The sequence below is a fragment of the Vicugna pacos genome, chromosome 1 (genome assembly GCF_048564905.1).
Source record: "Vicugna pacos chromosome 1, VicPac4, whole genome shotgun sequence".
NCBI classification, from domain to species: domain Eukaryota; kingdom Metazoa; phylum Chordata; class Mammalia; order Artiodactyla; family Camelidae; genus Vicugna; species Vicugna pacos.
This window is the reverse complement of record NC_132987.1, coordinates 65,776,348-65,898,243: the sequence shown is the minus strand read 5'-3', so window position 1 is coordinate 65,898,243 and position 121,896 is coordinate 65,776,348. Positions and strand designations below refer to the sequence as shown.

At 50.3% G+C, this 121,896-nt stretch overlaps 1 protein-coding gene and 1 long non-coding RNA gene across 2 annotated transcripts; one reads left to right on the top strand and one right to left on the bottom strand.

Moving 5' to 3' along the window:
• Positions 1–515: 515 nt before the first annotated feature.
• SEMA5B (semaphorin 5B) lies at positions 516–117,100 on the bottom strand. The gene is made up of 22 exons (XM_031680480.2): positions 116,827–117,100; positions 40,005–40,207; positions 35,317–35,416; positions 29,973–30,018; positions 19,545–19,607; positions 19,089–19,187; positions 18,390–18,603; positions 17,438–17,723; positions 14,983–15,118; positions 13,642–13,849; positions 13,330–13,537; positions 6,568–6,685; positions 6,237–6,418; positions 4,893–5,036; positions 4,562–4,709; positions 4,206–4,431; positions 3,784–4,002; positions 3,189–3,359; positions 2,938–3,087; positions 2,584–2,628; positions 1,949–2,154; positions 516–1,716 (listed from the first exon to the last, which is right to left on the bottom strand). The coding sequence occupies exons 2-22, from the start codon at positions 40,156–40,158 to the stop codon at positions 1,558–1,560; spliced, it is 3,282 nt and encodes a 1,093-aa protein (XP_031536340.1). The 5' UTR covers positions 40,159–40,207; positions 116,827–117,100; the 3' UTR covers positions 516–1,557.
• Positions 17,728–22,940, top strand: LOC140697964 (uncharacterized). The gene is made up of 4 exons (XR_012075341.1): positions 17,728–17,813; positions 20,105–20,191; positions 21,428–21,562; positions 22,625–22,940. It is a non-coding gene; the product is annotated as an uncharacterized lncRNA (long non-coding RNA).
• Positions 117,101–121,896: the final 4,796 nt, after the last annotated feature.

Sequence of the window (121,896 nt, the reverse complement as noted above, 5' to 3'; positions counted from 1 at the left end):
CTTCCTCCTTCCCTTCCCAAGATCCTCTGCCTCCTCTTCCCCCAGGATCTCAGCCTTTACTGCCTGACCTACAAGATTTTGCTGGGAATACTGTAAGAATTGATCCAGCCAATTAAGCCAGGAAATTGCTCTCTAAATTTAACGCGTCCATCAATCTTAGCCAAAACGGTAGTATTGATTTGGCGGGCTGAGGCTCGAAGGTTATTTTTATTTAATCCGGCAAAAACTACAGCGGGCTGCCTTCACCTCAGATTTACTCATTTCTGTTTTAACTTTATTAAACTCATCAATGTAAATACCTCATAAAATAACCCTCATGCACACCCCGCTGCTGGACTCGCACATTTCCGCCATGGAGCTGTTGTCTGTTAGAGCTACGGAGGGAACGAGCAGAAATCTTCCGTTGTACTGCATCTGGTGCACTCTGTGTCCCTCCTTATCAATCTGTTTATCCCTAACCTCTTTCCCAACCAGGGTTTAGGGCAACCTGCCTGTGTGTGCGTTAAAGTCACACTCTATGTGGGTCATCTCTCCCACCCTGAGAAAACCATCTGTCACCCCAGTGCATCACTCTAATTGACTAGACCAGGCCAAGAGGAGCCCACACGTATGCATAAAGACAACATTATATTTGGAGACTGGTATCATCTTTAATTAATAACACCACAGTCCAACACCCTCTTCGTTGCTGTAGCAGATTGTGATTGTATGTGTACATGTATCTTCCTGAACAGATGAGGGGCCAGCAGAGGCTCCCAAGCAGGTCTCAGCCAACAGCTCTGTTCAGCAGCAACTGGAAGACAGTCTCCAGCATGGCACAGAGGCTGGACTCCTGTCTCCCTTTCCCCCCGGCCACCATTCGTGCATTCTGAGGGCAAGGATGAGGAATGTGCCAGTCCAGATTAAAGGACTTCTCAGCAAAGATTAGTCTCCAGTCCCCAATCCTCAATGCCTCTGACCAGAGGGATGTCCCTGGGCAAAGTGCAGACTGCTAGGCGAGGTGGACAACCTGGGCTGGCTTGGACCCCATGGCACACTGGGGCAGCACCACAATGGCCCAGCCCTGGGCAGAGAATCCAGAGCTACTGGAGCCATTTGATTAGTTTCTTTCAGAGATCACCAGGATGTGGCCCAGGCCCTTCCTGGGGCCAGCCAGAGAGGGGCAGCCACGGCCCATGATGGCCACATAGGCCATCATTTCCAACCCAAACCTAAGAGTCTGCCCTCCTGCCATCTCCACTCTCCAATTCCTCACATGCCTAGGAGGTCCGCAGCCCAGACACGGCAGGGGAGATCAGCATGATGGTGGGTTGCAAGGAGGCCGTCAGAGACCTGGGCTGAGCTGGAACTGCAGCCATGTGCCAGCGTGAAGCCAGCCCTCTCCCCCATGGTCACTGCCAGCCAGAGCTCTCTGAAGCCAGACGGGACCCCCACAAGGCAAGGCAGCAAGTTCTTGGCTTAGTGTAGAGGGAGAAAACCGCAGTGGCTCCACCGTCCCATCTCCACCTGCTCTGTGCCTTAGGAAGGCAAGGAGTCCAAGTCCCCAGGACAGTGGTATCAGCTGTTGGGGAAGCACCGTTGTCCAGGTGAGGCCTCAGGCCGAAAGCTGTGTTTGTTCAGCGGACTGGGGTAGTAGGTGGTCGTGTACACGTTGGTCTGCTGCAATGGGTAGAAACTGGCTCTGTCATCAGGGATCAGGTTGTTCTTGTTCAGGGTCTGTGGGAGAACAAAGGAACCAGGGAGGAAGGGGAGAAGGAAGAGATGGGGGGAGGGGACAGACCAGGGTAAGGAGATCAGGAGCCAGTCGATGAGAGAACATTCTGACAGCTGACACAGCATTCTGTTCACCACCGCTCTCTCCCAAGTGCCCAGCCCAGTTATGCCCAGCTTAGGGCCAGGACCTCTGCCCTCTGCACCCTGCCCTCTGCTTCTACAAGAGGGGTCCCACCTTGAATTCCATGGGTGTGTACTTCTCATTCTTGGGTGTGCCCCCACCCTTGTAGTGCAGGTGGTTGGGGGTGGCAGGATGGACGAGTGTAGACTCCTGGGACTGGTGCTGGCAGTGCTGGCAGGACAGGTACACTGCCAAGGTCAGCAGCCCAGAGCCCAGGAAGCAGGAGATGCCCGTGGCCACCAGGTGGATGAGACTGAACCCTGGGAGAAGAGGTAAGGAGGTAAGGCAAGGGCCACTGTGAAGGCCCCCAGCTGCCTTCCAACAGAAGGCTCTGAGGTGTAAAGAAAAGGGCTTTGAGACCAGAGCCATAAGAAACAGGAGGCTAGGGGGACCTGTCACCAGAGGTCTGTCTCACAGGACCACCTGTAGCTTGGGTCAGAGGAGACAACCAGTGCTGTGGAGCTGGGTGACTCTCCCAGAATACAGACTTGATGCCCACCTCCTAGCTGGGGGGCACAGATGAAACTGTCCAGACTGCCCTACGCATGCGCTAAAGTGGGACCTCAACAAAGTCTATGTGTCTGGAGCAGGAAGTGGAGAGACTCCAGATGTGGGAGTAGGTGGGTCTCCTCCTTGAGGGGCGGGGGGATAGAAGGGCAGCATCATGAGGTGGGGCAGGTTCCTCTTACCTCCACAGCCAGTGGCCTCGTCCACACTGGAGGCAGGCAGGATCACTGCAAGAAGACAAGCGGAGCGGGTGTCACAGGCAGGAAGGAGAGGAGACAGGTCCTTCAGGGCTTGGTATGTCTCTGGGAGGACCCCTGGGTCCATAGTGAGCTATGGGACCTTCATTCCCCTTTGTTTCGCTCCAGGCCCCAACTCTAAGAAGGGTTGGCCTACCCACTAGATAAGGAGGGGCAAAGATCCAAAGTGTGTGCACCTCCCACTGTGGCATTTCACCCCCCAGGATCCCTCAGAGGGGAAGGAAGTTGGGGGCTCGGGGTGGGAGGGGTTGGTGTGAAGGTGCTGGCTCAAAGACCGACCAGGAATCTCGCTGTAGGGGCAGGGGCGGCTCTGACTGCTGTTCCCAGTGCAGGTACTGGGCCCAGGGACCAGCTCCTCGCAGTGTCGGCTGCGGCTCTGGACTCCATCCTCGGTGCATGTACTCCATTCAGACCATGGTGACCAGCCTTCTGTGGGTTGTGGGTTGGGATGAGGTTAACCACCAGGACTTCCTAGTGGGGATGGGCAGGCTCCAAGGTGCTCCCCAGTCCCTGCCAGATGCACTCAGTACCTGGGCAGGCCTGTGTGGCACAGAGTGCCTCCTCCGTGTGCAGCCCAAGACAGATGTCCTCACCTGGGGAGGGCGCAGGGCTGGTGCAGGAACGGGTGCGTTGATAGTGGCCGCCACCGCAGGAGGCTGAACATGGGGACCACGAGGTCCAACAGGACCAGGCACCCCGCACTGCAAGGGGATGGGGTGTGTGAAGGGGGGCACAGGTGCAGGTCTTCTACCCCAACCCAGGCTAGGCTACTCTGCCCTGGGCCACTGTGCCCTTGACATCTGCCCTAATCCACGCCATAGCCCACTATTGGGGAGTGTCCCTCCCCTCAGGGGTGCAGGGAAAAATGCAGGCTGCAGACACCAAAATCTAACTCTGCCTCAAATCAAGAGCCTTATCTGGCTAACCTACTAGAGGAGAGAAAAAAGTGAGGGTGAGGAAACGCCAGACTCCACCCAAGGAGCTGCTGTGGCCACGTTCAGAGCAAAAAAGAGCTCTGGGGCCTGTTGTACAGAGTTGGCAGGGAGAAGAGGTCTCCAGGCATGATTTGTGGCCTGGGTAAGCCCAGGAGTCTCCCTGGGCCAAGATTCCTCAGTGCAGGGTTACCTGGACAAGCCTGCGGGTTGCAGTCCTGGTACTCTGCTGCGTCCCCCACGCAGGGCAGGCCCCCATTGCGGGGCTCTGGGTTCGTGCAGGTTCTCTTGCGGACGCGGAAGCCCAGCTCGCAGTCCCGGGAGCAGGATGACCACGGGCCCCAGGCAGCCCAGCCCCCACTCACCATGTGCGGGGAGGTGCTCCCGCTGCGCAGGAGATCCTCCACCAGGGCTAGGGGGATAGAGGGGGGCTGGCTTCAGCCACAGAAGGCGCCCAGCGGCCCCCACTGCAGCCCAAAGGCCTCCCGCCTTCTTCCAAACTGTGCACCCTCTCCCCACCCCCCACCCCCAACCTCTGGTTCCTGGCCCCCATCCGTGCCCATTGCTCTGGGTCTGGGCGGGGAGGGCGACGGGTGGGGAGGCGCAGGGCTGTACCATCTGTGTCGCAGGCTCCGGAGCCGTCTGCGGGGCAGGTTCTGGTCTCCGTCCTTCTTCTGCCAAGCTGCAGGCCGTGGGGGTCGGGAAGGGGTGCGCGGCACGTGAAGCGGAAGCGCTGCTCCTGCCGCGCCCCTGCCTGGGTCACGTTCACGGGCAGCCACGGCGTCCAGGGCGTGTTGCGCCGCACTTCGGGGCAGCCCTCGGGGTTGCACGTCTTGAACTCCTTTGAGATGGGAGCAGGTGCTGTTTCACAGCATCGCAGCCCCTGGCTTGCCCTGCGCGCCAGCCCCGCCTGCCCTACCCCTGGCTTGAGGTCCAAGCATCCCACGCCCGCCCCCTGGCCTGGCGCTCACCACGCCGCAGCCGGGGCAGGAGTTGCCGTTCTCACAGGCCCGACGCCGCGATTGCACGCCGCCCCCACAGTTGCTGCTGCACTTGCTCCAGGAGCCCCAGGTTGCCCAGAAGATGGGCACCGGGCAAGGCGTGTTTTCGTTACAGAACCTGAGGGGAAGAGGGGGCGGAGTCATCACTCTAGGGAGCGGGTACTCCTTTCCCTAACAAGAGGTCTCTGGGAGAACGAGAGTCCACTGGACTACTCGGAGAATCCAGACCACCTTCTAGGGGAAAAGTCTGGGGCCTCAGGGCTGGCTTGCCAGAGAACCCTCCAGCCACATCCTAGCTCACCGCTCCTCCCGGCTCTTGCCCACGCAGATGCGGCCCCCGTGGCGCGGAGCAGGGTTGCTGCAACTGCGCTGGCGGACCTGGAATCCGATCCCACAGGACGTGCTGCACAGGGCCCACGACGACCACGGGGTCCACGCCCCATTCCTGGTGGGGCCAGAGGGGACAGAGACAGATGAGCCCTAGCTTCTTAGATCTGATCTACATCTGCTTTGATGGATTTTGTATTGTCAGGAAGCCCAGACACTGATAGAAAATAACTCCTAACCAGGCCGTCTCAGGCCAAATCATCCATTCATTGCTCATCCCCTGAACGTGGGTTGAGAGCCTTCTTCCATACATCAGGCTGTGCTCAGAGTTAAAGCACAGAGATAGGACACGGCCCCTACTCACAGGGTCAAAGGACACATTCTCTAGAGAAGAAAGCCCCAGTTGCCTTTCCCATGTGCAACCTTTGCTCCAGCCTTCTTGGTTGGTGGACCCTTGCACATGCACCCATGCCTTCTCCCCGGTTCTCCTACTGCTCATGCTTTGCTCCAACCTCAAAACATCACTCACTCTTGTCAACTTTGACTCCAATTTTCACATGTTGGCTCCACCACTTACTGGCTATTTAAGGCTAGGCAGTTAATGAAACCTGTGCATCATCATGCTTGTATCTTTAAAGTAAGGATAATGATAATATTCCTATCCCATAAGGTGGTTGTGATAGTTAAGTTAATAAATGTATACAAAATTAAGTTATTTTAAGAGTATCCAGAATTATGGGTTATTTATTTTAACCACTTTATGGAGTGCCCAGGTAGCAGGCAGTGTGCAAGCACTTTGTGTGTGTGTGAGTGTGTGTGTGTGTGTGTGTGTGTGTGTGTGTGTATGTGTATAAAATCTCATTTACCCCTCACAACGACCCTAAGGGCGGGCACTGTAACCTTCATTTAGAGAAACTCAGAGTGGTTGGGTGGCTTGACCAAGGTCACACCAGACACTAGCAATCCAGGACTGTCACCAGGTGTGCCTACCTTACCACCATCCCATGCTGTCCTTCCTGTTTGGAACATCAAGGCTTACTGAGGTTACAGTCTGTCTAGGGGTGACTCCCATGCCTATGCAGACTTCCTCTTTGTATGAAGAGCACCCACAAGGTAGAGACTTCTTTCCTACTGGAGTGGAAACTCCCCCAGGGCTCATGTTTGCTGCCTCAGATGTCAGTTACCTGTCCAGTCCCCTACACAGCCCTGAAGTCGTTTCTGTGTCCTAGTGCAAACACCTGACTGGAGAAGCCCTGTTTCCTCTCTTCCCCAACTCCATGCCAAGGTCACCACCAGCAACTCCTGTATCCTTACATACCTGGAGCAGTTGGCGATGTGGATGGCTGGCCCCAGGCAGTCTCGGCCCCCACAGTGGGGTCGAGGGGAATCACAGGCTCGGGCCCGACACAGGCAAGAGCCTGAGTTGTCCCCATCTAAGTGCTCACATGGTTGCCATGGTGACCACGGGCCGAAGCCCCCATCCTGAGTCACATTCCGCACCTGCAGACACACATGGGGAGCAGGACCCTATCACATAAGGCAGAGGTAGGGAAGGCACGAGGTTCCAGGGAATGTGGGAATACTGGTGGGGAATCCCGGCCTGAATTTGAGGGGAGAGGTCTCTAGTTGGAGTACAAAGGGGTTCTCACAGGACACGCCGTGATGTTCTGGGTCCACAGGCTCATGTTGGAGCTCTCCTCAAGCGTGCTGCAACGTTGTTGCTTCCCGTCCCAGCCGCAGTACGGGTCCCGTGCCCCCAGGCAGGCCCTGCCAGACAGATGTCCTGAAACTCAAATCCACTGGGCTCCCACCCTCACCTGTATCCCAAGAATACCCCTGGACACCCCACCCTGGGTACTCCTCTCCATCCAGGTGTCCTCCACAACAAGAACTAAGTTCACCGAGTACTCACTGCGTGCCAGGCATCATTTCAAGCACTTCATAAGCATGAATAACTCCATAAAACAACTTGATGAGGAAGGAACTGTTACCATCCCCATGTTATTTGGTGGAAACCCAGAAAGCAGAACATGGACTCGCACTCTTGTCCCTGAGCCCATACACTAAGCAAGAGACCAGTGCCTTCCCTGAGTCTGGGTGCCCACACTTCCCCTCTAGGGCCACAGAAAATGTGCTAACAGAAATCCAAAGAGGGAGCACCTCCCTGTCAGTCGTTCTCGTTATAGAGTGATGGGAAGGACCTTACAGATGATCTGGCCCAGTGGGTCTCCACCCTCGCTGCACATTAGAATCACTAAAGGAGCTTTAAAAAAAAACCTGATAGCTGGGGCCCACCCCAGACAAGACTGTCTGGTGGATGTCATGAGGGGTTTAAAAATTCCCCTAGGGATGCCAGGGCTGGTCTATCTGCAGTGACCCAGGAGAGGTAACAGTTCCCACACCGATGCAGGCCCCAAAGCCTCCACTTCTCACAGATTAGGCTTCTCTCTTCCCTCTTTCTGACTTAGTCATGTATCCTCTACAGTTTTTAACAACAACAAAATAATTACATCTCTACTAGTAAAACTTCAGGGAGGAGAAAGAGCATGGGAATTCTAGAATCAGGATTTGCTGGCCATTTGCTAAGTAAACAGAATATCAGATTCTGAGCCTGAAGGAAGTTTCCTCCAACACCCAGAGAGCCCACTGCCAACCCAGGGGGTACCCTGGGTCCTTCTGCCTCCTTCCCCAGCTTCCACCCCGTCTGCTCTGCAGCAGCAGGCCTGCTGCAGAGGGCCTAGGGGAGCACTGAGAGTGGGGCAGAAATTGGAGGTTAGAAAGCAGAAGAGGCTTGGGGTGAAGGTGGTGCTGGATGACGAAGAGACGGGGGGAGCCCACACCATGACAGGAGTCTGCAGAGGGATTTTCCACTGGCCAAGGGGCCCAGGCTGCTGACGGCTAAAGGGATATACAAAGGAGTCAAGGGGCTGCCCCTGTTGGTGTCTCCAGGATAGAATCTTTCTATTCTCTCGAAGCTTCAGGGAAATTCCCCTATATTTTCACTGAGTTCAGTAGACCATGTCAGGCCCCAGAGGGAGAAGCAGTTATATGAGAGACCTTACAAAGAAGAGTGGGGCTTCCCCACCCAGAAAACAGTGCTCTCCTTGCTCTGGCAACCCATGGCAACCCTCATATAATGGAGGTGATACTTGGGGCTTTAGGGGGTGACAGCCTTGCTGGACCCCAGTAGGCATACTCGGGCCCACTTGGCTATATTTCTACTTCATTTGTTCAAAGACAATTTGTGTAAATTGTACAACGTACATGTGCTCATATTTTCACCTGGGATCAACGGTTTGATTTGGGGGTGTTCCATATGCAAATACATCAAACTAGATATCATGGGACTAAATACAATACATGTGCAAAGGTAGTCCCAGCAACCTGTGGTTTTGAGATTCTGCTCACTGGCTGACCTTTGGGCCAAATCTGATGCCAGCAAATTCAGCCAGTCAGGACTCAGGAAAGCCCACTCCCAAGTGTATTTCCCTCAGCTCTCAGAAATGGGTGTCAAACTCTAGAAACACTGACATGGCACTTTACAAGCAGTATAGATTAAATAATAAAAAAAGAACTGGCCATGACTAGTGATTAATAATATTAATGATGATGATAATAATAATAATAAATAAGACTCTATTCATCAAAAATAAATGTCTGCCAGTAGAAAGAATGGATAAGAACAGAAAATTTGATTTACATAAGATAAAAACAGAAGATTCTGTAGATGAAGAAGATGTCAGAGAGAGATATATATACACATAGTGGAATATTACTCAGCCCTCAGCCATAAAAAAGAATGAAATAATGCCATTTGCAGCAACATGGATGGGCCCAGAGATTATCATACTCAATGAAGTAAGTCAGACAAAGAATGACAAATACCATATGATATCAGTCAAATGTGGAATCTAAAATATGACACAGATAAACTTATTTACAAAACAGAAACAGACTCACAGACATGGAAAACAAATTCACGGTCAGCAAAGAGGAAAGAGGGTGGGGCAGGGGTAAATTAGTAGTTTGGGATTAACAGATACTAACTACCATATATAAAATAGATAAACAACAAGGTCCTACCGTATAGCACAGGGAACTATATTCAATATCCTATGATAAACCATGATGGAAGAGAATATGAAAAAGAACATATGTATATATGTATAACTGAATCACTGTGCTGTACACCAGAAACTAACACTACATTGTAAGTCAACTATTCAATTTAAAAACAGCAGAAGACTCGGGAGGGATGCAGTCTGCTTTGTGCTACTTCTTTCAGCTAGGGCCGAACCAGCTCTAGAACAGTCGTCCCCAATTCTGACTGCAAATTAGAATCTCCCGGGGACCTTTTGAAACGCTTAAGCAAACAAAACGCCCGTCTATTGCTGCGCCTTCTGGACTGGAGGCCCAGGCACTGGAGCGTTTGAAACACTCCTCAGGTGATTCTAATGAATGGCATTAGAACTGCCTCTCCAGGGCCACTTTTGTCATCAGAGTTCCCAAGCCAAGGGATGAAGTGCTTGTCTTTCCAGTCCATGACAGGATAAGAAAAGAGCAAAGAGAAACACGGAGTCGATGCTGGCCACAGCATCCCCACCTGCTTCAGGCTCCCTCACCATCTCAGCCTCTCCTGCTCTCAGTTCTCCCAAAGAAAGAAAAGAGCAGATTCTCCGCAGACAATCCTGCTCTGCTCTGCCCTGCCCTGCCCTGCCCTGCCCTGCGCTGCCCCGGCCTCTCGCTGCCTGAGGGGGCCAGGGAGACCTCCCTGGCACCAGTGCCCAAGCTCTCTTCTTGTCCACATTCACTGCTTTCAGCCAAAGGTCACTCTAAAGCTTACAGAGCAGAGAACATTCTTAAGAAAATTAAAGCTCCAAGCAGAGGAGAAGTGTGTTTCTGACTGTAGAAATGGGTGGCAGTTTAAAGTTTCTTTCATAGAAGCAGCCATCAGGCTGATAATATATCACCATGTCTTTTTTACTGCAATGTTTCAAGCAGCCATTACGAAAGGGAACAGGTTCATTCGATGGGCTCCAAGGCAGGACAGAGATGGATGGTGGAATTTGCAAGCAAGTGGATTCTGGCACCATATAGCAACAGTTTCACAATTGGAGCTGTCCAGGGTGGTGCTTGGGAGCAAGTGGCCATTACTTAAGATGGCAGTGGAGGGGGTGCCCAGACCCCCTGTCAGGGAGGAAGGTTGGGAGGAGCTGGTGTAGAAGGGCCCCTTCCCTCCAGGGCACACGAAAGGCAGCCTGGAAGGAAGAAGGGTGCGGTACTTCATGCATAAGCACCTGCTCTGTAGAGCCAGTCAGCTGTTCCTTCCCTCTGCTCCTCCTCCTGTGAGCCCTGGTCTCTCTCTGGCCAGGCCAGGGTCCTGCTTGTGCCCCACAGGGCTGAGGTTTGCCTGAGTGAAGGGAGGGGCCTGGAGACAAGCCACGGATTCCGGGAAGAGGAGGGGGCCTGAAGGACTCTGCTTACCCACCCTCAGCTTCCTGCCAGCTTTGGAAGGAATAAGGAGAAAAGTAGGAAATGTCGATCCTGGTCCCTAGTAAAACCCTGTGACAACCTGCCTCACAACAGCACAATTTCTGCTATAGTGTGATGGGCAGTGGGTCCCAGACTCTCAGAGTACACAGCTTGGTGGCAGCATGGGCTTACTCTGGTCATTTTATAAACTTTGCAATAAAGAGACTCACATTTTACATGTTTTGAACCACCTATAGCTTTATGGCAGGGTTCCCACTGTGCACATCAAGAGCTCTTATCCCAAACTCAGGAAACCAAATAGAATGAAAAAAAAAGTATCAGACTCCAAACTGACCTTTGTCTGTCTACCTTGCTGTTCTACCTAGCCACTCTACGGCGATCTCCCTGTCTCCCCTGCAGTGCCATGTGACTAAGGAAATGTCCCGGCTTCGTCCTTTCTCATTCCACTGCAGACCCCATTACTTCATATCTGGCCTAAAGCCACCCCAGCTCACGCTGGCCAACCATCTGCCCCGCGACAATGCCGCTCGCTGTCTGATTGATCTTTGTAAAACACCTATTCATACGGCTTGTCACTCCATTCCCTGGCTCAAAGACCACTTCAGTGCCCCGAGTCACAGGATTCAAGTCAAAATCCTCCCTTGGCATTCTCAGCTGGCCTCAATCCACTTTCCATCCCATTCCCCACTCCTCTCCTGCACGAACCTCCTTTCAGGCCAAAAAAAAAAAAAAAAAAATCAATCAACCGAAAGATTAGTCACGTGTGGAAGGCCACTTTGTGCCTGGGGCTGGGCATAGCCCCTGATGGAGTATAAAAAATACTGGTATAGTAGGTTTGCCTTCAAGGATTTACAACCTGTTAAAGAACAAGGTACATGCGAAAAGTTTAATAACGACCCAGGAGTTAAAGAAGAACACAAGATATGAGGGAAATGTGATTCACTGTCTGTATTCAGTGTCACAGAGTCTGAGACTCCAGAGACCCCAGGAGGCTGGAGGGTCCCTAAATGCATTTGTGGAGATAAAAAAGGAATAAGGACATTAGACACCACTGATGACTCGCTGGAATAGGTACTTCATGAAATTACTCCCAATCCTTAACTCCTCTGCCAAAATTAAAGATCACCTGCTCCATCACAATTTCCCCCTATTTTCCAGGTGAGAAAGCCGATGCTCAAGGTTAAGTAACCTGCTCAAGATCACAGAGTGAGTGGATGATGGAGCTGAGATGGAGCCCAGGTATGCCCAATCCCACCACATGAGTCCCTCCCTTTTAACCCCCGCTGTCTCTCCCTACACATCAGATTCAGGCCAAGATGTCTCCCCAAGCAGACATCTAGAGCTCTGAGGGAAATGAGAGTGTTTCAGGCCTCTTTCGTCTTGCCTCCCTCCTCTCATGCCGGCAGCCCTGCAAAGTGCTCTGAGCATGGGAGGGCTTAGCAAATATTTGGTGTTTTGCTGATGGAGCCCTGAGCTGGGGCTGAGGGGAGCTTGGGTGTCTCCCAGCTGCCCACCCTACCCCCTCCCCACTGCCACACCCTACCCCCTCCCCGCTGTCACACCCTGACCTTCCAGCCTCCTCCCCATCTCCCCAGGCCTCTGCTCAGCTCCCAGCACACTTTGCTGGGGCTGGAGAATAACGCTTGGCAGTAGGGATGCCATTTGTCTCCCTAGTCTCAAGGACAGATGGGCACATCCAGGAGGTCCCTGTGTTGCAAAGACCACAGGAGCCCACCTGGCTGTGGCTACACCAGCTAAAGGCAGCTTTTGATTATCTCTGAAGTGAGGGGGTGCAGTTCAGGGTAGCCTCACATGGTTAGGAGTCTGAGATACCTTTCCATTTGGCTTTGGGATAGGCTTTTGTTTCCAGCTTAAATGCTAGTGTCACTGTTGCCAAATTTGTGAATCCATTTGAAGCTAAGGTGTGAAGAACTGATTACAGAAGCAGCTGGGATGCGAATGCTGTGTCTCCACCTTGTTCCTCACCTCCATCCCACCCAGGCCAGGTCTCTCTGCCTCTTTCAAGTTGGGAGGTTAGAGGAACAAACTTGGGAGCTGACTCCAAGTGAGACAGTCTGGGACCTGGGACCCTTTACCTGAAGTTGGGGCAATTATGAACAATAAGATACAAAAAGGCCACAAACCAACTGCCATTTCTGAGGTGTCAGGATCAAGAGGAGGGCACTGGGAGCAAAAGCAGGATACTGTGCGTGATCCCAGCACACAGCGCCACCAAGGGGGTGGGCTGACCACTGAAGCTACACTTTCTGTCTGACACTCGGACACACCCCTGACATCAGCCCCTTTCAGGACCCAAGCAGCTCCTCTCCCAGAGTGAGCAAGGGCACCTGTTACTTGTTTTTGCTGCTTCTTGCTGCAGGACGAGCCCCAGTAAAGCCTTGCCTGGAATTCTCTTCTGGTGTCTTATCAATTTCTATTGATTAAAGAGTCCAAGGGTCCGGTCTATAATAAAAGCATCTTCCACCTGTCCTCACATCTGGAGAATAAGTGCTGTGGTTTCAAAGTTAAAGACCACTCTGAACTGAAGGGACTGAGAGTAAATCAAGTGGACTAGAGATGGCCACAGGCCCGAACTGTGGGCTTAACAACAAGGATGACAACAGCCACCACCGTTTGCTCAACACATATTTCCTTCCCTCAGGGAAGTGATTAGTGGTTTTGGCAGATTATCCCAATTATCCTTCACAAAAACCTTGCAGAGATTTCACGAGGAGGAAGCCAGAGTTCAGAGAGGTTAAGTGACTTGTCCAAAGGCATTCAACTGGAGACGGCTCCAGGATGCCACCCGAGGTCGACCTCTCCAAAGCTCCACCTCCTGAGCGCGATTGCGAAGGCGATTGCGATTGCGGGGTTATCTGGGTGCGGAGGCCCGCCCGCCGTCCCGGGCGCCCACTCACCCCTGGCTGCGGTAGGCGGCGCACCTCTCCAGCGGGACCCGCAGCACGCCATCGCTCAGCCCCACGAAGAGCGCGCGGGCGCTGTGCAGGATGCGCAGGCTGCGCAGCGGCTCCCGACGCCCGGGGGGCAGCACGTGCAGCTCCTCCAGGTAGCAGCCACGGAGGCTGCGGCTTGTGGTGGACAGCGCCTTCAGGATGGTGCCCGACTCTGGAGGGGCCAAATGAGGGTGGCCTTGAAAGCCCCGCAACCTTGCAGTCCAGCCCCCACCCCTCAAACTCCTCCCACTCGAAGCGCAGGCGCGGTGGGCTCACCGGTGCCAATGTAGAGCACGTGGTAGAGCGTGTCCTTGGCCTGCACAAGGTCCACCACGAGGTGTGAGAAGCGCACGCTGTCTTGGGTGACACAAGGCTCGGGTGTCACCGGCTGCACGGCCTCACTCATCAGGAACAGGCGCTGTGCATCCTGCAGGCTGCGCTCCGTCAGGTTCTCGTTGGGGCCCACCTCGGGCAGGGTGCCGCACTGCGGCGGGGAGTCAGGTTATGCGTGCCAGACACCTGGCTGCCGCCATCCGCTATCCCCTCCTTCCTCCCACAACCCACACTGATTCTCCAATCCCTGCTCCCCACGCCAACCAAGCATCCCTGCAGGATGCCCTTCACCCTCTTCCATGGAGATGGCTGTTCTTTGGGAACTAGGGGGAAATGAGGCTGGAAGGATGGGGATGGAGAGACCTGCCAGGGGTGGGGAAGAGGACAGGAAGACGAAAGGGGGGCTGGATTATCTAAAAATGGGTCGTTTGAGTGTGGATAACAAGTGTTTGATTTCATGCTGTTGCTGTAGGTGCCCCTCCTCCATGTTGGGCCAAGCCCCGCCTTCCCTCTCCTGTGTCCCTCTCAGCTCAAGGTTCTTACACCTTCTAAACCAAAGCTAGAAGGCAACTACCATTTACTAAACATTCTACTACATTCTAGACACTGTGCCAGGTGCATATCAACCCTCGAGCTATCTATGAGGTCGACAGTATTATCCCGATGTGCCAGATAAGGGTAGGGACTCAAGGAAGTTGAGTGACTTGCCCAAGGTCGCACATAGGGAGGACTAGATCTGGGTCAGGACTGTAGGACTGAAAAGCCTGAGGTCTTTCCCAGAGCCATACTGCCCCCTGAGCAGGAAGTTGGATGGACATGAAAGTCAGCCATCAGTAGCTTTCTTTGCCCCATGACTCTTCCCCTTCTGTCACACACTGGGGATGCTCACACCACCATGGCTGGACTCTTGGCACTCAGAGACCAGGATCAAGTCATGCTGGGTAGACTGCAAGCAAATTCCAGCTAAAATCCCCAAATTCTGGTCAGACAGCTTGTGAGGGCTCTCCTGGTCCCCTACACTGAGTAGAGCTGAGGTCCCACCTCCCTGCCTCTCTGAAGGTGAGGGGTCACATTAGAGATGGTTCAGAGCAGGCTCCCACTCTCTCTTTCTCACTTCACAATCTTGGGGTTACCAGCCTCATAGGGAACCATCTCAGACCCCACAGATGGGCATAGATCAGCAGGGACACGTTTGGTGTTTGCATTAAGCAGTTGGGAATCAACTTGTGGCTGGTAGCCTGGGGGAAAGTGGTAAGGAGAGGGGAAGAGGAGGAGAAGCTGTACCTGGAAATCGGGGGTGGGGTTGGCGATGGGGAGCCAGGCAGCCCTGGGGTTCTCCTGGTAGCGAAACGGGCCATTGAAAGCCTGAGAGATGGCACTGAGGTTGAAGGCGCAGACAGCAGATGCGGCAATGCTGTTTCTGAAAGGCAAGAGATGACGGGGTGCTGCCTTCCTAGGAAGCCCCGGCTTCCTCCCCGTAAATCCCACAGCTGGCTGTAAAGTCACCGCCTGGTACAGCTCCAAGGCTTATTAGGCACCTAGGATGAGTCTGGTGACTTCTGCACCACAGGAGCATTACAGAAGGAGGAGACATGGTCCCCACATTCTGGAGACTCTCTGGGAAAGAAAGACCCACTGATGAGAAGCACTGCACTGGTGGACCCTTCTGTGCTACTTCCTCATCCCCTTCCTTCATCCAGTGGGAGGGTCAAGTAAAGTCAGTGGTTTCCAAACATTTTAGTCCATGGCCCACTGTAAGAAATATATTTTATATTACAACTCAGTATGACATACACATACATGCACGATACACATTTGCAATGAATTTTCATGAATCAGTACTTACCCTTACTAAATACATTATATTCTGGTATTTTTATTTCAGTTGATTCTGTCTTATTTATTTTATTAAAAAAAAAAAAACACAACAACCTGGTTATCAAACCGGTTATCTATGCTGCAGCCCAATACCCAGAGCCAGATGATCCCTCTGATTCCTTTCCATCACTGAGTCAGACACGTGTATGAGTCTGATGTGAACAGTTCAGAGAAAGGACACCATTACACCAAATGTTTCCAGGTCTGTTCTCAGCACTTAGTAGCTCTCCCTGATGTGTGCACTTCACTCCCCCTCTGCCTGGTCTCAGCCCCCACCGTCTCCCCAGGAGTGTCCCCACAGCCTGTCCAATCTCTTCTAATCCATTCTCCACACAGCAGCTGGAGGGAGCACTGCAAAATGCACATCCAAGCTAGCCCCTGTCCTGCTTGAAACCCTTCAATGACTTCCTCTTACTCTTAGGATAAAGATCAAAATCCTTAAAGTAGTCTACAAGGCCCTTCCCCAGACATAATCCCATGCCCGCCCTTCAGCCAACTCTCCTGTCTTTCGCCTCACCTGCCAGGTTCCTGCTACTTGAGTCTCAGTTCCCCAAACATTTCCTCCCACCCCAAGTACATGCTGTTCCCTCGGGTTGGAATGTTCCTCTCCCCTAGTTAATTCTCAGCCCTCCTATAGACGTCACTTCCTCCAGGAAGCCTTCCCTGATCATCATCCCTCCATACTGACAGAAGCTTCCCTACACACTGCCCTTTCCCTTTGTAGCATGTATCACAGTTGAAACTGAGCATTTTGTAATCACCTTCTTAAAAACATAAGCTCCTTATGGACAGAGTCAAGTCTGCTCGTGCTCCCTAGTGTGTCCCCAGACCCCCTGACCTCTGCCACAACAAGCACCTCGCATGGAGAAGGAACACAGTACATAAATGATTTGCGGTCTACACTAATGTCCTTTTCCCCTGATGCCTCTCCAGTGACTCCTGCCCTTTGCTCACAACTGCCCACCGTCTGCTGCTGATAGTGGGTTGGTCACTAAGTCCCAGCTGTCTGCTCCTGGCCTGTGTGGGCTATGCTGCAGGTCTGTCCCCTGGCTTACATGGCTTCTCTGTTCCTGCTTCCCAGCTTTACTCTCCTCCGTGTCCACCCCCTCAGGCCGTGCTCCCTGTAGCTAGCCTGGCCCTCATCCAGTGCCTGCTAGCTGGGGCCCAAGGTAAGAAAACACCACTGTATGGCTCGTATGTTTCTGATGTACTTACAAGGGGCCCCGCACAGCATCCTGTACAACAAACGCATTCCTTGGTCTCTGCTGCCCATTCAACATCCCCCATACAAAAATCACCTGAATGGTCAATCATTACATGGGAGGAGGCAGTGGAAGGAGGGTCTCATGATCTCCATGGGGGTTACCCTTCCCCACAACTAGGAAACAAAAGAGGTTCTAATTCCCAGCCTGTGTTTTCCAGTAGAGTTAGGATGGCCAGAAGACTCTGCTGGTTAGATTTAGCAGGATCATAGAGTCCTGAAGTTGGAAGGGTAAAGAACGCCCTCTGAGCCTCCCCGATGGGCAGCTGTCAGACCGCCTGGGGCTGCCATCCCCGCCCTCATCAAAGGCAGCCTCCTTCACTTTCATCACCAGCAAGTCTTCCTTCCTGGAGCCACAATCCAGCTTCTTTTACTTTCTTCCTATCTGGCCTAGGCATGCCCTTCATAGCAACTCAGAATGAGTGCTTACCTCTCCAGAGGCAGCAAGTCACCAAATCCCAGTGCAGAATGCATGGCAGTCCCCATTTTACAGAAAGAGAAACAAGAGCTCAGAGAGGGACTTGCCCAAGGCCACCAGGCTATGAAGGCAGGTCAGAGCCATTCCATGACATCAAGGGAAGGGTGAGGACAGGGACTCACACGTTGGTGGTGAAGACCCCGTAGATGAGGTCCTGCTCGGGCAGGTGAAAGGCACTTTGCAGCTCATTGTAGTAGAAGGGGACCTCGCCCGGGCGGGAGCAGTTGAGCCGGGCCTTCATGAACGTGGTCCAAGTGTCCTCCAGTAGGAAGCGGCCCCCCACGTCATTCTTGCACACGCGGGCCACCCGAGAGTACACGGTGCGCCCACAGTCATGCTCCACCGCGTTCTCCCGCAGGAAGAAGTATGCAAACAGCCCAATATCATAGGCTGCTACGAAGTTTGGCTCTGAGGGTAGAAGAGGAACAACGGGTGGGTCAGGCCAGGAGGGAGGAAGAGGGCAGCGTTGGGAGAACTCGACTACCTCCGTTTCCTCAGGTGAGCATCCTGACACCCCCTGCCAGCTTGGTGACCTGGGGGCTCTATGTAAGTACAACACAAAGTGCAGTTATAGTAAGAGTTAACACGTGTGACTGAGCAGTCACTGTGCACCAGACACTATTATAAGTACTTTATATGGATTAGCCCATTTGATCCTCTCAACAACCCATGAGGTAAGTACAATGATTGCCCCCATATTACAGGTGAGAACACTGTGGCACAGACAGGTCTTGTTAGACGGCTTGCCAGATGGCTTGTTAGTGGAGAAGCAGGGGTTTAATTCCCAGGGTCAGGAAACTCATATAGCCCTCCCCCAATCTCTTCTTTCCCATAACCTTTCTCTTCATCAGTTCCTAACTCTCTGCCTTCATAGCCTGCCCTCCATCTGCTTGAGGTCCTCAGGACCTCTGTGATTTCACCTGGAGTCCATCTCTGACATGTTGTGGTTCTTGGGCAAGCATCTGACTCCCTCGGGGCCCTTTCAGAGGTTGGGCAGGAAGGAGGACTGATGGGGCCCGGGGTGGGCTGGCTGGGTCCAAACCCGGGGAGCCCCCTGGGGCCGGGCCTCCTTACCGTTGAGCCACTTGGAGTTATACTGGGCAGTCCGAAGTGGCGGCCCACTGCCCAGGCTGCGGTAGATGGCAGGGTCCCGACCTGAGAAGTCGATGACCGTAGCTGCGTAGAGCTCCCCATGGGAGGAGATGACAGCCGTGGAGTTGTGGCGTGGGTCGTAGGGGCAGCGGGCCACACCATTGATCTTCTCCATGGTCCGGCTGAGGTTCCCCACCTGAGGACAATGGGGAGATGGGGTGCTTTTCCCTGAGACCCTGGGGCTACCTGTTCTTCCCACCCCAGAGTTTTGTTTCCTCCTGGGCCCATGGGCTCCCTGGGCCTCTCCCTGCCTCCACCTCCTCCTCACTGCCCACCCTTAGTCCCTCTGAGGGAGCAGCCACCATGGAGAGGGAGGTTGTGTCAAGAGCTCCTTCTTCCTTGGGCCCCTGCCCCTAGTCAGGACCCTCCATGGTGAGGCTGACTCATAAAACACTGGAGGCCTAGTTAAATTTGAATTCTCATGAACAATGAATCATTTTTTTTTTAGTATAAGTATAGCCCACATCTTACATGGGACATACATTTCCTAATATACCATTTGTTGTTTATCTGAAATTCAAATCTAACTGGGCATCTCCTTTTGTTTTGGTTCTTGTGTTGAACTGGCAACCCTACGACAAGGCTATGTGCCGGGGCAAGAGAACCCCTTGGTGCCCCCACCTGTCTGCTGGAGCACACTGGGGAAAAGGCGTTGGTCCCACACATGAACACTTTCCGGCCAGTGATGATCAGGACTCGCACGTAGTTCTGACACTCCTCCTGAAGTAAGAAAGGGGAAGTAATAGCGGTACCAGCTCTCCAGGTGCGGTGCTGGGTGTCTTTCCCTCATGCCGCTGCACTGCAAATATCCAACAGCTCTCTTCTCTGCCCCAGATGCACCCAAGTCTGAAGAAGAGGTTGCATCTGTGGACACCCCTCCCCCACACCTCCCTCCCAGGCTGTCTCCCTGCCTCACTGCCCACTCAGATGCTCAGGCTGCATCCTCACCTGCACTGGGGGCCTCCAGCTCATCCAGGCTGGCGGCCTGGAGCCCACGTGATGCCCTTCCATCCCCACAGCTACAAGTCTCCTGCTGGCTCCAAGCCACGCAGGCCCCTGGCTACCAAGGCCACGTACCTCGGTCTTCCCTTTGCTTTGGCAGGAGCGGCGCGTGTCCTCGTTGGAGGCCCACTCTATGGCCTGTGGGAGGAGCACACAGATGTCACAAGGCTGTGGCACTCACAGCCAGAGCAGGAGAGGACAGGGAGCTGGGAAAGGGTGGCCACGGCCTGCGGAGTAAGGTTTCTCTCACAAAAGCCACATGGACCCAGCAAGGCACCCAGACTTTCTGATCCAGAGACATGCCCTCAGCCCAAAACCCTCACATCTGCTTGTGTCAGGGGGAGGCCTGGAGCAACAGCTTTTCATCTTCCCCATGTGGCTCTGGCCAGGGACCTCCCCAGGCCTCTGTCCCCGGGTCAGCTGGGGAGATTTGAGTGGCCAAGGAGGACTTTCAATCCCACCCCAGGTCCTGAGTGGGAAGCGGGCAGTGCGCCTCCAGATGTGTCTCAAATGAACTGGAAGCAGGGAGGGAGGAAAGGCTAAATTTGCAAACCTTAAATACAGGAGATCAATTTCACTTTCCCACTACAGCCCTGGAAAGTGGTTTTGAGTGGTTTTTTCCCCTCCCTTAACAGATGAAGAAACTGATGAGTTCTGTATGACTCGCTGCTGGTGTGTGGTAAAGCAGAGATTGGAACCCACATTCCTGATTCAAAGGCTAGGTGTGTTTTTTTCTCTTTATTCCACTGTCTCAAGGACCCAGGACTTCCCCTTTCTCACTTGCCACCCTCCCCCCACCTCTGTGCCGTCTGCTTCCTTGTTTCCCTGTAGCATCACTCATGCTCTATCTTGGGGTCACGTTTTGGGCATGCAGCTTCCACTCAGGGACCCAGAGGACATTACCTGTTCTCAAGTGCCTATGGCATTCGGAGAGGGCTAACCCCACCCAGAAAACCCCTCTCCCTCTTCATCTATTCTGCCTAAACTTCCAGACTGCAAAAAGCAGTGGGGGGAGGAGTCATACCCTTCACATTCAGGCAGCGTCAGCCCTGGAGGGTGGCTCATTATATATTTCTGGGTCACATGTATAAACATGAACTGCCTACCTGTCCTGGGAGAGGGAGCCCTAAGCAACTGCTCCTCCATCCAAATGGGCAAATAGGGGCAGAACCCCACCTACTTTTAAAATCTAACAAATCTTCTAGGTGTGTGGTCGCTACCTACAGAGCTCCAGGGGCCAGGGTGTGGGAGGAGAGGAGGTGCCAGGAGAGGGAGAGGCCAGGCTGCTCTCTACTGTCCAGGCTGCAGCCCACCCTCAGCCCCAGGACCTGCCTGGTGGGGCAGAGGGAGAGCTGACGCCTGCAGATTCTGGATTCAGGAGCTGGTGACAATTTTGGTCATGCCTCCATCAGACCGATGGCCAGGCTGGGCTCATCCTGGTATTCCAGGCCTGGAGCTCAGGCCTCTGCTCTCAGACCTTGGAAGAGGGCAAATGACCCCTGGCATCTGGTCCCCGAGCCATGGGGTTCATCTGAACAGGAACAATGGAGCCATTATCATGCTCAGCACCCCATCAGCTCCCAGACTGATGTGAGAGGAAAGAGGAGTATAAAAAAGCAAACTCAGGCCCTCTGGGGGCAGAAAAGGGCAATGACCCATAAACACTGCAGATATGTGGGCCTGAAGCTCTGGACAGTGGGCAGCTACGAGGGGACTGTGTGGACAAAGAGACTTTGCTGGGGCCATGGGGTCCCTGAGCACAGGGGTACTTTGAAGGGGTCAGCCTTATCTCTAAAGGGGTGGGAATCCCATTGTGGGGGAGGATGGGGGACAGGTGTGCACAATCAAAAGGAGTTAAAGTCACACAATGCTGAACATTGAGACAGGTACTTGGCACACCTCTCTCTCTAATCCTTACCAGAGCCAGTGAGACATGTGGCCTTTTGCTTATTTTACAGGTGAGGAAAATGAAGCTCAGAGAGGCTGAGCAATTTTCCCAAGGTCACGAAGCTACTAAGCAACAAACCCAAGATGCAAACCCAGACAACTGACATCAGAGCCAAGCTCTCTGTTACATCCTACAGCCTCTTACAGTGAGTAGATTTCTCAAACCAAAAATTAGAACATATGGCCTGAAAATGTGTATTTATAATGATAACAAAACAGACTTGTTTGAGTCATTTATTTATTTTTTATTTTAAAAATTATTTTTACCAAAGTAATGATGCACAGAGTTGAAAAAGTTAAAGCGTATGAAAAAATTTAAAGAAACCCCAGCAACTGACTCCTCCCACATCCCAACTCCATTTCTCAAGACCTACTTTAAACTCTTTTAGCTATTTTTTGTACATGTTTTTAAAAATCCAGTTTCTCAAAAATATGTATCAGTCTCAGACTTCATCTTCTGACTTCCTGTTACGGACGTGAAAGCTTTTTCCACTTACCCATCCCCTATTTTCCCCCACCCCAGAGCACTTCCCCTCTCCCTGTCCTCACATTATAATTATGTAAAATTAATTATTTAATACTTTACATTAAAATCAATACCAGTATTTACACCATTGTGAATATGAAAAAACTGTTCACTGCTGGGAGAGGGGTGGGAAGGGACAGACTGGGAGTTCGAAATTTGTAGATACTGACAGGTATATATAGAATAGATAAACAAGATTATACTGTATATCACAAGGAAATATATACAAGACCTTGTGGTAGCTCACGGTGAAAAACAATGTGACAATGAATATATGTATGTTCATGTATAGCTGAAAAATTGTGCTCTACACTGGAAATTGACACAACATTGTAAACTGACTATAACTCAATAAAATAAAATTTAAAAAAATTGTTCACTGCTATCAACCAGTACCCCAGATTTCTCTGAATGTAAGACATCATCAATTGTAATATGAACCATTAAGAGAATATGCTGCCAAACTCCTTTATTACTTAAATTTTTAATGTAAGCTTATTGCAAGTGCTCTTACTTAGAAATACATTTTAATCATCTATCAATCTTGTGCATACAACAAAGAAAGATGTAAGCAAATTAAGTATTCTTAAACCTTCTTTGAATTCACAGGTCATCTCTTCTGAATTACTTAGAAAAGTTGTCAATGTTCCTTTTTCGTTGTTGTTTTCTTTGCTTGTTTTAGACAATCATTTTTTGGAACCACCCAGGATGTCAGTGATGCAGAGATTCTTCAAGAGTATTTCACTCTGGTTTCCAGAATTTTATTCCAAGTTATTGACCCCATTCTGCAGGTTGGATGCTGGCACTTTCTTGAGCTTACCAGAAGGTGTCCACAGAAGTTTTTCTGAAAAACTAGGGTTCATATTCTCTCTTCATATGATCCTAAAATAGTTTGTGGACTGAAATGTCAATGGGTTGCTATCCTCAAATCAGAACACAGACTGCGGTCCTGCCAAAGGTAACTGTAGGATGCCTTTGACAGAAGGATGTGGCCTGATTTCAGACTCAGTAAATGGGAAAACATGTGCATCTGAGAACTAATGAATTATGCCTATTCTGATAAATATTCCTTTCGTAACCAACTTTTTATTTTTCTTGGACTGAATAATTGTCTCGATTTTCTTCATTGGCTTGTTTTGCAGTGTACTTATCACTCACTTTTCCCAAATGCCCAACAGTTCCCTTCAATATCATTTGCTAACTGTACACACAAATGGTTCCAATAACCAATTAGTTCCCATCCTCTTCCTCCTGCCCCAACCTCCAGCCTCCTGCCCAAGTATGGACTAGTTGCTCTTGAGGCCTCCTGTTTGGCTGTTAACCTGGGACTTACCTCCTCTCCTCTCCTGTTTGCTGAATCCCACACTTCCCTCTTTCTTGAATTACTTGCTTATTTTGGTAGAACACATCTCCAGTATCTTCCTATGAAAAGGAACACGGTAGATCAATTTTTAAAAATTCTTGCATGTCTGATTCATTCTATCTTCATACTTGGTTGATCATTTTGATATAGAATTCTATATTGAAAATAATTTTCACTTGGAATTTTAAAGGCATTTATTCCTCCATTGTCTTGTTGCTATTGAGACGTCTGGTATAATCCTTATTCCCCATCTTTTGTAGTGATCGTTTTCTTTCTTTCTTTTTTTCTTTCTTTCTTTTTTCTTTCTTTCTTCCTTCTTTTCTTTCTTCCTTCCTTCCTTCCTTCCTTCCTTCATTCCTTCCTTCGTTCCTTCCTTCCTTCCCTTTTCTTTCTTTCAGAAAAAAAAGCTAGAAGCTTTTAGGATCATCTCTTTGATAACAGTATCCTGAAATTCACACTGATGTGCCTTATTGCAGGTCTCTTTTGGGAGCACAGTCAGCCCTTTCAATGTGAAGACTCATCCTCTGTTTTGGCAAATTTTATGTTATTTCATCCTTAATTTCTTCCTCATCTTTTCGTCTGTTCTCTTTCTAGTAACTGTTACTAATCCAATCCACTGTTGGCCCTTGTGCAATGATCCTCTAGTTTTCTGTTATTTCTCTCCTGTTTCTCATTTCTTGTTTTTTGTTGTTGCTCTAATTTCTGAGAGATTTTTCTTCAATTTTATCTTCTAATCCTTCAATTCAAATTTATTTCCTCAATCACATTTTTAATTTTCATATTTTTAATTTAGTGTCTTAGAAACAAAATATATTTTTTATATCCCAGAAGATTCTAATTAGTTTTTTCTAATTAATTTTTAAAATTTTTTCTTGTATTTCTTGCATTTTTCCTGTTTGTAATCTTACAGCTTCTTTCATTCTGTTTGCTTGTTTGTTTTGATCTTTCTCTTTCACTTTAGAGGTTTTCCTCAAGTGTCTGGTGATTTTTGGCTATTTATTTATATTTAAAATAAATCACTAACCACTTCTCACTGAAAGAAGTAAAGGCTTCTTGGAGAAACAGCTAATTCCAGGTCTGGGGCAGGTACTGTACAGACTGCCTGGGACAACTCACACCAAATAGCAAGGGAGCAATCAAAGACCACTAGGGTCATCATGTCATGGGACCCAGAAGCCAAATTGAAAAGGCCACCTACTGGTGAAAGATAGAATAGTCATGAAAGATAACTGCAATGGATTGAAACATCAACAATATTTAAAGCCATGAGTCTGTAATAATAATAATAATAATAATAATAATAATAATAATAATAATAAAAGAATAAATTTTTCTGATCATCATCGACAGATACTACCAAACCAGCTCATTATTTGAAAACTGGTGAATAAAGACAGAGTATCAAACATTTCTCCTGCCTCTCTCCTGTATGACCATATTATTGGGTAAACAAATAGTAGATGAGGAGAAGTTTCTCCTAACAATAGTCCAGCCAATACATTGTAACACCTAAAGAATTAATGGATCTGGGAAACCATCATCAATGGCGCTAACACACACACACACACACACACACACACACACACACAGAAAATCAGATATTATGTATTTCTTTAAAAAGTATGCAATAACACCTATGAAGTAATCTTGCCAGAATCTAAATTTAATTAAGTCTTTAGATCTAACCATCAATTTACAGATGATATAGGGAATAGAGGAACATGTTAAATTATACCACACTGCAATCAGCATATTTTGGATTGTGGGAAACTCTGTAGGACAAATCACCAGGTATCTTCAATAAACAAATTACACAAAAGAAGAAAAACGAGAAACACTGTTCTAGTGCCAAACCCCATCAGTGTGATTTCACCTTTCCTGGAGTCTCCAAATTTGGACCCTCAACAATTGGGTCTTCAAAGAAAGGGTCTTAGTCTTCTTTTGTTGGGGAGGGTAAAATGGAGGAAGGAATTGCTGTGTGGGATGGGACAAGAGATCTGGGTTCCAACCTCTCAACTTAGATAATTTCAACTATTTCCCCCTTTTAGCCTTGTACCTCATCCTCACATTTCACAATACCCAACACTCCAATTTCTGAGGCCTTCTAGGGAGTCATCTTGCTTTTCTGCCATAGCTCCCTCTGTAAACTGTCCTGCTCTGCTAAATCACTTCTGATTGCTCCATTCACTTTCCATCTCCCCAGAATGCGTTTAGTCTTGTCTCCACTCTTTTGTTCTGTCATTGTGGATCTATACTTTTTACATTTTCTCACTATTCTCTTAGTGAAATTATGTGAAGGAGTAGTGATAGACATGTATGATCAATCTGCCATGCAGAATGCTTTCAACTAGGACTGTCCCAGAAATCCCAGGTTGGCAATCTCTAACAGAGTAACTGAATGGTTCTCTGCTATATGAAAAAGCAGTGGAGACAGCCTGGAACTGGATAACCTCCTTGTAGACTCAGCAACTTCCCTGGACACAAGGGACGATGCCTGAGACAATTAAAACATCTCCTGAGCGATAAGTCCACCACTAGCAGAGTTTCGATTTCAAACAATTCTGATGCTGCCAGCCTAGTTTGTACAATGTGGAGATACTAGAAGACAGCTCAGAATCAGCCTCACCATCTGTCCAGGCGCAGACAAAGCCCTATATGTGTCCTGTTGCAGAACAGTCCCCATTTCTGCACTTGGAGGACGTGTGGCAGCCCAAGACCATAAATCCACTGCAGTGAAGCCTCCAGCCACATCATCCCCTGGAACTGCTCTGGCAAAGGTCACTTATGAGCTCCTGGTGGGCAAATCCAAGTAAGCTTATCATCAGCAGCCCCTCAACATTGTCAACCACTTGCTACCTTTTCTTTCCCAAAAGACATTTATTAAATTACACTGATAAATAACTATCACAGGTGAGCTGATTTGATGTCCTGCCCCCTCTGCTGCTACGTGCATCTCTCCTCACTTGCTGCTTGGAGAATTGGGAAGGGGGCTGGGTTTTTCTAGTTTCCTTAAGAAATAGTTCACATAAATTGTTTTTTTCTCAGCCTTTTTTTAGAAGTTGAAGTACAGTCAGTTACACATAAATTGTGAATAGGTATTAGGTGCTCAGAAGTCCTTTTAATGGATACTGGTTTGCATAAACTGTTTGCATTTAGATTTTTTTCTTTAAGGGATGTTAATTATTTAAACTATCAATAAAGCACAGTGGTTTAAGTTTGGTCAAATCATACCCTCGAGCCATGTTGGAGGATCAGTAGCTGTAATGGAGAGTTACTGCAGTGGGTACTCTACACAGTACGGAGAGTGAAGGAAGCTGCGCTGGGGGTGTGGTGGGGGTGCTCGGCCCTGCCTCCTCCTGTTGGCAAAGTGGTGAAGCTCATTTTCAGTGCTTGGTTGACGTGAGCCACTTGTGATAGCAGATGCTGTGGAATGAAAGCTTATAAAGAGGGACCCAAAGCTCCAGATAGGGCAATGGAGGAGCACTAGATGAAGCTTGGCTTTTAGGGTCAAAAGACAGGGCCTTCTCACCAGGAGGAAGACCAGGAGACCACTGGCTGAGGTCTTCCTCCAGCCTAGTCAAGGGGATGCTGGATAGCCCACTCCCACTTCTCTCGTTCTCTCCTCTTTGTGGCCATGTGGTACCCCCTCCGGTGGGGAGGTGGAGATGTGGGGATGTGGACATGCAATATATTTATTTCTCTCCTTAGTTCTATTACAAAGAATCCAGTCTGAACTCCTGGGGTCAGGCCCCTAAGAGATACCCTGGAAGGTGGTAAAACCAATTCCTGGTGCACTTGTAGTTGGTCCTCAGGGCCCTTCAGAAGAGACCCTGAGGCTGAGCACAAGTGATGGGGCTGGCAGAGGTACCCTCCCATGGCTGAGACCAGATCCACACCGATCTGGATGACCCAAATACCAGGACCCATCATCAAGCTGGAGAGTCCTAACATCTGGTAAGGTATGGGACTTGGGACTTGTAGGTCAGCTGTCAAGGATACTTGGGGAAGCCAAACCAGTTGGGCAGCATCCACAGAAAAAGCCTTCTTGACATCCTAGAATAGCGATTCCTAAATCTGGTTGCACATACGAATCACCTGGGAGTCTAAAAATCCTGGTGCCTGACTGTACTCTAAACCCTCATCCCTGAGAGTGAGACCGAGGCTTCAGTGCTTTTTAAAGCTTCTCTGCTGATTCTAGTGAGCAACCAAGGGAGAACAACTGCCTAGAGTCAGTCTAGCTCCACCCCTACCCTTATTTATGCTACCTAGTTCTGCAAGCCAGAAACCTAGATGGCATCACTGTGGTCCAAGCCTTCACTAAGCCCTCCAGGGCTGCCAGCTTCCCCAACTCCAGGGGTCACCTTCATAAAGAAGACAAGGTGCCTGGTGTTCCCTGGAGCTGTGTGATGCTATGGCCCTGTGTGATTCTGCCACTTAAAGATCTCTTCCTCTGTCTTCTCTCCATCCCCTCTCTGCTGCCTTAGTTTAATTCTCCCCATCAATCACCTGAATTATTGCACTTTTAATTACTGCACTTATTCCTAACCGGCTCCTCCACTAAATCCATTCTCTGCATTGAGCCAGGTGATCTGTACACCAAATCTGTTCATGCCACTTCTCTGCTTAAAATTCTTTGCTTTCACAATAAAATAGGGACCCCTCTGCTCAGCAATGAAGACCCTCTGCAATGTAGCCTCTCTCTGTTCCTGTGTTTCATCTTCCAAATTTATCCCACTCCCACCCCACAATGTGGTCACAATGGCCCCCTTGGTGGTCCACGCTATTTCACACCTCTGTGTCTCCTTCTTAGCTGTCTGTCCAACCCCCATTCTTTAAGCTCCAGCCCAAGAGCAGCTCTCTGGGAAGCCTTTGCAGACTCTGCTGAACCTGAGGGAGTGGAGTTCTTCATGTCTCTGGGCCCCCACTGTATCTGGCACACACCCCTTTCTACGTGCTTCCCACAGCACTCTCATTACTTCTGTGCATCTGTCTCTTTTTCCCTCCTTTGGCCACTTTATTGCTCCCAGAAGACCTTCATTTGCAGACTATGGTAACATTATAAAAAGCCAAGTCCCTGAGCTCAGAGCAGGACCTCTGGATCCACTTTCTTCCACCCGCCTTGGACCATCTCTGCATCAACTTCCTCCAGGCCCTGACCTGCTGAGTTTGGCATCTTGGTTTCATTTTCCATGGATACCAGTTGGAAACTAGGCTCTGGTTGGGCTGCTTATGACTGAACTGGCAGGACATGGGAAGCTGCCTCTAGGAATGACTCCTCCTTGCTCCAGCCCAGGTCCCAGGAACATGCCACATGGTTCCCATCCAGCAAAGGGAATCTCTTATGATCTCTTACATGCTTGCTCCTTCAGGCGAAGGGCCTGGGTCTTATTTACCTTTGGATCGCAGGTGCTTAGTACCATGCCTGGGACTGGACCCAACCTTTCGTTGGTATTCAATAAACGTTTATCAAGTGGGTGGTTGGATGGATGAATGGGCAGGTTGGCTAATAAGGGTGTGGGCAGGAGGATAGATGTGCCGATAAATGGATGAATGGCATTTCTTTTCAGTTTCCCCTAGTTCTTCCTGGTTCCTCCCTGCTGGTGGTCACAGCTTTACTGCTCCCTCTTACCTCTTCTGTGGCTGCCAGCTGCAACAGCCCCTGGGGGGGTCTAGGTCCAGCTGCAGCCAGAAGAAACTAGCCCAGAATGTCACACCAGCTCACCAAGGTGGTCTCTCCTTCCCCGACTGCCCTTTGCAGTGAAACCCTGTTCCAAACACCTGACTAACTCCTCTCCAGTCTCTAATTAGGTTTTACATATTATTCATCATCTTTTCCTGGCTGTGCTGTGAGTCCTGGAGGTTGGAGACTTGGCTTGTCTTACAGCACCTCTGCCCCTAGCTCACTTCTGATACACAGTGAGCGCTCAGTGAACACCTGGTCTCTGGGGACCAGCAAGCCTCCCCTGGAAACAGGAACTGAGGGTCTCTCCTCATTGACAAAGAGATGGCCTTCCTTTCTCTGGAATGTTCAGCCTCTGCAGAAATGATCTGGCATCTGCTTCTCAATCTGGGATAAATGTTCTGGATCAAGGAGTCCCATTGAAACGCCTCCCAAAGCACTTAGGGAATTATGCTTGGGGAATCCTTCTTGGCAGCAGATAATAAATCAATCATAGCTCAGTGAAAATGCTGAGCTCAAACGGGATCACTCAGGCCAGGCTGAAAAAGGAACCAGGGACACACTTTCCCTTGAGGCACAAACCCAGAGATCCTACTGTGGCTTCAGGCTCTGGACTTAGAATGACCAGTAGTTCCAGTTTGCCAGCACTGTACTGGTTCTACCACTGAAAGTCTTGCATCCTGGGACCCCTCAGTCCAGGCAAACAGGGACACGTACCTCTGGTGCTCTTTCCCTCCTGTCCTCAGCAGCAGCTCTGCGCAGTGCAGGAGCCCCATGCGTGCCTCCCCGTTTACTCGGCCATGCCCCACTTCCCAGTCTCTTCCCAGCAGTCACCCTGACAGCCAGGGTGAGTCCATGGCCAGTGCGAAGAGCACAGGTCCCCTGTTTTCAACCCTAGGGGCTGAATTCTGAATCTTGCTCCTTGTGCTGCCCCCTGCCCCAGCCCCCAAATACCAGGGAAATTACAAGGAAGGGAAGCAAATGTACCTGAAGGAGGGAGACATTGGCAAGGCTGAGTCTGAAGAGGTAGTTCCTGTGAAAACAGAAACGGAGATCGTAAGTCAAGCTGGTTGTGCAGGCAGGTCCCCAGGAAGCAGCTTCCTGGCTCCTGCCTCACCGGCTGCCAGGACAGGGTGCCAACAGCAGAGGGCCAATGGTGGGCTGACCCCAGGGTGAGCTTGACCTTCACTAGCTCATATACTATGCACAGCAACCCCAGCAGGACAGAGAGAAAACTCCATTACAGATGAGAAAACAAGTTAGGTAAATGATCCAAGTCAGAGAGACAGTAAGTGGAGGAGGTAGGATGGAAACCCAGACTCCTCTGCTTCCAAAGCCCATGCTGTCTCTACTCCCCACCATCCCAGCAGGCCCAGGGCAGAACCTCCTGTCCCACTCCCAGCCGTGGAACCTGTTTCTGTTCAACTTCAAGCCTCATGGAGCTCTTGGGCCCTTGGGGTCCTGTTGCTTTCCTTTTTTTTTTTCATATTCTTTTTCATTATAGGTTATTAAAAGATACTGAATATAGTTCCCTATGCTGTACACTAGGGCATTGTTGTTTATCTATTTTATATATAGTAGTTAGTACCTGCAAATCCCAAACTCCTAATTTATCCCTCCTGCCTTTCCTCCTGGTAACCATGTTTGTTTTCCATGTCTGTGAGTCTGTTTCTGTTGTGAAAATAAGTTCATTTTTGGCATTTTTTTAGATTCCACACATAAGTGATGTCATATGATCTGTCTTCTCCCTCATCTCCCGCAGTCCCTCCTGCAGTCAATGACTCTGAATCTGACATTTCCATGGCCACCTCCCTGGACCAACCTGTCTCCTCTTATCCAGATTACCCCTTGGCCACCTCGCTTCCTTTCCCCCAATTCCGCCTGCACAGGGCAGCCAAGCTAGTCTTCCTCAAACTCTGCTGTCATCATATGCTCAGCCTCTGCTCCAAAACCTTAAAAAAGGAAACTTACGTCCACACAAAAACCTGCACACAGATGTTTATAACAGCTTTATTCATATTTGCTGAGACTTGGAAGAAACCAAAATGTGCTTCAGTAGGTGAGTGGATAAATAAACTCTGGTGCATTCAGACAATGGAATATTATTCAGTGTTAAAAAGGAATGAACCATTAAGCCATGAAAAGACATGGAAAAGACAAGCTTAAATACACACCACTAAGTGAAAGACACCAATCTGAAAAGGCTGCATACTGTATGATGTCATTATATGACATTCTGGAAAAGGCAAAACTACAGAGACATTAAAAGATCAGTGGTCGCTGGGGGTGAGAGTGGGGGGCACGGGTGAACAGCAGTGCACAGGGGACTTTTAGAATGAAACCACTCAATAAGATACTATAATGATGACTACATAATATCACACTTGTCCAAACCTATAGGATGTACAACACCAAGAGTAAACTCTGGACTTTGGGTGATAATGATGTGTCAATGTGGGTTCATCAGTTGTACGAAGTGTACCACTCTGCTGGGGGATGTTGATGGTGGGGGAAGTTGTGCATGCGTGAGGACAGGGGGTCTATGGGAAATCTCTGTACCTTCCTGTCAAGTTTGCTGTGAATCTAAAACTGCTCTAAAAAATAAAGTCTTAATGTCTTAGAAAAATAAAAAACCCTTAAACAATAATGATGCTGACAGCACCACTATGACTATCACCCACTCACTGAGCACTCTTAGTGTCAGGTGAGGCCGAAATCGCTTTGCCTGGACTCTGGAGTCACAAGGCCACTGTGCATGGACTCGGAGGGTGGCAGGACCCCAGGGCAGAGAGCCACAGGAAAGTGACTGCAGGTTCACAGAGGAGCCCCTGCAGCAGAGACAGGAAGAATGCCAGCTCCGTCACTTGCCGAGGGGCCTCTGAGGGCCTCAGTGTTCACATCTGTAAAACGGAGAAACTAATGTCTGTCTTTCTTATTTCATAGGGCTGTGAGGACGGGGGTGGGGTGATGCATGTTAAAAGGCAGAGGTAATGTCAAGCAGATGTGAAGTCTTGGTTTTCCGGAAGAATTTTCTTTCCTTCGTACATTTTCTTTTGGCCGTTTCTTTCAGTTCTTTAAGTTTTTAGGAATAATTGCTTTAGAAAGTTCTGGCCTGTCTCAGCTGTCCTGAGAAACGAGGGGAAAGGTTGTGGAGTGGGCCAGAAAGAGAGGGAGGGGGCCTGCTGAGTGGATCCGGGGGCCTGAGGAGACACCTCTGGCTCCAGGCCCAGGACCCACTCAGCTGCTCTGCTGTCTCGGCAGGCCTCACCGGCAGGCTCACCCCCCTACCCCCGGCCCCTTAACCTGAGGACAGATGGGCTCCAGCATGTGGCTCTGCCCCAGCTGTCCGCTCAGGTAACACAGGCATCTGCTCACAGCTTTAAAAAATTAGCGGAAACATTGCATCAGTTTCTTCATTTTCATCCCATCAAAAATCATTCATCACAACATCCACGTCTGCTCTTCTGGGAGATGAGAACAGAGAGAAATCTCTGTAGCCTGATCCACCCTAAACCCCTTATGGAATAAAGTGGGGTAAAAATGAATAAAAGATTTCCCTAGCCTGAATTCCAGAGGCCCAGGGGGTCACCAAGAAGGGAGAGGAATGTCAGGCAGAAGAGAAGGAGGAAGGAAAGAAGCTCCTACAGAAAAGGGCAGAAGGAAGACACTGAGGACCCACTTCATTCGCTGTAAGGGATGCAAGGGACCCGGTCCCGGACCAATTTGCTCCTTGTTCTCTGCGGATACAGCCAGGCTCGAGGACCCAGGCCCAGGGATGCCTCCCCGCGTGTAGGGAGGACGCGGACCAGGAGCAGTGTGAGCACAGGCAGGAGGCTTGCCCTCCTGCATTTTAGACTCCTGGTCCGGACAGTGGGGATAATCGTAGAGCTTACTGCCTGGGGTTACTGTGAAGGTTACACGATTTATTCTGTGCCTGATTTACAACACTGACTGGACCTTTTTAGATGTTTTACTACACATGTGGTACATGAAATAGTGCCTGGCGCGTGGCAGGTGTGGAATGAATGGCAGCTTTCAAAACGCTTCCATGAGATTCAGAGCAAAGGCATTTTATTTATATATTTGTTTGTTTATTTATTTAAGGTATAGTTGATTTACAATATTATATGTTCCAAGTGTACAACTTAGTGATTCAAAATTTTTATAAACTATACTCCATTTAAGGCTATTATAAAATATTAGCTCTATTTCCCTGTGCTCTGCAACATATCCTTGTAACTGATTTATTTTATACACCGTAGTTTGTACCTCTTAATCTCCTACCCTGACCTTGCCCCTCCCCACAACGCTCTTCCCACTGGTAATCACTAGTTTGTTCTCTACATCCGTGAGTCTGTTTCTGTTTTGTTATATTCATTCGTTTATTTTATCTTTTCAGATCCCACATATAAACGATAACATTCAGTATTTGTCTTTTTCTGACTTATCTCAAAGGCATCAAGATTTTAAAAAGCACATATGTAAAACTGGTGGGCTCTGAATCAGGTAGAAGGGTGGAATCAGCGTTGGCTTCCTGACTGTAATGTTGTACTGTGGTTATGCAAGATGTTACCACTGGGGGGAACTGGGTGAGGGGTATAAGGATAGGATGATGATGATGATGATGATGATGATGATGAATATTATTATTATTATTAGTGAGGAGGTAATTAGGTTTATTTATTTATTTATTTATTCTTGGAGGAGGAACTGGGGATTGAACCCAGGACCTCCTGCATGATAAGCATGTGCTCTATCACTTGAGCTATATACTCTCTCCCCTCCTCTATTATTTCTTATAACTGCATGTAATTCTACGATTATCTCAAAATAAACAGTAAAATAATTACTCTTTTTGCTGGGAAAATAAGGTCTCGACTCTTGTACACTTGCGCATGTAGAGATTACCTCTGAGAGGATACACAAACTCACCGCAGGGCATGCCTCCAAATGAGGAGCTCCGCTTGGCGTACGAGGGGTGGCCCTAATTTTCACTTTTGTACCTTCTGAATGTTACACCACAACACACATCACTGATGAAAAATAGGTTAATTTCAAAATTAAAAAAAAATGCATTTAGCCCCAGCTTCCTAATAGCCCTGTGATGTTGGCAGCATAAAGATGGTGACCCAGAATTTACAGACGTGGAAACTGAGGCTCAAAGGTCAAGATCACCTAGGACAACAATGCAGCTCATCTGGTCCAGAGTTCTGTCCTTGACTTGCCTCCTTTTCACATGGCAAATGAAGGGGTGAGGGCACTCAGGGAAGTCCAGAAGTCAAGGGCAGTCAGCTATATAGTGTAGCCCGGAGGTGCCAACCCAGTGGCTACCCTCCCCCACCTGAGACCTGCTGAATCAGAACCCCTAGGGGCGGAGAGCTTCCAGCATAGTTGGAGGTGGTAACATGGGTTGGCAGAAAAAACTCTAGCCCCGAGGCTAGGGGACCTGAGTTCTAGTCCCCAGATTCTGTTGTCATTTTCTGCTACATGATCTTGGGAAGGTTACCCTCCCCTCTCCAGCCTTTGCTTCCTCATGTTTAAATCGAGGGTAGTTGGATCAGACCAGCACTTCTCTAACCTCAGTGTGCATCAGGTTCACCTAGGGGGCTTGTTAAAACATGGGTTGCTGGGCTGCACCTCCAGAGTTTCTGATTCAGCAGGTCGGGGGTGGAGCTCAAGAACCTGCATTTCTAACAAGGTCCCCAGTGCTGTGGATGTGGGACCACTCTTTGAGACCCACTGGAGTAGATCATCTCTAAGCTCCCTTCAATAGCAGAGCTAACGTTCTCTGATTTTGTGAGAATTCTCTCCTACTCCACCCCACAAAGTCTCCACAAGTCCTCCCTAGAGCGTGTTATCCTTTGAATAGCAGACCTGGACAGTGGAGCTAACCGAGGTCAGGCAACAACAGGGAAGTGAGGTCCTTCATAAAAGAAGCACATGTCCCGTGTCCCAGGTGCAGGCAACCAGCTGGCCAGCAGGGGGCTCCTGGGCACCTTTTCTGCACCAAGCTCCCAGGGAGGACACTAGCAAGGCCAGTCCTGGCAGCATGGCAGGGACAGGGGCTAGGAGGTCGCCAGTGGGCATTCCTGCCCTCAATAATTGCCGGACACTGAGGACTGTGGGTTGCTGAGATCTGAAGGTCTAGAGGTCGCTTCCCTGCCACCCTTCCCCACCACTCCCCAGGAATGCTTCCTTCTGTGGAGGACAGACATTCAGACACACAGAGGGCCTGGCCCCACAGTGGGTCATCCCAAATAATATTCCCTCCGCCCAATTCACTTAGAATTGGTCCCCCAGTCCTGGACCCACCCCTCCTACACCTCATTACCTGGCTCCCACGATGAGCTGGTTTCTGGAAGGATCCAGAGCGAGCTGGGAGAAATCTCGGGCTCCAGGGTAGGTGAAGTTAGAGACCCATGGCTTCAGATCTAGGGGAGGGAGAGGCAGCCATTCGGTTACTGTTGGACCAGGGACTCCCAGCTGCACCAGCATCGGACCCAAGAATGGAAGGGCTGCCATCAGGGCTGCCGTCAGGCTGTGGTGAGGCAGGAGGCACCCCAGAGACCTGGGTTCCACCAGCTCAGTGAGTAGCCGGTTAGGGGACAGGGGGTGAGGGTGTTGTCACTGCTCCTGCTTTGTTCCCTAGCTCAGAGGAGGGCTCCAGTCGCCCCCTTTGCTGCCCAAAGGGAGACCTGTAATCATCCTTGACTCCTGAGACCCTCAACAGCCACACCAAACACACTGGCAAATCCTGTCTGTTCTATCTCCACGCTGTCCTGAAATCTGTCCATCTTGCCCTCTGTACTCCATCCCCCCACCAAGCCACCATCATCTCTTGCCTAGACTAGTGCCAACAGCATCCTAACTGGCCTGGCTTCCACTCCTGCCCCTCCAGTCCATTTCCCACATGGCAACCAAGGAGTCTTTCTAAAATGCAAATCTGATGTCACTCTCCAGCTTAAAACCCTTTAATAGCTCCTAGTTGCCCCTAGGAAAAATCCCAGCTCCTGTGAAGGCCTTTGGGTTCTGGTTCCAGTGTCCTTCGAGGTAGAATGCCTGACAAATTAATTATTTAGTGATGCACTAAAAGAATGATGTTTCAGCTCGTATATCCCCCCTCAAATCCTCCACCCCAGCTACATTCAACCAGACTGTGGTGCACGTCTCCAGATCTATCCTACAGGAACCTGTAGACCTTTACACTTCTCTTCCTGCTCAATGAACAGTTCTTATTTGCCCCCATCCCCACCCCACCTCCTCCAAGAAGCCTTCCCTGAATCCCTCATGCAAGGTAAAGGGCTCCCATACACCTCTATTTGACTGCCATCAAAGCCTCCATCTGCCTGGGTGTCTAACCCAGTAGTTTCCCTGGTGGACAGGGAAGATTTTGCTTCTTGGATCTCTAGGCTCTGTCCAGCTCCTGGAAGTATTTGAATGAATGTACAAATAATCCTCAACTCCTTTCTGTATAAGAAGAATCAAGTCTTCAGACAAAGCTACACAGAGGTGGAAGAAATGGAGGGTGAGTAGGAAGTGTCCATCTGTCTCCAAGGAAGGATCTTCCCAGCCAAGGCCAAAGTCTTTCATGGGGACTGGGTGGCCAGAGAGGAGCCCTTGTAGCACTCCGGATGGATGGGGCAGTGGTCTGGGGAACAGCGCCCAGCTGACTTTCCCTGTTGCCCTCCAGCTGGAAGCCTATTTCCCCCACCGTGGCTCACAGCCCCCTCATAGCTCTCCCTCAGCCCCTTCCTCACGGATGGGAGGGAACTGACTAGCAATGAGAGTGCTGTGGGGCAGAGGAAGTTCCATGCTGATACGGGAAAGATGAGGGGGAAATGTGAGAGGCCCTGTGCTTTCTCCCCACAGTGCATTAGTGATTGGCTTCCAGAATGGCCAGAGGAGTGAGTGTGTGTGTGCATGTGTGCACAAATGTGTGTGTGTGTGTGTGTGTGTGTAATCCAAGGGAAATAAATCATTGCTCATTATCCCTGCACTACAGAGTAAAAGCAGCCCTTCATTTCTGCACGAAAGGCAAAGACTTAATCGCTCCCTAGAGAACTGAAGGTTTTGTGAGTTGGATGTTTTTCAAAAAAAAGTGTGATATGCACAATTAAAAAAAAAAAGAAAATGCTGCAGCAAAATGAAGCAAACCTCTTGTATCTGCCTCTGCCCTCAGCAGATGACTATTGGCAAGAATTGTCACGAAGTTGCAATGGCACCTGAACAATCTCAGTATAAGGAGTGAATCTGGAGTCAGGTCGAGTTTTTAGCTGACCTAAGGGCCACGTTTGGAAATCCTGGTAGGATATCATCCTACCTTAGAGACTAAGACAAGGGTCCTCTTCCTCCAGGAAGCCTTCCTGGATTATAAGCTCTCCACCCTGATCTTATTTTGTTCCATACTCTCTTTACCCTTCCCGTTCCATTCACATTGTGTGTTTCTGTCACTCTGAAAGTGCTCATCTGTTCTCTGTGCAGGAAGAAGTCAGGGTGAGAGGGTTGCCTGTCCCCAGCACACAGGGTGCTCCCCAAGAGTAGCAACTGGGTCACAGTTTAACCCTCTTCTTCCCTTCCAACAGGGGTATTCCAGATGTAGGCAGCTGAACAGGGGAAGAGGTGGCATGATGGCTCTGCAGCAAAGCAGGAGAAATTTCATCTGGAGATGACTCTGCTCCACCTTCACTCTGGCCCTTTCTTAGGGTGGAGGGGAGGGCAGAAGCCAGGATGACAGTGGGAGGTGAGGATGGGGCAGTAGGAGGTGGCCCCTTCCAGTTTCTGTCACTCTCCCTTACCCCGAAGTGACTGACAAGGGCAAGAAGGAAGGAGTGAGGAGGGAGACTCCGCGGGCCCGGGCGCAGCGCCGTGATCCTGGGGGAGCCGTCTTGGGAAGGGAGCCAGCGTCCTCTTATTAAACAGGCAAAGAGGACCAGAGGGGAGGCTGTCGTTAAAACACCAAGCACGTTCTGAGCTCCATGTGCAGTGAAGGCTTTGGACGGCGACTTTAAGAGAAAAATGACATTCTCTATGATGCGTCTGTGATTTTAATTATAGTCGATTCAACTACCCACTTTGTGGATTAACCACTGCCAGTGTTAACTCCATACTGGCTTCTCCCTGCCACCTAGAAAGGCCAAGCTGTGGCAAAAGGAAAAATGTGCTGGCCAGAGAAGCTGAGATGACACCACCCTCCAGAGCTGTCCTCCTAGGATGAGGGACCATCTCCGCTTGCCCAGGGCTTAGAGGATTCCTTAGTTACTCTTTGTCAACTGCCTATGTCACTCTGAGCCCCATTCCTACCTTCTGAAAGAGTGTGGAGTAATAAGTCAGTTTCATTCAAGTGATTTATACCTGGAGGTTTGAACTGGTGTCAAGGAAGACAGGCACTCAAGGAACACATCTTCCGGCTCTTCACCCTCCTCCTGTCACCACCCAGTTTGCTCCAGTACAGACCAGCCTAGCTGGGAGACAGGGATTCCCCTGCTCTCCTTCCATGGTCCTGCCCCTAGAAGCAGCCAGGCCAAAGGGCCCCAGCAAAGCCCCTGAGATGAAATAGTTCATTAGGAGCTGCTGAAGGGGGCCCCCACCTGAGGAGGATGGTCCTCAGGGCCCCACCCCTTGGCCCTCCCCTTCAGTGACAGCCACCAGCACTTCAGGAGCCATCAGAAGTCTGAGGGTGTGCGTGCGTGCGTTTTGCAGGCTTAAGGACATTGCTAATTTCCTTTAATCCACTTAAGCCTTCAAAGCCTCAGATCCCAGCTCAAACAAGACAGCACAGAGAAGACAGCTGCAAACCCTCCTCCCTGAGACAGGAGCCAGCCCACAGCTGGGAAGGCCGCACATCTGAAAGGCCCCCAGCCTCCCCAGCTAGCCGCCCCCAGCTCCTATCCATACTGCCTCCCATCCCCCAAATCCCGGGCCAGCCTTGTTCTCATGGATTCACTTTTCCATTCTGGTTTCCCTATTGCCCTTCTCAGCTGGCTGTGTGGAGTCGCAGAGGATGGGCTGTGGGGGCACCTGAGGGAGGAGCACTTGGTCACTCTGCGGTGGGGAGTGCACGGACAGAGTCAGGACACTGGCATTGAGGCCTGGCTCTGACAAGTCCCTGCAACCATCTACACCTCAGCCCTCTCAGTGGTAAGCAGAGGTGGCAGTCATTGCCCTGCCTTGCTGCCAGGGTTAAAGTGGAGAGGAAATTGGATAGCTGTTGATCATACTTAAGAACCTGGGAACCCCTGAGACCACATCTGCAGATCCCAGTATGAGCTGCCACCTAGGTGATGAATCCTGAAGTGTGGATGTGGTCCTAACACCCCCAGCGATCCCCAAACTGGCTAATAGGCTGTGGGAGAACACGTGGGGTTCTATGGTGTTTGTGTTTTGTTTTTACATTATCATCAAATGTAGATGCTAATTTTAGAAACTCTTTATCAAGACTTATGAGCCCCTCAGAATATGTCCAGTGATTCACAAACCCCAGTTTGGGAGAGACTTTAATAGGACACTCTCACGACCTGCCTTGACAGAAGGAGATATTAGTCGCCAAGGTCCCTTTCCCTGGGGGTTCCCGGGGCCCCAAAGATGGGCATCCCTGCAGCCATCTTAGGGCAGAAGGAAGCTTTCCAGAGATCTCCAGACACTTCCTAATGAGTGAGTCATCCTCATTCTTCCCCAGGGAAGCCAAGAAATAGAGCTCCGCTTCCAGAAGAGCTAGACCAACCCTTGGCCACTCCACCCAGGGCAGCCACAAACTCATTCTGCAGCAAAGGTGTTTCAGAGAAAGACCCTTCCCTCCCCTCTTCTTTCCCCTGAATGAATTGTCTGGGGACTAGAATCAGATCCCCCCAGCTCTCAGCTGCCCATCCTTCTTACACCTATCCCAAAGAAAGAGTCTCTGTACCCTACAGGACATGAGCATCCTGGGACTTTCAATAGCCAGAGAGACCCTGCAGAGGTTCCACCTAAGTCCTTCAGGACATAGTCACTGCCAAAAAGGACAGAGAGGGAAGCGGCTCTCACCTGCAAAGGCCACGATGGGGTGTTCCCTTGGGGAGCACAGTTGCTGCTCACCGCTGGGTTCACTGGTGACGTCCTGGGAGCTGGCGAGGTGCACCAGCAGCAGTGTGAGGCTGGGTGGGAGCAAGGTGACAGCCAGGGGCCCGGGGAACACCATGGTGGGCCCCTCCGCGGTCCTGGCTCCCGGAGGCCGGCTGGGGGAAGACCTGAAATGCAAACACTCACTCTCACCATGTACTCCCTCAGCGATACCCACCTCTCCTGATTTCCTCCATGGCTGGCAGTAGGCCCACGGGATTTGTTTGTTTGTTTGTTTGTTTTAATAAATTTGTATTTTATTTATGATATTTAAGGGTTTTCTCCAGGAATGTGAAGTTATAGATCATATCTTGAAAGCTAATTTCCCTTGTAATGTATTCTGGACAAAGCTGACAAATTATAGTGCTTTTTCTATTATGATCCCAAATGGTTTAAAATTCATTTTAATGATAAAGGTGGGATCTTAGGGATCTTAATAAATGGAGTTAGGACAAGTGGGTAGCCATTTGTAAAAAGATAAATTTAGATCTATAACTCACACCAACTAGGAAAAATTCCACTGGATGAAAGATTTAAATGTTGAGGATAAAACCGTAAAAGTACTAGAAGAAAATATGGGCAGAATTCTTTATAACTGTGGAGTGGAGAACCATGACTCAAAATCCAGAAGCTATTAAAGAAAAGATCGACATATTTAACCACATAAACCCCACAAACTTCTGCATGCTCCCTCCCCCACCCCAAAACAAATCAAGCAAAACCAAAAGGTAAATGACAAACAGGGGAAAAGATTTGCAGTTCAGGTCAGAGACAAGGGGCTAATATTCCTAATACATAAAGAAACCCTGAGAATCAAGAGGAAAAAGACCAACCTTCTGGTAGAAAAATGGCAAAGAATATAAATACAAACAGGGCTTAAAAATATGAATGATGCTATTCTCACTCACAATAAGAGCAATGCAGATTAAACCTTGGGCTGAGATAGTACTGATCATCTAACAGTTTAGTACAAATCCAAGTGGGATGACACAGTCTTGGGGAGGCTGCGGGAAAAGGGGCATGCTCATTGACTGCTGGTGGGTGTGAGAATGGCACAACCTCGTGGAGAGGGATCTGCAAAATCTGGCAAAGCAATAAAGGCATTTACCCTTTGGTCTAATTTCTGGGAGTCTAAATCAGTGCCCCTCGAAGTGTGGTTCCCTGTACCAGTATCGACCCACAAGCTGTGACCACTCTGTGGGAAGATAAATGAAGAATTTGGAGAGTGTTTTAAAAAAAACTTTATAGTAATTTGACAGTCATTTTTACATCTATTGAATCTAATAACAAAATCTGTGGGCTTGTATATTGCTTAGGTTTTTTTCCCCCAAATTCACTTCTCAAGGAGTTCACTTTTATTGAGTTTTACGTAAGCATCCACTCATGACAGATTGTAAATTGAAAAGTAAAACCTGCTCCTTCACCACAATTAGTTAAGAAACAAAAACAGGATGCAAGGACACCTGCACACGTGCAAAGTGACTTACGCACAAGATCATTCCTGTGGCATTTCTGAGATAGCAAGAGACAGGGAACAACCAAATCTCCAGTCCCTGGAGACTGCTTCAATAAGCCATGCGTATGGTTGCAATGGAATATGCTGCAGCTCCAGACAAGAATGGGCGTTTTATCTGGATGTTTGCTAAGGGGAAATTTCCAGGTATATTAAGTGAAAAAAGCAAGGTGCAGAACAGTGTAATAGCGTGCTACCTTTCGTGTAAAAAAGAGGGTAGAAATTGCTTGTATTCGCATTATTATACAGTGTAAAAATAAGCCAAAACTAATTTTTTTTAATTTTACTGAAGTGTAGTTGGTTTACAATGTGTTAATTTCTGGTGTACAGCATAGTGATTCAGTTACACACACACACACATATATATATATTCCTTTTCATATTCTTTTTCATTATAGGCTATTACATAGTATTGAATATGGTTCCCTGTGCTATACAGTAGGACCTTGTTGATTATCTATTTTATATACAGTAGTTAGTATCTGCAAATCCCAAACTCCCAGTTTATCCCTCAACTCCTCCCTTTTCCCAAGGTAAACATAAGTTTATTTTCTATGTCTGTGAGTCTGTTTCTGTTTTGTAAATAAGTTCATTTGTGTAACTTTTTTAAGATTCCACATTTAAGTGATATTATATGGTATTTTTCTTTCTCTTTCTGGCTTACTTCACTTAGTATGACAATCTCCAGGTCCATCCATGTTGCTACAAATGGCTTTATTTTATTCTTTTTTTAGGTTGAGTAGTACTCCATTATATATATTTATAGACTCACAACTTCTTTATCCAGTTCTCTGTTGATGGACATTTAGGTCGTTTCCATAGCTTGGCTATTGTAAATAGTGCTGCTATGAACACTGGGGTACATGTATCTTTTCAAATTAGAGTTCCCTCCAGATACATGCCCAGGAGTGGGATTGCTGGCTCATATGTAAGTCTATTTTTAGTTTCTGAAGGATGCTCCATGCTGTTTTCCATAATGATTGCACCAAACTACATTCCCACCAACAATGTAGGAGGATTCCCTTTTCTCCACACCATCTCTAGCATTTGTTGTTTGTGGACTTTTTAATGATGGCCATTCTGACTGGTGTTAGGTGATACCTCATTGTAGTTTTGATTTGCATTTCTCTGATAATCAGTGATACTGAGCATTTTTCATGTGCCTATTGGCCATTAGTATGTCTTCACTGGAGAAATGTTTATTTCTTTTCTTGATTGGGTTGTTTGTTTTTTTGTTATTGAGTTGTATGAGCTATTCTGGAGATTAAGCCCTTGTCAGTCAAATTGTTTGCAAATATTTTCTCTCAGTCCATAGGTTGTCTTTTCGTTTTGTTTATAGTTTCCTTTGCTTTGCAAAAGCTTATAAGTTTAATTAGGTTCCATTTCAAAACTAATTTTTTTTAAGAAAGGTTACCTAAAAGTAGCAAAATGGTGATCCAGGCTTCTCAATGTATACCCTTTCATATTATTTTCGTTTTTGAATATTATGTTTAATAAAATCTATTCAATAAAACTTTCAAAATCTTTTAAAAATTAGTTTTGGAGCAGCCCAACCGTTCCTCTGGAGCCTGACTCAGACCCTCTGTGAGTCAGTTCCCACCTCTCTCCTTCCCTGGTCCATCCAATGTGTCACCACGTCCTGCTGACCCCACACCCCTCACTGAGTGACCTCCATGGTGTCACTTTCATCATCTGTGAAATGAAAGGTTGAACTAGAGCAGAGACTCCCCGACGAGGTGGGAGCAAATCAGAACCCCTCCCACTCGGGTGGAGTCCTGGGCCAGCAGGTGAGTGATCCCAAAGGTGATTCTGACAAGCTTCCCCTGGGACTAGAGGCCCTGGGGTTCCTTCACAGTCTAAGACCCTTTTTGGTCCTAATGCCTCCTCTCTCTTCCCTCCCTACTGCCCTATCTTACTCCAGGTCCAGGGAAACTACAGCAGGATGATTTTCTTCCTGCCTAAGTTTCCACACTTGTGTGTGAAAAAGGGTAACACCTATCATGGTATTGCTGCAGGGCTTCCAGGAGATACCCATCTGTATGCCTCACAGAGCCCCTTCTCCCTCACCCTGCCCCATCCTTCAGCCCATGGGCCGTTAGTCCCTAGAGCATCTGTTTAATCCCTTCATCATCGGGTTCAATTCTCTGCTCCTCCCCCAGGAGAGCCTGGCCATCCCTCTGAGCAGAGATCCTCTGGGAGGGAGGTATGGCTGAAAATTAACCCTGGGGAGATTTTTCATACAGTCGCTCACAGGAACTCATTCCTCAGTGCTAAGCTGGGTTCTTCCTGCTGCAAGGGACTTGGCACTGCCATCCTGTCCGGGTGCCCATCACCTTCTTTCCTTCACACTGATTACTGGTCTCAAGGGAGTGAGAAATCAAAGGGCAGGGCCAACCCTCTGGAGCCAGTCAACCTGAGTTCAAACCCCAGCCTTCTCCTTACCAGCTGTGCCACTCTGGGAAAAACAGTTACCCTCTCTCTGCCTTAGTTTCCCCAAATTAGGAGTGAGAATAACAATATCAACTCCCTCAGCAGTTGTCAAAGTTAAGGGAGTTATAGCTAGCCGTTATCAGCAGGTTCCGCATCCAACCAACCACAGAGCAAAAATATTTGGGATAAAACGAAAGTTCCAAAAAGCAAAATTTGAATTTGCCATGCCCCCAGCAACTATTTACATAGCATTTACATTGTACTTACAACCATTTACATATCATTTACATTGTATTATGTATTATAATTAATCCAGAGATGATTTAAATTGTACAGAGGATGTACTTAGATTACATACAAATACCACACCATTTTATACAAGGTACTTGAGCATCTGAGGATTTTGGTATGAGGAGGGGTCCTGGAACCAATCCCCCCCGAATACCAAGGGATGACTGTACTACCTTTGAAAGGCCTAGAACCATGCTGGCTGACAGTGAGCATCAGAGTGAGAGCTATCCTGGTGCCCTGGAGGAAGACAGCAGGGAGGACTGGGGAAACTCCTAGTGGCCTTTGACGCTTGTGCTGGAGGCCTTCTATTTGTTCCTCCACTCTCTCTGTTCTTCCCTGGTCTGTGCCTGGACTGCATCAGGGGTCCTTCCCTCTGGCCAATGGGGGCCACTGGCAGAAGATGGGGAGAAGGATGGAGGGAGGGGGGAAGGAGGCAGCAAAATGAGTGGCTGCATTCTTCCACTGAAGGCCGGAGCTCTGGTCCTGCAGCTTCTCTGCCTCCAGGTTTCAACAGTCGCTCCCTCCCTCCCTCCCTCCTTCCTCCCTCCTTCCTCCCTCAGGCTGAGGGGTGCAGGCCCACGTTATCAGCCCCAGGGTACCAGACACTGAGCCTTCCCATATGGTTCCCAAACCCTTCCCACACCTTTGTAAACAGCTCCTTCATTAAACTGCCCTCACATTTCCCAATTTGAGTGAGCCATCTGTTTCCTGGGGATCCTGACTGATATTAACACCTAATGGGTGATGTTCAACATGTATGCAAATATCATCATTTTAGACCTTAGCTGGGCTTTTCCTGTCAGCCCCTCATCTAAAGTGGTACGACAACTACCCTCCCCCCATTATTCCCAACTCCTTCCCAGGCCTCCCTGCCACCCCCTAGAGTCCCCGGGCCTGGCCCTCCCTGCATGACCAGATCCGGCTCCTGGGCCTGAATTAGGAACACATCCTGGGCCCCTTCCCCTTCCCCAGGCCCCAGGCCTTAAAGTACCTAATTTCAGCAACAGAAGTTTCTATCATATTCTGGTTTTTATGTAAATATGTCCTCCAAGTCCCTCTGGAATCAGTAATTGCTAGACTAACGTCACTCTGTCCGCCTGGGCCCCAGCACAGTCTCAGGAGAAGGGAGGGGCATGCGGCCCAGGATGGAGGGGGGGACCTGGATTTCGGATCATCTCTACTGCGGTGAGGCGGGGAGGAGAGGATGAGAGAGCCCGAGCAGCCGACTGACATGCACAGGGCAAGTCACCCAGACACAGGCAGACCGAACACTGATGAGGGAGGAGGCAGGCAGGGCCTTTGTTCAGGTGAGCATTTCGGCACTGACGTCAGGAACCCCACGGGGGCTGTGCCTAGCCTGTTTGGCCATCGCCTTCAACACCTCCTCTGCCCTTGGCCAGGAAGACAGTAGACCCTCAGGGGGGTGCAGGGGAGGGATAGAAGGAGCAAGGCAGTGAGGAACGGGGCTGGAACGTGGGGCGCAGATGGTCAGGGCTCCATGAGTCTGGGCCTGCTGGCGTCAGCAGAGCAGGGGGTGCCACGGTGAGGAAAGAAGAGTGGTAGATCCCCGCATCTCTGAGAGGGCTGCAGGGGCTCTGAACTCTTCTAGATACTTGGGGTAGGGGCTGACTTCCCATCTCCCAGGAATTCCCATCCTTGGAAATGATTTCCCCTCCATCCACACGTCAAAGGGCCTTACAGGTGCCTTTTCCCCACCCCACCACAGCTGCTGCCCCAAGGGAAGTCAAGCGGACACAACAGACCAACTGGATGCTCTTCCAAGCCACTTGGCTGTACACTGCTCACCCCCACCCCTCATCGGGTCAGGTCAGTCTTTGTAGAGGAATCTGGGAGCAGAAGCAATCTGAAGACAGAGACTAGTGACAGGAGAGAGCAGAGACTCTCTGGCAGCCTTCCAGTTTCCAGTTCTAGCCCTTTCCTGAGGTCTGACTACGTTCTGCTTCCATGAGCCACCCTCGCCCAGATCCTTGTAATCAGAGTCCCTGCTTTTGCTCAAGCCCTTTGGCATTGTGTCAGACCACGAGTCACCTCCGCAGTGCTGCCTCCTCGGTGTCCATTCTCACCTTCCTGCTTCCCATGGGAGCCAGTGCCTCAGTGAGGGTGCGGTGGGGGCAGGTGCCCTGCTCAGGGGCCCATCCCGGCCTTCCAGATCCAGTGCCCAGTGAGATGCACCAGGAAGTCACGTGGGACCTGCGGGGAACTGGCCGAGAGGGCTCCCTTCCCGCCTGGCCTGCAGATAGGACAGCCTCGCAGCTCTGGGGCACCTCTAGCCACGTGGTAAGGATCATGGTGCAGAAAGACAGATGGAACCTGGGCTGCTGACAGAATCAGCCCTGGTCTGCCTACCTCTAGGCATCTTTCCCATGTTTGACCATCACACGTCTGTGCTGTTCCTTGTCTGTAAAATGCAGAGAATAGTAACACCTCCCTCACAGAGTTGCTGGGAAGATTAAATGCATTATTTTGTCTAACAGGCTGAGATCAGTACCTGCCACAAAGTAGGCGTCAGGTAAGGGTTGGCTATTATTATTATTATTGTTATTGAATAATCCACTCCTAATGTGTTGAAGCCCTTGTTTTTCAGGTATTGTTAGCTAAGCACCATTCCTATTCCACACAGTTTGGTTTCTCATTCTTACAACCAAATACGCCTAAGACAAGCAGGAATTTCTATTTCTAATATATTTGTTTGGCCTGACATTAAAGTAATCCCCGAATTTCTCCCCCGGCAGTGCATAGCAGAGCCCACCCCACCTTCCTGAGTGCTGTCGAGGGCTGTGGAACCTCCTGAGCTTGCAAGGCTGCCAGACCTGGGTGCAAATCTTAGTTCTGTAAAATACGGCTAACACGTCCTTGCCTTAGAAAGGAAGCTTGTAATGCTCTGAGAACTAAGTCTGGCACAGAGTAGGCCCTTTATGAAATCCATCTATGTACATGTATTCATCTGCACAGAACACTCAACTAGTTACCTAAGTGTCTTCCCAGTTTCGTTCATTCATTTGTTTATATACTACTTCGCTGAGCACTTGCTGCATTCCTACTATGTGCAGGTTGCTATGTAGATAAAGGAAGTGAGGGAGGTAGAACACCCTCCAGGACATAAGTATGGTCCCTGCGTTCAAGGAGCTTACAGTTCACTGGAGTGGAGACATTCTCCCAAGGAACAAGCTATCACAAGGCAGAGACAGCCACCCAGGACCTGGGGTCTGGATGGTGGGGGGTGCACAGAAAGCCTGTGTTTTGCCCTGTCTCCAAGCTGCTGGTCACTGGCACTGTGGTGGGTGCTCTGGGAGGGAGCGCCGTGCCAGCTGACTTGCTATTTGGGGAAGCCCTCAGTGACAAGGAAAGCATTTTCCCAAAGCATTGGCCAGAGCTTCTATTGCCTTCTCTCCCACTGCTGCCCCAATTCCCTGTGGTCCGTGATATGGGGGTCACTCTAATGGTGCCTGGAAGCGTGTGCATGCGCGTGTGTGTGTGCATGCGTGCGTGTGTGTGAGACAGAACACACGCCCATGCAAGCCCCTCCCATCCCTGAGGACCCCTCGTCTTCTGTGGGACTTCTCCAGGGCTCATTTTCCCAGCTCAGTCAGTGGGTGGAGGATTAGCCGCAACTGTGGGAGGGGATGAAACTGCTGGCTGAGAGGGAAGGAGAGCGAAGGAAGGGCAGAGGGCCAGGCCCGGGGCTGCTGGAAGGCCCACAGTCCTAGAGGGACCTTTGCTCCACTCTGGGGTGAAGGAAGAGGGAGACAGGGGTGAAGTGTGTGTCTGTGTGTGTGTGTGTGAGCTGAACCCCCCCGGAGCCCACACTGGCCTCCTAGCACATTCCCTGCACAGCCATGCCCCACCTGCTTGCCAGAGCCCACCGCCCAGACCTGCCTTTGGCAGGAGAAGCTGCAAGTCTGCACTGAGGACCATTCTATTCAGTAGGCGTACGAACAAAAGGGTCTCAGCTCTCCTGCAGGTTTCAGTCTCATAAAGGAGATGGAAGCATGAGAAGATGAGCAGGAAGCACGTCACAAGGCAGCTGAAGAGAGGTGCCCTTGGAGAGGGAAGGGAGAGGGTGCCAGTGGGATGCAGGTCTAAAAAACCTCATGTGGAAGGTAGAACTCAAACAAGGCCTTGAGGAAAGAAGAGGAACTTAAAAAGCCATCAGGGTGAAGAGCTTTCCAGACTGATGGAACGGCAATGGCATAGACCCAGCCCTGGTCCATCCTCACATAACCCAGTGAGGCTGGAGAAATGGGCAGCAGGAGATGAGTCTTGAAAAGAAGACTGAGGCCAAATCATGGTGAGACTTTAGCATGAATCTGAAGCATCAGGAGGTTTTCTTCTGCTGAAGAGGAGGGCGTGTTGATGGTTTGGAGCAGTGGAAGGATGTGGCTGGATCTGTGCTTTGGGAAGTTAGGTGGCAGCAGGCTGCGGGAGGGATGGGTTAGAGCGGACCACCTGACTGCAGGACAACTCTCAGACTTGGAATTGGGTGCCTTCTCCTCCAAGAGAACCCAGCCCACACCTGGTGCACGGCTGGATCTTAGCCCCCACTAGCACCTTATGGAGAACACACCAGCCCAACTGCAAGGGGTGGCCCGGATAGAAGCCGGGAGGGGCTGGAAGACCAGCGAGGAGGTGGGTGGGTCACAGAGCTGAACCAAGGCAGCCCTGCAGACCGCAGAGAGGTTGTCTCCAGAGCAGCCAGGGATCTCTTTTCTCTTGATTGAGAAAAAAAAAAGGTGTAATCAGAAAGAACAAGACAACCAATGACCCTGAAAGATGAGGGCTGGCTTGAATAAACATGGCTGCTGCCTTTGAGAACGTGCAGGGCACTGTGCTAAACTCTTTCCCTGCAGGACCTCAGTTTGGCAAGAAAGCTGAGAGGTGCCCAGGGATCACCATTCTCAGCTGACGCGAGGAAACAGGTTAGCGAGGCCAAGGAGTGTGCCCGAGCTTCCAGCACCACCTGATAACAGAGCGGGGATTTGAACCCGGGACTGTCTGCTGCAGAAACCCTGCTCTGGGCCTCTCCAAACACCGCCCTCCCTCGAGGAGAACTGGCCCCCGGCCCTTCTGGCACCTGCCGAGCCCTGGCTCCATGCACTCTCCGAGCAGCCTTCGGAGTTTCGTTTGGTTTCCTGAGTTGGCTTCCCAACCAGAGAGAGCGCTTTCTGGCTATAAAGTATTAAGCTGACTTCCTGCTGCAAATCAGTCTCCTGTAAGTGGCTCTCCTGAGTGGCTCTGGAGAAAGAAATTCCAGAGGTTGGACGGTCAGGGCAGAGTCCAGAGCCCCACACCCAGGGCACTGACAGTTACCTGGCAGGCTTGGGGCCCAGCCTTGGCTGGACAGCCAGGGGCCAGGGTGGGTGGGAGACAGTGAGATGCTCCTTTCTGTCCCCACCTCAGCTCAGCCCTTGAGCCCTTGGGGATCCTCGGGGAAAGGGGCTCCGCTGGTCCTCCTTCCCCAACCCCTCCCTCCCTGCCTTTATTCGAGTCTCCACTTGGCTGCCTGCCTGGGAAAGGAGGAGAAAAAGAGAAGGAAAAGAAAAGAAGAGGAAATGGGGGAACCAAGAGCAGGAAAGAATGCAATGTGCCTGCTGTCTGTTGGGATGGGAAGGTGGGGGGGGGGCGCACCCGTCACTCCCCCACCCCCACCCAGGGACAGGAATGCCATCTTCCCACCCACCCATCACTCACCACTTGGGGGGCAAAGCTTAGCCAAGCTCAGCACAAAGATAAAATTGAGATGCAGATTCCTTCCCATTGCTCTGAATAGAGCAGATTGGATACGGATTTCCCTCTTTTCTTCCCATTTAGACCATCTGGGAGACTGGGGCCCTGAGAGAAGATTGGGACCAGGTGGGGGAGGGGCAGAGGCTCGGAAAGACTGTCCAGCACTTTTCATCTCCAGAACCTGAGGGTAAGGGTATGAGATGCCACCGCCACCCCTACCCCCTTTCCCAGGGGCAAGTTCCTTCCCTGCCTCTGCACACTGTTCTCCAGGCTGGGCCAGGCTGGGTTGGAGTCACCTCACCTCTGTCTATTTTTTGCAAACTCCAAGTCATGATTTGTCCCATCAGGGTTTGGCGTCTTTCCTACAGTCGCATCTACATCCCCCTAACTGCAAGTAAATTCATAGGGAAGATGGAAGGAAACACAGAAAGTTTAATAGGAAGGGCTCTTAAAGATCATTTGGTTCAACCCTGTGTTTTACAGATGAGGAAAGTGAAGCTTGGGAAGAGTATCTAGCTCAAGACTGGGCAGGGAGCTGGTGGGAAAACAACAAAGACCATGTTAGTACGTGTCAGGCAGTGTTCTATGCTCTTTATATTATGCCATTTAATCCACACAATAACCCTATGAGGCAGGTACTATTATCATACCCATTTCATGGATAGGGAAACTGAGGCACAGGCAAGCTAAGTAACTTGCATAAGGTCAAACTGGTAGAAGCCAGATCCAAACCCAGGCAGTGGGGTTCCAGAGCCTGCCCCTTGCACAATCTCAGTGCACCACGTGGGAAAATGGAGTTATTTGACAGAGCCTTGTGAGTGGAGCCGAGGCCTGGCAGGCTTCGTGCTAGAGCTCAGGCTGCTCCAGGGATCAACTGCAGATGGGCAAACCTCTAAAGCACAGTCCACAACAATTCTGCATTTATAATCATGGAGTCTGGACTCGCTCCCATGAACAGAGTATATCAGCATAAGGTAAGCCCTGAAAGCAAGAATAGAAAGAGGTGTTTACATTACTTGACAAAATGAGCAAGTGTGAACCTTGTGAGGGCAACTTTGTAGGAGACAACGTGTGTGTCAAGGAGGATGGATCAGACGCAGGAGGAAAGGACCCAGCATTCAGGGAAACACCACGGATTAGAATCAGGACCCAGCGTCACGGTTGCAGCACAGCTTAAATGCAATAAGGTGAGTAGCATGCTTGGTTCAGACAAATATTCAGGAGTGGTAGTGGTCGTGGTTGTACTAAGGTGGTATGGCGATGAGGAGAGACTTTTTTTCTGTTTTCCAAACATTCTGTAATATTTCATTGTTTTTGCGAGGAAAAAGAAAACAAAGGAGACTTGCCTCCTTTAATTGCTGGAATTAAATGCTAAGGATGTTGCCAAACAAATCAAGCTTATCTATTCATTAGAGCAGCCTCCTTTTCCTCCTCCCCATGGGCAAGCTCTCTCCATGGAAATATTTTGCTATCAGATATTTAGTTGGTGTATAAAATGAAAATTGCATTTGAAAACATGCCTTCAGCTCAAAAACAGCCCATAAATCCAGCAAAAGGCACATCCACTTGCTCAACATAAACCTTTGTGGGGAGGGTCCATTTTTTTTAATTGAAGTATAGTTGATTTACAATGTCATGTTAATTTCTGGTGTACAGCACAGTGATTCAGTTGTACATATATATATTCTTTTCCATTATAGGTTATTAAAACTATTGAATATAATTCCCTGTGCTATACAGTAGGACCTTGCTTATCTATTATGTATCTAGAGGTTTATATCTGCTACTCCCAAACTCCTAATTTATCCCTCCCCCCACCCCGTTTCCCCTTTGGTAACCATAAATTTGTTTTCTATGTTGGTGAGTCTGTTTCTGTTTTGTAAATAAGTTCATTTGTATCCCTTTTTTAGATTTCACATGTAAGTGATATCATATGGTATTTGTCTTTCTCTGACTTACTTCACTTAGTATGATAATCTCTGGGTCCATCCATGTTGCTACAAATGGCATTATTTTATTCTTTTTTATGGCTGAGTAGTATTCCATTGTATAAATATACCACAGCTCCTTTATCCAGTCATCCTTCAATGGACATTTAGGTTGCATGTCTTGGTTATTGTAAATAGTGCTGCTAGGAACACTGGGGTGCATGTATCTTTTCAAATTACAGTTTCATTTCTCCTGGATATATGATCAGGAATGGGATTGCGGAGAGTTCTACTCCCTCACCTGAGCATCGTTCTCAGCACCTGGAGAGGCAGTTCTCCTATAAATCTAGAGAACTCCTAAAGAGAGGCATGCTGCTGATGGTTGACAACGGTGTGAATGTTCTTAATGCCACTGACCTGTACATTTAAAAGCAGTTAAAATGGGTTTGGTGGAAATGTAAAATGGTGCAGTTGCTATGTAAAACAGTATGGATGTTCTTCAAAAAATTAAAAGTAGAATTACCCTATGACCCAGCAATTCCACTTCGGGTACAGGCATACCTTACTGTATTGTACTTTGCAGTAATTTGTTTTGCACAAATTGAAGGTTTGTGGCTGCCCTGCATTGAGCCAGTCTATCGGTGCCATTTTCCAACAACATTCACTCACGTCATGTCTTTTTGTCACATTTTGGTAATTCTTGCAATACTTCAAACTTTTCATTATTATTATATTTGTTATGATGATCTATGATCGGTCATCTTGGATGTTACTATTGTCATTGTCTTGGCATTTTTTAGCAATAAAGTTATTTTAAATTAAGGTTGTACACTTTTTTAGACATACACTATTGCACACTTATCAGACTACAGTATAGTGTAAACGTAATTTTCAGATGCACTGGGAAACCAAAAAATTTGTATGACTTGCTTTATTGGAATATGCACTGTATTGTGTTGGGTCTGAAACTGAACCCGCAGTATCTCCAAGGTATGCTTGTTATATCCCAAAAAAACTGAAAGCAGGGACTTGAAAAGATACTTGTACACCCATGTTCATAGCAGCATTATGTGAAATAGCCAAAAGGGGGAAGCAACCTAAGTGTCCATCAAAAGATGAATGAACAAACAAAATGTGTTATTATCATACAATGAAATATCATTCAGCCTTCTAAAGGAAGGAACGTCTGACACATGCTACAACATGATGAACTTTGAAGAAATTAAGCTAAATGAAATAAGCCAGGCACAAAAGGACAAATATTGTATGATCCCACTTACATGAAGAAAGAGACAGAAAGTAGGGTGGTGGTTGCCAGGGACTGGGAAGAGGGGAGAACCGAAGGCTGTTGTTTACTGGGTACAGTTTCCATTTACAAGATGAAAAGAGTTCTGCAGATGGATGGTGGTGGTGGTTGCACAACATCGTGAATGTTCTGAATACTACTGAACTGTACAGAAAAAATAATTATGATGATAAATTTTATGGTTTGTGTACATACCCACAATTTTAAGAAAAAGAGCTCCTAAAATACAAAGGATTGAGGAGGACCAGAGGACCCCAGGGGGTTTGCTGCTGACCTCCCAGAGGATGGGGTCTGCTCCTGCTCACCCCACAGTGTGGCGCCCACCGCCAGACCCTCCCTCTCCTGCAGGGCATGCTTGCCCCTGATCAGTGAGTGAAGTGAGCCCCCTACTGTCCAGCCACACCTTGGCTACCTGGCCAGGGCATCAGGGAGCCCAGGGCCGAGGTGTGGGCAATGGGAGAAAGAGTTAGACACGGCCGCCCCTGAAGAGCTGAAACCACTCATTGGAGCGGGGCGGTGGTGGTGGGGGCCGGAAATGTTTAGTGAGTCCCTGAATACACTGTGAATGAGGCAAGGGCAGGTCTGAGGCAGGAGTTCCCATGAACTGTTTACTTGCCACTGTCTTCCTTCCCTGTTGCTGCTGTGACCTGATCACCTTCAAAGACACAGGTATTCTCTTAGAGTTCTGCACGTTAGAAGTCTGACATGGGTCTCACTGGGCTGAAATCAAGGCGTCGGCAGGGCTGCATGCCTTCCTGGAGGCTCCAGGGGAGGGTCCATTTCTTGGCTTTTTCCAGCTCCTAGAGGCCACCCACATTCCATCTTCAGAGCCAGCATCACTGTCTCTCTCTAACGCTTCTTTGGCAATTACGTGGCCCTCTATCACAGCTGGGAATGGTGCTCTGCTTTTAAGAACCCTTGTGATTACAATGGGCCTAACTGGATAGTCTGGGACAATCTCCCCATCTCGAGGACCTTCACTGAATCACTGCAAAGCCCTTTTACCGCAAAAGGGAACACATTTACAGGTTCCAGGGGTAAAGATGTGGATGTCTCGGGTGGACCATTATTCTGCCTGCCACACCCACCATATGGACTCGCACCCAGTCATCCACATGCAGCAACCACTTCTGGCATCCAGAGACTCTTCTGTGCATGCATTTCTAAAGAAAGAAGAGCAGCAGCAGGAAAAAGATCATCATCAAGTCATGGCCACATTCTTGGGGAGGAAAAAAGAGGCTACTGCTGAGGGGACGGTCAGGGAGCGCGATGTGGGAACCCGAGGGAGTGGGGAGAGAGGACCAGAGGTGGGAGACCACACGTACAGGGAAGGGGAGCAGTGTGCCCCATGGGAAAGAAGACGGTCACAAAATGCAAGGGGAGAATGTGGGAAAGACCTGACAGGTGAACTGCTCTTCAGACCCAGAAATTCATGAACACTGGCACCAAAGTTTTACCAAAGGGTGATTATTCTTCACTTCCCAAAAGGATTTTCCAAAGCATTCTTCAAGTAATGAGTTCCACTGTGTTCCTAAAATAGGATTTACACCCAATTTTTCAGTAACACATAAAGGGATGCTTGTAAATCTACGGAAATGAAGTGAGACCAGTAACATCTGCCGCCTTCTGTGCTAGTGGTGTCAGAGGGGGCGGGGAGGCACCACCAGTGGGGGGTGGGGGGTGCACTCAGACTCCAACCTCCAATTAATCCTCAGACAACCTTTCCTCATATGACACATGCACAACCCAAGGGTGGGGGGGGGGCGTGGAGGAAAGCAACAGGTCGGGCTCTGACTCCAATGTCCTGTTCCTTCTGCCTGTCCTTAGAGAGGAGAGATTTTTCAGAGCAGTAGAGTCATGCGTCTCTGTCAGCAGCAGAAGTGCCTCCCTCCTCGGTGCACACATACTGCTTATGTAGTGGGGCATTTCTGGGGTGATCCTGAAACTTTCAATTAGGGACAACAACTTGCATTCTGAAGTTATTAGAGGGAAGACTCCAAATGACCTGAAAAGGGAGAAACTGCCATGATGTAAATGGCTGATTTCCTGTGTCTTTGGGGAGCCAGTGAACACATGGTACCAGCGGGAGCAAGGGCTCAGGCCCCTTTCCCTCCCTTCCTTGGCCACAGAGCCTGCTGGAAATACTCCTTGGGCTTCAGAGTAGATAATATAGAAGACAGTGCCTTAAAAATCTTTGACTCTGTATCTACTTTTCTGTCATTACACATTACAAGGTCCAGGTTCCTTGCAACCTCTCACTTGGCCCTAACTCTCATTTCTGGTTCTTTCATCCAGATACATGGTTCTCCTCTTAGTCCCCTCTTCTCTCACTGACTGCTCTTGGCACCACTCCTTTGTCTCCAGGGTTTCCACTTCCACCCCAGCTCCATCAGCACCCCAGACCTCCAGCCCTTCTCGTCTGGACTCTGGACCACAAAGCCATCTCCATCTCAGTGACACCGAGACATTTCCACTGCAGCCTGCCCCAAATGAAATTGTCACCTTTCTCCCTTAACCTGTTCCTCCCACATCCCCCATTTCTGTCAATGGAACCCCAGTGATCCTGTCTCACTAGATTCCCAGATTCCCCTCTCCCTCATCTCCCACATCCAACCCATTGTCTAGTCCTCAGAGCTGGCAGGCAACCCATGAGCTAAGTGCACAGGGATGGGGCGGGGCGGTGGGAGGACGCATCCCCATCTGGACAAGACGGCTCTGTGACTCAGCTCTCTGCTCCAGATTGTTGCCTTCCCAGGACTAGGGGCCTAGATCCATCCATTTTTAAAGAAAGTCTTTGCTTCTGGATTTATATGAAATTCCCTTACTTTTAAGTGCAAGCAATTATTTGCATTTTTGGAAATCCCTATGCATGCCAAACAAAATATGTCTGTGACCTCAGGGTTTCAGCCTCTCCCCCACTATTCCTTCTCTCCTTTCCCAATGCCAACATGCCAAATGCCCACGCCCCCTCCTGGCCAAGGGAACCACGTCCTCAGGATCTCCCTAGGCCATTTTCTCCATCTTCCCTCTGCTGGTCTCAAGCCCCACTGAACCAATGTTGGGCTTTTCAGCTTTAGAGTCAGGCCCTCCAAAGGTGGGGAGAATGGTGAGGGTGAGGGAGACAGAGAAGAGAAGGCTGATGCCACTCGGAGTGACAGGGCCATTAATTAACAAAGGCAAACATCTGCTGTTTAATTAACACCTTTCCTTCTCTTTCATCCTCTCTCCTGGTTTCCCTTCCCAGAGGGGCTCCCTCATGGGTGACACTGAAGCAGAAACCAGGAGGGCAGATGTGGGAAATGGGATGGGAGGTCCTGGCTGGAGGAGGCAGAGCAGAGGAGTGGGGAGTGATGGTCTCCGTGTACGGAAGGGGAAGAGGACAGGCTGGGTCAAGCAGGTTTGTGTTTCAGCAGGAAGCACTCCAATTGGTCCAGAAGTTCCTTGAGCAGGAGCTGGGAGCAGGAGCGCAGTGCCTAGGATCGTACACGGAAGTCTGCAGCTGTGGCAATGTTGCTGGTTGCCTCCCTGATGCCCGTTGTAAAGTGTGGCTATGTTCCTAGTCCCAGGTGAGGTGCTTTCTAACCTCTCCTGCAGCTAGGGGTGGCCATGTGCATAGCTCCGGCCAAAAAGAACTAAGCAGTAAGCTACAGATTCTGGGAAAGGGTTGCATTCTTTACAAGAGAATAGACTCAGCTGACACCACTCCTTCCATCCTGCCATGCAGAAAAATGTGATGTCTTGAGCTATAGCAGCCATTTTGATACAATGAAACAGGCCAGGAGGATAACAGATTCTCCTGATGCTGTTGAGCCAGTGGGCAAAGACCAGCAGCTGCTGCCACTTCCAAACCTCTTGTTAAATGATTAAATAAGTCCTGATGTCTAAAGTTATTGTAAGCAGCATTGTCTGTTTCTTGCAGCCAAAAGCATTCCTAAGTGATACACTCTTCTCTAAAACCTCTTCTCTCCAGGGAGATAATGAACTGACCAAGTTTAACTAGAGGTGAGTGAAGTCAAGAGCAGACAGAGCATTTGCCAGACTGGATTGCCCAGGACCTGAGATTAGAGCCTGGACAGTTGACAGCAGTGTGAGCCATGTCTACATTAAATCATGAGCTCCAAGGGGAACATTCTCATCACTGCCTCCCCAGAGCCAAGCACAGAGCCTGCCGTGGAGTGGGAGCTCAGCTGTATGTGATTGTGAATGAATACATGAATGGATGGATGTGCCACTTCCTGGCACAGGTGTCCCAGTGACAACCAGCTGGCAGGAAGGGACTGTCTAGCAGCTAGCTTGTATCTAGCTGATTCAAGACTCACCCTTCTCCAAAGCCCAGCTTAGAACCCTTCTCCCCTTCAGAAGCCCCCATATCCAGTTCCTATGATGCCCACCTACCCTCCTATTTGGCATTCAATCAAACCTCCCCATTTGTTACATATCTGGCTCCTTGGGTAGACTAAAAACCCCTTAGGCAGATGCCACAATCCTTTTAAAGCCCCCACAAACTACTGGTGTCTTGAACACAGAAGATAGTTGATATTTTTATTTGAGGTTGTTACTTTGGAGGGGTGCTAAGAGATGGAAGATTTAAAGAGTTTCTCAGAAAAGAGCTCCCTTAAAAGGAATAGTCCCCAGATATCTGTAGTACACCTGAAATTTAACCATTAGAAATGGACTACTTTGACTAGCTGAGTTAGTTACCTTAAAGTAAAATCCTTAATCACTCTCAGCAACAGTTTGTATAATGGGACTAAAATCTATTTCCTAGTGCCCTTGTGTGAATCCAATAAACATGAAAGTTCATTTTAAGAATGTTTATTAAAATAAGCATTTAAATGTGATTAGTCAAGGAAGAATTATTCCAGCAATCATTGACTTTGGAGCGCAAGCTTGGAGACTTAGGATGGAGGAGAATCTTAGACTCCCCCCTTCCCAGCCACCCCCAAAACGACCTCTATGTGGTCTTCATAAGTATGTGAGGAACTTCTTGAGTTTAATGAATGTGCTGTTTCATGGGAGAGAGAGGAGAGGACAAACGTGGGGGTGGAACAGCTCTGTAGCCAGTGCTGTTGGCACCCTGCCAGATCCTTATTTCTGGGTCAGCATATTCATCCCCCATCTCCCAGCAACCTTCTGCAGAGGCCAGCTCTTAGCCTAGGGCGGTCCCCTCACGCAGACTAGTAAGCAACACTGACATGCCGAGTATAAAAGTCCAGCCCCCATCTCGGTGTAACAACTTCTGTGGTGCGGTTCTTATCCCAGGACTCACAGTGGGACCAGGCGGGCTTCCCTGATAGCGCCTCTCCACCTGGCTCTGTCCTCCGTCCTGCTTCCCCAGCACACTCCCTGTCAGCCACGTGCACAGAATCCCAGGCTGGGGATGCTTCCAGGGGACCTGCCCTAAGACAAGCCCTTAGGAGGCCTTCGCAGAGTGGGGATGACAAGGTGGTAGGGGAAGAAGTGAGCTGGAGTCAGGACCAAACTGCACACTTCTTGTTTGGCCCCGGGGTTCTGCCCCCTCACTCCCTATGCAAGACAAAGTGTGGGCCAGGCCAGCCCTCCACCACTTCCAGGGTGGCAGCCTTGACCTTCAGCCCCATGCTCTCCTGTTCTCCAAGGCAGTGTGTGAATCTTCTCCAAGGCTCCACACATTTTTCCTGGAAAGTTGCAAAGCCAGAAATGAATTGGTCTCCCTGTCACCAGATAATGTTTAGGCTCATAGACTCACAGGATTAGTGTGAAAAGGGCCTTGGGAGACAGTGCAACTTCCCTTCACACTTTAATCTGGATTATAGGTCTGCATCTGTGCTCTCCCCTCGCGTTATAATCGTGATAATTGTGGTCGGCTTTATTCTGCGCTAAACCATTTACACAGCTGGACGGAATCAGAAACGCATGGATGCTAATCCCCCTCCCCAGGCCCTTTTCTCAGGGCTGGTCTCCCCAGAAGCAATGAACCTGAGTCAGAAGGGACAGTGGTCCTGGGGGTGACTTGCCATGGGGTGGGGTGCAGGTTGAAAGGGCCCAGGTGCTATGCCTTTTAGCTGGGAGGGTGGGAGGGCAGCTGTTTGCAACCCAAGCCCCCACACCAACACAACTAGAAATTTCAGTTTTTTGTAAGAGAGGGCAGAGGGAATTCAAGTACATTTGGATCTTCTTGAGGTTCATAATGCCTTGTGAGACATCTGAGGTCATCCTGTCTATTCCCCCAGCTCCAGGTAAGACAGCTCCTCCCCGCTCCAGGGCAACTGGATTTGGGGATGGGAGAGGTTACTTAGTGACCACACCAGCATCTGGTACCCATCAGTGCTGGGGCATTCTTGAGTCTTTTTTGCACCAGAAGCCAATATTTATCAAGGACCCTAATAAATGCCAAAGGGGCTGACGAATTGGGGGAGGACAGTCTCTCTCTTTAGGGGAACCCATCCTTTGAGAAATTCATGGTCTTCTGCTCACTTCTTAATGCTTACATCTGAGTCCATTTTCCTCACCAATGACCCCAATTTGTCAAATCCCAGATACCAGGTGTTCTGGCGAAAATACATGGTTTCTGCTCTCTTATGATTGTATCTAAGCTTTATTGTGTTCTTTGTTCTATGACAGTGTGTTAACTGTTTTACATAGGTTATTTTATCCTCACCATATACCTATAAAATAGGCTATACTGCTTTTTGACAAGTGGGAAAACTGAGAGGTTGGGTTGCTCGCCCAGAGTCACACAGCCAATGGCTGAGCCAGAATCTGGCCTCAGGTCCATTCAATGCAGAAGCCCATGCTCTTAGCCAGCCTACTTCCCACCTCCCTCCAGGGCTGCTGGAGAGAGGTAGAGTCCCCCAGGCAGGGGCTTGGTGCTCTCTCCAGCTGCGGGGGTGCAGAGCAGGGAAGCTTCCTGGGCCTCCTCCTCAACTCTGTCCCCAAACCCGAGTCCAGGGCAGTACCTCTCCCCCAACCCAGAGGTTCCTCCCTACGTCCCATCCCACACTGGGTTCAGAATCCCTTTTCATCTCCTCTGGTCTGGAATGCCTGCTGCCATCAGGGCCACTGGTCATTATGTCCTGTTCCCACCTCTGCAACGAGTAGCTCCTGCTCTTCTCCTATCCTGCTCCACCCCCCAGACATCACAGCCCCTGGTCCTCCCAGCCTTCCTGGAGCCCACCTGTATTTATGCTTGTGGGATAAGCAGAGTCCCCCAGGCCCTGCTGAGCAGCTCACTGCTGCGGGACCTGCGTTCTTCCTCAAGAGCCGTCCCTCTCCAGTCACTGCTCAGCAGCTGAGCCAGCAGCGGGGGTGGCAGAGAGCAGCGAGGCAGATAATCCAAGGTAGCAGGGAATGTAAAAATCATCTCTGTTTGGCTGTGGAAGGTATTTTTGGACCTACAGTTGAATGTGGGTGTGTGCGATGTGCTGGGAACTCACAACACTTCAAACCAAATCCTGAAGCGAAACCAGCAGGACCTGACTGCTGGTCTTAGGAATTAGAAAACCATCGTCTACTCTGCTCCTATTTCCTGCTGGGCTGGGTGGCTCAGTGTCTCAGCTGACGTTCAGAGCTGCTCCCTCTCTGCAAGTCAGACCCACCCTGTCCCCTGACCCAGAGCCCCCGGTGTCTGCCGACAGGGACTGGGCAGCCACATGAGTGAGGCCAGCTCGGGTAACACAGGAGGGCGTGGCAAAGTGAGGGCTGGAACTTGCAGAAGGGCATGGCCACCCTGCAGGGCAGCTGCTGCTCAGCTCCAGCTGATGACAGGAGCCAAACAAAACACATCTGTGAAAGCATCTGGCCCACTGACAACCAGTTTGCAATCTCCAGTCCCTGGATCTCACACTTCAGCATCCATCAGAATCTCCTAGAGGGCTTGTTAAAAGTGGATGGCTGGGGCCCATCCCTGGAGTTTGTGGTTCAGTAGTTCTGAGGTGGAGCCAAGAATTTGCACTTCGAACAAGTTCCCAGGGAATGCTGAGTCCAGGACGACACCCTGGGAACCGCTGTTCTAACCTGGTGGCTATACAACAGGGGAATCTTACACTTCCTCACCTTTAACCTTTAATATTCCTCCTGTGTCAACCTAAGAGGTAATCACATCCTTAAGAAGTTGAAAGTCAGGTGTATGTTGAGGAATGATGGGCACATCTTGACTGAATGTAACCAGGCATCAGAAGTGCTCACGAACAACCTTTCATTTAGTCATTGCAGCATTCTCGCCAGGGAGGTGTTACTGCTCCCACTTCACTGCTGAGGATCTAAGGCACAGAGATGGTCATGACTTGCGCAAGGCATACAGCTAGTAAGTGACAGTCCTGGGACTGAAACCCACATCAGCCTGACTCCACTGCCCATGCTTTTGCTAAGCCATCAAACTCCACAGAGAAACAAGGCTCATCTAATAAAGATGCCTTCTTTCTGGGGATTGAGCAGAATAGCCTCGTCTTTAAGGGTCCTCCAAGTCTGTCCACTGGGGCAACTCTCACAGAGCTGGATCAAGAGCCAGAAGACACTACAGGCATCCTTTGCCTCCCTCCAATGGAAAGGATCAATCAAGACCTGGTTTTTAGGCACTGCCCAGCGGCTATAATCCCCAGAAGACAGGATGGGCTGACTCTGGGGCAGCGCAGGGCACTACGAATGCCAAGCTTGAGGAGGTCACTCCTGAATAAAGCACCTTAGTCCTTGGGAATACAGCAGAGCTGGATGGGAGAATTGTCTGGTTAATGTCTGTAGACTCCTAAGGGCAAGAACCATGTCTGTTTTGCTCAGCACTGTATCCCTAGCTCCTAACACAACACCTGATGTGTAGTCAACACTGAATTATTTGTTGAATCAGAGAATGACTGAATGGTGGAACAAAGGGGAGGGAATCTTTGCTCTCAGCCAAAGGGACCCTGGATAATGTGCCTGCTCATGGCTGAAAGTTTAGACCCTCAGAAACCAGCCAGCCTTGAGAAGGAAGATGTGGCAGGTGATGATTCTGCTCAAGGTAATGGATCGGAAATGTCTTCTGAATCCACTGTGGGCTGAGAAGCAAAGATAGTAACAGGTTTGCCAAGAGCTGACAGGAATAATGTCATGTTCACCTCTGGATCAGCCCCATGCCTGTCTGAGTGATAAACGAGAGTCTCCCATCCTGAGCGCCCAGCGGGGAAGGTTCACACACTGCTCCGAGAGGGCGGTGTGCTTCTGCCGAAGAAGCGAAGAGGAAGTGTCCCAAGGCTTTCGAGAAGGCAGGTGGGATGGGGTGAGAGGCATGTGGACTTGAGCAGAAAGGGTGGCTCTCTCGCTAAAGTAATCAACAGACACTCCCAGTGGGAGCAGTGCCAGGCACCGCGCTCCTAGTCCATTGCACCCCGCTGCCTCCCTTCTCTTTAAAAGAGGGATAATAATAACAATGACAACAATAATAGCACCAATAACTACTTCATAGATTTGTCGTGAAGAAATCTCAAGAAAGTGATGGCACTGTGCGTGCAGTAAGTGCTCACCAAACGCCTGCTGACTGAATGAATTCATTGAGGGACCGGCCATGGCTGGGTCCCTTCCCAGTCCGGATAGGTTTGAGAAGAGTTTCTTCCCTCTCCAGGCAGGAAGTTCTTAAATTGTCTAACTTGCCTTCCTCCTCCTGCAACCTCAACCCTCTTACTCCACTGTCTATGATGACAGGGGATAGGACGGCAGTGGGGGGGACCTGTCTACGATACCGGTTCTCCAGTACTTCCAGGAAACCACAGTAACAGACCTCTTAGAGTCACGCATTTACACTGTGGAAGGTGTGCACCGACTTAACGTATGATCTGTCCAAATCAATGCAACTCCAAATCACGTGGTAACATAATGAGTTCTGCTGCCCCACGGACAGCATGCCAGCCCTTCTCCCTGCCATCCAGCGCACTCCTGCTTCCTCCCCTCATTCAGTTGTGTGTGTGCAAGACAGCCTGGACCAGCCATCCCCAGAACTCGAATCAAATAAAAACTGTTCTTGGATTATATACTATTTTGCATGATCTGTGCTAGGGTCTGACTTTATTCAGCTCTTCATTTAATCCACTAGCTCCAGATGATCTTGCTGATGCTCTTGGGCAAATAGGTCCAGCACTGGCGAGAGAGGAGCCGGGGAGAGTGGTGGGGATGCTGGGTTGGGTGCAGTTGCAATGACTCAGCAGGAAGGAGAATGTCAGGGATCACATGTATCCCCTCCCCTTGATAGGCTCTTGCTGGTCCTCGCAACCACAGCCCATCAGATCCCCTTTGAAGTCTGGAGGCAGTTTGCCTTCCCTTCCATTTAACAGATGAGAAGCTGGAGGCCTTGAGGGTGGCCACAGATCCAAATGTTCAGAGTGAAAAGTTCACCCAGATCTGTCCTTCCCCCTGGACCCTCTCTGGCTCCTGGATGAGCCCTTCCTCAAGTCAAGCCTGGAAGGTTCATACTGCTTAAGGCTCTAAGCAATTTGGGGTGGGGAGCCTGAAACCGAGAAAGCCTCCACCAATTGACGACAGGTCATTAAGTGTCTACATACCTTGTTTCAGAAATCTGGGAACTAGAAGTGACTAAATGCCAAGTTCTCTAGAAAAATCACTCTTAATATCCTCTTTGGGGAGTGAGCAGTATCGAGACCAGGACAGGAACGAGAAATGATGGCTACTCACCCCAGTCTGGGTCCCTGGCCTCCCTGGCTCCAGGTTATGCTCAGGTCACATTTTGTCCTTCTCTCCCCTCCTACCCTCAGCTTCTCAGTCACAGGTGCCAAGTGGGCCTGTGTCCCCAGACCCCTGAGAGGAGCCAGCCAATGAGCTGCCAAGTCCAGGGAACATGAGCTAGACCAGCTCAGCTTCTGAGATGCAGCCAACCGAGGACAGGACCCCAAACCTCCGTGCTGCAGGGGTGTCTCCTTCCCCACCCCAAGGTGAGTAGGGCAGAGCCTGGCTGGCTGAAGCAGGTGCTGGAGCCTGCCCCTCCCCTCTTGCAGAGAGGAAGAATGAAAAGGAGTGGAGTGGGGGTGGGGGAGTGTAATAAAGACAGGGACTAGAAGGGAACAGAGAAAAATGACAGTTCACCTGTTAAGGTCGTGAAATGGAGGATGCTTTTATTCTTTTGGTTTATGTTACTGCTCTTATGATGGTGTTTGTACAACAAATAAAACAGTGAAGGGATAAGAGGCAGGAGTCTGGGGGGTTGTGTGATGCTGCAAACTTGGTGGGCTGCAGATTCACAGGGCGGGCAGACAGCGTGGAGCCCTGTGTGGAGGGAGGCAAGGAGGCACGGAATGATTCCGGGATTCCTCAAACCCCTCCCCGGTTTCCTCTTGGAAGACAGAGTTTTCTTCACCAGGCTCAGTTCCTGGTGATCTGGGTCCTGCCAGCTCAGATTCCTGAATTTCCGAAACAGAACTGCGTTCCTACTCATCGGGGCAAGGTCATAGGCCAGCTGGGAGCAGGCTGCCATTCCCTGCACGCACACAGGTCACTGTGCACCCACACACGCTCAGATGCCTGAGGACCAGACTCATTCCCATGAGGTCTCCCCTGCAGGTGCAATAACGGAGCCTCACTGTTGCCTCAGCCCTTGGCACCTACAAAGCAGGTCACTGGTCCTTCTAGTTTGGGGGTGGGGGACAGGGCGCGTGCTCGAGGCCCTTTTAGGTGGACAGGCCTTGGGACCTGGTGGGAGGCAGAACAGAACTTTAGCCCTGGGCCAGGGAATGAGAGGCAAGGAGGGGGTCTTTAAGAGAAGTACAGTGAGTTCTTTCTGACCCGGTATAAAAGCAGCCCTTCTTAGAGATAGAAAGATGGTCGAGCTCTGACAAAGCCCTTCCAGTGCTTAATGAATGTCTCTCTTTAAACCTGGTCATTGGTGCCAAAGCCCCTTAAGCTCTGCATTCATGGAGCCCTGTTATAATAAGAATAACAGCTAACAGGCTTACTCTTTGCAGACATTTTTCTGTAAGGACTTTATTACTCATCCTGCAGGTCTTGCCCCTCCCCCCACCCCATCTCCCCTTCCACGATGGGACTGTCTGGGCAGAGAGTGGCCTGGGTTGGGGCCTGTTGGAGGAGCATCTGAAATGCAGGAATTCTGGGGAGGTGCATGGAAGTATCCTCTGCTCAGGCACAAGAACAGCAGGGCATAGATGGGTGTGGGAGGCAATGTCATTTTTCTCCAAGAAGCTTTAGTCAAGTGCCTGCAGGTGTGGCCGGCAGGCAGCTGTGGGGAGCTGGGACTCCACACACTGGATGAGGAGGGACGGAGAGTGGGCACCAGGCCGGGGGTGGGGGCGGAGGGAGGCACAGCTGAGCCTGGGCCTGCCAGGAACACAGCTAATGCGGCTGCCAGGGAAGGAAAGTGGTGGACGCTCCCCTGTCCAGAGGCGCCTCTCCTGTCTCGGGCCTTGGCCTGGGCAGGGGAGCTGCCAGGAACACTGATGATGACCTGAAACGGTGGGGACCAAGGCAGGGACCTGCTGGCCTCCTCCTCCAGGCCTCCCTTCCTGCCTTTGTGTGAGCACTCGCACATCCCTGGGTTCACAGCCCAGCCTGGCCCTTTCTTCACCTCTCCCAGTTGGTTTCCTCATCTGGAATACCATGCAGGGCAAAGTGGAGATTAAAAAGATGATGTTTGCAAAAGTGCACAGCACTGGCTGGCACCTAGAAAGCACTCAGTACACGTCAGCCATTATTTTATCATCATTATTTGTGCTGTGATTATGTGGACCCTCCACAGAGCTCACGCCAGACGCTCAGAATAGCCTCCCAGGTATGCTCCCTATCTTTCATCTCTCCTCTCCAATCCGTCCTGCTTGGAGCTGCCAGAACAACAGTCAACGGCAGAGAAGATTTGGTCCCATTATCCTGCTTCTAATAAACCTCCACCAGCTCCCCACTGCCTACAGGATCTAATGCAAATGCTCTGTCCATCTGGCACAAACTAGCCTTCCTGCCTCCTCTCTGGCCATTCCCTCTCCATCCCCACCTCCTCAGCTCATCCCAAATCCCCTCAGGCACCTGCCCACCTCTGTGCCTTGGCCTCTACTGTTCCCTCCATGCAGAATGCCCCCTTCTCCCATGACAATCTCCCATCCTTCAAGGCTCACACAAATGCTCGCTCTTCTGCGAAGCCTATTCTGACCCTTGCACAGTTAATGGTTCCTCTGCTGACAGATGCAGCAGTGGTCTCTGTACCAGCAGTATCTGCATCCCCTGGAAACTTGTCAGAATGCAAATTCTCAGGCCCCACTCTAGACCTACTGGATTAGAAAGTCTGGGAAGGAGACCCAGGAATCCAGACTCTGATGCACTCTCAGTTGGGAAACCACTGGGGTAAGGTGCCCATCCCTTCAGGTGGTTGCCTGGTACACAGAGAGAAGTGATAGGTTAGATCAGATCACCTGGGTAGCTTTGAAAATCTACTGCTGCCTGGGCCGCACCTGCAGAGATCCTGATTGAATTGGTCTAGGGTGGGACCTATGCATCCACATATTTTTCTCCCAAACTTTTATAAATATTTTCAAACATATAAAGCAGTTAAAAGATTGTACAGTGAACACCTGTCTGCCTACCACCTAGATTCTATCATCAACATTTTGCTGTAGTTGCTTTATCACATATCCATCCATCATCCCTCCACCCATGAGTTCATCCATTTTATTTTTTGATACATTTCAAAGTTGCAGACATCAGACACATCACCCAAACACATGTAAGTGATTTAAAAACCCTCCAGGTGTTTCCACAGTGCAGCCAGAGCTTCTCTGCTCTCAGCTGGGAAGCTCTGCCAACCTCCTAGCCTCAGTTCCCATTGTGAAGTTAGGGTTAGATAATGATGGATGATGACGACGATGCCTGCTCTGCCTCTCTATCCTTGCATGGATAAGATGAGATCACACCTGAGAAAGCCCTTTGTAAAGGGCTTTGCAACTAACAGGATACAATTGCTGACTCCAGGCTGGAGAGAAAAGAGCTGTCATAGGTTGTCAGATAAAATAAGGGATATTCAGTGAAATCTGAATTGCAGAGAGATGACAAATGATTTTTTTAGTATAAGTATGCCCCAAATATTGCATGAGACATACTTATGCTAAAAAAATATTTCATTGCTTATTTGAAATTTAAATTTCACTGGGCGTCCTGTATTTTTATTTGCTAAGTCTGGCAAGAGGGTCAGGACCCTCCACCCAGAGAAGGGTCAGGGCTAGGCAACAACACCTACTGCTCTGCCCAGCCAGCCTCTCTGATACCTTGGAGCATGTGACTGCAGAGCTAGTGTTGGTGGGCAGGGCCAGGCAGGGGCCTGCTCTAAGCTGTCATCTGCCCAGGTGTGGCTGTGACGGCCAGGGTCTTGCATACAACAGGCCAGTGTATTAGTCAGTGTTCTCTAGACAAACAAAACCATCAGGATCTATCTAGCTCTAGCTCTAGCTCTAGCTGTAATGTATGGAGGGAGGAACAGAGGAAGGGAGGGAGAGGTAGGTGAGAGAGAGAGAGAGAGATTGATTTTAAGGAATTGGCTTTGTGTTTATAGAGGCTAGCAAGTCTGCAGGGTGGGCTGGCAGGCTGAAGACTCAGGGAAGAGCAGATGTTACAGTTCAAGGCTAAAGGCCATCTCCTGGCAGAATTCTCTCTTGCTTGAAGAGAGGTCAGTCTTTGTTCTATTCAACTGATTGGACCAGGCCCACCCACATTATACAGGGCAATCTGTTTTATTCAAAGTCTACTGGTTTAAATGTTAATCTCATCCAAAAATCTCCTCACAGAAACATCCAGAATATTGTCTGACCAAATATCTGGGCACTGTGGCCCAGCCAAATTAATACAAAATTAACCATCACAGTCAGCAACTCTCATTTAGGGCACAAAAGTATCACTTGGGGAACTCATTAAAATGCAGATTCCCCAGGCTCCACCCAGAGAGTCTGATGCATTAGGTCTGGCACAGTGCCCAGGAGCTAGCATTTTAACCATCATTCCAGATGGTTCCAATCCAAAAGCTCCATGGGCCCACTTTGGGAAGCATGGCAGTTGGACTCAATAAATATTTGCCGACTACAGGAATGCCGAAGGCAATAGTATGGGTGGGAAGGCGTCCAAGCCAGGACTAGGCCACCCCTGCAAGGCTGTGCCCTGAGGTCTCTGGTGCAGATGCAGCGATGGCGGATGAGGAATCTGCCAGCTAGTCCCACCCCCGGAGGGATCCACAGCAGTGGTTGCAGACGGAGGACATGGAGGGACCTGGAGGGCAAGACTTGTGCCTACACCAGACCTGGTGCTAATCCACAGGGTGAACCCCTGAACCTCTCCCCACCATACTCGGACCCCAGAGTGCCCCTCTCTCTCCCGTATGAAACGAGTTGGTGGACGTGCTCGGCCTCTCACGAGCCGATGAGATCATAGCTCAGGAATCTGTGTGCAGTCGGTTGCCCCTGAAAAGAACAGCTCACTCAGCTGGGGAAGCTAGCAGCTGAATGTTCACAGGCCGGCAGGGGAGGTAGGGTGCGGGCTGCGGGGACCCACAGCACCCCAGACACCAATCAGCTAGCATTCTTCCTTTCCTGCAGACAGAGAAAATCGATCCAGGACAGCAAAAGCCCATATGACACAGCTTGTTTTTCAATGGACTTCCATAGACCATGGGTCAGAGTTATGTCCCTGAAAACCATAAGAGCTAAACAGTACCAGTTTAGGAGTGGAGGGAGTTAGGCAGAAAGAGAAACTCGGTGGTGGGTTAGGCTTGTCTCCCAGCACCGGCATCTCCCTGAAACTCAGGGGGATGGAGGCCTCCGCGAGTGGTCTAGCGTGAAGCCCTGTGGGGTAGAGCGGAAGGACAGGGCTTTGTGCTGGAGGACTCAGCCATCCTCAGCGCTCTGCAGGGGCCTGACTCAGAGCATGTAGGCGCTCCAGAAATGCATGTGCAGCTCAACTGGACCCAGGGCAGGAGAGGAGGCTGATGGCTGCTCCTTCTTCTAGCCCCCTAGGCCCCCTGGTACCGAGTCCTGCCGCTCTGGGCTGTCCTGTTCCAGCCACCTTTGTGTAATCTCAAGGCCATGCTCCCTTCAGCCCCAACATCCTGCCCAGGTCTTGTTGACTTTCGTCAGCCAGCCCTGTGATTGCCTGATAGCAGAGTGGCTGGGAAGGGGGTTCAGAGGGAGTTGTGCGGTGCAAAGAACACCTCGAAAAGAAAGGCTGAAGGACTGGGACTCTGCAGCTTGGGAAAAGAACAAGAATATCAATGGGATGGGGTGGCGGTGGGGAGAACAAAACCCTGAAGACTCTGAAGGGCTATCACCTAGAGGGGATTACCAGAAACACCAGGCACTCTAGGACAAAGCAAGGCAGAGAAAGCAGGAGACAAATCAGAATGGACGCCCTGGAGTGGACCCAGCCCCCTTCACCTCTGAGCACTCAGGCTGCCTCCAGGAGGAAACACGGCTCCGCCTGACAAGGCCCCCAGAAGCAGCCCACAGCCCAGCATCCCCCGAACGCCCATTGTGGCCCGTCATCCATGAACATTTCCACACTCTCCCTGAGTCTATTCCTATATTTAGCTTATGCCACCTCTGGGGGTTATGAGTTCCATATAAGTTTACTACCTGCTGTGTAAATAGCACTTACTTTCATTTGTGCTAAAGCTGCCTTTTGCCAGCTTCAAGGGCTGCCCGTTGCCTCGTTCTGATTTTAGGGACTTTGTTGGTCAAGTCCACATGTCACCGCAGCCTTAACAGGCAGAGGGGATTCACGGCTGGGATGGCCCCCACCGCACGCTTCCTTCCTACTAGAGCGCTGGTAGGCTTTCAGTCTCGCCTCAGACACACATCCCCTTAAAGAAGGAACAGGGACACACATCCAGCTTTGCCCAGGTCAGACCCAAACGCCAGACTGTTTCCAACACCCTCAACCATAATCCTGGCTGTTTGGCTGGTCTTTTTGTTCAAACTAGCACACTGGGCCGAAGCCTTTAGGGGAGGGTTTCCAACAGCTCCTGAGATGTGCTGGGCTGTGTTCCAGCACTGGCAACTCCCAACTGGTGGACATGACGATGTATTTTCCCTGAACATGACGATGTATTTTTCCCTGACGATGTACTTCTCTCCCCATGCAAAAAACTATCATTTCCTTTCTGTTTTGTTCTTAAGCCAGCCTCTGACTCATGACACAAACCTCTGCTGTCCCAGGATGAGTTACTGAGGTGTGGGTCCAAGGGACCCCGGAAGGTCTCCCTGTCCCCAGTGAGGGACGCAGGCAGGGCAGGGGTGAGTGCTTCAAGTCCAGGGTAAGGCCCCTCCCCTGGGTAACAGGGCTCTTCCCGGAGCTAGGGCAATGGCTCAAATTATCATTTTTCTATTGTACTGAAATATACACAACATTAACTTACCATTTTAACCATTTTTAAGTGTGTGGTGGCATTAAGTACATTCACACTGCTACCATCGGGACCATCCATCTCCAGGACTTTCTTCATCTTCTCCAACCGAAACTCTGTACCCATTCAATACTAACTCCCCATTCCCTGCTCCCCACAGCCCCTGGTGACCACTGTTCTACTTTCTGTCTCTACAAATTTGGCTACTCTAGGTAATTTGTGTAAGTGGAATCATCTATTATTTGTCCTTTTGTGACTGGTTTATTTCACTCAACATAATGTCTTCAAGGTTCATCCATGCTGTAGCATGAGTCACCAAATTATTTTTTAAGGCATGTCACCAGATGGCACTTTGGAGGCTTATGAAATAGGGATGGACACAGTTCTAGGAGTGGCACCCATGTGCACACACTTGGCTCTCACATGTCCAGGTGTGTAAGTGCCCCTGCATTTGCACACTTCTCCACGTGACCTCCACAAATCCCTCCTGCTCTTTAGGAGCAGTTCTCAGACCTCCTTGTGCCGTGGAGACCCCTGATGAGCTGGTCACACCACAGGTTGTGGGCCTCTGGAGACTCCTATTGGGCGGAGCGCAGCTGGCGATGCTGAGCAGGGGACGGGGTGCCTCAATGGGAGACGTGCAGTCACAGGGCTGCTGCACAAGGGAAGGACCCAATGCCAGCCAGAGTTCCCGTGCAGCCAGCCTGACCTGGATGGCTGCTTGCGAAAACCAACTGGGGAGGGCTCTGTCCAGAAATCGGGCCACCACATCCCCAAGGGCACGCCTGGCTTGTGAGAGTCAGCTCTAACTCCCTACGCCCTTCCCACTCGACTGACCCCTGGACAGCGCACACCAAGAGCAAGGGAGTCTGCGGGGAGAAGAGGCCACGCAAGGAGTTCCGGGGAGTACGGGCAGAACAAGACAGGAAGAGCAAGGCTGTCACACAGGCAGAGCTGGACTTGAGCCACGAGCATGACATCGGCCACTGGTTTTCCGAGCAGAGAGCACTTGTGGAGCAGGGAAGGCTCCTCAGAGGCGGTGGCCCTTGAGCTCGACAGCATCCTGACAGTAGATACAGAAGAGGCAGGAAAGCGAGGCGTGGCTTTGGGAGCCAGCCAGGATCTGCTGTGACATGGAGGGACGGAGAGACTCTGAATCAGGATTCTGGGTACAGTTCCAAGTGCTTTGCATTTAGCCCTGTGACTGTGGCGCTGCAGGCTGTTGTTCCTCATGTCAGGAGCCAGGCTGGAGTGATGGGAGAGGAGGTTGGGACCATGCTATGGAGGGCCTTGAATGCACTTAATTCAGGGAGAAGCTGGGAGCCATTCAGTGTTCTAGAGCAGAGACTCATACTCTTGTTTTTTAAGCCACAAGCATGTTGGGGGGCAGGGGTCTGTCTTGACTTGGCCCCTCCCATGAGGCTGGCCTGGCTAGCTTGACACATCCAAGCACCTATTCATTTCCCACTTCGGGGATTCCCTCCATTGAGGACATAACCCCTGAAAGAGGGCTTCCTCTAGCTCCTGGAAGGACTTAAGAGTCCCCTCCGAGCACCCGTTCACAAAATCAGGAACTGTGAACTCTCAATAATTTATAAACATGTTAAATAAGACTAGTTCTAGCCGTGATCCCTGGGGAGCTCACTGTTAATACTTCCCTCATTTAACATCAGCCCGAGCCAGACATCATTAGGAAGGGAAATCTCCGTCTCTCTCTTTTAAAAATCATGTAGCTTAAATGGTTTGGGATTATTTGCTGCTTTGAATCATTCCTGTCACTGCTCCCTCCCATTACGGGGGTAATTAAGAATTGACTATGGTTGGCAAAAAGCATTTGACAGCCAACTTTTTATTTGGTTTTTCAAGTGCCCCAGCCCTCCCTGCCCACCCCTCCGGTTTTCCCTTTCTTGTCCCTGTAGCTTTGCAGCCCAGGTCCCCCAGGGCTCCCCCCACCCAGATCTGCTGCCTGTAAATACTCTTGGGGCCCCATGGAAACCACGCACTGAATGGAGGGAAAGCAGGGACACCATTCACTTGCCTCTTATTCCACTGCCCCATTTCCTCCAGGCACCTTGCCTGTTGTCCCTTGGGCTTGGGGCCAGAGTGTGTTTGTTCGGCTGCCCTGGTCACCCGGGAATGGGGTGGGCTCAGATCCCAGGCCTGTCCCCCAGCTGGTCATTCTTTCTTTCGAGAGTCATTCTCTCTGACCAGCTCAGGCAGGATTAGAGCTTTCAGGAGGAAGAGCGTGCCTCTGATGGCAGAAGGAGAGGTCCCTGACACCAGGCAATCTCCAAGGCTGGCCAGTCAGGGCCCTGTGGGATGAGGGGTCACCTGTCTCCATCCCCCCAGCCACAGAGGCTCCTGGATCTCCTGCTGATCAGAGAAGGCCAGGGGCATCCAGCCAGCCGAATTCTTTAAAGGCAGCCCCAGGACTGGGGTGATCTTCATTTCCCAGCCCCCAACCGGAACCACACCTAAGCCAAAAATCCTAGGAATTCTTCTTGCTGTCTAACTTAAATCTTTTTTGCTGCAGGGTGCATGAATCATGGTTTGTTCTGAGTTCAGGAAGCTGAGGCCCCACCTCTTTTGTATAATAAATCATCATGGAAACAAATGCAAACCATAAAGACACATAGGAAGTCAAGCAACCTTTAGGGGGAGATTGAGATTAGAACGCAATGAAGCTTCTAGAACAGTTGCCAGAGTTCTCTTTCTTGACTTGAATGGAAGTATAAGGCGCTTAATATAACCTTAATATAACCCATTACTAAAATATCTATCTTGTAGTTTTCCGTATTTGTTTAAAAATATCTCAATTACAATTAGAAGGAAAAAAAATACATCATCAGAATGTCAAAAAAAAGTCAGTTGTGTCATCACTAAAGGACCTCTCCCCTGAACTCTTCTTTGGGGTGAACAACCCGACCGCCTTCAGCATTTCCTCCAAGGTTCAGGATGCCCACCCTGGATGCTTAGCCACATCTTGTGACATTTGTCTTAAGGGAACCTTTCAGGCCAGGTGTTGCTGGGCTACTTAAAAGGGCAGAGAGCTGGGACCGCCTTGAGCTCCCAGAACTGGCTGCATGCCTGTTCTGTGCTAACTTGCTAATAAAGTCTATAGAGAGGGAATTTGGCCCAAGACTGCCTTTCATGGTAACCTGTAGAGAGGTGGGGAGGAGGCCCACAGCCCCTACCGACCCCTGAAGATTGCACGTTTACCTAGGAATCTGGCAGGACCTCATCGAGTAACTGCTCAATAAATGTTAGCTTCCGTGATTCCCTCTGTTACTGCTGCTGTGAAGGGGAGGGGTGGTGGCAGGGGATGTGGTGTAGGAAGGGAAAAGAGGAAAGAGGAGAGACGCAAGGGCAGGTCACCCTCAGGTTTGGCCTTTAGTAAGACAGTCACTCATCGGCCTCATAACTGGCCCTGCTGTGAAGAGGGGTATAAACACACAGCTAGCAAGGCTGACCCTTATCAGTAGGTTGCGACAGGGTTTTGCTACAGAGAGTTTGCCCATAATTCTCCAACTAACTTCCACCCTCTCTTCTCATTGGCTGCCTCTCCCAGGGGCCATCCCCAGGTATGGAAAGCTGCAGATATGGGTCCAATGCTCAATGTGGGCCCCTCTTTGGGTTGGCTTGCCCAATCACCCCACCCTCACAGCCAATGAGATGCCTCGTCAGTTGGGAACTGTCAGTCTATGTCTCTTGATGTCCGTCTGTGGTCTTCAGTTCAGTTTGGCCCACGTCACTTTGCTCTTTCCCTCTCTGACACTCCTGGGCTCGCTTGCGCCCAGCAAAAGCCATGGTGGAATTCTGGGCACATCAAAATGTTTTCCTTTAAGAATAATGACAAAAGAAGCTACAGAGGAGGGAAGAGACAGGCAGACTTGTTCAATACAGGAGATTTTCCAGGGATAACACTGCAAATGTGAAGGCCCTGAAAAGCATATAAAGGAAAAAATTAATTCCCCGCTCTGGTTCCAAGGACTTCTTCGAAATATATTATTTCAAATATACTTCTATATTCTGAAACTTTTTCAGAATGAATAAAGTATTTAGGAAGGGGTGTTTTATGTTCCCAAATCGCTTCTAAAAATTATGCAGTAAGAGTTTATGTGAAGCAGGTGACATCAATCTTTTTGTCCATCTATAATGATGCACCTTGTTTGACATTCCTTCCTAAATGACCTACAGAGAAATCAATTGTTCCTAGGAATCCAAGTACATTTCCACTTACGAGTACAGAGGAAAGTAAAATAAATTACCTCAATCAAGTGTGGGAAAAATTTTGTCCTCAGCAACTTCAGTTGTTGTGAAAGTACTGGGTCTAGGATTCGGAGGCAGATCTGTGGAGGGGTGAGAGGGCCCCAGCATTTAACAGAGCTACTAAAACGCATACAAAACATGACCCAGTGGCTCAGTGCTGCAGAAATCAGGTATCTTTGGGGTTTGGATCTAGAGAAAGCTGGGGGCCTCCCAAGCAAATACCCCCAAGAGGACAGTCATGCCATTGTATGGCTCCCATCTGTATCCTAAGTCTCCTATTGCACATGAAAGAAACAGACCATATTTGGAAAAACATGGTGCAAATCAAGAGGTAAATTAACATGTGAAAAAGGAGAGAAGTTTGTCTCAATCTGGGCAAATCTTCAGTTTTTAGGACTCTGGAAAGATGATAAAAATGAAGTGTTTGAAGAATCAAAAATGACTCAAGGTGATGGCTCAGAGAATGAGGCTGATTAGATAAAGTTCTTCAGAGCAAATTGTTTTCAATGAGATTTAAAGATTTCCTTCTCCTTTCTTTCCACAATTCCTTTTCTGAAAATAAGTGCTTTTCTGTTTCTCGCCAACACCAAGTCCAGAAAACATAATACTGTCCTTTGTCTTACTCTAAGTGTGTTGTAGATGGATTCTTCTGTTCAAGGTTTTGCCTACTTCTTAAAAACTGTCAGAAGAGAAGAGATGCTAGACTTTTGAAAGAGCGGGTGCTTTTATAAGGAGAAACTTGGAATTATTAGCAGAATACATTGTAGTGTACACGTTGATATATGCAATAAGCTAATTTGCTTTTTTAAAAATGAATTACATACAACTCTTTTGATGTTCTGAAACAAAGGGATGTCAGATCTTGTGAAAATCACCAAAAAGAGAAAAGTTTTATACCTATATTCATTTTCTTTCTAGTATTTGACAAACCAGTCTGTTTTCCCTGTGCCTCCAAATTTCTGAGAGTGTTTAAATCCAAGGTAAGACCCTCCTGGTGCTCCCCAGAATGGGGAAGGAGTGGCAGGATGGGACACTGGGAGGTGAGGCAGGCTCCAGACACATGTGTCCATGTGTGGGTCCGCTTGTGTGTCTGTGTGTGTTGGCCCTCCCCCTCCCCTGTGCAGAGCAAATGGTGGGTAGAAGGGAAACAAGGAAAACACACACACACACACACACACACACACCACAGGGGCATCCACTCAACCAAGAAAAAAAACTCTCATCCGAGGTTAACCCCATAACCTTGCATTTGCTCCACCCTCTTCAAAAGAGATTTGAAATCCTTTCCCAAACTTTGCAGCACTTTCCATGAGAATGGGGATGTTCCTGCATAAAACATGAGTTTGGGAGGGCAGGGAGCAAGCAGGCTTGGGGGAGCCTTGGGGAGTTGGGGGGAGTGGGCAAGGAGAACAGAGCCATGGGGGAAGGGAAGGGAGGCTGTTTTCTCAGGCTGCATTTCTTGCAGGCTCCTTGGAGACCAGAGAAAGGCCGGGAAAGGTCTCAGCTGGGGCTGGGCTGCTCGCAGAACCCGCAGAAAGCGGGAAGCTGAGCCTGGCCCAATGGAGCCCTATCAGCGGGGCTTTGAGGACCTCCAGGAAACTGATGCAGACGTCTGCACCAAGGCAGGAGAGAGGGTTTGGGTGAGGAGAAGGCCCGGAGGGAAGAAAAGCAGAGGGAGGGAGGAAGCCCGTATTAAGCACTAAGATTGTGGCACTGTCCCCCTTCTAAGACGGCTGGTACACGGAGGATGGAGACAAAGGTTCTATTTCTTTTGGTGTCATCACACAATCCAACCCAGCACCAGGCCTTTTCCATGCTGTTTTGTGAATGACTGCAGGTGGCCAGACAGGATTCTTAGCCTATTATCAGCACCCCAGCGAGGAGGATTTAGGGGTCTGCAAGAGGTCTTCTCTCTGGCAAGCTGGTTATTAGTATTGCTTGAATTAACTTAGCGATGGGCTAAATGCCAGCAGCAGGAGCAAGATGTTAGGGCACTCTGCTCCTCTGGGGGAAGAGGCATTGCTAAAGTCACCCGGCAGTGCTCTCACTGGAGGCTCTGAAAGGGCAGGCTTGTTCACGCTGCTGTGGGAGCATGTGGCGAGGATCAGAGTGGGCATCCTGTGGGGTGTGCCCTACAGATGCCCCGTACCAGTCACTAGACTGCTGGCCCACCTCTGCGGGCCCCTCCCTAATGAGACTGGGATGGAAGCCACCACCTTGAGTCCCTCTCTGGAAAAAGTCATGGTGTACATAATGGATTTGGTCTTGGTTTTGTTTTGTTTTTTTTAATTTTTTTAATTCTGAGGATTTGACGACATCCTCAAGATTACTGGCTGTGCTCCAGAATATGGCTACTGGATTTTTGCAGGTCACTAGTTACTGCAAGGTGGACAGTGATGAGATCAGCCACAGAGCTGCAGTTGGAAGGGGCCCCCCTGAGATGTTCTAGAGCCGTGGTCCTCAAACCGGAGCTGTATCAGCATCACCCAGAGGGCATGGTAAACACAGACTGCCAGGCCCAACCCTGGAGTTTTGGACTCTGGGGTCTGGGCAGAAGCCTGAGAATCTGCATCTCTAATGAGTTCTCAGATGCTGCTGCTGCTGGTGGTCCTAGGACCACACTGTGAGGACCCCTGTTCTACAACACCCCCTCATTTTATATATGAGGAATAGGCATCAGGGTTTTAATGGTAGAGCCCTCAGATTGGTTCCAGGGTGCCTGTGGATACCAAAATCTGAGGATGCCTAAGTCCCTTATGTATAATGTATTAATAGTACAGTAGCCCCCACCCCACCACCCCCGCAGGCTCTGCGTCTGCGATCCGGGGGCAACTGCACTACCAGCCCCTTTCCCTGAGCCCCTCCTCACCCACCGAAGAGGAGAATGTGGATGTGATTCCAGAAGGAGAGGAAAGACACCAGATGACTGAAATCAAACAATTCCCCCTCTCCACCCCCCATCTGTCCAGGTAGGGTCTACAGAAACACCAGCCACCTGAGTCCCACTGGAGGACCAGAAGGGGCAACTGGGAGGAAGTGATCAGTACCACAGCTGGACAGGCAGACAGCAGAAAAGGAGGAGAGGGAGGGAGGGAGGGAGCAAACAGACTGTGGAAAGCAATTAACCCAGAGTGGAGGATCAGGGGCACTGGGGAGCCTCCTGCCAGCCCTGGGGGGCAGAGATTAACAAGAGCCTCCAGGACTTGGCAGTGTGGGAGCGGTCCTGCTGCTTCCAGCTGTGACTTGACCCCACATCTCAGTTATCTCTTGAAAGCCCTGGGGTGGGGTCTGGAAAGCTCTGCTGGAAGGATAGCCAGAAAACCAATTAATCTGGACCTCAACCGGGCTCCCACAGCTGTGTGAGGGCCACCACGTCTCAATCAGCCTCCCCTAGGCTGTGAGCTCCTCAGAGCTGGAGACGGCATCACGTAGTGCAGGGCTGATAAGAACTCAATAAAAGTTGGATAAAGAAGTGAGTGCAGCCCTCCTGCCCAGCTCCCGCAGAAGTGGGCTCTGCCTTCAGCAGACCCCTCAAAGAGAGTAACACCTGCTTAAGCTTTCAGTGTAGACCTCCCAGGCTGGGGATGACCAGTGGGGCTCCCGTTACTAATTGACATGGTTTGGGCAGCAGTCTCCTTCTCCAAATGCCCTCTCTACATCACTCTCCTTGCTCCACTACGGAAAAAATCCTTTCTGACCAGCACACGTTCTGACAAACTCAATACCCCTACTCGGGGGGCCTGGGCTGGGAACCCGCGGCCCTATTAGGAGTTGTCTTGACCACCCATCCAGTTCCCAGGCTCAGAGCCCCCTGTTTCCCAGCAGCGACACAGGCTGCTGGTGGGCCAGAGAGGACTGTGACTTAGCATCACTGCAAGTGTTGCCCAGGTTCAGGTGGTAGGGGAAAAGGTCCCTCGTGCAGAGCTGCACCATGCCTTCTCCTTGTAAGCTGACCTTGAGCCAGCCCAACAAGGCCACTGATGGGCTTCCTGGTTCGTGCCTGGTCTCATGCACACAGGCTTGTGCCCTCTGTGGGAACACACAAAGGCTTCTAGCCCTCTGAGTGACCTCTCTGTCCCTGTTCCATGCTGGGGGAGTCTCATATCAGTCCTGGAGGTTACATAAACCCAGGCCTGGCCCTGTCTGTGGGCCCTGTTCCCTTATGTGACCAGCTAGCCCAGAACAGAATAGACATATAGTAGGTGGAGACCCAGCTCTGTCTTGGGATCATGAAACTGCAAGCCTCAGTTCAAAAGCTGCAAATCACAAAGCTATTTATTACCCACAAAGCTGCCCACATAATGAGATTTCTCTCCCCTTCTCCAATGCCCTTCCAGCTTTCAGAGAAAACTGGCTTTGTGAGGGAGACGGGGCCAGGAAGAGAGGCCGAAGGCTCCCAAATAGTTGCTGGGGGTAACAGTGTCTGTGCTGTTAGGGAGACCATGGAGGCCCAGGACCTATGGACAGCATGTTGGGGCTTACCTGGGGTGACCACAGCTCCCAGAAGCACTGCGCAGCCACCTCCAGTCCCTGATCTTTAGATGCTGCTTGTTTGGGGACCGTAAATTTACTTGCCGGAATCAAGCATCATTAGGAGATAAAATTTGCTGCAAATGGATCACACAAGGCAATTCAAAGCCCAGCGGGCTGATTAGGGGATGATTTGCTGGTTTGTACTACCTGCAGCACCTCTCTGCTCTATCCCACAAATCAGAATTTGCCCATAATTTCTCTGCAACATGAGGCTTCCCGTAAGTCCCTCCTCTGTGTGTGTAGGGGGAAGAGGGGGCAGGGGAGCCTGCCTTCTAGCTCAGAAGACAAGTTTGAGCAGAGTAGATGGGAGACACAGAGGGAAAAAGGGCTGGCCCTACCTACTCAAGGAGAAAGGAAGGGCCCTCCTTAGCCAGCTTCTCTACCTGCCCCCCAAACTCACTGTCAGACTAAGGGATCTGAGAGTCTCTCTCCCTCTCCACACTGGCTCCAGTCGACAGGATTTTGGGTTCTGAAACATCTCCTCCCTTGTGAAGCTCTCCTGGACTGATGAAGAACAAAGCCACCACGACCCTACAGAGATTCTGATAAACAAGAAACTCAGTAGGGGAGGGCATAGCTCATGCTTAGCATGCAAGAGGTCCTGGGTTCAATTCCCAGTACCTCCTCCAAATAGAAATAAATAAAAAAACCTAATTACCTCTCCCTCATAAAACAGAGGGAAACCCCCCCAAAACCCAAGAAACTCAGAAAGCTTCTCCCCTTGTTTGCTCTTCCTCAGAGATACTTAGCCTAAAAGGATGAGACTTAATCCAAGCAAGGCATAGAATCCTCCAGATTGGTTTATTTCTTTATTGGTGCATAAAAGGACATCTGTCTCACTCTGCAAGCCCCCCAAGGCCAGCTCACCTCCATCTCATTCACTTGGTACGGGATCCAGAAAGCTGCAAGCAAGTGCGCGTGCATCACACATGCCATGGGTGAACTGGTCCTGGCCTCCACGCCACTCTTGGCTTTGGTGCAAACGTCAGGAGGGAGGAGTGGTGCCCTGCAGTAGGATTTTCCTTCCCACACCTCATCCCCCACAGATGGAGGCCCAATCCAGCACCCCTGAGCATCACCACCACGTGTGAACCAGGAAGATCTGGAAGTTGGTGGAGACTGGAGAGAAGGAGACATGATTCTCACATAAATCAGATGGGAACATGAGTGAGAGCATTAGAGCCCAGAGCTCAGGGGTCTGCACTCTGCGGCCAGAGACGGGTACACGTCACTTGGCCATACTGAGACCTGGTCCCAGGAGGCCAAAGACCACCTGAGGGCCAAAGGAGAGAACAGAGCAGCAGCAGCAGGGTTAATAGAAATCAGCCCTCTCAACTGAAGTAAACTTGTCCCCGTCTAGAGACATTTATGGTTGTCGTAATTGAGGGTGCTACTGGTAGGTAGAGGCCAGGGATCCTGGTAAACATCCTACAAGTCAGAGGACAGGGCCCCACCACCAGGAACTACCAATCCCCAAAGGTCAGTGGTGCTGCCATTTAGAAACCCTGCCCTAAACCCTGCTGTTCCCACCCCCGACCCCCACCATGCCATGATTTCGGAATTGTAAGGTCGGAATTCTCAAATGAGTCAGACTCATGGTCCTCCATCCTTGCCTTGGACTTCAGGCAGGTCCCAAAGGATTCGGATATATTGGGGGAGTGGCGTGCAGAGCTGTCCCTCCTATGAACCTCTGGAAAGTTGGAGATATTCCCCAAAGGGACCTCAGCAGTCATCATGTTTGAACATGCTCATCGTATGAAACTTAATGGGGATATAAGCAAAGACTGTACAATCATAAGGGAGCAAAAACATGACCACAGACACGTTTGGGATGCTAGAAAGATGGGCATCCCTGTGGAGTCAGAAGGGATAGTTGAGGCGCAGACAGGAGTATCGGAAGCATGACGTCACTCGGCGTGCAGCTGCCTCACAGCCCTCCTTATTCCTAGAGGCAGTCCACGCTGAAAACACAGCCATAACCACTAAGGACAACAGTTTAGATGAATATGCAGGGGACAGGGCTCTCAGAGGTCCCTCTGTCCCAAGGACCTCTTCTCCCCAGCCTCATCGTGCCTCATTTTGCACATTCCAAGTGGGGACCTGCCACTGCTCCAACGCCCTTTCCTGGCAGTGCCAGCAGCTGCCTGGTCCTCCGGAGCCCATGGGTCCTCAGTGGCCCATGTGTCCAAGGGAGCAAGTAGAAGGACTGAGGGCCCCTCTCAGTGGCTCCAGGATGGTGATGTCAGGATGGGAGGAGGTGACGAGACACGTAGGGGGAAAGCAAGGCAACCTCACCCTGTGCTCCTGGCCTTTCAACCCACAGGGCTTTGGCAGCAAGAGTGCAGGTTGGTCCCAGAGCTGGAAACACCTGTGAGTAGCCGGCGTGTTCGGGCTGCTCACCCCTCCACACACTCTTAGGCACATCTTCACACAACCAGGAGAGGGGAGCCGTGAGAGAAGCCTCTCCTTCCAGGGTGCCCTTACTCCTGAGGGAAACACTCACAGGCAGCCCCAGTTCCCTGATGCCTCATGCAGGCGCCCCACTCCTGAGATCTGCCACCCTACCCAGCTGGCATGAGGTGGGGCAAATTCATGTCTAGTCTCTGAAAATCAAGCCAAAGAGCTGGTACACTGTGGCTCATGTGGGCACAGCCAGTGAACATGCAAAGGGACATCTGTCTAAGTACTCACCACTAGCAGCCCCGCCGTGGACTCCCAGAGCCCCAAACACGGTATGGGGTGATCAGATGGCAGCGGCAGGAGAAGCAGCCCTGGGGAAGCCAGCACCGACAGCCCAGCGGTCCATCAGAGCCTCGGGGGCAGGGGGGTGGGGCAGTGGGCGCTCCACTCCCTCATCCCCAGTGCCAGCCTCAAGACCCAGCCCTGCCTGGGAGTGGGACTGGGGCCACAGGCACCCCCAGTTCTCAGTTCTTAGAAAGGGGCTGGCGGCTTCCTTACGCTGAGGAGGGCTCGAGTGCCTGCTAGTGTTTCTCAGTCCAGGGGACCAGGACAGCTGCTACTGCATTCAGAGAGAAAGCACTTCCCTGTAAAATCAACCGGGACTGCTGTGCTCAGCTTAGCAAGAAAACATCTCCGTCCTGCCTGGTGGCTCCAGCAGCTTGGTCCGGTCGCAGGGAAAGCAGGACACAGCGCAGCAGCCCGCTCAAACAGCTCCGATTGTCCCTCACACTGCCCAGCCTCGCTCCCAGCGCCAGACAAAAGCGCTGGAAACAGCTCGCAGCCCCAGCAGTAACACACCAATCACCAGCGCTCGGGCTGTCCGGCCGGGCCCCAGCCAGCCCTCCAAAGGCGGGCTTCCTCTCCAGAGTTTCCTCAAAGGCATTTGAGGATGCTTTAGGTTATATCCTCATGGAGTGGTCTGCTCATTCCAGAAAGACTCCAACTTTGGCTGGACCAGAGAGCAGTGGTGTAATGCAAAAGCCTGGCTTAGGGAGACAGACAGACCTGCAAGAGTTTGTGTGTGTGCATGTGTGTGTATGTGCCCGCGCGCGCGCAGGAATGCCTGTGTGTGGGTGAGGGGGGAGCGAACGTGAGAGGACTGTGTGTGCGTGGAAGAGTGTGAGAGGCTGTGTGTGCATGCATGCATGGGAGCGAGAGGAGTATGAGAGGTCTGGGGTGTGTGTGTGTGTGTGTGTGTGTGCAGGAGACGAGTGTGAGAGGCAGGGTGCATGCTTCTTCCCGGGGTGTCTGTCCCTCTCTTGGTTTTGAGACCAAAGGGGTGGGGGGATGGGTGGTGAGAGACTCGGATTCCAGAACAGGCAGGAGACACCATCCTTTCCTCCCGCCCCGGAGGGTGATAATGCCACCCCTCACTCCTGCCGCCTCCACAGCTGCTGCTGTCAGCAGTCGGCTTCCTCTGCTGAACACTCTCTCGGGTAACAACTTTGGAGGAAAAAGCACTTCACAGAAGAGTCGGCAGCACGATCCCTCTTTTTTCCAGCTTGGGGCCATTTCTGCCCCCATTCTGGTCACTGCAATCCTTGTCCCCGTGTCCCAAGGCCCATTCTCCAGAGAGTGGGGAGCCCGGAAGTCTCCCCCTACCTGCTCCCCTCTCGGAGCCACATCCCTCTTCCCCACCCTCCTGGAAGGCCTGGCTAGGGGAGGAGAAGCCAGCCACCCTGGGGCTGCCCATCAGGGAAAAGAAGGAAGACAGGAACCAAGGCGAAGAGTGTGGTAGAGGGAGGAGTGCTTTGGCGAAAGATCGCCATCAGGCTCTGCCACCCCAGGCCGAACGGCCCTCAGCTTGACCACACAAGGACCACCCAGACAGCTCGGTGTTGTGGGTAACTACCCAGGCTCAGAGGCTAGGCAGCACCAAGACTATAAAGTTTATTAGCTGTGTGATCTTGAGCAAATTGCCAAACCTCTGAGGTTCATTGTTCTTATGTGAAAATTGGGTGTTAATATCTACTTCATAGGATGGTTGTGAGGATCACATGAGAGATGGATGTGGTCGCTCCTACAAAGGGAAGCAGCCTCCATGTGGGCTGCTGGAAGGAGAAGGGCCCGGCTCTGGGAAGCTAAGAAGGGCATTTAGAAGGAGGGAGCAGAGCAGGGTGTAATCCCAAGAGGAGAGGCCGGGGGCTGACTTGTTGGAAAAGTGAATCCAGCAGAGGAGGCAGAACACAGAACAGGGCAAGCCAGGCTGGGGAATAGGACCCCGACAGGGGCTGGAGGAATCATAGGAGAGAACAGGGCACAGAGTCTTGAGGGTGGAGAGAGCCCCTCACCCAGAAAGAATGTTAGTATGGGCTTTTCTGGAATGGAATTCAGGGACCGAGGCTGAGTAGTGGGTCAGCACCAATAATCAGAAGCCAAGATGGAAAAGCCAAGTTTCTCCAGAGGCCAAGAGGGAAGGAAAGTAATGGCCCCCACTCTACCTGAAAACCCTCCATAACCACCAATGCCCATGGGGGTGATGAGGGGGCATAACCCAAGGATCTGGGCCTGGAGATAGTCCCTGGTCAGAAGAGGCTGTAATCACAGGTTGACCACAGAGCTCTCACTTCATACCTGAAATGCGCTCACCTGGGCTGCACATGGTTTACATCCTGAGGGCCCTTCTGGTAGCGGAAAAGCTAAGAGGGCGTGGCACCCAAGCTTAAGAGATGGCTCTGCTGGACAGTGGGGGGGTGAGGGGGGAAGGGGGAGCACTGGTTGGGTAGAGAAGAGGTGCTGGTCATGAATGCTCAGACCAGCACCTCAAAAGAGGCAGCTCAGTATCACGGAGAGATCTTGGCTGGGGGAGCCAGGAGGCTTGGGTTGTAGTCCCCATTCTGCCAATAACTGGCTGGGCTGCTGGCTTTCTCTGGCCCTCTGTATCTTCCTTTTTGAAATGAGACCAGATTTGTGGTCTTCAAATTTTTTCTTTCAGCAGCAGAACCCACTTTTCAAATGCAATCTTAACTAGAACATCTCCATCTAGATCAGATAGAAACAGAAGTACACTGGTGAGTAGGGAGCTGGATCCTGGATACTCAGCCTCTCCTAGCAGCTCTCAAAGGAGCTGGGAGGAACCCTGGCACTCTCCAGAGCACAGCATGAAATGACAGGACTAGCTGTCTCCCAGGGACTTTCACCTCTCTAATGGCAAGGCTTTTTATCCTCAAGGGAAGTTATAAGTAGACACCAGCTTGGATGGGCACCAGCTGGAGGGCAGAGCACAAGAGGGTCCCGAGGGAGGGAGCAGGCTACCCCTGCTTAGAGCACCTGTTGGGGTTGCGGACCCTGTAGCAGAGGCTGCTGAAGGTGGGGGCTGCGGCTACAGATGGCAGAAGGGAGGCCAGCCAGGGCCCAGGCTCCAGAGTGACAAATGTGCTACACAGCAAGGCCAGATGGATGCCCCTGCTTTTGGCACCGTGGCTCCTCGAGGAAACACTGGGCTGCTTTTCACACCGTGGATGGTTGCAGGCTCCCTCTCTCGCCAGCTCAGCCAAATCATAAATCTAGCCTGCCAGGGGAGCTGGCTGCCCTGACCCCGGCCCCGTGCTTCCTCCGTCTTGGCCTCGCCTCATGCCAAGGTGGAGATCCAGACACGAGCAGCAGAAGGAGAGGCCATGTGTGGAGCTGGGCCCGCACAGATGGAGGGTCCTGTCTTGGCCTGGCTTTCTAGAATGTTCTTCATCCAGATTTTTCTTTTTGCCTTCAGAATCCTTTCTTCCTATCCAGGATTCTGCCAGAGGCTTTGACCATGTTGTAAGTCTGACCGAAATTGAGAAGATCCGGAAGACCTTGAAGCCCGAGACTGCCTTCTCCCTGCCCCCAGCCACGAGGAAGGAAGCGGGAGAGCACGCTGCCTGCACCAGCCCCCGTGGACGGTTCTCACCCAGGCAAAGGCTCCTCAGCTAGAGATGCAGACACAGCCGGCCAGATTCTCCGTCTCCCAGAGGAGGGCAGGCACCTCAGGGAGGGAGGATTCTATTTCTGCCTTGGTCAATCTTCAGTTCTTTCTTTCCCACTCCCACCCACTGTCCTCTATCCATGTCCCCGGGAAAGGGAAGGTTCAGAAAATGCCCTCCTCTCCCTCCCTGCCCCCTGCCTTCCCCGCTTCTTCTCTGTGCTTTTCTTATGAAATCAGCACATTACCCTGTGTGGTACTTTATGGTTTGTAACCCTTCACAACTGTGGGGAGGGTCTCCCTGGCTCCCTTCGTCGGGGAGGAGGCCGAGGCTCGGAGGGTCTGACTTGCTAGCTGGGTGGAGACTAGCCCTTCTCACTTCACCATGGCTTTCTCCTCCTCCCTGCTCTTCTGCTCCCTCAATTGTCTCCCTTCTCCTCTATCTCTACCCTCCTCTCCTTTCTTTGTGGCATCTCTTCTCAACCCTTCCTCTACCCCTCAGAAAGATCTCCAGATCTACCTGAGGTCTGAGTAAGTGGGGACCTCAGGACCACCTCACACCATCACCTGAATTACAGGTGAGGAGACTGAGGGGCCACAGAACCTGGCTGGGTCCCCAGGCCTCTTTGTCTTCACTGGGGCACACAGAGGGCTGAGGGAGGCCAAGATGGATTTCTTAAGTCATCCTGATTTTATTACTTGAAACATTTCTAGGGCAGGACCCAGACAAATGCTCGCTGGCGTGCTCCCTCTCTCCCTCCCTCCCTCTGCAGCAAAGATGCTGCATCTCTGCATAACGCTTGTGCCCTATTTCACTTAGAAGGAAAGGTCAAGGTCGTGTGTCTCTGCAGTTGAAGTCACCAGCAGGCAGTCTTTGAGAAGTTCCTCTGCTCCGGGCCTTCACCCTCAGGCCGGGAGGCCCTGCCCCTCCCCAACACCACGCAGAGCGGGTTTCTCTTCTTGTTGGGTCTCACTGTTTTGTCACTTGAGGACAGAGATCCCCTGGATTCTACGGATCACCCTTTCTTGTCCTCACACCCTTACTTTAGGACATCCCCCCAACCCCAGATGCAACCCTAGATGGTTGGCACACACTGGACACTGCTGTGCTGGGCATAGTGACAAGCCTGCTGTCCCCAGCTCTCAGAAACAGGGCCATGTCTATGGAGAAGGCTCCTCACAGGAGCCTCCCTGGAGCCCTCTTACTGTGGATTGGCTACCCCTGCGCCCACACCAGCCTGATCTCTCCCACTCTAGGGCCCAGCCCACTAAGCCAACAGCTTTGCAAGCCCTCTTGGAGCGCTCTGAACTGAAAGGCCCGTTTTACCCAGGGGTCAGTCCATGCAGCCAGCAGAGGTGGCCTGCCAGATGAGAGGAGCTCTCCAGGAAGAGTGGGAAGGATGTGGGCTTTGGATCAAGAGGTGTGGGCTGAGTCCTTGTCTATCACTTATTAGCTCCTTGATCTTACCTCGAGTGCGCCATTCCTCCGAGCCTCCACTTCTCATCTGTTAAATGGGGGAGAGAAAAGTTCTAGGCTTATCTATTTCACGAGGTGGAAGAAGATGAAAAAAAGAGCATGCAGGTGAGCGTGCTCTGGAAACGGATGTCAGCAGGAGTGCGATTCCCGGGTCCGCAGAGCTGCCAATATTCCTCTCCATCCGCATGGCTCCAAGCCTGCCCTGCAAGGTGATTCATTTTGTTCTAGGATGGGGCCGTCCAGCTCCCTCTATGCGTGGCTTTGTTCTTCACTCCTGGCCTCCTTGAGTCCCCAGGTAGGAGCCTGAGTGTCTATGTTCCTTCTTCCTAGGGGCTCCGTTAGGTGAAAACACACTCCAAGTCTCCTCCGCTCAATTCATTACAAGAAGTGGAGAGATTTACTCTTGAGGCCTTCATTATCACCTAACTGTGTTCCCACTAAAAACTCATTAATTAGCCATTCTAAAGCTGTCGGCACATTTAAATAAACTCACGGACTTACAGAGGTTTAGAGTTGGAAGAGAACTTTGGCAAGTCCAACCTGTTCAACCCCTACATGTTAGAAATAAGGCAAGTGAGGCCCAGAGAGATTAACTGACTCTACCAAGGTCACACAGCAGGCTAGTAATGGAGTCAGGGCCAGAAACCCAAGTCACTGAGTTCCAGCCCAGAGACTCTCCTTCTCGCTACACCACTTTCTGAAAAGAAAGCCATGTCACCCCTCATCTGCTGTCATCTATCCTTTACCCAAAGGAGAGATTCTTCATTGAGGTATGACCCTAGCCAGAAGAAAATACATGTGTGGAATTTTAAGATTTTTTAAAATGATGATATGTGAACCCGAGTCAGATGGTGATCAGCTGTGACATGCTAATGGGTCTCGTGCCTCCTGGGGGTGAGGACAGCAATGGCCCTCCCCTTCCTGGGGAGGAGCAGACATATAAACTGGACCAGTAGAGTGAGAGGCTGGTGACCAGCAGCACCAGGTTAAATGCAGATTCCTGGCCCTATCTGGACATCCTGGCCCAGAATCTCTGGAGTGGGGCCCAAGAATCTGTGTTTTGAGGACCACAGGCTAAAAGAGGTTCTGAAAAAGAAACAACAACAAACACATACAACTCTGGAGACCGAGAGGAAAGGAGACAGTGCGGCTGAAGTAGACTCCTAATAAGAACCGGGGAGCAGCCCTCCAGAAGGCTGCGATGGAGTGTGGGCCGGTGCTGGACTGACAGCAGCTTGAAGGAAGCACGGGTCCCCAGGGAGGCCTGGGCCGCGCACCGGGCGAGTGCCCACACTGGAGCCAATGTTCCCAGTCACGTTGCCACGGGCCCACGGCTCACGCACGAGGCAAGTGTCCACCAGGAGGACAGTTTCCACCTGGGGCCCAGGCAGGACAGTGAATGCCTCAACAGCACTCAGCGTGCACCAGGCACTGTCCCGAGTCCTTGTGTATGTTAACAAATCCAATCCACGTAGACTCTGCGAAGTGCAGGCACTGTTATTTTCCTGTGCTGTGTTGAAGAAACAGGCCGGGACGCTAGGCCCAGGGCCAGTGAGTGGCAGAGCCGGGACCTGGCCCTTCTCCGACTCCCCCACACCACCCCCACCTCAGTGGAAGATCAGAAGCTCGCCATTTGGCCTGGGCCTGGGGTGCACAGTGTTCGTCGATAAAGGGTTCGTGGCACGTTCTGAGGGACCCTGTGCACTGCATCCCTAGCCTCTGCCACCAAATGACAATAGGCTTCCAAGTCATCTTGACAACCAAGACACCTGTGTGTGGTAGTGGGTCCAAGCCGGGAGCAGCACCCGGTTGGGAGTCAGGGATGGAGTGGGAAGGTGCACTGAGTCCCAGGGGCCTGGCCTCGCTCTGCGAGGGACTGTGCTGGGAAGGGAGCTGGCCAGACCACAGAAGGCAGTGCCTGGGAGAAGCGGGTGGGTTTCGTGGCCAAGGGCCCCTCAAAGCTTAGGCTACTGGGCTGCTGCAGGAGCAGTGGGGAAGGGGGACGTTGGAGCAAGGCAGAGAGGAGGGAGAAGCAGCCATAGCTCAGACATGGAGGCGTGCAAGCGAAAGCCAGCTGAGCCTGTGAGGGCTTCACCTCAGCTGCTGTCAGCTGCCCCAGCATCTCCACATTCCTCACACGGTGGCAAGGACCGGCCACAGGTCTCAGAATCTCGGAGGGTGAGCTTTTCTACAGAGGCCTGGGTAGCAGTAGGAATATCGTGGAGAAAAAAGAAACAAGTGGAACCAAGCCACAGACTTTGGAGAAGAAACTGTTCCTCCATCACCACCATTTTTATTTCATGTTGGCTAGTGACAGCAGAAAACTCACAAAGAGCTGCAGCGGCCCTGAATGGGCTGGGGGAGCCGTCTGTCCCCTTTCATAGGGAACCCCCACCCCAGCTCCTCATCAGATGTGGTATCAGGGCAATGTGGAGAAGCTTCAAAGCTTTCTCTCATAGTATTCAATACACCAAGGCCACTGCAGCCAACTCCCCTTTCCCACCTCTCTCCCCTTCAAAATTCCCAGGGACCAAAAATCCAGAATGTATCTGTCATGCACCGGGGAATGCGTTCACACAATATAAGCTAAGTTCACACCCACTCATCCCCTTAAAAGCCCAGGCCTGACAACTCCTGCATTCAGTCTCACAGTGAGTGGCCAGGAAAGGTACTTAGAAGCAGAAGGAGTGAGCAGAGATAATGCACAGAGCAGAACACCAAGCGGCGTCAACACTCCTTAGGTATTTATTGGGGAATGCACTCCTTTGAAAACTGAAATTCTAGCCGATAAGGGAAATGCTAGATGCTGTGCATCACACAAGAACAATGTAAAATATAATCCTTGCCCTCCAGGAAACAAGATACATACACAATGCCATTTTCAAAACAATGTCAAAGTAAGTGTTCTACACAATAATTTCTATTGATGGCTGGAAGTGAAGGAAAAATCAGCTTGGTAACTGAAGGCAGAGCAAAGGGAATGGTCTGCACATCCCAGCGTGTCAAGTGTTGTTAGCAAAGCCCCGGTGCGGGGAGGATCCACATGCAGGAAAACAACTATGGGTTAGGTCCAGGGGGCCACGGGTGTGAGATGGGAAGGGCAAATAGAGAGCATAGTTCTTGGGGCTCTGTGCTGGGTTCAGGCGGACAGGCATCATGGGCGGGGGCGTGCGGTAGAGCTAACTTTGAACCATCCTATCAACCCAGTGCTTTGTATCCTGAATCGGAGCCCTTTCCATTTCTGATATGCATGTGTTTTGATATATATGAGAGGAATGGCTTCTCCTGGAAGCAGACTGACTTCAGCGCTCCCAAACGCCTATGGATGAATAACCATCACGAGACAGGTCCCAGACAAGGAACACCCAAGTTTTACACTCCATTTTTAGCTGCAAAACTGGCACGAACATGGACAGAGGCAAATTGCTGCTTTTCTTCCATTGACGAGAGCAACCCAATTTGAAGAATAATCACCAATTAACAAGGCAAGCAGCACAAGCTGTGAATCCTGAAGAGCTCAAACCTGATGGCAAATCACAGTTGTTGGGCGGGCAGTGGGAGGCAGGGGCAGTCCCATCCTGAGACCTGACTCCCCCCTCCACCCCAGGCACTGATCATTGTTATTGATCTCTTAGTGACCATCAGGGCACCTGTTGAGGAGACGTCTTGGAGAGGGGTGCTCCTCTTGAGCACTTATTTCAAAAGAAAGTGCTCTGGATGCCATTTCAAAATTAAATTTGTTAAGAACTCATTATAAAATTAAACTTCACGTCAATCCACTGACTTTTGGTTTCCTCATCTGTGAAATGATGATGATCCTGGCCCTACTATTTCCTGAGATAAGGAAGAGATGACACTTTATAAACTGGAAAGCACTGCTAAAAATGACCAGCGCTGAGAGAATGTGCTCTTTTAACATCCTAACAAACCAGATAGGTCCAGGGCAGCGAGCATTTTTAGCAGTAAGCACCTGAGGATGCATGCAGACTGCTGAGCTGAAGTCACTCTAACAACTTCTGACTGTCCAGTCAGTGAAGGCACTGGGACAAGTACTGGGGACACAAAGGTAAATGCGAAGCAGCCACTTTACACCTGGAAACTCTTAGGAGGAAATAAGCCCCACGCCAAAACCACACCCAAACTTCTGAGGAAGCAAAACAGAGTGACAGTGAACGTCCTGAAATCTTCAGGCTTCACCCAGAACCTGCTCACGACTGTTTCGTATACTCAGTATTAACCCCTGGTGTGCTTTGAGTTGTAATCAGCTGAAAGCCCGACTCAACTCAAAGGGGCTTAAACCAAAGGAAATACAACAATTCATGAGAGGAGGTTCTGAGGATCCCAAAACCGCCCAGTTCACCGTTCTTTCCACCTCTCCACTCTGCTAGGCTCGGTACTTTCACGTCCCTCTCTGCCGTCCCCAGTAGGCTTGTTCCCAAAGAAAGTTCTGGAAGGTATAATTCAGCTGCCGACTGCTCTGTGTCTTCTCATTTACAACTCCCTTCAAACCCCATTAGTCAAAATTTTGTCATTTATATTTATGACTCAACCAATGACAAAGGAAAAATGTGTCCCCTTCAACCAATCAGAGCCACCTCCTTGGGCTGAGGTCAATCCCAAATTTCACTGCTGCTGCTCAGGGAGGGTTAACCGCGAGTTAACCACAAGATGCCCTACTTGGTTACAAGAACTTGAGTTATCCATTTTCCAAGCCCAAATAATAAATGCAGATTAAAAGTGAAATTTGCTTTAGGCAGGTACATTTTGTCTAGCAAGACGGGACATCAGTCAGCAAGAAGCACAGCTGGAAAAACTAAAGCGCAGGCACAAAAACACAAAACCTCAGGGGGCCATTTGGTATAAGCAAATCGTCCCATAAGCCCCACTGAATTATAGCCCACTACATTAATTAAGGTTCCTAACATACCCCGGGACATCAAGAAAAGGTTACATTTCTGCTTGCGTGACTCTGTTTAAAAAGGCAGAGACGCATGTAATGACATTTTATAGAGAATCACAAACACAGTGGCTGACAATTCTTCAGTGTTGTTGCTTAAAGGGACAAATCTTACACTATACGAGTTAGAAAACTCTGAAGTTTGGAATGACCCACCCCACCTCCTCTGAAGAGCTGGGGCTGAGTGTGCAGATGGCAGCTGTGACACACTACCTGCAGTGAGACGTCACTGCTGGCCGCACCACCCCCCTGCCCCGCTGGCTCCTACGCACTGACGGAAACTGACTGCCCCTCATCTCCGGACTGGGTGGCTGATGGACACCACCAAACAAGTACCGTGGTCGGGACCTGTATTAGGGCGCTGCTCTCCTAGGAAAAGTACTCAGATCCCGGGCCCCACCTTGACCTACTGAATCAGATGCTCACGGATATGGCCCATTTCCTTCTTTCCTTAAAGTTTCCCTAGAAAATGTGATGATCAGCCAGACCAAACCACATACTCCCTGTCTGAGAATCCAGCACATTCTGCAAGAAAAGCAGAATGGGAGAGCCAAGCCTCTTCTCTTGTACCTTTCCCGACTTCAGGAAGACTAGCATGAAACATCAGAAACAGCGGAAGTTCTGGGCACTCATCCTTCTGGGGACAAGCGCCATCCTGCCCCACGTCTCCCAGCAACAAGAAACAGGTCGCACACAGCCCGCAAGAACCATGGCCAATCCGCCTCTCAGACCCAACTGCTCCTCAGTCAACATCTTCCTGCACGCAGCCTTCCTTCCAACCCCCAGATCCCACCCCAGCAGGATCAGGGACTAGGGAGGGGGCAATGACAGCTTGACAGACATAGATCCTCCTCAGTCAGAAAGGACATTCTTCGTCACCTGTTAAATGACACCACTACCAGTTTCTACTTCACATGTTCCTTCTGTAATTGACTCCCCACTCCATCTTGCTTCTCTTCAAGAGGGTCTTCATGTGACGTCTTGCCCCGGTCCCTCTCATTGCAACTGGCAAAGCGTGGAGGATGGGAGGTCAATAGGGACTCAGGAGACAGCAATGTCCTGGCCTGAAACACTCCAGCCAGAGACCTGGGTCCCAGGAGCCTGCCCTGCCCTACAGATGTCACCACATCCTGCAAGCCAGCCCTCAGCTTCTCTGACACCCTGTCTCCACCTCCTCAGCTCCCGTGACCCTCAGCGAGCAGCCTCTGTGCAGCCAGAGATGATGGGCTTGACCATGTCCCAAAAGGCTCTTCCCGTCCTGGCTCCACCAAGCACCACCCATGTGACCTCAGAGATGGCCTGCAACCTCTCTGAGCCTCAGCTTCCTCTTCTGGGACGGAAAAGGCTTGTCTTGGCTTGTCTCCCCAGTTCTTAGGAGGCTTTGAACACACAACAAATGTGAATGAGCTCCGTCGACCAGAATGCACTGTTTACTCGTGAAGGGTCACTATTTACAGGGCTCATAGCTTCTCCAGCTGGGAGAAGTGTCCCATGCATCTTTGTGTCCCCCGTGTTTGGCACTGGCAAAGGTCTCCTGATGGCAGGGGCTGCTACATGAACTGAATGAGGAGGGGGCAATGGAGGAAGATGGGAAGGTGAAGAAAGTCAAGGAGAGAAGACATGACCCCTCTCCTATCACCCTCCAGTCTCCAGGGACTAACGATGCCCCCATATAGCGGCCCCTCCACCACCGATTAGACAGTTCACTTTTAAATGTTACTCTAGCACCAAACAGAAAAGGATGTTATTAAAGCTTTCCCATGCCAATCTGAATGAAATATTGAACACATCCAACCTTTAAACTGAACTGAAAATTCTTTTTTGTTAACAACCCTCTAAGGTGCTTGCTTGCCCTGGCTGGTGCCGCAGTGAAGGCTGAGACTGAGAGATTTGGAAGCTTGGGGCGGGGCTTGGGAGGGCAAGGCCTTCCTCTACCTCCTCATTGCTTTGGTTTCCTGGAAGCACAGGCCCTCAGGAGGCTGAGAGAGCCAGGATGGCATTTGTGTTTTTGTATTATTATTATTATTATTATTATTATTATTATTATTATTATAGCATAGTCAGTTACAACGTGTCAATATCTGGTATACAGGGCAATTGGGTATTTTTAAGTGAAGGGAGGGCTTGTTGCTCCACACTGAGCAGCTCCATTTCTGGGAACGCACAGGACAATCCTTACCCCCATCAGCTCTGCTCTGTGCACATACCCTCCCACCACCCCTGCCATCAGACAGAAAACACAGCCTCTCAGAGGATGAAAAGGGCAGCTGCTTTTCCCTACACAAGAGCCCTCCCACCACAGTCCCAGCTGCATTTTCAGATATTCCCACCTCCCTCTGCATCCCAGGCCTAAACTGTAATAGAATAATTAGGAGGAGATACAAAGAATTCCTCACCCAGAAAAGAATGAGGAATAGAGGGTGGTAATTTTTAGACATAAAAGAACACTCCCACAATGTTACCCCTGCCCTCTGAGCACGGGGGCAAATTGGCAAGTCAGCACACCCTTTTGGGCACATCCCCACCACACCTACCCACACATGCATGCACACATGCGCGCGCACATGGAGGTCTTGCTCTTGCTCCCTTCTCATTCAACGTTAGGGCCAGGGCAGGGCCTTGCTCGCAGGAGCAGAGGGCAGACAGGTGCTCTCTGGATAGCCCCACGTCCCCAGACCCTCCCCCGCCCTCACTCCCCAGGGCCACCTGCTTTGGGCGCCTCCACCCCCACTCCAGAGCTCCATGACATCTGCTAAGCACATCTCAACTTAAAACCTTGATTCTTCCCCTTACAATACAATAACAAGTCAAGTAGAAATCCAATTTCACAAACATCTAGTCTGTGCCAGGCAGTGGCCTAGACTAAGCTACAGAACATGTATAGGCTACTGTCAAAGTGTAGTTTTCAAAATGCTCTCTTGTGAATATAATTTGACTCATTAACAAGGGATGATGAACCTAGCTCCAAAGAGAATTTGAAGAACAGGGGTTTATATAATCAGTCAGGAAAGGCATGCAGAAACGAGTTTGTTAAGGGGGAAAAAAACTGGTTAATGTCCTACAGGGCAACAAAACCGTGACGTTGGGAGTTACCTTCTCTACTGGACAGAAATCATTTGCGGCCCTAGCAGTTAAACATCTGTGTTATCAATCTACATCTTAACATCTAATGTCATAAAGTCTGGCCCTTAATCATTAACAAATTGGAAGTCAGGCAAAAGTACATCCCCCTAGAGAGTTAAATAACCTTGGGGGGACCTGTTAGGCTGCAGTGTGAGATCACCAGGACACGTGATCATCCTTTTGCCTTGTTTCCAAGCTCTGGGTGCTTTCTCTTATCACATGATACTTGCCTTCAAGGGTCTTCCCACACCTGGTGAGGCAAGACTGCCACCCACAATAGAGTTAAACAGTCCAGAAGAATCACTGTTCGTTCCGTTAGGTGTGACAACAGCACCTTGTTTATATACAATGTAAATACATCTTAATCAGTCGAGATGCACACTTAAGTATCAACAGATAAAACTGCAAGATGTTTCGGGTTTATTTTAAAATATGCCAGGATAAACAAAAGTTGAGAGGAGAATAGATGAAACAAGATGGGTAAAATATTGATGACTGTTGAAGTGAAATTAGGGATATATGAGAAATTATGTATTGTTCTGCTCTGGGATATATTCAAATTGCAGTTGTGCTAATAGTTAAAATTACATCCTGTCACATGTGTATCATCGTCTCACACATTATAAGGTGTACTCTGTTCACTGTTTTTCTCTGCCTCCTCCACTTAGAGTATAAACTCCATGGGGGCAGGTCTTGTCGATTCTTCCCCCTCCCAAGCCCTGGAAGAGCATTCAGCCCCTGCAGGCACACAGCGGGCATTTGTTAAAGGATTATTTCTGGTCCTCCACCACTCGGGGCAAAGGAGAAGGACCACGTGCATCAGGCAGACTTGTCCTGGCTCCGCTGGGTGGGTGGGGTCAGAATGGGAGGGAGGAGGGCTGAGGGGAAGCAGAGCACGAGGACCAGGTGTGCAGGCCGGCCAGGAGGAAGCCAGGGAAGGAGAGGGTTTGAGAAATGTGGGGGTTCCCAGGGGGCTGAGCACTCAGAGCTGGCCACTGGACTGAGTCAGCAGAAGCCCTTGGAGAAAGCCTGTCAGGAAAGTGACGGCCACAACCAGAGGATAGGAGGTTCAGATGGGAACCGGGCAAGGAGGTCACACGGAGGCTGCAGGGAGAGACTACACATTTGAAAACCAGCAGAGCTAATCTGAGAAGCAGCCAACCTGGTTGCAGGTTTTTGGAGAAGGGCCCAATGGGGCCTGATCGGAAACCAGAGAAAGAGGCGTGGCCATCCAAGCGGCAGGTGGGATGTAGACCTACAGGGCAGGGGTCTTCCTGGGCCCCGGGTTCAGGAGCCACAGTGAGGGGCCTGCAGCTGCCCAGGGCTGGGGGTGCAGGGAGGGGGCGGCCTGCGGGGCAGCTCCCTGCCCCCACTGCGGGTGCACCTTTGATGTGGCTCGGGCCTCAGGGCAGAGGAAACCCGAGCTTCCCAGTGCTGCCTGCTGCATCAATGCCACCCAGTCTTCAAGGAGGCCGCAGGAGACTCAGGCCCATGGGCCCGTGGCAGGGCAATCACTCTATGGACAGAGTGGCTGGCAGGAAATCAAGGCACAGCATTTCAGCCTGAGATGAAAGACAGTTTCTATGCGGGCGCCTATCAACGCACCCACACTCCATCCTCCACTCTCCAGGAGGGTCCCAGTGTGGGAAGCTGGCTCACAGACTTCTACTTTCTTTTCCATTTCCTCACTTCCTCGAGGGGAGGAACACACATGGGGGTGCCTGTAAGGAGCGCGACTGTGGACTAAGGGAAGGGTCTGTGTTGTCACTACAGATTCCAGTTATCCACACTTCCCTGCAGGACGAGGGTCCTATGAACAGCACAGAGAGCCCAACGTCTGTTCCCTCCACCCTTGCAAGTCACACGCCACCCCACCCCTGTATTTAGGGATCTACCACCTCCATTCACATTTATATTCATATGTGTATGTGTGTGTGTGTGTGTGAGAGAGAGAGAGAGAAAGAGAGAGAGAGAGAGAAAGGGGGATATAGAGACAGAGAAAAGAGAGAATGCAGCTCCACAGTTGTTCCACAAAGGACCCTGCCCAAGGTCCCTGCTCTGTTTCCAGCCCCTGAGACTCACCAGTGACCTGGAAATCCTGCATGGGGTCAGGACCCTACCCCTCACCCCACGCTGGAGATACAAAATCAAGGGCCCTTTATTGAGAACATGCAGCATCCATGCTTTGAAAGAGAGATAAAGGGAGGGGGACACCAGGATGTTTTCTGACTTGAGCTCCCTCATTAACAACTCAGCGTACACTGACTGAGGCCCGGGAGTCAGGCACTGGGCTGGGCAAAGGGACACAAGGGGTAGCTCGGCTCTCTCCCTGCCCTGGGAGAGCAGGAAGACATTGCAACACTAAAGCAGTACCGGCAGCACCAAGTGCTGAAGGTCAAGGCAGCGAGGTGGCCCCACGCTCTCTCCCTGCTGTCCCTGAGAGTCACTGGGGGCCCTAAGATACACCAATGCCCAGGCCCCACCGGGACAGATGGACAGATGGAATCTCCTCTGATGGTGGCTCTGGGCTTCAGGAGTTTTACAAGTCCCCGCAGGTGATTCTAGTGTGCGGCCTGGAAGGAAAACCATGAAACCATACACCTGTTTTCTTTTTCTTTTTTTTTTTTTGGTTGTTGTTTACCTTTTTTAATTGAAGTATAGTCAGTTTACAATGTTAGGTCAATTTATGATGTATAGCATGATGTTTCAGTCATATATATACATACATATATTTGTTCTTACATGTTTTCATTATAGGTTACTGCAAGATATTGCATACAGTTCCCTGCGCTATACAGAAGAAACCTGTTTATCTGTTTTATATATAGTAGTTAGTATCTGCAAATCTAGAACTCCCAATTTATCCCTCCCCACCGCCTTTCCCCCTGGTAACCATAAGTTTTTCTATGTCTGTGAGTCTTTCTGTTTTGTACATAAGTTCATCTGTGCCTTTTTTTTTAGATTCCACATATGAGTGATATCATATAGTATTTTTCTTCCTCTTTCTGACTTACTTCACTTAGAATTTTATCTCCAAGTCCACCCATGTTGCTGCAAATGACATTATTTTATTCTTTTTATGGCTCAGTAGTATTCCATTTTATATACATACCACATCTTCTTTATCTAGTTATCTGTTGATGGACACTTAGGTTATTTCCATGTCTTGGCTACTGTAAATAGTGCTGCTCCATACACGCCCTTTCAACATGGGCACAACAAAAGAAAACAAGGGCCAGAGCCCCAGGGAAGAGCGACCAGCTCCAATTTGTGTCTTCCCAGCACAGCTTGGCACAGCAAGTATCTTCGGGTAATCATAGTTTTCCCAGTGGCCGCCAGGCCCACCACCAGGACAACCCAGAGTGAGAAGGGAGTGGCTTGGGCTCCTTTCCCTGTAACTTTGACCTCAAGGCTGGAGAAGACCAAGACATTTGCAGACCTGGAGCCCACAAGCACCCTGTCCCTCTCTATCTGAAATTCTTTCTGAGTTCTATTTCTGCCTTTTTAAAAACATCCCAGTGTGCCCAAGAGATGAGAAGGGACAGCACCCAGATGTCCAGAGAAGAGAGAGGCTGCTCCTGCTGATAGTGGGCACTCTGGGTGGGTGTCTTCAAGCCCAAACATGCCTGGAGAGGAGAAGCAGGGCTTACCCTGGAGCAGTAGGGGAAGTGCCCAAGGTGGCTAGCTTTGCTGGATGTGGGGCAGGGAGCCCTCAGCAAGTCCAGAAGTCCAGGGCTCAGGGCCAACACATGGCAGCCAGAGTCCCCGGGATGCTCACACTGATAGCAGGTGCCGTGCAGTGTGATGGAGTCTGGAATTGGAAACAAGTGTGTGAAGCTGCCTCTTAGTAGATGTGTGGCCTTTGACACATTCTTTCTGGACAATTTCTTCATCTTTAAAATGGGTAAGAAAATTCAGTACCAAATTCAAAATTATTATTGGCATAAGAATTATATGTGACAAAAAGCAAGTAGAACAGTGGCAGGGAGTTCAGTAAAAGGAAGCTGCAGATGCTGGGAGAAGAAAATAAGGATGTGAATGTTCTTTGACAATTGTGAAGCACTCCGTTCAACAGTGGGTTTTGTTACCACAATGAGACATTACATCATACCTGTCAGAATGGCCATCATCAAAAAGAACACAAATAACAAATGTTGGTGAGGATATGGAGAAAAGGGAACCCTCGTACGCTGTTGGTGGGAATGTAAATTGGTGCAGCCACTGTGGAAAACAGCATGGAGGTTTCCCCAAAACCTAAAAATAGAACTATCATATGATCCAGGGATTCCACTCTTGGGTATATACCCAAAAAAACCAAAAACACTAATGTACCCCCTAGCAGCATTATTTACAATTGCCAATATATGAGAGCAACCTAACTGCCCATCCACAGCTGAATGGATAAAGAAGATGTGTCACACACACACACACACACACACACACACACACACACACACACATGGAATACTACTCAGCCATAAAAAAGAACAAAATTTTGCCATTTGCAGCAGCATGGATGGACTTGGAGGGCATTATGCTAAGTGAAATTAATCACACAGAGACAAATACTGTACGGTATCACTTAAGTGTGGAATGTAAAAATTACAACAAGTTAGTGGATATGACAAAAAAGAAACAGACTCAGAAACATAGAGAACAAACGAGTGGTTATCAGCAGGGGAGAGGCAATATAGGGATGGGGCAGTGGGAGGAACTATCGGGTATAAGATATGGTCAAGGATGTATGTGCAACATGAGGCATATAGCCAAAATTTTGTAACAACTCTAGATGGAAAGTAAGCTTTAAAAATCATATAAATTTTTTTTAAAAAAAATAAAATAAACTCCCTGGAAAAAATGGGTTTTGTCAATAGCATCATCACCATCATTTAGCCCTAAGCAATAAAGATGAATTATCTGAGACTATAAAGATGAGGGAATTACCCCTGCAGGGGTGGCAGGCAGGGCTGTGGGCGATGCTGGGCGCTCCTAGTCTACGATGGGGCTAATGGGCTTCTTGCCTCTCCCAGGATCTGTTACCTCCCAGAAGGCAAGAGCAGTGTGTTACTCACCCCATCGCTCCAGCATCCAGCACAGTCCTGATGCGTGGAAGGCGCTCAAGCCAGTATTTGTCACTGTAGGACATTCACGTAGTCTGAGGAAGAACTGGAGAGGCTGACAGGGCAGGTCAAGGAGTTGAGTCTGAGAACTCAAAGAAGGTCCCTGTGCTGCACTACAGTGAGAACTATTGCAGACCAGAGGACTGAGCAGGCAGTGTCACAGACCCCACCCTGGGTCCCAACGCCAGCTGCCGCCCACCTGGGCTCACCCTGCTGCAGGTGGACAGGCACGTGGGGGATGAGGCTGTAGGAGCTGTAGCACAGAGACGCTGCCATTTCCCTACGTCTCAGCATCCCCATCTGATCAAGGCCATATAACCCTGGCTTCTCCTCTCTCACTCTGAAGTGTAAATATTATTACCAGATAATGAGAACTCTAGAAGCTTATCTCTTCAAAACCTGAGAATGACTGTGACCTTCCCACACCCAGAGGAGCCCATCTTCCATCAATGTCCATCATCACTCAGGGAGGAGGGCTAGATCAGCCGAGAAGCCAAATTCCCCGTCTGGTGTGGCCGAAACTCCAGAACTGCCACAGCCCCCACACCCCAGCTCCCGCTGCCTGCACTACATGCCATCTCAGGTCCTTCCAAGCCCTGGGATTCTCCAGTTCACTGCAAGCACTCGTACTCACAATGCAAACACTTCACAAGGTTTTCAATTTAGAACCAGGAATAATTTTGGCATAGTCCATCAGAGCAAGACCAACAGGAGAAACAGTGGTTTCTCTGATGCCTCTAAGAGGGGACCTGCAGCCTGCAGTCTGAAACCCAGTCTCCCTCCCATCGACCTTCACACACTCATGAAGGATGCCAGCTTGGGTCAGACCCATGAAACGGGTCTCCTTAACACAGATAAAGTAATCTGAGACCTGCAGCAAATAGAGTTTGATTTCTATCGGAGCTTCTGAGACATGGGCTTCTCTAAATCCTCTCACCAGCCTCACCACCTTAAACCTCTAAGACAAATATGCAGTGAGATTTGGGCTGAACGTCTGGGCTGTGCAGACATGGGGCTGTCACTGAGGTTAGGGGATTCCCTTGAACATGGGGGCAGGGTCACGATTCACATGGACCAGCTGTCCTGAGAGCCTACTCTCAAGTGCACAGGCCCGAGGGCCATTGTCGAACGCACAGAAGGAGGGGGGTTAGTAAGCCCCTCCGGTGAGCTGCTGAGCCTCTTCCTCCTGCAAGCCCTCACCTGTCAGGGCTGCAAGGAAACAGAGAGAGCTAATGAGATAAAGTGTGACTTGGGGCTGGCTACTTAATTATCAGAGCCTCAGTTTCCCCATCCATAACATGAGGGAACAGCTGTTGGAATGGTCCTTGGGGATTAGGGGACTGGTGTTTAGAGAGCAGAACACTAGGCACATTGAGTGTCCAGGACCTGGTCACCCTGGTCCAGCCTCCTTGTCACAGATGAGCAAGCTAGGGGTTGTGTGGGCCCAACACAGGGGACTGTGGGACATCTGGGGCTCATCCTGGCCATTGATTTACCCAGACACCCTGTGCACACGGGAAAATAGGAGATGAAGTCTGGAGTTTTGCCCAGGACCAGTGGGAATCTGAATTCAGACTGGGATGGGAAGTGGGTCCTTGGTAGGGTGGCAGACTGCCTTGGATCTCTGTGAAATTAACAGCCCCCCACCCTGCTCCCAATAAGTACCTGCACACACAGCCTGTGACCCAAGGTTCCAACCTGGAGGCTCAGAAAGTGCCCAGGACAGGGTCCTGACAGAGGTGCAAGGCCAGGAGCAGTCACTAGAGGGCTCAGGAGGATACCAAGCCCGCTGCCCCAGGGAGGTCACAGGAGAAGGGGAGCCTGGGAACCAGTACAGGGCTGGGGAGGGAAGGAGAGAGGGGAAAGTAGTGGGGAGGAAGCGAGGGAGAGCATGGTTGTGCTATGGAACGGTAGGACAGCTTCCCATAAAAGCTTCCCCATCCCCTCTGCGTGACACAGAATGACCTGGAGAAGCCCAGAGCCCTGGGCCTCCCAGCAGAGACAGCACTTACGAAGAGCATTCCAGCAGAAAACACTGCCAACCCAAAATGCTTGAACCCTCTGGTCTCCGGCCTCCCCTCCGCCACTAAATGCATTTCCCTGGAACTTCTGGTCTACAGGAGCCTGTAGGCAGGTATCAGGCTATAGGGAGAAACCCAACGTCAGGGGGAAAGAGCACTTGCTTTGGGTTCACGCGGCCTGGGTTACCTCACCTCCATATAGTTGTGCAATATTAGGTAAGTCTCTTAACCTCTTCAGGTCTTCTCCTCATGTGTAAATTGGGGGCTAATCTCTCCCTGAAGGTCTCCCTGAGGACTAAAATGAGAGACTGGCTCAGAGCAGGTCCTCACACAAGTTAGCTGTATTTGAGAATACAAAGTAGGTCACTCCAGAATTAATCCCTGGGGCTGGAGGTATTCATCCACCCCTAGGGCCACCTGTGCCTACTGTCCTGTGTGCCTTTCTGCCCACTCTTCATTTCCCTCTGGCAGAGCCCCTGGATGAGGTCACAGCACCAAACTGTCAGCAGGAGGCTTAATTCATAGTCGGGAAGGTTTCCCCCAGCAGGTGACCAGGCAGGACAGAGCTGGGGACAGCCACAACCATGCCCCACCCGTTCCTATCCCACTGGGGTCCCAGACCTATGGGGAGGCCTCTTCCCCAGTCCTGCCCTCTCAAGGAGGGGAGTTTCTCAAATGGAAACCGCTTCAGACGTTTAGCACAGTAGGACAATCTCAGAGCAACCCCCTCTCCCAGCAGGACCAGGCTGTGAAGAGTAATTAAAGCCATGGGTTAATGAGGAGCTGCAGCCAACTGGCCAAGAGGAGCACCTCGCTGCCGGCCATCCTGCATCTGGAGCCACGGGTCTCAGAGGTCCAGGACAGAGCAGCCACACCCCCCCATCCTCTTCCTCCTCTACTCCTCCACCCATCCCTAAAGATCTCCAGTGAGGTCCTGCCAGAGTTGCCAGAGATCAGCTGTTTTAACTTCTCCTGCTATTCATACTCAGGATGCTTTCCCCGATTCTAACTTAAATCCTTCCTTTTGGAGACTGATGATGGGAGTGGGGAGACCAGACAAGGATATGAGCCAGGACTTCACGGACGGTGCCCTGAGAAGTGCCCTTAGAGAGGGGCAGAGCCTTGAGCCCGACCCCACAACCATGAGGACTAGATGCTGTGAGGATCCTGCAGGATGGAACTGGGGATGGAGATGACATGATGGATGAAGGGAAAGGAGGAGCAGAAAAGCATGTGGGTGAGGCGGTGGAGAGCGTGAGCTGGGAGACAGCGGCCCACCTGGGTTGGAAGCCCAGAGATGGGCTTACTAGCTACCTAATGTCTCCATGTTTCAGTCCGCCCATCCATAAACGGGGGTACTAAAGCCATCTTTGGGCTTTCATGAGCTAAACTACATAAAAGAACGTTTTAAGTGGTCTGGCACAGCATAAGCTCAAAGTAAACTAGGAAATCCTCACAGCCCTCCATCTTTTTCTGCAACTTGCTCAGTCCTGGGGCTTCTTCCTCCCCCATTTCTCTCACTCACTCTGTCTACCCCATTCCAATGGCCTCACTGCATCCTGGCCCCCATCCCCATGGGTGGGGCCCAGGCTGTGACCCCACCTCCTCCCCACCCTCCACATCAGGCTCCACTGGCCAGTACCCTCTGCAGAAGGACCTGTTTGGTTGGTCCTTCAGGCCCCAGGTACTTTTCCAGGTGACCTGCTTTACTAAAAGGAACTCATTTAATTCAATCCCCGTGACCACGCTCTGAAGTAGGAGTGATAGCCATTCTACAGATGAGGAAACTGAGCCTCAGAGAGGAGAAATACTTTCCCAGAGCCCAGAGTCACCCTACAAGTGAATGGGAGAGCCGGAATTCAAACCCAGGTCTGCGTGGCTCCAGCCTGCCTTCCATGTCAGCCTCCTCCGAGGCCCTCAGCACCCAGCACTCCTCCCCCACCAGCCAGCCAGCCTCTTGGTCACACCTCACCTCCGCCCATGCACTTACTCTCAGGGAGCCACAGAGCAATAGAAAGAAGAGAGTTGAGACTTTGGAAGGGGGAGAAATGTGGAGAAGGGGAGCTGGAAGGGGGAACAATGCTGCACAGGAACCCACATGGGGTCCAGATTTGGGGACTTCTCTGGCGGCTGGCAGCTCTGTCTTCAGATCCTGTCTTCCCAGTTGTCTCCCTCAGGGTGTGGGATTCCATGAAGGAAAGAGTGAGAGACGCCTCAGGCACAGGAGGCCCCAGGCGAGGCTGGTGAAAGGACTGCAAAAGCTCCAGCTGCTCCGAATGAGTTCAAGCCCCTTGGCCCAGGCGCGCATCCCAGGGAACCTGCGAATGGGGCCCGGAGCAGCTGTGGGGGTGGCGCGGCAACTCTGACAGCATCCTGGCAGGCGCTACAGGGGCTCGTTTCCAGAAAGGGGCCTGAGGTGGGTTTTGCAAACTACAGAGAGGGAAAGTCGATGTACCGCTTAAGGAAATTCATGTAGAGATGATACAATCAGTGGGGTAGGCACTTGGGAAAGGCAGTGGAGCCCATGGACAGTGTGTGTTCGGTGGGGAAGTCCTGTCAGTCCTGTCAGGCAGAGCTCAGCTCCTCCACTGACAGGGGGCCAGCAGGCTGGTAGACCAGGGAAATGGGGTTCACACCATTTCAAGCTAATCTTGAAAATATGTGACAAGCTCTTCATGAAATTGTTGGAAACAAGCAAAAAGTGGCAATATTAGTGGGGTATGTAGTTGGTTGCACAGTCACAAATACCCACGGGTACTCACCAAGGGATCGAGGCCCCTTGGAGGGATGAGTGCAGGTGCATGCTGCAGGGCTCTGTCCTGTCCCACAGCTTATCAATTTCTTGGATCATATACTGGAAGCATTTGAAGCTGGGAGCAATGGCAGATATACTGGATGTCAGAATCCAAAATATCTTAATCAGCTAGAGAGGTGGACTGAACTCAGACAACATAAAATAAATTAGGGGAAAATGTAGAGTCCCAAACATAAGACCGAAAAAGCTACAGCACTGTTGTGGGTTGGACTATGTCCCCCATATGTTCAACTCCCCCATCTCGTATGTTCAAGTTTTAACCTCCAGTACTTCAGAATGTGAGCTTATTTGGAAATAGGGCTGCTGCAGATGTAATTAGTTAAGACGAGGTCATACTGGGTTAGGGAGGGCCCCTACTCCAATATGACTGGTGTCCTCACAAAAGGGAAAACTGAGACGGGCACACAGGAAGAAGACCATGCAAAGATGAAGGTAGAAATTAGGGTGATGCTTCTATAAACTAAGGAATACCAAAGACTACCAGGAAAGCACCAGAAGCTAGGAGAGAGCCATGGAACAGGTTTTCCCTCATATCCCTCAGAAGGAACCAGCCCTGCCAACACCTTGATCTCAGACTTCTGGTCTCCAGGACTATGCAACAATAAATACACTTCCGTTGTTTAAGCCGCCCAGTTTGTAGTGCTTTGTCATGGCAGCCCTAGCTATATGAATGCAAGCACAAAGACAAAATCAGGAGATGGGGCTGGTTTGGTTGGTCCCTCAGATCCCAGGTTATGGTAAAGAGTCCAGGGGGTATTGATTGGCTGTAAGTTCAGTAAAAGTCAGCAGGGCCATGTGGCTGCTGAAAACAGGCAGGTTCCATTAATAGAAGGGGTGGTACCTGGACTCACAAGGCTGTGCTGGCCAGGACTCACCCAGAGGACCAGGTTTGCTTTTGGTGACCTCAACTTAAGACAAGTGGGAGGATGTTCCGAGTCCTGTTACCAGAGATGAAGACAAGCAGAGGACTAATGGAAGTGGAGGAGAGGGGAAAGGCAACAGGTCTCCAGTGTTTGAAAAGCTGTGGCATGGAAGTGGCTGGGTTTGCCCAGAACAGCCGTGTGGGGAAGAGATGGAGCCCATGGGGAGAGACGCAGACTTCAGAGAAATAGGATTCTCTGTCAGACTTGTTGACCAAAAATCAAACGGGCTACCTTGTGGGGAGAAGAGCTCTGCCTCTGAGGAACTGAAGACACCACTGCTGGTCACTCAAAAGGGACTTGTGGAGGTGACTCCAGCAACTTCCAGCTCCAAGAAGGGCCCACTTGAATTCCTCACCTGGCTGACGCCAGCAACCCAGGCTTCTTGCCTATTTAAAGTTAGAGGCTACCGTGAGATGTTTTGGCTCCAAGATCTTTCATTGGTGGCTTTAACAGGTAAAAGTGCACGCTGAGGGCAGGTGGTCTAGACTCACAGACCTCAGAAGATCAGGTTTGGCAAGACGCAAGTCCACTCGAAGTATGTACCCGCACGTGCTCCCAAAGATGGGGGTCTTGGATCGGGGTGGGAAGGAAAGTGGCCCAAGAGTTAACTGAGAGAGTGCCATGCCGGTGGGCGCTGTGAGGGGACACAGAGGAGCCCACACCCAGGCTTCTCTTTGAGAGGCTAGGGGAAGCTCACTGGGAAGACAGGCTTCTATAGGAAAGGCAACTCCAATGCTGATAAGACCCCTCCCAGGATGACCTGGTACTAACAGTGAGCATCTGTAGCTGCTAGGCTGTTAAAGCAGAGCTATGCTACTTCTTTAATCCTTCTTTAAACTAGCCCTCCCTCATTCTACACTGTGAAAAGGAGGCTTGGAGTGGGAAAGGAACTTATATAAAACCCACAACCAAAAGCCACTCAAGCTGGGTTTGAACCCTAGTCTGTCTTAGCCTTAACCTCCTTCCAAGGTTCTACACTGCTTCCGCAGCTGAAGGCTGTGGGTTGTAGGAGTACCACAAGCATCCAGCAACAGAAAGAACAATCCAGGATGGTCTAAAGCACTGTCGCAAACTTCAGCATGCATCAGAACAGCCTGGAGAGCTTGTTAAAGAGCAGGCTGCTGGGCCCTACCAGGGAGATGCCGAATTAGCAGGTCTGGGGTTCCGCCCAAGAATGGCTGCATTTCTAACAGGTTCCTGGTGGGGCTGATTCTGCTGCTCGAGGTGATTTTCACTTTGAGAAGCACTGCTCTGCAGCATTCAGGAAAGGAAGCGGGCGTCCTCCAGCCTCAGAGCCACATAGAGATAGAGGTACACTGCCAGTTCAGTCGTTTGTCTCTGGGGCAGGAGTTTCCCAATAGCGTCCCAGGCAGCAGGACTGCCAGCTGGTGCTGTTTGACTGGAACCCATCTCGTTGGGAAGATGCAGATTGTGAAAAATCCAGCTTCCTGTACTTTCCACTCTGGAGTCTTCTAGTTCTTTCAGGCTGATGAACTGTGTTCTCTTCTATAGGAAGTCCTGTTTCTTCTGCAGTAACCCACATGACCCCTGGGGAATTTCTCCCTCTCTAAACAGACGGGCTCCCTTCACTAAGCCTTTTGTGGCCGGATTTCCCAACCCCCTCCTGACACTGGGTGGCCTCCAGTGATCATGCTTGAGTTGGTCAGGGTTCCCTCTAAAATCCATGTCCAGAAATGAGGACATAATGACCAGGGAGGACCCAATTTGGACCCTGCCTCTTAATGCCATTTAAGATGGTATTGTTTCGAGCAACCCCATCACCCTGTCAGCTCCTATGAAGCCTGTGTACAATTAAACCCGTCGGATGTTTCTCTCAGGATCTGCAGCCAAATCAAGTCTTCTCCCACTCCCAGACCCCTCATGAACTTGAGTAATTAATTTCTGCGATCTAAACACGACTTTCCATCTGCCCCTGTTAAATTTCATCTTGTTGGTTTAAACCCAGCATTCCAGTCTGTTGAGATCATTTGGAGTATTTATTCTGTCTTTTATAGGAGCTGCCCATCACAGCCTTGTCATCAACAAATTTGATAAGCTCGTTTACTCCAGTTTCATCTAAGTCATGGATAAAAATGTGAAGCTTCATTTTTCAGAATTTCACCTGCCACAGACCATCTTCCCTTTTGGAATCCCTAATTATACGATCATACATCCCCAAATCAGACTTCTTAAAGACTAGGGGAGGCCTGTGGCCATGTCATTTCTTTCTTTGGCCATCATTAACACCAGGCTGAAATGGTGTCTCTCATCCAAGCACTGTCACATCACACCCAGTTCTTGGTCATGGTCAGAATCAAATCAGAAGGACAGTTTGGGTCGCCATTTCTCTGCCTTCTGGGTAATGACTATGTTACAGAGGCAAGAATGCAAAAATGTATCCCATTCTCTACTTTAAGCAGTATTTGACATCCAACAGAAGTCAGGCTGCCTGTCCCCCATCATCATTACTATTGCATGCCTCCCTGACAGCTTTATAAGCCACACTGGGAAAGCAGCATCCAAATTCTTCTGACTGGGTGGGGAAGCTATAATAGGGATATGTCATAACTTGGACCTGCTCAGCTGCAAGGCATGCTGGGATCTTTGCAGCTGGTCAGTGAGGAGGCATGAAATGTGTTCTGGAGTTGGGTGTCTGGAGAAAGAAGTGAGGACAGAATCAAGGAAATCAAAAGGAAAAGGGAGCTTTGGTGAATAGCATCCCCACTCTTCTGCATTTGTATGTGAGAACCGCCCTTCTGCTGCCTCTGCTTCTGCCAACAAGAAAGCCACAGTATATGTCCACGGGATACTGGTGGAGAATTTGGGAACAACTTATTGACACCATAAGCCAAGAATGGAGAAAAGTATACGTTGTGGTTAAGTTTGTAGACTCTGAAGTCAGTCTGGGTTTAAATCCCACCTCTACTACTCATTAGCTGTGTGACCTTGGGCAAACTGTTTTCTCTCTCAAGGTTTCAGTTTCCCCATACAGAAAGTGGAGACAAAAATAACATGTGCATATAAGGTACATGAGGATTAAAAGAGACAAGGCATATATAAAGTTTAGCAGACTGTCGGGTACATAGTAATAGCTCAGTAAATAATAGTTGTTATGGGACAATAGCTTGAAGGCAGTGCTGAATGCTGATAGTTCCAGAGCTGGAGGTGTGAAGAGGAAAAGGCTAAAGAGGTGAAAGAAGAAGATGCTGTGGGTTAGGGGCAGCAGAGGCTTGGAACTCACCTGAAAGGTGAGGCAGCAATTTGTGGAACTGACCTGGAGGTGAAACCCAGGCACAAAGCTAGGTCAAGGATTCTGACCTTCAGCTCAGGTAAGGGCAAAGCAGCCAGCTTGACGCCTCAGAGAAGTTCAGTAAAAATAGTCTGCTTTTCTAGTTCTGAATATGACAATTTTTTCTTGCTCTAGGAAGTCAGTCAAAAGTTGTCTAAATGACCCATGTTAAAAAGAAGCATACATTTTCCACTTCCAGAAAACTGTTCTGAGGAAATAATCATCAATAGGCACAAAGATTTATATACAAGGATGTCCATTGCAGCATTATTTATAACAGTAAAAAATGATTTACAACCTACATGGCCAACCCACAGGAGATTCATTAAATAAATTATGATACATCCATGTGATGGAATACCGGGCAGCCACTAAAAAGCCCATTTTAGAAAAATGCTTGAGACATGGGGAAATTATCACAATATGTTATTAAATGAAAAGGGCTGGTTACAAAACAACACAGACAGTACAATCACAATCTTGTTACACATGTATCTAGAAAGAAATACGTAAAACTGTTGAATGAATATGCATTACTTTTATAAATGCTGCTTAAGAAAAAAAATGATCACAAAGAAGTTACACAAGGGAGCTCCCACAATCAGCTTATAATAGAAAGTCATTAAATTCAGAACACAGGGACACAAACAGTAGCTATGATCCGAACGCCAGGAGCTCTAGCTGATGCCTACTAGAAAGGACCTGGCTGTTTTGAAGGGCTGAGGCCAAAGAGATCCTGCACGCCATTGGCATGAGGCCAGGTGGAACCTAGGAAAGATTTAGGTCAGTGGCTGTCAACCATGGCTGCATATTAGGAGCTAAAAAAAAAACCAATCCCAGGCTCCAGCCTCAGGAATTCTGACTCAATTAAGGTCTAGGATGAGGCTGGCCATCTATATGTCTTCAAAGTGCTCCAGATGATTCTAATAGGAACCAGTGAATTAGTGTTGAGTGGGACCAAGCTACTGTTGCCTGTACACAGAGGTCACTTCAGCCTTGCTCTCTAGACTGAGCCCAGCATATGAAGAGAGACTCACTCTGGAAGCTAAAGAGATGCTAAAAGGAAGCAGATGGCCCCAGGGCATCTGGTCTATGCAGGAAAATGACCCTTGGTCTTGGGGACATTCACAGAACTGTTCCTTTGAGCTGGCCTGTTTGGGAGCTTTTGCCATAAGGACACTGCTCTTCGTGCAGATTCTTGATGGGGCCCCGGGTTACCAGCTGACTCCATAAACTTCAAGTGCAGGTGGCTCTACAAAAGGGAGAAAGGAAGAAAACCAAGGTCCTGGGAAAGCTACAGGGATCTGACCCTGCAGAAGCCAGAATTGGTGGTATTTTCCTCTCTCCTGCTTTTGGGCAGAAACACACCCTGGCCAATAGAGCAATGTGTGAGCCTTGAAGGCAGTCTGCTTCGGGGTGGATGAGATCTCACGGAAGGCTCCTAGTTTCCCCTGGCGCCTTGAGGGAAGAGGAGCAGAAGGAAGAGGCTGCTAGAAACAAAAGTTTGTATTAAACGATAAGATCTCCCCAGCTTCTCACTACAGGCGTAGAGTTACTTAAGGCACCAAAAGAAGGGGAAGAAGAGTCTGGAGTCAGATGCTTTACACACTGGATCCACCCATCCCTGAATAATTGAGAACCAACTGCAGCTCTTTTGTACTTAAAGCAGGGCTCCTGGGGGGCCTCAAGACAATGACTAGTGCAGTTTGGAGGGAGTTTTTGGCTCAGGTGGATCAGTGGGGTTAGCAAGTAAGGATGGATGTAAGTTGCTCCCCAACCAGCCATTTCCCTGAAGCTACCTCCCTCAGGGCAACCTCATTTCACCTCTGGCAGAAGAACAGAGCCGCAGGTCATTCAAAATACTGAATGATCAAACTGTTACACAGCCTTATAATGCATTGCATTTATGTTTATACGTGGATGTATATGAGTATATTTACATACACACATATACCTAATATGCAGCAGATTTACTTTCCAAATGATGTTTGGCTCAGGTGGAGACTAAAAGGACAATCCACTTTCTGAAGATACTGGCAATCAGATGGGTTCCCACAGTGGAGCTAGATGCTGGATGTAACCAGAAGCCGGCCTGAGACAAAACATTCCCCACACGTAATCCACAAAAAAGGAAATTAACCACTCCTGGAAAATCAAGAAGTAACTGTAATCTCTATTCAAGATGGAGAAGCCTCCCTCATTTCTAACCCAGCCTCCTCCTTTGGGAATTTAAACCTATCTCCTCTAATTTGATCCTCAGGGGATGGCAGAACAGATGGTCACCAGCCATCCTCCAGTACCAGCCTTTCCTATCTCACAAGAGGCCAGAGACAGTCTTGGTTCAAGTGCAAAGATATTCTGATAATATTGAGAAGGCTTCAAATTCAAATGAGTTCCAGGTGCAAGTATGATTAAGTCATCCTTATTAAACACAGATCAATGAGGGCAGTGTCTTGGTGGGACTCAGCACACAGTTTTGCCTTTAAAGCTTTCACGTGCTCAGGGAAAGCCTAATGGAATCCTTGTCCTCCTGTTTCAAGTCAGAGTGGAGGAGGATGTGAAGTCCAACTGCTGGGAAGTGTGCTCAAGGTCAAATTCTCCTATGCCCAATCACCATCCCTCCCAGGTCCCTGCTTTCCCTACTGTGCCCAGGAGCAAACTGGATTGGAAGCCATCTTTTTTTTCCCCCACTCTGGAGGTACCAAGTGTCATCATTTCTCATTGGTGAGCCCCTGACGTATGTCAGGATTAAGTGCATTCTGCAAGGTTTGATTTTCATCTCTCACGCTCACTGAAGCAAAGCACTAAAGCAGAGAAAGAGGAGCAGACACGACAGAGCCACAGGAAGTCTGGCATCCCCTTCCCTTTCAGAACTCTGCTCCCAGCTGGTACTTTCTAGCATTCAAGCTGGTTACAAGGGAAGTTTTTTAGGAAAGAAAGTCTTGGAGGAGATTCCTCCATCTGAGACAGCGAATGGCATACACAAAGATCCCCTTCCAGATTATCCATCAGAAAGCCATCTCCTCAGCTAAGGCAGACATCACACCAAAAGTCAGAGAGAGGGAAGTTCACAACAGTATAGCAGTATGCCAGTGAAATCCAGATGGTGCCCACACAAGCTGTAAAAGAAGGCCTCAGTTCAGCCTATTCAATGAAACTCTGTTAGTCAAGCCACTTGCTTTGGCCCCTGGTCATACATTTAAGAAAAGTTAGTTAAGCTTTGTCATAAATTTAGAACCAAATTAGTGATGGCTAAATTCAAATGCAAAGATCTGAATGTGAAGAAAACTCATTTATTAGAGGTAACTATTTTCAGCATGCACACCCACACGCACACACACGCACACACACACAGTCACTGTTAGTGATCAAGGTGACTGGATGAGGCAAAGGATGATCCCAAGACCCACTGGGGTTCAGACCCCGATGTATAAATAACCAATACTCCCTTCCAACAGTTCAGATTTCAGGCACCTGGCTTTGCCTCTGTCCACCTCACAGGTACAAGGTACACACTTAGTCCCACTTGATAAGTGAGGAATCAGAGGCATGGAGATGGACCCAGCACTAAGGGAACAGCTAAGGTGGTGGAAGCCTAGCCTTCTCAGCCCAAACCCTAGATGCCAAGTCCTTTGGACAACTCCTTATTAGATATCAGGCCACCCAGATAAACCCACAGGGGAAAAAAAAACAAACAGTAAATTATATCACAGAAGTCGAGGCAATGCTAGTAACTGTGTTCTAGTTATGCTCATTCACATCCATCCAGGGAGATCAGTCAGAGGCATGTCTTGCCTACTGTTGCACCCATAGCTTCTAGCACAGTACCCAGCACATAGCAGGTGCTTGATAAATGATGACCAGGTGAGTTTACTGTCACTGTTGGTCTCATTGATCTTGTATCCAGGCAGTAACAAAGCCAACACTTGAAAACCACGGGGAACATCCAGGTGCTGTGGTTGTGGGTGGCAGGGCATTGGAGCTCAGCCCTGGGTCCTAAGGGCTATATCACAAGGTAACATGCACTTGTAATCAGGGACCTTGTTCTTTGCCTTCTGTATCCATTCTACCACCTCAATCCTCAATGAAAGTAGTGAATTGTTTGTATGGTATTGATCTGAATTGCTATCTCCTTGGTTTTTCCCTGTGGGATACAGGAGGGTGATTAAGAACAGTAGTGCCATGATCAATGTTCAAAAGAATTGGACCTGGCAGCACCTTCTTCCCAAGTGCACACACTCCATCCACCAATCTTCAGCCTTGCCAGGCTGATCCTCTATAAATGTCTGCTGGCCCTCTGCCCCCTTGACAATCAGGAATCAGGCTTTTCTGGATGTTCCTTGGGGTTCCTGAACATCTTATGTGAGCTCCCAGTTTTTTCTCATCCAACCCCTGCATAAGGCTTTGGGGAAGCAAAAAGTCTTGGTTGGACTTTTTTCTTTTTTTTTGTAAAAAATAAAACTGGTTTATACCCACTGGGTTGGGTAGGGAGGGGAGATGCAGGAGGAGAGGGGCAGAAGACCTGAGCTCCAGTCCTGGCTCTAAGTCTGGAACATTGTATCAATGTGAAGTGCTAGATTTGATAACATAAGATGCCTCTCTGACCTCAAGGACTCTTCATCCCACAGCAGAATCCTAATGGGCCCTTGAGAGTGAGGGTGTGTTGGGGGCCCAGCAGGTCACAGGTAGGAGTAGGCTGTGGGATGTCCCAGTCAATCCCCAAAGTACAGGGAGACATGATAACAGATAGCTAACATGTACACACAGAGATGAGATCACTTAAAATTATTGTTTCTAGAGCTGCAGAGACCGGGGATCAGACTGCTCAAGGGCTACATGCTGGCTTTGCTAGGACTGTTTTATTTGGCCAGTTTGACTTGGAATAACCAGTTGTCCTCGGGCCTGCCCCCTGCCATACCTGATCAATGCATTTGTTACCTGTCTGACCTCTGTAGGCATCTGAGTTTGTAACTTCCCTGACATGATAATCTTGAAGCCCTCTTCCAGCTTTGAGTCTCAGTAAGAAGTAATTCACAGAGGGGCTTTCAAACAAGTGGGGAAGGGTACCCCAAGAGAGAAAGCTCCTGAGATTCCTCTAATTCCAACTGGGAGGTGACAATCCACAGAGTCAGGGTGGACCTCTTGGCTTCTCAGCCGGAGAGGCCGGGCTCTAGGGAATTAGAAAGGGAGCCCCTCCCTTTTTCTGTCCCACCCTCCCTATGCAGACAGCTAGTGCAGGGGGCCAGAGACCCAAGCCCAGCTCTCAGTCCCACCTGAGTCCTCAAGTTCTCTTCAGTCAGTCCAATGCTAAGTCCTAAGTCACCCTTTGGCACCAAGCCCTCCCTGCCTTGTACTGCCTGCATTTTTCTATTCATGTTTTTCCTGCCCAAACACACACACGAGTCTCAGGATCAAGTTGGTGAATTTAGCAGCCTCTCTGGGTGTGGACTCATGCCTGTACGTCTTTGCATCTACCAGCACCTAGCATGGTACACTGCACACAGTAGATGCTTTAAAAGTGTTTGATGTCCACAGTGATGATAATGCTGGCTCTTGTCAGCTCTGGAGAAGGAAGATCCTGGCTTGACTTCCTCTCACCCTATGGGTGCCTGAGCGCAAATTCTCTCTCTGTCTCTTTGATATTTTATCCTCCTTCCTTCGAGGTTGGGAATCTAGATTTAGGGCAGGGTTCTGGAGAGTTTTTCCAAGCTGCTTCTTCATCTGCCCCCCTTTTCCTAGTTGTGAGGTCCAGTTCTCAGGCTCAGGTTCCCCTCTTCCCCTTCCTCAAGGTCACCTATCCTGGTTCTGAAAAGGTGAGAGACCTCTTTTGAATGTCAAGAAGAACGGTGGGGTGGGGGAGTAAATGAAGCGAAGGAATGGAAGAGAATAGACTAAAAGATGAGGGAAAGTGGGGTTGGGGAGGACCGAGAGGGCCTGGAGAGACGCGCTGCTGCAGAAAGAGCCCAACGACGCCAAAGTGGTGGGGATAGGAGGGGAAGCAGAGGTGCCTGAGAAATGTGGAAGGGGATTGGATTCGCCAGAGAAGGTAGGATAGCGGTGGGTCTAGACACAGGCAAGCTTCCAACCTCCCAATCCCAGTTTCTTTGGCTCAGCCCGGAAGAGCGCATCCCGAAAGGGCAGCCCTTCCCCACTCGGGCTGCTCTCATCCCCACCGCGGAAAGCCTGGATAGGATCACAGGGGTGGGGGCAGAGTCGGGAGGTTACCTCTTCCCAACCAAACTCGGCGCCCACTGCAGCCCAGCGAGGCTAGGCGGGAGGAAGAACCCAAGGACCGAGCACAGGGAGGAGAGGAGACCAGAAGGGCGCTTCAGGTGGCTCATCCTCGTTGTTTAAAGTTTGCGGCAGGCAAAGGAGCCGGCTGTGTCCTCCCTCCGCCTCCCGGAGCTCCGCTCGGCCCAGTCCCTCTAGCCTCGCCATCATCCTCGGCCGGTCCTACGCCCACTTCCCTCTCGGCTCCCGCCCGGCTCGAGTCCCCATCCCCTCTTCTGTCTCCATCTCTCCCAGTGCCCAAGCGCCCCCTGCTCCCTCCCTCCTAGCTGGATCTCCCGCAAGACGTGAGCGGAAAGTGAATGGGCAGCCTCAACCACAAAGACAAATTACCATGAGAAAAATAAATCAGGAAATCGCGTCCCTCGTTCCCGCCGCCGCACCCCTCTCCGCCTGCTCAGGCGGGAGCGCCGGGCTCTGGGACCGCTGCGTCTAGGCGTCTACGGCCTGGCGGGGCAGAGTTTGGGCTCCGCGAGGCCCTGCCAGGGCAGGGGGTCAGAGAAGAATCCAGCAGGGGCCCTGCTGGCGGCGGCGGAGCGGGGACGTCCCCCAAGCGAGAGATTTCACACTCCCGGCGGGCCACGCGTTCCCACGCGCCTAGCCGCCCGCACTCTCCCTCCACCGGGTTCACTCGTCCACCCTCTCGGAGCCTCCATCTCGGCACCAGTCTCGGAGCCTCAGCCCCGCTCTCTCTCAGCCTTTCTTTCGTCCGTTCCCTCCTCTAGGCCCAGCCCCCGGCCCCCAGACGCGCCGACCGCAGCGGGGCCAGGGCCCCGTGCAGCATGGACCCAGAGCCAGCGGGCGGCGGGAACGCGGCAGCACGGAGGGCACCCAAGCCGAGATGGTAGCGTGTGGCGCGGAACCCGGGGACCTCTTCCCCTGCGCCCACAGCCTCCGCCACCTGGTTCCAACTTGCCAGCGCCCCCGGGCCCCAATCCTTCTTCCCACCCGAGTTGCTGAAGTTTGCAACTTGCGGCCCCAGCCCGCGCAGGGGAAGCGTCCGGGGCTCCCGGGACTCACCTCCGGGCTGCGTGCGCAGGTGCCCAGCTCCAGGCGGCTTCTGGCTTCCGGCGGCGAGGGGCGGCGAGGGGCGGCGGAGGCGAACCAGGAGGGCTGGCGGCCCGTCTGGGAATGGGGCGGCCGCGCAGGAACGGCCCCCGGCCCTCACTCGGCGCTCCAGTGCAGCCGCGAATCGTTCCGGCGCCCGCCACGCTGGGTTCCGCCAGCAGCCGCCGGACGCGCAGCCGACCCGCACGGCTCCACGGAGCTAGGCTCAGGCGACAGCCCCCGCGCTCTAACTAGCTCCCGACGCGGCGCGCGGGTGAGAGCAGGGAGGAGGAGACCGAGGGAGCCAAAGGGAGGGAGAGGTGGTGGGGGAGGAGTTGGAAGCGAGGGGACAGAGGGAGGGGAGCAGGAGCGAAAAGGAGGAGGGGGCTAGAGAGGACCTGCCGCGGCGGGCGCGCCACCCGCCAGCCCCGTGGCGCGCGGAGGGGCGCGAGGGGGCGCCCTGCACCTCCGCGTCCCTGGGCTCGGCCCGACTCCCGCTCCGGCCTGCCAAGTGTGTTTACCCGGAGGGTGGGCCAAAGTCCCGCTCCGCAGTCGGCGTTCGAGCAGCGAGACCCAGGTTACCTTTGGCCACATCCTGCCTTACGGTCCTCGATAAGCCCCGACTCGAACCCGACCTCACCCTGGGGTGTCGGCGCACCAGAACCCTGCCCACTCCAACCCTCGGGGCCTGAGGAAATCCTCCCTTCCCCTCGGCTCTCCAATTCCCCAGCCTCATTAGCTAGAGAGGATCTTCCTGCCTGTGGATTTGAAGCGGGAAAGAACCGCGTACAAAACAGGGGAAATCTGGTATAAATTGCAGTCGAAGGGAGTGAGGCGAGGCTGCTGGGCTGGACTGGAAAGCCAGAATTGGCCGGATAAGGGTTAATTTTACAAGCTGCATGACCTTGAGTGAACCTCTCCAAGCCTCAGTTTCCTCAGCTGGAGACTAGGTTTGGTGATACCTACGCTACAGAGCCGAGCGACTTGAGTAGGGACTATGGTGAGTAAGATAACATCAGGAACATCGGGAGGGCATCCAGGGGATTAGAGATCCCGGGAGGCGGCGGAGTGCTCTCGGCTGAGGAGGGAAGGTTTAGCGCGACCACACCGAACAAGGCTGAATTGTTGACAAGTTTAATTATCTAGCGTTTCTGACCGCTAGAAAACCAGAGGGAAAGACAGGGGGCAAGCTTCGAATCCTATCTGCCGGGCTGTAAGAGGGACGGGAAGGGAGCCCTCTGCTGAACAAAGAAAGGTATTAAAAAAAAAAAAAAAAAAGGTGACCTAAGAAAAGAAAACGGAAGAATGAAGGATAAAGACAAAGGACCTGAAAAATCAAACCAGAAGAAATGTGATTATAAGAGATAGCCAAAGAGAACTGTGAAATAAAAATAGATAAATTGGAAGAAGGAAAATATTAAAAGACTTTTTAGAATATGCCAGAAATTGAAGAATTGGAAGCATTTTACATAACAAAATTCTAGGTAAAGGAAATCCCAGTAAAGCAGAGGAATGGAGACAGTAAGAGCCCCAGAGAACCACCCTCTTGCCCATGTACACACACACGCCACTGAACCAAGTAAGAAGCAATGCGGCCAGGATGACGGGAAAGAAAAAATGAAAGAATCCGAGAAGGGAGTTTATGAGATGCTGAAAGGGGAAACAGTGCACAGTCTCAGAAATAATTTCTAGGGCGACAGGAATGCTGAAACTCATAATGTGCAGAATGGAGAGGAACTTGGAAAGGGAAGACACTCTGGACAAGAGGATAGAGATGCAGACAAGAGGAAAAAAGGTATGTCCAGAATGGGTATGTCCAGGCATACCAATCTAGTAGCCCATCCATTTAATTATAGATAAAAACCAGGTTAGAAAAGGTAATGCAGGGCATCGAATCCAAACCTATCATTTTACAGACAAGGACAACGAGATCTAGAGGAGAAGCAATTGTAACAGAGCTGCAGGCTGAGGTGGGGGCAGGTCTCCTGCCTCCCCAGTCTGGGACCCTTCCACAGCTCAGTGCTGTCACCTCACCCCCATTCCCATTCCATACAGAGCTGTGGGGGCTGTTTTTGTTATTGCAGAAATATAAATGTGTGCAAAATACAGACACCTTTTAATTAACACAAAAGTATGAAAATATTCCATTTATTGCAGGGAAAAGGGATGAGCAGGAGAGTTTCCCATTTGTCTGGTTGGGAGGGTAGACAAAGTGCCTTCTTAGTAGTTCTGTTGGGAGCAACTCTCTCTTGAAAGGCAATAAACATCTTCTCCATCCTTTACCATATTCTCTTCCTCCCCCCCCTCTTTTCCACCATGTTTTTTCTTTATTCCCTTCCCACCATCACTTCATGCCTCTTCCTGGCTCTCCCCCTCCACATTATGAATGAATGTGTTGGGGGGGAGGTCGGTGCAGGAAGAGAAGAGGGGAGACTCCAAACTGGGGACATAGGCCAGGAACGCTTCCTTTTCAGGGGAAGCAAGAGCCAAGAAGGGGAGACACCCAAGGAGACACAGACAGGAGCAGAGATGATAAGGATGTTGGGCTAATTAAACCTAATTGCGACCTCCAGTACTGTATTGATTAACAGTGATTACTCAAGAGCTCTCAATACAAAGGAGCTTCAGAGGTCCAAACCTCAGGAAGGGGTAGTTGCTTTACTAGCTCGGCTTGCCACCCGCTTCAGGCATCCCCAGAGTTTGGCAAACTCAGCCTGGTTAGAATCTCTGAATTATTTACTAGAAACAAAACCTGGAGTGTTGAGTTCATCACCACAGTATCACCACCACCTTCTGTCACCTTCCTTAAACCTTTGCAATAACCTGTACAATAATTACTTCTATTAGGAGCCATTCTCCCCCTAGCCGAACAGTGTTAATTAAGCAGAATGGAAATACAGTAATTAGTACAGAATTATTCAAAACAAACATGCTAAAGAGCAGAGAACACGGTGGGTGGGGGATTTGGGGTGGGTGGGAAGGCGTTCTTAGAATTCACTCTTGACCTAGAAATTCCAAACTTACCTTCAACTAAGGGACCAAGAGGTTAAGAAATAAATACAAGTTTTCATGCTCAATGGTGACAAACCTGGGAGCTCACCGGAGGACATTTTCTGGGAGATCTGGCTACCTGTGAAAAACAAGAGTGCAGCTTCTCCCAGGAGTGTGAGTAGGTGTGTGTGTGTGTAGATGTACACACGCCTGTGCATAGGCCAGGCACAAACACAAATCCAGCCTTGCAGCAAAAGGCAAGCAAGCCACAGCTACTCATATAGATAGAGAGAGAGAATTGAAGAAAAGAAGGCAGCAATCACTTATAATGTCCAAGAAGTTTTCTAGTCCCAGGATCACCTGCTTATTGTGCCTGGGAACGGAAAAGAAAAAGGAAAATTCCCACCCCAGAAGTCACTGTCAATTTGTGAACCAGAAGCACACTTAGGTCAGAGGAACTGAAGTGTCACTAAATGACAGCTTTGCCATTGTCCTGAGCTAATGTGAGAGAGGAGGCCTTCCTTCCTTCCTCCCTCCCTCCCCAAACATTTAAGTGCCACTCACTGTGCTGGTTGGAGAGGTCATAGGAAGAGGAGAAAGCCAGAACCTCGCAGGCAGGCTGGAGAGGCAGCCATAATTACGTCAAATGCAGGAGCAGAGCGCTGCGGGCAGGTGGAGGCCTGGTGACTAGCTCCACCCAGCAGGGCAAGGAGGTCTTCACAGCAAAGTGCCCTTCTAGCTGGGAATGGAGACGCAGCAGAAATTTGCCAGACAGAGAAGCAGGAGGAGGCAGAGTATTCCAGGCAAGGGAAATAGCGTGTATGAAAGCACAAGGCGATATAATTAGATTTCTCTTTTGAAAGAATTGCTTGGCCCTGGTTAACAGATTGAGAGAGAGCTGAAGCAGTAAATGTGAGCAGGTGCGTTGCTGGCAGAAAGAGCACCGTTCCCACAATTAGGACTTCTCGGTTCTGAGACCGACTTGGTCACTAATGAGCTGGGTGTACTTGCTCAAGTCTCTTAACCTCTCTGACCTCAGCTCCTCATGGCTAAAATGAGGGGGGTCTAGTGACTGGTTTCTAAGCTCCTCCTGGCATACACATTCTATGACTCTAATTCTTCCTGCAGATTCTTCTTTAAATTATGTCCTTTACCACGTTAATGCACTGAGTCTTTTCTGTGTGTATAGCACTTCACAGTTTACAGAAGTATTTTCCATAAAACTTCTTTTGGCCTTCAGGGCTCCATGAAGGAGGCAGCTGCACTGCTGCTCTAGATGATCCTGTCCAGCCCCGAGGCTGTAAACGCCATCCCTCTGCTGATGACATCCAAGTTTGCAGCTGCAGCTCTGACCTTTCTCCAGAAACCCAGGTGCAGAGAACCAACTGCCTGGTGCCCTCCTCCACGTGAACACCGAATAGGCATCCTGAACCTAATGTGTCCAACACTTAACCTCTGATTTTCTTCCCCCAGACCAGGTCCTCCCTCAGACTCCTCCATTCTACTAAATAAAAACTCTGTTCTTTGACTTCCTCAAGGCCAGGATCTTGAAGTCATCCCACACTCCGTAAATAAACCATCAATAAGTTCCATTGTCTCTACCTCTGTAATATTTTCAGAATCTGACAACTTCTGACCACCTCCTCTCCTGGCACCCCAACTCAGACCACCCTCTTCCCTCACCCGGATGTCTGCTCTGCCTGCTTCCACCTTTGTGACTACAATCCGTTCTCCACGCAGAAGCCATCCTCAGTCAGGTCCTGTCCCTCTTCTACTCAAAAGCCTTCCATGGCTCTCCAGCTCACCAGTGGAAAAGCCACTTCCTCGCCCATCCTGCAAGGCCCTTTCCGACATCATCTCGTCTCGCTCTTCCCTCCTCACTTCTCCTCAGCTTCCCCAGCCTCCCCACTGTTTCTGGAACACCCAAGGCTCCCACCTCCAGGCCTTTGCAGTGTATGTTCTCTCCACCTGGAAAGCTCTTCTGTCGGGTGTCCACATGGTCGTTCCCCTCCTTCCTTCAGAGTTTGCTCAAGTATCAGCTTGTTAGAGATG

Coding starts and splice junctions, on each gene's coding strand:
- SEMA5B (XM_031680480.2), bottom strand. CDS start 40,158: ATGGTGTTCCCCGGGCCCCTGGCTGTCACCTTGCTCCCACCCAGCCTC. Junction 5,037..6,236: donor CACATCGCCAACTGCTCCAG/GTATGTAAGGAT, acceptor TGGCCCCACCAG/GAATGGGGCGTGGACCCCGT. Junction 4,003..4,205: donor CGGAGCCTGCGACACAGATG/GTACAGCCCTGC, acceptor CTATCCCCCTAG/CCCTGGTGGAGGATCTCCTG.